Source organism: Marmota flaviventris, chromosome 7 (assembly GCF_047511675.1).
Source record: "Marmota flaviventris isolate mMarFla1 chromosome 7, mMarFla1.hap1, whole genome shotgun sequence".
In the NCBI taxonomy this organism is placed as follows: domain Eukaryota; kingdom Metazoa; phylum Chordata; class Mammalia; order Rodentia; family Sciuridae; genus Marmota; species Marmota flaviventris.
In genome coordinates this window covers 46,955,250-47,099,428 of record NC_092504.1, presented here as the reverse complement: position 1 = coordinate 47,099,428, position 144,179 = coordinate 46,955,250, and the positions used below count along the sequence as shown (strand labels likewise).

General features: G+C 33.2%; 1 protein-coding gene across 1 annotated transcript; it reads right to left on the bottom strand.

Moving 5' to 3' along the window:
- Nucleotides 1-50,402: 50,402 nt before the first annotated feature.
- On the bottom strand, nt 50,403-115,189 carry LOC114102076 (pleckstrin homology domain-containing family A member 5-like). Its single transcript, XM_071613999.1, is given in 5 exon segments — nt 50,403-50,665; nt 68,968-69,121; nt 113,776-114,713; nt 114,716-114,989; nt 115,073-115,189. Coding segments are annotated over 5 exon segments (1,746 nt in total).
- Between the last annotated feature and the right edge of the window lie 28,990 nt (nt 115,190-144,179).

Below are 144,179 nucleotides of genomic sequence, written 5' to 3'. Positions count from 1 at the left end.
TTGAAACTTTTATTACACCTAGGACTGTGTTTTAAGCAGATTTATCAGTAAGGGTGAATGTGAGGAACTAAGGCTTAAATTTATTACTGTACCATTTCATTCAGTGCCTTACTCAGTGAAAGAACTGCACGAATGACTTCTAGTCAGTTTAGTTTTTTTTCATATCATTGGAGTTTCTCATTTAGAGATTCTCTAAGTACACATAATAAAAACTAAATTGTTGTTTTCTGATAAGTACTTAAGGAAATAAAAATAAAAGCAGCCAAAAAATGAGGGAAGAGTATTTTCAAAAGTGCTGGTAATTTGTTTAATGTGATATTTGGTAACAAATGTTGAGGCTATTTCAAAAAGCAATTTGTTTAAAAAGATTGTATCTTATTTAGAGCCTAAACATAATAGTAGAATCTTTTTCAAATGAAGAGAGGATAGCTCTAACTTATTTATTATTTTGTATTCCTTAGCCAAGACATGGGCACTGAAATGCACTTTTTCAATAACTAACATTTTAGCCTAAGAGGCGAAGCATTGTGTCATTCCATTTCAATCACATACTTTTGGGTACTGCCAAAGCTTTAAGTCTCTTTTCAAGGATATTCCTTGGGATTATGTTCAATGTTATGCATGATTATATTAGAATTGGGGCATAGAGAATTTTTGGCAACATTTGAAAAATTTCATATAGATAAAAGGAAAACAATTAAGTTATAAATATTTGCCTACTTTCCCTTGCAAGGCTGATTTGAATAATGGGTAAAATAAATTGATTGACATCTAAAGAGGTTAAGTTGATTTGCATTGCACAGCCGAGTGTGAAAGGGTGTGAGAAGAAAGCCTGTAACAATACAAGAAAAGACTGAATGAAGCAAGGAGGGAAGTTATGCAAAGAGATATTTTTGAAAATAAAATAATAGAGTCAGTATTAGAAGAAATGGAGCAAGCCATTGAGGTTATGTGGGGAACAGAAAGTGGCAAAGAAAAAAAACCTAGAGCCCATTGCCTTGCATCATGCCTTTTATCTTCCTTTATCCATTTTCAGAAACTTGAGAAAAATATCAGTCAGTGAGTTTAGAAAGTGGAACTTTCATCTGGTGAATATGAAGACGTGTCGAAGTGTTACCAGGTAGAAGCAGGAAGGTTCAGTTGTATCTCGGTCACTTAGGAAATACCACTAGTCCTGGAAGTGACTTCAACTTTCCATCCTCCTCCCAGGAAGCAGGAAGGTCCAGTTGTATCTGTCAGTAAGTATCTTCAACAAAGATTAACAATAAATTTAGAGTAGGCTGCAAAACCTTCCTAATGCAAGCAACTTGAAAACCATACCATGCTGGAGAATTTTTGCTATAGGTTAAATTGATGGATTGTCAGTTCTTGCCTTACTTAATACTTGCTTTATTGACATCTTCTTACACTTAATGGTTCCTCACCAGTGTATCATCCATATTCATTAAGCACCAATAGTGTTTTTATATATGGAAAAATTAAAATAAAAAATATATCTTGTTTATGAATTTTTAGAAAAGCAAACAATAATATTTGATAACATTTCTGACACTATTCTATAAAAAAATTACTAGTCCTACAAATGAAATTGTTTTAAAATTTCTTTTTCAGATTGTTTGCTGTTCATATGTAGAAATGCAGATATAATTCAGAATATATGTGTCACAGATATATTTATTCCACTTTTTACAAGAATATATTTTGACAAAGGAATTTATTTACATCTTTATTGTGCAAAATCAACCAAATGTAAAATCCAAGTTCTTAAAAAAATTTAAGTGTAAAATATAATATTGTCAAGAACATGCACATTATTGTGCAGTAGATCTAGAGAACTATTTTTATTTAGCACGGCCATAAATCTACTCCCATTGGAGGGGAACTCCCCATTTTCACTGCCATCTCCCTTTCCTCCAACCCTATTTCCAGTCCTTATCAGCCATAATTTGACTTTCTGCGTTTATGACTTATCTATCTCATAGAAGAAGAATCATGGAGTATTTGCCTTTAGACTACCTTATGTCACTCAGCAAAATGTCTTCCAGGTACATCCAGAGTTTTGTAAATGGCAGGATTTCCATTTATAAAAGGATGAATAATACTCTGTTGTATGTATATGCCGAATTTTAAAATTCATTCACCTGTTCTTGGATATTTAGGTTGTTTCTAACTTTAGACTATTGTGAATAATGCTGTAAGGAATATGGATTTACATAGATTACAAACATCTTAGAGATTTTAACTCTTTTGGATAAATACTCAGGAACACAATTGCTAGATCACATGGTAGTAAAATTTTTTCGATAAATCCCAATACTTCGGTAATGGCTCTACCATTTTACATTCCCAGCAACAGTGCCCAAAGATCATAGTTTTATCTCATCTTGGTAACCACTTGTTACTTTCTGTACTTTAAATTTTTTTTTTCTATAGTGGCCATACTAATAGGTGTGAGGTGATTTCTCCTTGTGATAGGGCTCCTCATCACCCACAGCAGTCAGATCACTAGTCTCTGCCCAGAAGCATCAGTGGAATGCTGGAGCAGTGAAGTGGTAGCCCGCCAGTGGGTCGGAGGCTGGCCTGAGGTGCAGTGAGCCAAAGCTTGCCAAGGCTCGCAGACCACAAATCAGTCACCTCCTGGCAGCACAGCCCCCACACAGGGGAAGGCCTACTGGAGAAGCACACTCAGGTGCAGTGCACTGCAGCCCAAGCCCAGGACCTCAACCTCCTGCTCCCTGAATTGCCAAAAGAAAACGGAAGTTGGGCAAATTTGAATGAAAGTTGGGACTCATTGGGCTGGGGATGTGGCTCAAGCGGTAGCGCGCTCGCCTGGCATGCGTTTGGCCCGGATTCCATCCTCAGCACCACATACAAACAAAGATGTTGTGTCCGCTGAAAAACTAAAAAATAAATATTAAAAAAATTCTCTCTCTCTCTCTCTCTCTCTCTCTCTCTCTCTCTCTCTCTCTCTCTCTCTCTCTTATAAAAAGAAAAAAAGAAAAGAAAAAGAAAGTTGGGACTCAAGAATTGACTAATTGCTTTAGTATATTTCCAAGACCTAGTTAGCATACATTTGGACCAAAACTGTTAGTATATTTCCAAATCCTAAATAGCTTAGGTTTGGACCAACAGCAGTGAATAAAGTGCTATATAAAACCCTAGACTAACACACTCCATGGAGAAACCCCCCATGGGTCCTCCCCTGTGTGGCAAGAGTTCTGTTCCTGTTTCTATTCTTCAATAAACCCTACTTTTACACTCACTCATCATGGTCCTCAATTCATTCTAAATCCAGAGACAAGAACCCTGAAAGAATTCTGAAAGAAGAAATTGATGGTGAGCTGTTGGGGTTTGCTGCAAAACTGGAGGGCATTGTCTGCTTATTAAGAGCTGTAACACCTCTTGGCTGTAGACACCTGTCACATTACACTTTCTGGGTCTCCCAGTGGAAGAAGGGAATCCAGTTTTGTCTGAAAACTTGTTTCAGTTATAGTTAAGATTTTCATTTCCTGATGTTGAGCATATTTTATAGTTATCAGCCATTTACATGTCTTCATTGGAGAAATATCTCAAGTCCTTTGACATTTTATTCATTTATTGCTTGCTAAATAGTTGTAGGAGTCTCTTCTATATTTGAATATTAGGCCTTTATCATATATATGGTTTACAGATATTTTCTCACATTCAATAGGATGCCTTTTCACCCTTGTTCCTTCTATTGTACAGAAACCTTTTAGTTTTATATAGTTTCATTTATTTTTACTTTTGTTGCTTGCTTTTGGGACTATATTTAAAGAAATCATTTTCAAAACAAATGTTATTAAGCTTTTCTCTTTAGATTTTTCTCTAGGAGTTGCATTTTTCATGTTCTACATTTAGAATCTACATTTGTGTATAGTATAAGATAATGGTCCAATTTCATTCTTTTGCCTATAGATTTCTAGTTTTCCCATCTCCATTTATTGAAGAGATGGGGTGTTTCCCTCTGTATAGTCTTGGCACACTTGCTGAAGACTATTTGAACAATGATGTGTGGGCTTATTTTGAGATTCTCTGTTCTGTTCCATTGATCTATATGTCTGTCTTTATCCAAGTACCATACTACTCTGATAACCATAGCTTTGTAATATGCTTTGAAGTCAGAAATATGAGGCTTTTAACTTTGTCCTTTCTCACAATTGTTTTGGCTATTCAGGATCCTTTGTGGTTCTGGGAGAAATTTAGGCTTAATACTTCTGAGATAAAAATGCCATTGGACCTGAGGATAATGGCATAGGCCTGTAATCCTAATGACTCAGGAAGCTGATTCAGGGAGATTGTAAGTTCAAAGCCAGTCTTAAAGACTTAGTGAAACCCAAAGCAACTTTGTAAAACCTCATCTCAAAACAAAAATTTAACAAAGGGCTGGGGATGTGGCCCTAAATGTCCCTAAATTCAATTTCTGATTTAAAAACAGAAAAAACATTGTAATTTTGATAGGTACTCATTAATTTTGGAGAACACTTTTTGTAGCACAAACACACATGTATTAATTCCTCTAATCCATGAGCATAGTAGAGCATAGTAATTGTTTCCATTTGTGTTTTTAATTTTTTCCCACAATGTTTGGAAGATTTCAGTATAAAAATCTTTTATCTTCTTTCTAAAATTTATTCTTATTTTTGATGCTATGGCAAATTAAATTGTTCTCTTAATTTCTTTTTCAGAGTGTTTGGCTTTCTCTTTTAATTTTGTATCTTGCACATTTATTGAATTAGATGTTTAGTTCTAATGGTGTGTGTATGTGTTTGTGTGTGTGTGTAAGCTTTAGTGTATACTTTACATAATATCATTACCCTTGAACACAGATAATTTTTCTTCTTCCTTTTTAATTTGTATAATTCTAATTTATTTTTGTTGTCATATTACTTTAGCTGAGACTTCCTGTATTGAATAGAAATGACAAGAGTGGGCATCTCTGTCTATCTAGTTCCTCATCTTAGAGGAAATGCTTTTATTTTTACTATTTAGTATTACGTTACATGTGGGATTTTCACATACGAAATTTATAAATTTGTGCTAATTTCCTTATATTCCTGGTTTAGTTAATGTTTTCTTAGCATGAAAAAATGTTTAACTTTGTTTAATGCTATTTTTACATATATTGAAATGTATTTATGTATATACTGAGATGATCATGTGATTTAAAAAAAAAAATTCTTATTCTGTGGGCTGGGGATGTGGCTCAAGCTGTAATGCGCTCGCCTGGCATGTGTGCGGCCCGGGTTCGATTCTCAGCACCATATACAAACAAAGATGTTGTGTCTACTGAAAACAAAACAAAACAAAAAAAAAAACTAAAACTAAAAATTCTCTCTCTCTCTCTCTCTCTCTCTCTCTCTCTCTCTCTCTCTCTCTTTAAAAAAAATTCTTATTCTGTTATGTGGTGTACTACTAATTGATTTTGTATATTGAACTACCTTTGTATCTCAAGGCTAAATCCCATCTGCTCATGTTGTATTATTACAATGTGTTTTTGTATTCAATGTTAGTGTCTTTCTAGAGGATTTTTGCATGTGTATTTTTCAGCAACATTCAAATATGAATTGCTTTTCTTGTGGTGTCTTATCTGAACTGGTTATAAGGATAATGGTATCACATAAAATTACTTTTTAAGTGTTTTTTGCTCTTGACTATTTTGGAAGAGCTTGAGAAGAGTTAGTGTTAATTTATTTTAAAATATTTGGTATAATTATCCACTGAAGGCATCCTGTTCTGAACACTTTTTTTTAATTCTAATTTGTTATGTATGACAGCAGAATGAATTACAATTCATATTACATGTATAAAGCACAATTTTTCATATCTCTGATTGTACACAAAGTAGAGTCACATCATTCGTGTGTTCATACATGTACTTAGGGTAATGATGTCCATCTCATTCCACCATCTTTCCTACTTCCATGCCCCATTTCTTCCCTTCCCTCCCCTTTGCTCTATTTAGAGTTCATCTAATCCACCCATGCTCACCCTCCCAACCCCACTATGAATCATCATTCTTATATCAGAAAAAACATTTGCACTTGTTTTTTTGTGATTGGCTAACTTCACTTAGCATTATCTCCTCTAATTCCATCTATTTACCTACAAATGCCATTTTATTCTTTTAATGCTGAGTAGTATTCTGTTGTGTATATATACCACATTTTTGTTATCCATTTATCAACTGAAGGGCATCTTGGTTGGTTCCAAAGTTTAGTTACTGTGCATTGTGCTGCAGTAAACACTGATGTGGCTGTGTCCCTGTAGTATGCTGTTTTTAAGTCCTTTGTATATAGACCAAGGAGAGACATAGCTGGGTCAAATGGTGGTTCCATTCCCAGTTTTCCAAGGAATTTCCATACTGCTTTCCATATTGGCTGCACCCGTTTGCAGTCCCACCAGCAATGTATGAGTGTGTCTTTTCCCCCATATTCTAACCAACATTTATTATTGTTTGTATTCTTAATAGCTGCCATTCTGGAGTGAGATGAAATCTTAGAGTAGTTTTTGATTTGCATTTCTCTAATTGCTAGAGACATTGAACATTTTTTAAAATATTTGTTGATTGATTGTATATCATCTTCTGAAAAGTGTCTATTCAGTTCTTTGGCCCATTTATTGATTGGGTTATTTGTTTTTTTGGTGTTATGAGTTTTGAGTTCTTTATGTATCCTAGAGATTAGTGCTCTATCTGAAGTGTGAGGTAAAAATCTGCTCCCCGAATGCAGGCTCTCTACTCATGTCACTGATTGTTTCTTTTGCTGAGAAGAAGCTTTTTAGTTTGAATTTTTGATTTTAATTCTTGTGCTTTAGGAGTCTTATTAAGGAAGCTGGGGCCTAATCCGACATGATGGAGATTGGGCTTACTTTTTCTTCTATTAGGCCAGGTGTCTCTGATTTAATTCCTAAGTCCTTGATCCATTTTGATTTGAGTTTTATGTATGATGAGAGATAGAGGCTTAATTTCATTTTGTTGTATATGAATTTCCACTTTTCCAAGCACCATTTGTTGATTTTTTTCTCCAATATATATTTTTGGCACCTTTGTCTAATATAAGATAATTATAGTTATGTGGGTTTGTCTCTATGGCTTATATTCTGTACCATTGGTCTGCAAGTCTATTTGAGTGTCAATATCATGCTGTTTCTGTTACTGTTGCTCTGTAGTATAGTTTAAAGTCTGGTATACTGATGCAGCCTACTTCACTCTTCTTGCTAAGGATTGCTTTCACTATTCTGGGTCTCTTATTTTTCCAGATGAATTTCATGACTGCTTTTTCTATTTCTATGAGGAATGTCATTAGGATTTTGATTGGAATTGCATTGAATCTGTATAGTACTTTTGATAATATGTTTATTTTGACAATATTAATTCTACTTATTCAAGAACAAAGGATATCTTTCCATCTTATAAAGTCTTATTTAATTTCTTTCTTTAGCATTCTCTAGTTTTTGCTGTAGAGGTCTTTTACCTCTTTCATTAAATTGATTCCCAAGTATTTTATTTCAATTTTTTTTGAAGATATTGTAAATGGGGAAGTTTTTCTCATTTCCCTTTCAGAGGATTTTTCACTGATACACAGGAATGCCTTTGATTTATGGGTATTGATTTTATATTCTGCTACATCTCAAAAATATTTGTTCTAGAAATTTTCTGATGGAATTTTTTGGTTTTGTAGGTATAAATCATATCATTGGCAAATAGTGCTAATTTGGGTTCTTTTTTTTCTATCTGATTCCCTATAATTTCTTTCATCTGTCTAAGTGCTCTGGCCAGTGTTTCAAGAACTACTTTAAATATCACTTTTTTTTTTGGTGGAGTTAGGGATTGAATCCAGGGCCTTGTGCATGTGAGGCAAGCACTCTACCAACTGAGCTATATCCCCAGGACAAGAACTATCATAAATAGAAGTGGCAAAGGAGGTCATCCCTGTCTTCTTCCAGTGTTTAAAGGGAATGCCTTCAATTTTTCTCCATTTAGAATGATGTTGGCTTGGGGTTTGGCATGGATAGATTTTATGGTATTGAGATATGTTCCTGTTATTCCTAGTTTTTCTAGTGTTTTAAACATGAAAGTGTGCTGCATTTTGTCTAATGCTTTTTCTGCATCCATTGAAACAATCATATGATTCTTTTCTTTAAGTCTATTGATGTGATGAATTACATTTATTGATTTCTGTTTGTTGAACCAACCTTGCATCCTTGGGATGAATCCCACTTGATCATGGTGCTCAATCTTTTTGATGAGTTTTTATATTAAACTTTCCAGAATTGTATTGAGAATTTTAACATCTATGTTCATTAGAGATATTGGTCTGAAGTTTTCTTTCTTTGATGTGTCTTTGCCTAGTTTTGGAATCAGGGTGATACCGGCCTCATAGAATGAGTTTGGAAGTGCTCTCTCTTTTTCTATTTCATGAAATAAACTGAAGAGCATTATTATTAGTTCTTCAATAAAGATTTTGTAGAACTTTTGAAGGAAAATTTTGCTGGATAGAGTAATTTGATTTTGCATTTGTCCCCACTACTTTGAATATATTATTTCCTTTCAACTTGTGAAGTTTCTACAGAGGGGAAAATAAATGTCCATAGTCTTATGGAGGCTCCCTTATATATAATGAATTGATTTTTGAAATTCTTTGTTTTTGAGTTTTAATAATCTGATAATTACGTCAAATTTGACAATGTGGGGCTGAGGTTGTGGCTCAGTGATAGAGCACTTGCCTAGCATGTGTGAGGCACTGGGTTTGATTCTCAGGCACCACATAAAGATAAATAAGTAAAGGTATTGCCCATCTACAGCTAAAAATATTTAAAAAATAATTGACACTGTGTCTTGATATAGTATTTTTTTAGTTCATCCTAATTTGATTCTGTTTAGCTTCTTAAATCTGGAAGTCTACTTCCTTCTACAGATTTCTGCCATTATTTTTTCAACCAGAATTTATATTCTGTTTTTTATCTTTTCCTTCTGGTGATCTTACATGCTTAATGTTTCCCTGAAGATTTATATCATTTTTGCATTCATTTTTCTTTTTCTCTTATGCTGGATAATTTGTAATGACTACTTTTTGAGTTTGCTTTTTTTTTCCTGGATCAAGTCTGCTGTTGAACTCCTCTGGTGAACTTTACAATTCATTTATATGTATTCTTCATCTCAAAATTTCTGTGAGGTTCTTATTTATATTTTCTATCTATTGATATTTTGTTTGTGTATTATTTTCTTGTGTTTCTTGCACAACTTCATTATTGTTATTTTTTTTTAAAAATATTACTTTTATTTATTTGTTTTTAGATATACCAGACAGTAAATTTCATTTTGACATATTATGCATACATGGAGTATAACTTCTTCTAATTAGGATCCCATTTTTGTGGTTGCACATGTTGTAGAGTTTCACTAGTCATGTATTCATATGTGCACACAGGAAGGTTATGTCTTTTTATATTCCCATTTTTCTCCTTTCCCTTCATTCTCCTTTGTCTAATTGACTGAACTTCTAATCCCTCCCCAACCCTCATTTTGTTTTAGTACCCTCATATCAAGGAGAACCTTCCTCCTTTGAGAATTGGATTATTTCACTTAGTATGATGGTCTCCAGTTCCATCCATTACCAGAAAATGCCATCATTTCATTCTTCTTTATGGCTAAAGTATTCCATTGCATAAAGGTACCACATTTTCTTTATCCATTCATCTGTTAAAAGGCACTTAGGTTGGTTCCATAATATAGCTATTGTGATTTGAACTGTAAACATTGATATGGCCTCATCACTCTAGTATGCTGATTTTAAGTCATTTGTGTATATACCAAGGAGTGGGATAACTAGGTCAAATGCCAAATCAAATTACTCTATCCAGCAAAATTTTCCTGCAAAAGTTCTACAAAATCTTTATTGAAGAATAATACCTAGGTCAAATGGTGGTTCCATTTCAAGTTTTCAGAGGAATCTTCATACTGCTTTCCATAGTTGTTGACCAATTTGCAGTCCCACAAACAATGTTTAAGTATACCTTTTACCAATATTCTTATAAACATTTTTTTACTTGTATTCTTAATAATTGCCATTATGAGTAGAATGAGATGGAATTTCAGTGTAATTTTAATTTGCATTTCTCTATTGCTAGAGATGTTGAACATCTTTTCATATTTTTTTGTTGTTGTTCATTTGTACTTCTTTTTCTGTGAAGTGCCTGTTCAGTTCCTTTGCCCATTTATGAATTGGGTTATTTGTTTTTTTGGTTGTAAGTTTTTGAGTTCTTTGTATATCCTGGAGATTTAATGTTCTATCTGAGGTGCACCTAAGGTGGCAAAGATTTTTTCCCATTCTGTAGGCTCTCTCTTTACTTTCCTGATTGTTTCCTTTGCTCTGATGCTTTTTAGTTTGATACCATCCCATTTATTGATTCTTTTTTTTTTTTTTTTGCTTTTTTTTATTGGTTGTTCAAAACATTACAAAGCTCATGACATATCATCTTTCATACATTTGATTCAAGTGGGTTATGAACTCCCATTTTTTACCCCAAATGCAAGTTGCAGAATCACATCGGTTACTCATCCACATTTTTACATAATACCATATTAATGACTGTTGTATTCTTGATTTTACTTTTGGCATTTTAGTGGTCTTGTTGAGGAATTTGGTTCCTAAGCTGATATGATGGAGAGATGGGCATAATTTTTCCTTTTAGTAGGTTCAGGGTCTCTGGTCTAATGCCAAGGTTCTTGATTTACTTTGAATTGAGTTTTGTTTAGAGTGAGAGATAGTGGTCTAATTTCATTTTATTATATATGGATTTCTAGTTTTTCCAGAATCATTTGTTGAAGAAGATATCTTTTCTCCAATATATTTATGGTATCTTTGTCTAGTATGAGATAACTGTAGTTCTCTGTGTCTTCTATTCTGTTCCATTGTTAACATCTGTTTTGGTGCCAATAATATGCCATTTTTGTTACAATACCGCTGTAGTATAATTTAAGGTCTGGTATTGTGATGCCTCTTGCATCACTTTTCTTGTTAAAGACTGCTTTGGCTATTCTGGGTCTCTTATTTTTCCAAATGAATTTTATGACTGATTTTTCTATTTCTATGAAAATCATCATTGGAATTTTAATAGGAATTGCACTACATCTGTATGGCAGTTTTGGTAGTATGGTCATTTTGACAATATTAATTCTGCCTATCCAAAAACATGAGAGATCTTTTCATCTTCTAAGGTCTTCTTTAATTTATTCCTTTATTGTTCTTTAGGTTTTATTGTAGAAATCTTTCACCTCTTTTGTTAAATTTCTTTCTTTCTTTCTTTCTTTTTCTCTCTCTCTCTCTCTTTCCGCAACTGTGAATGAAATACTTTTCCTTATTTCTCTTTCAGCTCATTCATCAATCATTGTAGGAATACAATTGATTTTTGGATGTTAATTTTATATCCTGCTACTTCACTGAATTTGTTTATCAGCTCTAGAAGCTTTCTGGTAGAATTTTTGGGTCTTTTAAATATAGAATCATATCATGATAGGAATAGTTGGAGCTCTTCTTTTCCTATGCATTTCCATTTGATTTCTTTCTTTTGCCTAATTGCTCTGGTTAGGGTTTCAAGGATTATGCTGCATAGATGTGGTGAAAGAGGGCACCCATGTCTTGTTCCAGTTTTTAAAGGGAATGTTTTCATTTTTTTCTCCATTTAGAATGATGTTGCCCTTGGGTTTAACATATATAGCTTTTACCATTTTGAAGTATGATCCTACTACCCCTGGTTTTTGTACTGTTTTAAGCATGAATGGATATTGCAATTTGTCAAATACTGTATCTGTATCTATTGAGATAATCATGTGATTCTTGTCTTTAAGTTTATCGATGTGATGAATTACACTTATTGATTTCCATGTGTTGAACAAAACTTGTATCACTGGATGACCACACTTGATCATGATGCACTATCTTTTTAATATGTTTTTGCATGTGATTTGCCAAGTTTTTGTTAAGATTTTTATATCTATGTCTATCAGGGGAATTGGTCTGAAGTTTTCTTTCCTTGGTGTGTCTTTGTCTGGTTTTGGTTCGGATGAAACTAGCTTCATAGAACGAATTTGGAAGGGTTCCCTTCTTTTCTATTTAATGAAAAAATTTGATGCATATTGATGTAAGTTCATTTTTTATGGTCTGGTAGAACTCAGCTGATAATCCATCTGGTCCTGGGCTCTTGTTTATTGGTAGGCTTTTGATGGCATCTTCAATTTCATTGCTTGAAAATCATCTGTTTAAATGTTCTATGTTCTCCTGTTTCAGTTTGGGTATTTCATGTCTCTAGAAATTTGTCAATATCTTCATGATTTTCTATTTTATTGGAGTCTAGATTTCCAAAGTAATTTCTGATTTTCATGTTTTATTTCTCTAGTGTCCATGGTGATATATCCTTTTCATTAGGAATTTTAGTAATTTTTTATTTTCTCTCATTTTCTACATTTGTTTGGCTAAGAGTTTATGGATTTTATTTATTATTTCAAAGAACCAAATTCTTGTGTTGTTTTTGATTTTTTTTTAAAAATTAATCTCTTATTATTATTCTGACTTCTCCAGCTTTTGGTGTTGATTTGTTCTTTTTTTCCCTAGGGCTTTGAAATGTAAAGTTAGGTTATTTATTTGGTGACTTTCTATTCTTTTAATGAATGAGTTCAATGGAATGAACTTTCCTCTTAAAACTGTCTTCATGCTGTCGCAGAGATTTTAATATGTTGTGTCAGTATTCTCATTTACCTCTAAGTATTTTTTAAAATTTCATCCCTGATTTCTTCAGGTATCAATTTTTGGTCATTCAATAGTGTATTATTTCGGGGATGTGGTTGTGGCTCTGTTGTAGAGAGTTTCTCTAGCATGTGTGAGGCACTGGGTTCAATTCTCAGCACCACAAATAAATAAATTAAATTATTGTGTCCATTTATAACTAAAAATATTTTTTTAAAAAGTAGTGTATTATTTAGTCTCCAGGTGTTAGAGTAACTTCTATTTTTTTAAATTTTATCCTTGATTACAAATTTCATCCCATTATGATCTGATTAAATTCTAGGTATTATTTCTAATTTTTTTGTATTTGCTAGAATTTGCTTTGAGGCCTAAGATATGGTCTATTTTATGGAAGGATATCTGTGCTCCTGAGAAGAAAGTGTATTCAGTCATTGATGGATGAAATATTCTATATATGTCTGTTTAGTCTAAATTATTATTATTATTTTTTAGTTATAAAGCTTCTTTATTTAGTTTTTGTTTAGAAGATTTATAAAGCTATGAGAGAGATGTATTAAAGTTGCCCAGTATTACTATGTTTTGATCGATTTGATTCTTGAAATTATAAAGGGTTTGTTTGATGTATGGAGATACTCCATTTTGGGGAGCATAAATATGTAACATTATTATGTCTTGTTGATGTATATTTCCCCTAACCAGTGTAAAATGTCCTTCTTTGTCTCATCTGATTAATTTTGGCTAGAAGTCCACTTTATCTGAAGAGAAAAACCTTTGCTTCTTTATGAGATCCATGTGAAAGATAAATTTTTTCCCATCCTTTTACCTTCAGTCTATGGATATCTCTGCCAGTGAGTCTCTTGGAGAATGCATATTGTTGGGTCATGTTTTAAAATCCATTCAGCCATTCTATGTCTTTTGATTGATGAATTTAGACCATTTACATTTGACATTATTATTGGTAAATGATTTTTATTACCTGTCTTTTTTACTTATTTCTGGTCTTCAGTTTGAATTAGTTTCTCCTTTGATTGACTGTTATTCTAGTGTAATTCCTCCCTTTGCTGGTTTTCACTTTTTAAAAAATTTCTTCTTCATGAAATAGTTTATTGAGTATGTTTTGTATTGCAAGCTTTCTAGTTGTGAACTATTTTTACTTTTGTTTATCATGGAAAGTTTTTATTTTGTTGTCAATTCTGCAGCTTAAATTTTCAGAGTATAGTATTCTTGGTTGGCATTCTTTTTATTTCGGAGCCTGGTATTTATTATTCCAAGACTTTCTAGATTTAAGGGTCTGATTAAAAAATCACCTAAATTCCAGGTTGGTATGGAACTTGTCATTTTTTTCCCTCTGACAGCCTTAAAATTCTGTCTTTCTTCTGTGTGCCAGGCATTCTCATTACAAAGTGTGTTGGCAGGGGTCTGCTATAATTTTGTACATTTGGAGTTCTGAAGCTTCTTATAGTTTATTTTCCATTTTATACTTTCAGTTTGGGAAATTTTCTGATATTATCTCATTGAAAACTTTTGTGCAGGGCTGGGGATGTGGCTCAAGCGGTAGCGCACTTGCCTGGCATGCCTGAGGCCTGGGTTCGATCCTCAGCACCACATATAAAACAAAGATGTTGTGTCCGCCGATAACTAAAAAATAAATATTAAAATTCTCTCTCTCTCTCTCTCTCTCTCTCTCTCTCTCTCTCTCTCTCACACACACACACTCTCTCTCTCTCTTAAAAAAAGAATATTAAAAAAAAAAAGAAAAGAAAACCTTTGTGCATTCCTTTGGTTTGTATCTCTGCTCCTTCATCTATCCTGATAAATCTTAAATTTGTTCTTTTCATGTTATCCTGTATTTTTTGGCAGTTCTGTTTATGGTTTCTTACCATCTTCTCTGCATGGCCAACTTTATTTTCAAGATTATATATGTTGTGTCATTGCCTGAGGTTTTGTCTTCCAAGTGGTCTAGTCTGTTGGTCTTGCTTTCCATTGAGTTTTTAATCTGGTTTATTGATTCTTTCATTTTGAGGATTTTTACATTTTTTTAGACTCTCTCTCTTTATTGAACTGTTCTTTTGCTTCTTGTATTTTGTCCCTTACATTATTCTTTACCTCACAGAGCAATTTAGCTATGAACATTCTAAAATCCTTCTCTGAGATTTCTTTCACTGTGGTGTTGATGGATTCCGTTATTGAAGTATTTTGGTTTGTTTGGGGCAATTTGTTCCCTTGGCTTTTCATGTTGTTTGGGTGTTTACCCATCTAACAGTTTTGAGGCAGTAAACTTTCTACCCTGGGGACTTATAGTGTCCCTGAACATTTCCAGTACCTCACAGTTCAGTGTGAGACAGCTAATAACAACAGCCAATGCAAACAATTTACAGCATTAAAGCTAATAATTCTTGCTATGAAATCTACAATGTTGATTGTCACAATAATAAAAAATGGTATGATCAGTTATTTCCCACAGTAAAAACAGTACGTTTACAAAAGAGTTTTTACAGTTTTAAGTGGTCAACAGGTATAAGATAGAAGTGATGTAGGATGTGATGAGTATGAGGGAGGAAGAGAGAAAATAAAATTAAAAGAAGAGTGAAAGAGAGATCAATAGAGATTAACTCTTAGCAGCGGAAAAGAGAGAAAGACAGTCATGGGAAACAGATAAGTGAGAGAAAAAAATACATAAAATAAAAATTAAAAAAATTATAAGAACAATATATATATATATATATATATATATATATATATATATATATATATATAAATCAAACTCCATAGTCCTCAAAATATTGATCCATGAAAAACGCCTGCCTTAAATAACATGGTTAAATGAGAAAAATAAAGATATATAAATATGTATGTGTATATGTATTCAGTTAAAGAGAGAGGAGAAAAGAACAGAGGATGGTAGAAAACAGTTTGTAGACTAAAGAGGTGAATAAGACAAATGTGGAGATGAGGTAGGGAGTGTTTATAAAGGGGGAAGGAAAAATAGAAGTAAAAAAAAAAGTAAGAGTGAAAAAGAGAACCATAGATTTTGGCTGTTATGAGAAAAAAAAGAGTGACATAGAAATAAAGGGAAACAGAATTGTGAAATAGAAAAAAGAAAAACAATTCAAAATATACTAATCAAAACCCCTAACCCTCAAAAACAACATGGAAAAATAACTACCTTCAAGAAATGATAAAAATGAAAAATCAGAAGCAAATATGTAAATGTACAAATATATAAGCTTATCAATCAGTACACATTCAAAAACAAAACAAAACAAAAAAAATAACAGAATAGTCAATGAAAGTATATGCATGATGTCTGTGCCAAAGTCTTTTAGTTTCTTAGCTTCCCTTCCCAGCAATATGGTCTGAGGAGCTGTGGAAGATACTTTTGGCTTCATTTCCAGGATACAGTTGCTGCTGGGTTCAAGGAGATGAGTTTCTGCAAATGAAGCTCCCATGGATGGAGATTTGGTCTTATATTGCATGTTTTATTGTGTGGGGAGTTATTGACATTGATGAATCAATGTATTTCTACTGTCCCCAGGGCACCACTTGTGGGAATGAGGAGTCTGTTCTTCACTGATTATGTAGTTTGGGGATACCACCTTTTTTGGCCCCCTCAAGGACTATTTGGGAGAACTGAGCTCAGTCACTCTGCTCTTTCAGATTCTCCCTGTAGCTTATCCTGTGGGCTGCCAGGTTCAAGGGAGTTGTGGGGGTGGGAGGTAGGAGCTTTCTCCAGACTCTTTTGTCTGTATTACCCCCCAGGCAAATGGTCTCCTAGCCAGAAATTCTCTGTGCCAGAGATTCTCCTGATTTGCTAGGCTCAGTTTTTGTCTCATGGTTGGTGATTCACTATTGAATTCAACCCCAAACACAAGGATCTAAGTTCCCTGTCTGGGTTGGCGTACAGGGAGGTATCACAATGTCTCCAGCTTTAGCTCCTCACGCACAGTGGGCAGACCTGGTGACTTTCGTGCACCAGTAAAGACCCATACTTGTTATCGTGGCTATACAGTCTACATGGGCCTCACAAATATTTTTGTGGATGTTTCTTCTCTGAACCTGCTCATGTTAATTTCCATTTTGAGGGACTTGTCTGTGTTTCTTTCCCAGAAGTTCCTATTCTCTTGTTTGCTCTGTTGTATCTCCATTGCACAATGGTTTCCTTGAATCTCCTATGAGCCACCTCATCCCTCTAGTTTTTCGTGTCCCTAGACTTCTACAGTATGCCAGGTTCTATTAGCACTTAAAGTCAGGCAAAGAAAGAAATCAATACTTTGGGCAGCTTACCAAAATGCCTAATCATTGAATAAATGCTCAACTCTTTACCCCATGAGAAAGAAGCTGTCAAAATCTATCAGCCTCTATCTGCTGTCCCATAGCTATGGGATGCTTCCAGCTTATTTATTTTTTTCCTTAGTAGTCTCCTGTCATCTAGTGTATGCCAGGTTTCATCAGAACTATGAGTTGTGCAAGAAAGATATCAGTTCCCCAGGCAGTCCCCTTAAAGTCTGGACAGTGTTTGTATGTTTCAAGCTTCACACTCCCCAGGGCTATGCTTGCAGCTAGGAGTTTGCTTCTGATGTGCCATGTTGGAGGGCTATGGTAAGTGAGTGCCACAAATTTTCTTACCCATTTCAATGTGACTGCTTTTCCAGTTGCCTGGCAGTGCAAGAGTCTCTATTGTTTTATGGATTTCTTACATAGGGTTTTATGCATAATTGTTGAGTGAGTGTCTCTGTGGAGGGTGGGGTTTTCTATTCTGCTATCTTTCTTGCAAGTTTTTTTTTATGGCTTTTGTTGAGTTGATGTTTGAAATAAGACAGTCTGATCCTGAAGTTCACACCTAAAGTTATAACCTTATATACTGCTGAAAGGGATGTGGGAAAAAAATCCAAATTTTAATACGAAGATTTACTGTCCTGTTTTATAATTTCTACCCCCACCCCATACAACAGTGTAACTTCGCCCAAAATTGTTACAGCACAGAAAGCATTTGAAACTTATGTATAAGTGAAAAAAAGACAGACACTAGCATTACATAAAGCTAAAATTTTAGAGAGTGTAAATTAAGTTTTATCTTGAAGAAACCAAAAGACCAGAAAGTTCAATTCACAGTGAATTTATTTAATAATGAATGTAATTTTGTAAAAGAGTGAATAAAAATTTGGTTAAAATGTATTAACCAGTAAAATTTAAAAATAAGAAAATAATTTTATGTCCTATGATACTCACAAAATTTACATTTTAATCATGGTTGTGCAACTAATTTCTAAAAGCAAGAAAGGGATTTCAGCTTAGAATTTTAAAAGTCAAAATGTGTAAGTGCATGTTGTTTTCCATCAAAAGTGTATGAGATACTACAAAATCCATAACTTCTTAGGCTTGAGCAGCAGATCCATAAAGATGGTTATTTTTCTCATTATATTCAAAGGTTTTATCATTTTTTTCCAGAGCATTAACCATTTAATAGATAAACAATTCTTTTTTGAAGTTCTATAATTTGAACATCCTTGCTGATTTTCTTTTATTCTTGTCAATTACCTATTTTCAAGATCTTATTTACATGATTTGAACAGTTGTCTGATATCATTTACATGATGCTCACATAATTACAAAACTATAGCAAAATCTGTAATTTCAGTCTTAGGAAATAGTGAAGTATAAAGTAGATGAGAACAGATGTTGGTATTGGTTAATGCTGGGAGGGAAGAGTTTAATTTAATCCTCTGCATAAGGATTAAATATCAAAATCATCTCATTAGTAATATAGCTCCATTAGAAAATATGACCAATAAATTATGAAGTCATGGGTGATGAATACTCAAAAGTGAGCCTTTAAGTATTTAGAAAAATATGTGATGGTCATTAGGATTCAGTTCACCTAGAACAAGTTATAGCAAAATAATTGCATTTCTTAATTATATAAATAGACTAATAAATGGAAAGAGCTTTGGATGTAGTGTTTCAGGATGTTATCCAGACAATGCACAATATTTCTCACTGTATTACCCTAAGTGTAAAAGAAGTAATAGAGGTTAATGATGATATTTTATGTTGAATCTAAAATGCCATAAGTTGTAAGTTTCTTCATTCTATAAAACAAAAAAGAAAATAATAGAATCGTTTAATCAATACAATACAGTAGTTTTTTTTTTTAATAACTAGAAGTGTTACATTTACTAGAGGAATTATTTTTTAAATAATTTGTATATTTTTTTACATTTCATTCTTAAGTATGTATTAAAGAAAACATTTGGATAAAGCTGTTAAGTTATTTCTAAAGTATTTTTACATTCAGATTCTTCTGAATCCTATTGTACCCCAGTCATTGTGATCTGGTACAGGTTATTTTCCAAAGTAGTGTCAAGATCATTGATGATGATGCAGTAGTTATCAAAATAGCCCTCACTATTTTCTCCAAATTTTTCTTCCAAGTAATTTCCACCCATTTTGTAAGTTTTTATGCTGCTTTTTAAAAATTTAGCGCATGGAATTATGTTTAAACGACACAATAACTGTTGCCTAGCCAGTTATGGGACATCGTTTTGAGTTCAAATCTGTTAAGATGTGAAAACATGTGGGTTTCAGAATCAGTCATATATGGTGGTTGAAAAGTTGTCCTTTGAAGTTATAATTAATATATGAAATCAAACTGGGAAAAATTAATATACTTAATGTTATAGAAATATGCCCTCAGTTCTGTCCTGTTATATTCATTAGTATCTTAGATGACATGAATTTCAAAATTATATATTACATGAAGCTGGAGTGGATGTCAGTAAAGTAGATAATAAAGAACATAATTCAATACAGAAATTTAATAAGGATTTACAGTGGTGCTGTGTGCACTGCTACTTTTCTTCACAGGGAAAGTCCCCACTGATTCAATTTAGTTCACCATGGTGAAGGGACAAAATCTTCCCTTCAGAGGAGAACAGAATATTCACATTCCAGGCTTTATTCGGGAGTAGGTAAGGACAGCTCTTATGGCAGAAATTGTCCAGCATGCTTGGTCAGCAGGTTGTAAATATGCAATAAGTTGGTGAGTAGAGCCCATGCAAAAGGACAATTCCCAGCACTTTTTTGACTCACATAAAAACAAAATGCTGTTTTTAAAATCCTGCTTAAAAACATTACTATGGAATTCTTGAAACTCTTATATGTTGTTAATGTTGACAATGAGCTTAATAGCCATCTAACTGGTTCTTTACCACCTATTTTGAGATTTTTATGTAGTTTGACATCTCACTTTGGTATTTGATACTTATGTTCTTAGGGTTTCTGGTGAAACCTCCACTTTAGCATGCCATCACATGGGTGCATTTAAGATGTTGCAATAGCAGGAAGACTATTACTGGTTAAAGTAGGAAGATCATTAAATACACAATTAGAAACTTCAGATTCTGAGTTTGAATTCACAACAAATTCTTTTTGAGAGTAGCTTTTATCATTTTTGTTTGTTTTGTTAAAATGCACACAATAAATGAAAATTACTTTATCATACACAATTTCAGTTTCCCTCGTTATTAATCCAATACATTTGTACTCCTGGAAAACAGCATACTGATCTTCAGGTGAGAGAGACAATATTGCTATAGATATGATCTTAGAAATTATTTGCTGTAGAAAACTGAAACTAGCAAACTTTCATGTTTATTTATTAGTAACGTATTATGAGCAACATGATTCAAAATTAATAATGACAACAACAGCTTCCATGATTATGGAAGAATGATTATGATAGGTAGTCTTAAACAGGTTGTTGATCCTTGACCTGTTTGTCATTTGAAACCAAATGTGAGTCTTAAGGTCCTTTCAGTTCTAAAATGATTTGATTTATTTTGTTCAAATTTAACACAATAATTGTACAAATTAATTAAGTGTGATGTTTGATATATGTATATATTGTGTAATGGTAAAATTAGTATACCATCACATCAAAATTGTCATTTCTGTGTGGTGAAATTTCAAAGTCCTTTCTTTTATCCAATTTGAATTACACAATATGTTATTCTTAACTTTAGTCACCCTAGTGTCCAATAGAACACCAGAAGTTATTCCTCTTAACTTTGCTTCTCCCTTTCCCTCCACCTACCCTCATCAGCCTTTGGTAACTACTTTTATGAGATCAACTTTTTAGATTCCACATATAAGTGAGATCATGTGGTATTTGTCTTTCTGAGTGCAACTTATTACATTTAACACCCACAAAAATATATAAAAATTTAGTAATAAATTTAACAAAAAATGTAAAAAAAGTCTGTGCAATGGAAAAATAAACATTAATAAAAGAAATTGAGGACAATGCACAAAAAAATGGAACAATATCACATGTTCATGGATTGGAAAGTTTGAAATGGTCTAAATGTTTAAATGACCCAAAGCAATCTACAGATTTAACATGATCTCTATCAAAATATCAGTGACATGCTTCATAGAACTAGGAATAAAAAAGTTCCTAACATTTGTAAGGAACAACAATAGATCTCAAAGAGATAAAGAATTGAGTGAAAAGAGCAAAGTTAGAGGTATCACACTATGTGACTACAAAGCTATAGTAATGGAAACATATCATGGGCATAAAAACAAATACACAAAATAATGGAACAGAATAGACAGTCCAGAATTAAATTTATACAGCTATATCTAACTTATATTTTTGTCTTTTTAAAAATATTTTTTAAAAAACTGTAGTTGTAGATGGACAGCCTGCCTTTATTTTATTTGTTTATTTTTATGTGGTGCTAAGGATTGATCCCAGTGCTTCACACATGTGAGGAAATGACTCTGCCCCAGCGCCCCAACTGATGTTTTAATAAAAGTGCTAAGAATGCACTTTGGGGGAAAGGACAATCTCTCCAATAAAGAACTTCTATATATAGGATGGGGAGCCACGGTTAATTGCAAAACATCTTTATATATTTGAAAAATAAATCATCTCAGGGCATTTGATGAACACTACAGAATGGGAAGCAAGGCATTCATTAATCAACAGTGGTGAGGGTTCTTTGTGAATTGGTCATGTTACTATTTTAAGATTGTTATTTTCAGTTTTCAGAATATTTATTGTCTCTGATAATGAAATAAATATTCAATTTATTTCAAGCACTGAGATTTTATCAAAAGCTTCTTTGAATATTTGTTTACTATGATATATCTTGCAAACTGTCTACAGTCATTTAATTTGGGAGTTGTGCTTCTCTAATTGGAGTGTGTTAGTGTCGAGTTGGTTATTGTTTCTGGTATCCTCTTTTTTCTTGGATTGATCAGGATGAATATATTTGTTATATTCATTTATTTCTTCATTCACTCACTAACTCATTAATTTATCCATCCATCCACTATTTCAGGCCTCCTTGGAAGCAAAGTCACCTTTCAGTTTGGGGGTCAAATCAAAGACGAACTTTGGCATTATCATGACATTTTCTTGACTGATATCCTAGGTACCCACTTAGGGGCACTGACTGAGGAGGCTATTCATAGCCATTTCATGTGTATGAATTACAATTTATCTATTTTTTTTCTAATCCTGCCTTTGGTGTTTTTAGATTTATAATCATACAGGAGTGATACTCTTCTACAAAAACATCATTTTTTAAAAGTTGAAATTTCTCATTTGCTCTGTACATATTCTCTAATTTATTGTCAATGATTTATTTTCACCTTGACATAATTGAGATTTCCAGTATATATGCCTTTGCCTTTTAATTAAGAAGGTGATTGTTTTGATCCTTCTTAACAAGGTAAAAAGGAAAAATAATACAAGCCTTTTGCTGGAACAGTGCTATGGAGAATCCAGAGAGCCATTAACAAAGACAAAGTTTGTGTTCTGAAAAGGTCAGTGACTTATATTGGCTCAGATTATTTTCAGTCCTGATTTTCTTTATCATCAAGTGCTCCTGAATATATTATTGTTAATCTCTTAGTTAACCTAATGAATTATTCCATATATAATATTCATGCTTAACTAAGTAGTGTCATAAGGGTGAAAGAAAAAAAAATTGATTAAAAGAAATGCGCAGACTAAAAGACAAAATGGAAATCAAATTATTCACTTTCATTTTGGCTTTTTCATTGATTTCATTGAAAAGATGAATCATCAAAAGTTTAGCACTCTCTGAGTTCATCTCTTACAAAAACAACTCCGTGTTTCCTACTTGAATTAAATGTAAATTTGACATCCTGAATACAGCCCAAAGTATTTCAGGGTTATAGGTACTTTCATTTTTAAATCCTGACATTAACTAATATATATAGAAAGGTACTTGACTTAACTAATTTATTAATCATTTCCTTATTATAATCTTCTTCAGTCGGATATAAGAAAATGGCTGTCCTTTAAGGCATGTAGGAATGAAGGGTGTCCTAAGCAATTCACCCTGCTCTTCATGCTACTTGTAATACCCTTCAGTAAGAAGACTCTGAAGTGCATGAGGCAAAAGAATTCCATCTTCTAATACGTTTAAATCACATTTCAAACTGCCAGAAATGGTTCAGCATCTATTCTCCATAGCCTGGCAAATTAGGCTATTTTAATACGAGAAAATATAATCTTGATGAAAACTTTTATTTTTAGTTGAGTATGTTGTAAAGGAGGCTTACAAAATCATGGTGTCTGTGTATATGTGAGTGACTATCTACCCCCATATGCTGGCATAGACAGTTGGCATTGCCTTGGCAACTTCACAGGATCAAATTGCTGCATTCAATATTCAGTGAAAGCAAAACCAGCACTGCCTCTTCTCTCCATCTGGAAATGAGAAAAAAATCAATCTCTGTAGGTTTCAGTACTTGTGTGTCTTTTGTTGTAGTCAGACAATTATACAAATTATAATAAGTTCCTTGGGGGCAAGGAAATATTTGTTTGATTTTGTATCAAATAGAACTTTACTAGGACCTGGCTCATAGGAAGTACTCAATAAATAATCTTTTTTTTTTTTGTTATTGTTGTTGTTCTTTTCTAGTACTAGAGATTGAACCCAAGGGTGCTTAACTACTGAGCCACATCCCCAACTTTTTGTTAAAAAAATTATTTTGAGGAAGAATCTTGCTAAGTTGCTTAGGGCCTGGCCTCAACTTGTGATCCTCTTACCTCAGCTTCCTGAACCCTGGGATTACAGGTGTGTGCTACCAAACCCAGCTAAATAATATTTCTTAATCAATAGATTTTTGAAAAAAGAAAATCATATCATTGTTTTTGTATTGTTTCAGAAGTTTTAAAATTGCAGTAAAAGCTTGATGATGTTTATAGCTGTAATACTGAGGTGGTGATTCACAGGAGACTTTGCAAAAATCTCACTTCTGCTAAAGTCAGAAGCTTTACTGCTTCCTTACTAATCTACACATGTTTCTCACTATTGGGTATTAACCCAGAGAGTTAATGTAGTTCCCAGGCTTTTTGCCCCTATAAAACAGGGAGAACATAGAAAGAGAGGGACTCTTACTGAGTTGGCAGGTCAGAAATTATTTTGAAAAGGCTGTATCAATATGAAGTATAACGTGACATTCATTATGGTTGGTCCAGACCTAGGACTCTATACAAAGATTTACTGCATACATTTTCAAATGCCTTCATTCTAATATTTCACCATACTATTTTAGATGGCACCAATATAAAGGCAAATAATTCCTATGTTTATTTTTTGGATATTTTTCTTAAGGATCCACTCATTGAATTGTCGCTTTGAAGAGTCTTTGTGAATACAGACTAGTGATAAGAAAACCTGTGAAGATATTCCTGTATGGATGCTAAGTGTCTCTGACACCTCCAGGTTACTCTTTTTCTTTTAAATAAAGGCAAGTGAACTAATAATTAATCTAAACAGTGGCCATTGAAGCTAAGGGGATCTGTTGCACCCCTCCTCCAACTCCATCAAAAACAGTCTAAGTGACTTCAACAAGAGAAAAACATTATAGAAGTCAGTAAGACTAGTACCAGATACCTTCTTTTTGTAGTTAGGAAGTAAGTTATTTTGAAGTCGAGGCTGGGAACTAATGCTATAGTGTTTTGGGAAAATCAACAATTATGCGAAACCTATAATATAAAAAGTTATTCACCCACCAACACCCAGGCATTTATGATTTTGATACTTTCATGCCTATGGTCCATGGTATTGTGCGTGTATAAGAGAATATAAATAATTGTTTACATATATATAGATTAGTACATTTTATTACTCAATTTATATGCTCTCAATAAGTCAATATTTTTTGAGTACTTGCCATATTAGGAATGACATGTAAATTAAAATATAACATTTGTCTTTAAAAAGTTTACAGTTTAGTTGTGGAAACAGATTATAAGATAAAAACTTTAATATTCTGGGTTACATATGGATATGGAGATATATATTGGTGGCAGTAAAAAGTAAATAAACTAAATTAAAAATTCAATTAATTTAGTGTGGATTATAGTCCAGAGTAACAAAATGTTACTCATTTTGTACAGAGTAACATTAATAGGCCTCAGTTAGTGTGCAATACATTGATTAATAAATTCTCAGAGCAACATTATTAGCAGTAATGATCAAGGAAAAGTATATTTTCAATGATCTGAACTTTACATATTATATGTTTAAGAACAAATTTTAAACATTTAAGAAAAACATATTTCTTTAGTAAACCTTGAGTTTGTTCCATACTCTTTACTTTTTACCAAAGTTCTTTTGTGCATAGTGTGTTAAAATGCAGCACTGATTCTAAATTAGAGGTTAATTAGAAAGTTTACTTTCATTTACTTTCATTCCTTGGTTGTGATGGAAATGTAGTGTTTCCATCTTTTAGAACATTGGTAATTTTTGTGCTCCCAAGGCTGTCATTGGTTTATACTTGACTGTGAAGATAATACCGGAAGCTTCTGGGTTTTTCAATGGGTAGGTTCAAATCTAATTCAAGATATATTCAGAATAGATTTTGTCCCACTTAAGCACATGTAAAACTTTGCTGCCTGTTTTGCACACACTTGACTCATGCTTAACTCATACACTGATGCGTATTCCAGACACATCACACCAGCCTCCTACAGCTTTTCTTCCCACAAACACACAACTAACTCCACATGGTACAACACCCACCACTCGAGGGCCAGTAGGATCACTATAATATATTTCAACAAAGATATATGCAAGGAAGAACACACACAGCTCTCCCACACAGCTTGGAACAATCATGCAGAATGAAGCACAATCTATTCTGGTTTCATATTCCTGTTTTCCAGAGGTGAGTGGGCAGATACAGAGATGATGATGTTGTAATAATCTTTGCAGTCATAAAGGATCTTTAAAAATATTCAGTGAATGCATTTCTAGGGTTGTTCAGTCTTTAACTCTTGGTTTATAAGGATCAATTCACCCACTGTTGGTTTTTTAAAAACTAATTTGCCATACATTCTCCATTACCATCATTTTCTTCCTTACAAAGTACTCAGTCTAGATGGTCAAGAAAAGTTGGCTTTTGCATTTCACAACACCACCAGGTCTTATTATTCCTAGCATTCGAATCCAAATTACAAACAAAATAAATAAAGACAATAAGTTGGGGCACACCCAAGTCAGAAGACTTCACAGATAACACCTCTGAAATAGGAAGGCAATTATTAAAATTTGGGAGTAGGAAGATGTCCTTTAGGCATTCAAGTCTATACAAGTTGCCTGTTTTTCAGCATTAGTAAGTCATAAGTGCTTTGTGGCCTTGAACTGAGTCAGGACAACTGGATCTTCATCTCAGATCTGTTGTTTATTGCCTGCGTGACTTGGAAAAATCCCCATGTTTTTTGGTATAGGTTTCCTTAAAAGTAAACTGGTTTATCCATATTGTTATGTGTATTAAAAGGCAGCTCAAAAATAAATACATACCCTTTTTAAAATATTTACTTTTTAGTTTTGGGTGGACACAATATCTTTATTTGTTTATGTGGTGCTGAGGATCAAATCTATTGCCTCACACATGCTAGTCAAGCACTCTATCTTGGAGCCACACCCCCAGCCCCAATACATACACTTTTATTAGCTGCAACTCTAGGGTTGAAATTGGCAGAGGGGATACAGAGCCAGCTAACATTTATGGAATATCTAATTTTAACCATTTTAAACTAGCAATGCTACCATAGTATTAGACCTTATTTTTTCCTGTTATTTACTAGAAATAGAAAGCAGGAATGCTTTGTATATGTTCCCAAACCAGTAAAAGGTGTAAATAAGCTCAGTCTATTAATGTAACATAACTATGAAAAATTGCCAGGAATTATAATTCTTTGACAAGATGGTATTTTAAGTTTAACTTATATATCATATATTAAGAAATATATCAGTATTTCAAAATTTGATTATTAATTGCTTTTATTCTAATAAAATATTACATTTTACATAATAATTTAAATTTGAATAATGTCCTTTTTAGTTTTTAAAATCTATATTGAAGTATAGAGCAGTAGACATTTTTACATTCATATTTGTATATATTTCTCTGACTAGTTTCCTTTAGGAGGGATTTCTGATTAAAGAATATGAACCTTTTAAAACCTCTTTAGTCATTTTGGAAAAATATTTTCTAAAAAAATACCTCATAAGTAATTACACTATCACCAAATTATATAATTATCTGTCTCCAGCACCTATTCTACTATTAAAAATTATCATTCCTATAGATACTTGCTAGTTTGATTAGTAATAAATAAAATTTATTTTTATTTAAATTTGCATTTATTTAATCTTACTGAAGGTGAACATCTGGTTTTATGTCTATTTTTACAATTAACAACTTAATCTATCTGACATCTGCTTTGTTACATGAGGGGAGGCAAGGATCTATCAGCAATTTCCCTCAAGGGGTAGCAGATTTTTTAAAACATTTTTTAATTTATTGGCGAATCCTCATTTATAATGTTAATTTGTTTTCACACTAATATCAGTGGATGTGTCTGCACAGTCAACAGAGTACCTGACTCAAAGTGAGCACCTTCTCAGAGCCAGAGACATCTAACTTGAGTCCTTCAGGTGGGGTCAGACTTAACTTGATGAATTGGGGCAGGAAAGTCATTGCAGGAAGTAGAATATTCTGTAACTTACCATACTCAAGAGAAAGCCTCACAAGCTGCATATTACTATAAAAGTGGATGCTGGTAAATTCAGTGAGAGCTGGGAAAAGGACCTTTGTATTAGGACTCTTACTAGTTGCAAGTGAAAGAAAAGTTAAAGCTACTCTACAATGATGTACATGTAAAGGAAACTTCTTACTTCCTGCAAATCCTAAAACCAGGAGTAGAACATGCAGGGTTCAAATAATAACCTCAGGCTCTTGTTTATTTCTGTCCTTCTGCTCTTTTTCTCCATCCATTTATCCTCTTGAGGTGGAAAGACTTACCTTCTCACTGTTTCTAGTATAGTACAAAAGATCATTTCTTTTCCCTGGTTACTTAGCAAGTGCTGGAAAACTGGGATCTGAAGACCAAATAAGTTCCACACTTTTTTTTTTAAAGGCCAGAAAGATCAGGATGTTTTTTGTATTTTAAGGGACTAGGAGCAAACAGATAAAAACAAAGACAAATATGTAATTAAGATAATATATGGCTGGGTTCCCAAAGCTCAGAATCTTTGACATCTGTTTTGCCAAAAAACATTTGCCAAGTTCCTTACTTAAGTGAGAGTCCTGTGATCATCCCTGAGATGGACTGACTTAGCTTGGATCACAGGGCTGTGGCTATCTAGCCATACTAGTCAGTTCAAATTGACCAATGGAGGTTTTCTGCCTACCTATGGAAGTTTCTATCTAAAGATAGAACCAGTGTTATTAGAAACATGGACTGAGACTGGGAAAGGAATATATAGCTGCTGAGAAAAATCAGAGGAAATGTAAAGGATTCATGAATTAATAAATATCCAGCATTGTTGTACAAGTTATTTTGAAAAGAACATGATTGAAAGTATCAGGTTGCCACCAAAGGCTAAAGTGTGGACAGGCATGATTATATTTATATTTTATTGCATTAAAGTATTTGAATTAATTTCAGAAATTTAAACTGATATTTTCTCTATGTTTTTCTGTCCCTCATCCTGGAATAGTTTTTCACCTGTACCCCAAGGGCATTTTTCCTTGCCAGGTTACTTTGAAGAGTGTGACTCACAGATTCTGGAAACACAAAGACTAGGACTCAAAAGAAATCTTTAGCCAAAGTTCCAATCAAAGATTTAGACACATGCTGGTAGGGCAAGTTTTCCCTCTTTTAGAAAAGAGGTAAGATTTTGGCAGAGATTTGAGGAAAAAGTCATGACAACTGAAGAAGATGGAAAGGCATTTAATCCTTGAGGGAGTGAAGACTGGGAGGGTAGGAGAATGGATTTGGAGAAAACTTTTGCTTTTGAAAGAAACTTATCAAATTTAATGTGTATGTTTGTCATCTAATAAGCTGATAACATGCATATTTTAATTTAGGAAGTTTAGAATGTGGCTCAAAATCTGAATTTCTTCCAAGATTCCAGGAGATTCCATTGTTAGTGGTCCATGGATTTCCATTGTGAGTAGCAAAGAGAATAAAGTTCTAGGGAGCCACTTGGAACATGATTCAGTGCTCAATTCTATTTCTTATTATTATCCAGGGAGAATTAAAATTTATCAGTGGCTATTCAAAGGGCCATCAGTTCAGAAATTTTGGTTCTAAGTTTTTATTTCTCTTTAATCCCTTTACCCCATTGCTTGTGAGTAACTCAGAAGTAGATTGTCCTTATAATTTAATAGAGCTTTTTTTCTAGAACAGACAATAGAGATTTGGATAACTTGGTGAGTGTTGGCAAAATTAAGAGAAAACCTTATTTCATGTACACTATAGGACTACATATAATCAACATGAAATTTTCCTCTAAACTGGGTAGTAGTAAACAGAGAATTCCTTTAGCACTCTTCACTTCACTATTGGGTGATGGATGGGAACAAGATGCAAGACAGAAAATAAAAACAAACTGCCATAATATTCTGGAGTAGAAATGGTAGTGTTCTATATTGAAATTGAACAAGGCAGTTGATAATATAAAGAGATATATTGTCAATAGAATTGGTGGAATTTAGTCCTTGCTTTTACATGATCTACAGACAATTAAAAGGAATCTTGACTACTTTTAGAATTTGGGAAATTGAATAGATGGGAATATTGCTTAATAAGCTAAAAACAACGGGAAATAAAGCAAGAAAGAGTTCTATGGGAATAAAAAAATCAGGAAAAAGTCTATATAAAGAGAATTTGGGGTGGAGTCTTAAAAAAAGTGACATTATTTAGCTAGAGAAGTGGAGTAGAAGACATTTCCCAGCACAATGAATAGCACCTGCAGAAGTATGTGGCATGAAGGCTTTGAGTGCTTACTGTATGAATGAGAATGTCTGGGGCAAGCATGGGGAGTAAGTTGAGTTCAAACATAGATGAGATCAGATCTCAAAGGTTTTTGAATGCTAACGCTAACTTGCAAATTGTTTCTGAGGACAAAGTGTAGCCTTTCAGGAATTTAAGCAGAGAAACAACATGATCTAATTTGAAAATTGGGAAACCAGAAAGGAAATCATAATTACATCAATGCCTTTTATGTAACGGGCTTTATATGAACTACCTTGCTTTAGCATAGAAATCAGTGGCAGTGGATTTCTAAACACTTACGATGAATTGCAGGAGAGATGAAGCTCTATTCTATGACACAAGGAAATGTTAAGAAATATACTCTGTGTTGGTATTGTCTGAAGCCTGTTTGTGTCTTTTTAAAATTCATATGTTGATGTTGTAACAGTCAAGGTTGGAGTAGTAGGATAGGGCTTCTGTGGGGTTTAGATCAGGAAGACAGAACTACTGTGGATGAATTAGAGCTTTCGTACAGCAAGCCCAAGAGGGACCTCTCCCTTCTACCACAAGGGTACACAGCTAGAAAACATTGTCTGTGAGACAGAAAGCAGGCCCTCCTTGGTTACCCAACAACCAGCACCTTGATCTTGCATTTCTCAGTCTCTAGAACTCTGAGAACTAAATTTTTGAATGTATACTCACTCTATGGTGTTTTGTTGTAAAAGCCTGAATGGACTAAGACTATATTAATTTTGTCTGTAGCAAAAAGGACACACACTGGCTTCCCTTTAATGGTGACAAACACTTTTAAAACCTTTCTTTCCCAGTTCCTTTTACTATTAAGCTACATATTTTGAAATAAATCACTCCTAGTGATGTGCTTTGATTTTTCTAATTTAAATTTCATAGGTGTTCTACACCATTCTTCCTCCCACATAAATAATTTATCCCACATATTTCATTATAAATTTATCACACCTTTGGTTTAAATTAACATTCAGAGTTCACTTAATTATAACTATAAACACTATTTAAACGTGGTCCCATAACTAACCACGATTATATTACCTTTTTATGTAGTGTCATATAGACACCCTGCCCATTCCCATTGTAGTCTGTACAGACTATAATGAGTGTATGAATTTATTTATCCACAATTGGTCATCTAATTTTTTGAAGGCATCTCTCTTGGATGTGTTTACTTATAAAACATAGACTGTGTCAATGTTAGAAAATAGACATTGAGACTTTCCTTTGTCTTGATTTTGGGAATTTCCTTTTCTGGTCTCTACTGTTGAATCTCCTGATTCCAAGAAACTATCATTTCCTCTTTCTTGGTTTATTCCCACACTTTAGTAGAGCATACTCCTAGTAGGTTATTAAGAAATGATGTATAGCAACTAAACGAAAGAGGTAAAAGACCTCTACAATGAAAACTGCAGAATGCTAAAGAAAGAAATTAAAGAAGACCTTAGAAGATGGAAAGATATCCCTTATTAATGGATAGATAGAATTAATATTGTCAAAATAACCATATTACCAAAAGCAATATACAGATTTAATGCAATTTCAATCAAAATCCCAATGACATTCCTTATAGAGATAGAAAAAGCAATCATGAAATTCATCTGGAAAAATAAGAAACCCAAAATAGCAAAAGCAATCCCTAGCAAGAAGAATGAAGTAGGTGGCATCAGTATACCAGACCTTAAATTATACTACAGAGCAATAGTAACAGAAACAGCATAGTATTGAGACCAAAATAGACTTGTAGACCAATGGTATAGAGGACACAGAGACACTAACCCACATAATTACATTTATCTTATTTAGACAGAGGTGCCAAAACATATATTGGAGATTAAAAATAGCCTCTTTGACAAATGGTGCTTGGAAAACTGGAAATCCATAAGCAAGAAAATGAAATTAAGCCCCTGTCTCTCACCATGCACAAAACTCAACTCAAAATGGATCAAGGACCTAGGAATTAAACCAGAGACTCTGCATCTAATAGAAGAAAAAGTAGGCCCAAATCTCCATTATATCATATTAAGCCTGAATAATAAGACTTCTGTAGCATAAGAATTAAAAATCAAGAATCAATAAATGGGATGGATTCAAACTAAAAAGCTTCTTCTCAACCAAAGAAACAATCAATGACATGAGTAGAGAGCCTACATCTTGAGAGCAAATTTTTATTACATGCACATCAGATAGAGCCCTAATCTCTAAGATACATAAAGAACTCAAAAATCTTAACACCAAAATAAATAGATAGATAGATAGATAAATAAATAAATAAATAAATAATCCAATCAATAAATGGGCCAAAGAACTGAATAGACACTTCTTAGAATATACAATTGATAACAAATATATGAAAAAATGTTCAATGTCTTTAGCAATTAGAGAAATGCAAATCAAAACTACTCTAAGATTTCATGTCACTCCAGTCAGAATGGCAGCTATTAAGAATACAAACAACAATCAGTGTTCGTGAGAATGTGGGGAAAAAAGGCATACTCATACATTGCTGGTGGGACTGCAAATGGGTGCAGCCGATATGGAAAGCATTATGGAGATTCCTTGGAAAACTGGGAATAGAACCACCATTTGACCCAGCTATTCCACTCCTCGATTTACACCCAAAGGACTTAAAAACAGCATACCACAGGGACACAGCCACATCAATGTTTATAGCAGCACAATTCACAATAGCAAAATTGTGGAACCAAACTAGATGCCCTGCAGTAGATAAATGGATAAAGAAACTGTGGTATACATACACAATGGAACATTACTCAGCATTAAAAGAGAATAAAACCATAGCATTTGCAGGTAAATGGATGGACTGAAGAATATAATGCTAAGTGAAGTAACCCAATTCCAAAAAACTCAATGCTGAATGTTTTCTCTGATATAATGATGCTGATTCATAATGGGGATAGGGGAAGCCTGAGAAGAATAGACTTTAGATATTTAGAAGAATAGACTTTAGATAGGGCAAAGGGGAGGGAGGGGAAGGGAGGCGGCATGGGGGTAGGAAATGCATTGGAATGAGATGAGCATCATTACCCTAAGTACAGTATGAAGACACTAGTGGTGTGACTCTATTTTCTGTACTATCAGAGACATGAAAATTTGTGCTCTATATGTGTAATATAATTGAATCACATTCTGTTGTCATATATAACAAATTAGAATAAATTACAATAAGAAATTATGTATAGTAGTTATTTTTTTAGACATTTCATGCCTAAAATATGTTTACCCTGTTTTTCTATTGAATGATATCCAGTGGATAAAGGATTTTTACAGTGCAACTATATTTCCCTCAGAATATTAGAGATACTAATTCATAATCTTTTATCTTTAGTGTTGCTATTAAGATGTTTTATGTAATTTTAAAACCAGATGTTTCCTGTTTTTATTTTTATTTTAACTTTTTAAAATTTTATATTTAATTTAATTTGGGTGTGAGTATTGAAGCTATGACACTTTACCACGAGCTACATCCTCAGTCCTTTTCATTTTGGGACAGACTAATGCAGATTTTCCCAGGCTGGCCTTGAATCTTCGATCATCCTGCCTAGTCTTCCAAGTTTCAAGGATGTGCCTGCCACTGCACCTGGCTTTATTTTTATTTTTATTATTGAAATCTTTTTTAGGATATTCTCTGTAGAATATATAAAATCATATAATATGTTGTGACTATATTTTCACTGATTGTATAGTATTTGGATAGGTCATTTTAATCTGGAGATTTATTTTTCATTAAGAGAAATGTTCTTATATTATTTCACTACTAAATTTCTTTCCTTCATTTTTTTTATTCCTATGAATTATAATTTTTAGATACTAGAATATTGTATTGTGCTTCTTATTTTTAAATCTTTTTTCTTAATTAATATTTGTTTTCCTTTTGTCATGTGAAGGATTTTTTGCATTTTGCCTTTCAAAACTTTTTTCCTGGGGGTGGGTACTTAGGATTGAACTTAGGGTCACTCAACCACTGAGCCACATCCCCGATTCTTTTTGTATATAAATTAAAGACAGAGTCTCACTGAGTTGCTTAGCACCTAACTTTGGCTGAGGAGAACTTTGAACTTGAGATCCTCCTGCCTCAGCCTTCTGAGCCACTGGGATGACAGATGTGAGCCACTGTACCCAGACTTACTTTTAAAATCTTCATATGTACTTAAACTAATTCTTCTATCATAACTTTAGCTTTTAAGATCAATTTATTCTTTTCTGATTATTTATTATTTTGCATGACAGGTTCTTATATCTTGAAGAAAATGTCTTATCGCTTTAGGGATATTAATTATAGGTATATTTTTTAAGTTTCGCTCTGTGTCTTTCCCTATAGTTGATTTTTCTATATTACTTAGTCATTTTCTATTGCCTCTGAGTTTATTATAAAGTTATTTCAGATATATGAAAATATCTGTTGGTAGTCATGGAATTTTAAGATTCCTGTCCCTGTTATACATAACTTACATATTCCTCTGACTTTGTAAATATGATGGTATAGTACCTCCCTTGTTTGGTTATGTTACATTGCAAAGATGGTGAGATTGTTATTCATAGAATTACCTTATGTTATATAAAGCTCCATGTTGGGGAACAGGGGAGAGATATATCTGTTGATCCTGAAGGAGCAAACTGTCCTTGTTGTGAAGAGTCTTGACTTGGAGGCAGAAATCAAGTAGCTGAGAATGATTCTCAATCAAACATGAACAAGAACAATTCTGTAACCATAGGAAAGTGAATTTGATGAATCACCTGGCTGCTCTTTAGATTCTTTTTCTAAATAAGCTCAAGATGAGAACATAGACTGAGTGACATCTTGATTTCAATCTTTAAGACACTGAGCAGAAAGCCTGGATGAGACATATTTGGTTTTCTGACACATAGAACTGAGAACTAGAAAATGGACTTTGTTTGAAGCTCCTAAGGTTGTGATATGATATGATAATGTCTTACACAACAATAGACAATTAGTGTATCTGCTGTAATGACATATCTTCTATTTAAGGAAGAAACACCTCAAAGCTGAATGGAAGCTCAGAGTACATGTGGTATCTGAGTACATGAGCAGTATGTCATTACTGTCACCTAATTCATGTTTCTGGCTCAATTTCACATCAAAATGTTGGTCTTTCATTGACACCCCTGAGACTCTCTACAACTTTATATTTTAAAAACTTGGTGAAAACTAGTAACACACTTCCAAGAAGCCTAGCTAACTCCAAGTAGGGTACTCAAAAAGATAATCACACCCAGACATGTCACAGTCAAAATATTGAAAGCCAATAAATCTTGAGAGTCAAAAGAGAAAGATGAGTCATTACATATAAGAAATTCCAATAAAATTAACAGTTAACTTCTCTTCTGAAGCTATGGATGCCAGTAGGTAGTGGGACAATATATTCAAAGTGCTAAAAGTGAAAAAACAAAACAAAATTGTCAGCCAAGAATTTTATATTTAGCAAAAATATCTTTTTAAATGAAGGAATAATAAAGACGTGTCCAGATTAGTAAAAATAGAGATTTGTTGCTAGCAACTCTTTTTCAAAAATCTAAAAAGGAACAGAGTTCTTGAAGCTGAAAGCAAGTGACACCCAACAATAATTCAAATCAACACACTGGCAAAAGAGTGCTGTTAAAGACAGTATGCTGTTAATTATACAAGTCAGTATAATTACATATTTTCATGCAATTATATTCTTTTTAAAATTGATTTCAAAGTAATTGCATAAAATGATATGTATGTAATTATATTGTTGAGCTTATAATATAGAAACATAATATATTTGATAAAAGCAGCATGATGGGTGGGTGGGAGCAAAGATTTATTGGAATAAGGAAATGATACCATATGGTAATGAGTATTCACAGGGGGGGAAATGAAGATAACAAGATATAGTAAATAGGAAGAATAATATTACAAACTCTAAATGTATATTTGAACTTGTTTCTTTTCACATCTTGTTTAAAAAGTTGTAACATTTAAAATGTATTGATTATATTTCTGTTTTTAGGGTTTGCAACATACATAAATGCAGTATGTATAAAAATAATGGCATAAAGATGTGGGGCATATAGCATGCATAAATAATGTTTTATGTTTCAAAGGAATCTTGTAAATAAAAATGTGCAGTAGATTTTGATAAGATATGTATTTTAAGTTCTAGAGCAATCACTAAGAATATAATTTAAGACTAAGTAGAACTTTTGAAAAAATTAAAATGTTACTAGACCATATCCATTGAATTTAAAAAAAAGCAGCAAAAGAGGAACAAAAATGCTATGAGGCATATAGAAAACAAATGTAAAATGAAAATGTAAGGCAACTATATCCATAACAACATAAATAAAATGACTTAAGCAATCAAATCAAAATTCAAATATTTTTAGATTAAAATAAAAATAGGTTCCAACTACATGCTATATCAGAAATCACATTTTAATTTTGGGAGTACCAGGGATTGAACTCAGGGGCACTCAGCCACTGAGTCACATCCCTAGCCCTATTTTGTAATTTTTTTAGAGACAGGTTTTCACTGAGCTGTTAAGCGCCTCACCATTGCTGAGGCTGGCTTTGAACTTCTGATCCTTCTATCTGAGCCTTTGGAGCCGCTGGGATTACAGGTGTGCGCCATTATGCTTGGCAGGAATCACATTTTAGATTCAAAGATAGAAATAGGTCGAATGTAAAAGGTTGAAAAAGATATGTCATGTGAATAGTAACCACAGAGGCCATATTACTATCAAACAAATTAATTGATTCATACTTGTAATAATTTCTTGGTGTATCTACATGTCAAATCATCATGCTGTATATTAAACATTCAATTTTCATTTGTGAATTATTTCTCCTTAAAACTGGAATAAAGATATGATGAATAAAATGAATAAATGAATATATGATGAATCACAGAATGATTTGGCAAAGTTGTTTTCCTGAGTGACCCAATCATAGTAGCTACAGGGCTTTTTTTTTTGTTCCTGGGGCAGGTCAGGTTTTCAAGATCCAAATCTTTGAGTTTCAATACTGGGGCAGAACATGGCCAGGTGCAGAGGTGGTACTGTTAATGGAAATCACATTCAGCAAGAGACCAAGCATCACTTGGAGGATTGGAGAAATCAGGTTTATTTACGCCCATGTTTCCCAGGTAATCCAGTACTTTGAAGTTCTGGACTCTGAACTGAGGTTACATGGGACTTTTATAGGAAATTTGACATCGTTTCTTGAACATTGGTAGGTTTGAATGCTTGGCCTATGTGACCAAAGACAATGCATAGGGAATTTACGATAAGTAGTTCACAGGTGTTGAACAAAGGCAGTAAAATATCTGCACTTGTTATCATGAAGTGGCCTTCTCCATAGACAGCAGTAACTCAAGATAACTTGAGTTTTCCTCCCTAAGAGCTATAGTTCTAAGAACTAAACCAACAAGGTCAGTAAATTTGCATTTTATGTAAATTATCCATCCATTTTCTTTCTTTTTTTTTTTTGGTGGGGGATGGAGAGCAACATTTTTCTTCTCCATATACTGTGCCAGTGTTCTCAAGACTACATTATTTCTGGTACAATTTTCTAAAACTGGGATTGTCTGCTTGGTTGGAATAGAGTAATTGCCTAAATGGAAAAGTTAGGGAAAATGATTTAGGGTAAAATAAAAGTTTTAAATCTTTTAAAGGATTTCAATCAATTTTCTTCTTTTAAACCCTGATTCATGCTTTGACTTGAAACTTTTCCAAGATTTCCAGCAGGGATTTGTATTCTCCTTTCTGTCATATTAGTCACCCTCTGTCTGCTTTTCATCTTTCCAGCACTTACTTTTTTTATACATATCATCTTTTCTTTTCCTCTTTGTCTTTTTTGAGTATTGGTTTTAAAAATTATTCTGTTTACTATCAGTATAGTGAGACCTCGGAGTGAAAATAAACAAAATTATTCAATCTACTATGTTTAATAAGTATAACTTGTCAAAAATAAGTCAGGAAAGTAAAAACAAATGATTTTGGTTTAAGCAGATCTCAGTTCAAGTACTAGGTTAGTCTCATGCTAATGGGGTTAAAAAGATGGTTTATGAGTTTTTCTTCACTCACTGGTTTCTCCACAGGAAACATGCATGATAACATCTACTTCATGGGTCTTACAAGAGAAGAAGTATCTATGGTGTTCCTAGCTTGATTCTTTGTGGGTAATCATCACTACCACTATTGTCCTTGTCATCATCATCTTCCTCCTTATCATCTATGATCCAGATAATATTATATGACTAAAGTGTCTTGGATCAGTGTTTGAAATTTTCCACATACTTAATAATTTCATGCAGTTTTCAACTATATATATATATTATAGCTTTATTTATTTATGTATTTTTTTTAATGTGGTGTTGAGGATCGAACCCAGTGACTCGCACATGCTAGGTGAGGGCTCTACTGCTGATCCACAATCCCAGCCCAGTTTCTTTTCTTTTTAAATGAAAAAGAATTTGCAGGCTCTCTATTTACCTCTCTTATTGTATCTTTTGCTGAGAAAAAACTTTTTAGTTTGAGTAAGTCCCATTTGTTGATTCTAGTTATTAACTTTTGTGCTATGGGTGTCCTATTGAGGAATTTGGAGCCCGACCCCACCGACTGTAGATCGTAGCCAACTTTTTCTTCTATCAGACGGCGCGTCTCTGATTTGATATCAAGCTCCTTGATCCATTTTGAATTAACTTTTGTGCATGGCGAGAGAAAGGGATTCAGTTTCATTTTGTTGCATATGGATTTCCAGTTTTCCCAGCACCATTTGTTGAAGATGCTATCCTTCCTCCATTGCATGCTTTTAGACCCTTTATCAAATATAAGATAGTTGTAGTTTTGTGGATTGGTTTCTGTGTCCTCTATTCTGTACCATTGGTCCACCCGCCTGTTTTGGTACCAGTACCATGCTGTTTTTGTTACTATTGCTCTGTAATATAGTTTGAAGTCTGGTATCGCTATACCGCCTGATTCACACTTCCTGCTTAGCATTGTTTTTGCTATTCTGGGTCTTTTATTTTTCCATATGAATTTCATGATTGCTTTCTCTATTTCTACAAGAAATGCCGTTGGGATTTTGATTGGCATTGCATTAAACCTATAGAGAACTTTTGGTAATATCGCCATTTTGATGATGTTAGTTCTGCCTATCCATGAACAGGGTATATTTTTCCATCTTCTAAGATCTTCTTCTATTTCTCTCTTTAGGGTTCTGTAGTTTTCATTGTATAAGTCTTTCACCTCTTTTGTTAGGTTGATTCCTAAGTATTTTATTTTTTTTGAAGATATTGTGAATGGAGTGGTTGTCCTCATTTCCATTTCAGAGGATTTGTCGCTGATATACAGGAATGCCTTTGATTTATGCGTGTTGATTTTATATCCTGCCACTTTGCTGAATTCATTTATTAGCTCTAATAGTTTCTTTGTAGACCCTTTTGGGTCTGCTAGGTATAGAATCATGTCATCTGCAAATAGTGATAATTTAAGTTCTTCTTTTCCTATTTTGATGCCTTTAATTTCTTTCGTCTGTCTAATTGCTCTGGCCAGTGTTTCGAGAACTATGTTGAACAGAAGTGGTGAGAGAGGGCATCCCTGTCTTGTTCCAGATTTTAGAGGGAATGCCTTCAATTTTTCTCCATTCAGAATGATGCTAGCCTGAGGCTTAGCACAAATCTTTACTCCTCACACTTCAGATAGAGCCCTAATATCCAGAGTATACAAAGAGCTCAAAAAATTAGACAATAAGAGAACAAACAACCCAATCAACAAATGGGCCAAGGACCTGAACAGACACTTCTCAGAGGAGGACATACAGTCAATCAACAAGTACATGAAAAAATGCTCACCATCTCTAGCAGTCAGAGAAATGCAAATCAAAACCACCCTAAGATACCATCTCACTCCAGTTAGATTGGCAGCCATTATGAAGTCAAACAACAACAAGTGCTGGCGAGGATGTGGGGAAAAGGGTACACTTGTACATTGCTGGTGGGACTGCAAATTGGTGCAGCCAATTTGGAAAGCAGTATGGAGATTTCTTGGAAAGCTGGGAATGGAGCCACCATTTGACCCAGCTATTCCCCTTCTCGGTCTATTCCCTAAAGACCTAAAAAGAGCATGCTACAGGGACACTGCTACATCGATGTTCATAGCAGCACAATTCACAATAGCTAGACTGTGGAACCAACCTAGATGCCCTTCAATGGATGAATGGATAAAAAAAATGTGGCATTTATACACAATGGAGTATTACTCTGCATTAAAAAATGACAAAATCATAGAATTTACAGGGAAATGGATGGCATTAGAGCAGATTATGCTAAGTGAAGCTAGCCAATCCCTAAAAAACAAATGTCAAATGTCTTCTTTGATATAAGGAGAGTAGCTAAGAACAGAGTAGGGTCGAAGAGCATGAGAAGAAGATTAACATCAAACAGGGATGAGAGGTGGGAGGGAAAGGGAGAGAGAAGGGAAAATGCATGGAAATGGAAGGAGACCCTCAGAGGTATACAAAAGTACATACAAGAGGAAGTGAGGGGAAGGGGAAAAATAATACAAGGGGGACAAACGAATGTCAGTAAAGGGGGCAGAGAGAGAAGAGGGGAGGGGAGGGGAGGGGAGAGGAGGGGAGGGGGGATAGTAGAGGATAGGAAAGACAGCAGAATACAACAGACACTAGTATGGCAATATGTAAATCAATGGATGTGTAACTGATGTGATTCTGCAATCTGTATATGGGGTAAAAATGGGAGCTCATAACCCACTTGAATCAAATTGTGAAATATGATATATCAAGAACTATGTAATGTTTTGAACAGCCAACAATAAATAAAAAAAAAAAAAAAAAAAAAAGAAAAAGAATTTGCTTTGGAAAGAACATGAATTACAATATTGGGGCACATTCAGGTGGAAACACAAATGGGAAAACTAAATAGAATTTTGAAAGTTGGATGGAATGGAATGATAGTTGATAAAGTGTTCATAAAGTTCTAGTGGGATAATTAACCTTTGAATCTTTAGAAAGGAGATACATAAGGCATTTTTGACTTACATATGATACTGGAGGAGGAATTCAAGATATAAAATATATATATATATATATATATATATATATATATATATATATATATAAAATCTCTATTCTTCAGATAATCACAATTTTGAAATTTTGATTTTCTTCTTTTCAGTCTGTGTTTTTTTTTGTTTGTTTTGCTTTTAATATTATGGCTTTATAGCCATCATTTCCTCCCTGTTTAATATAACTTGCTTGTATTCATGGGTAATGTGGTCTTCAGCATGAATAATTCATTTATAAAATAATGAGCACTTCCTCATCATTTCAAATTAACCACATGTATATTAAGTTGAAAGTTAAACCAAGTTGACATCTTGGTGAACCAGTAACACCAGACTAGAATCTGATTTGCAGAAATGATGAGAACTCAGGATTATAAAAAAAAATATTCAAATCATTAGGAAACAGAAGAAGTAAATATAGATTTCTGACTCATATAAATAATTAAAGCTGACTACTTAATATTTAATGTGAACATCAACATATATTAAACTATGACTAGTGTTTAAAGCAAAACACTTTTTATTTGTACATTTATTTCCAGAAGATAAGAGTCTTCCAGTACTTTGTAAATATTATCTCTGTATAGAGAGCACTTTATTCAGGGAAGATAATTTTTGAATGGAAGATTATCCCATGGTTATGGTTTGGATGTGAGGTGTCTCCCAAAAGCTCACACATGAGACAATGTAAGAAAATTCAGAAGAGAAATGATTGTTAGAGCCTTAGCCAATTAGTGAATTTATCTCCCTATAGGGATTAACTGAGTTGTAACTGAAGCCAGAGGGTGTGGCCAAAGGAGATAGGAATTGGAGGCGTGGCTTTGGGGTATGTATTTGTATCCTGTAAGTGGAGCCCCCTCTCTCTGTTTTCTGATTACCATGTGAACTGCTTCCTTCTACCACACTCTTCTGCCATGATGACCTGCCTTACTTCAAACGCCAAGGAATGGAGACTACTATCTATGGATTGAGACCTCTGAAACTGTTAGCCCCCAAATAAACTTTGCTTCCTTTATATTGGTTGGGTCTTTTAGACAAAGCAGTGAAAAAGCTGACTAAAACACTGACTAAAATGAATTAAATATTTTTCAGAGTGGCTGTTTTGCACACATATCCAGTTTTCAGATTTGGAATCCATGTGATTGTAAAGTGATTAGTAAGTTGTCGATGTAGTTTGTAATCATTCCAAGAAAGGATGTCTGTAACATTAAAATTGCTGAAGCACAAATATTTATCACTGGTCCAATAAGATTTTATGTACCCTGTAACTGCAATGTTATATATTTTATGCTTCTTCCATCTTTGGTGTAATATACACAAAGTTTTTTTTTTTTTAATTTCACAATCAGTAGACATCTCTCTAAACAATAATTTATTAGAGCCTCATGTGTATTAAATGTTTACAATGATCATTATTTTCCCTGTAGGTGGTAATAAAAGTTCAGATAACCTGAACCCACATTGTTTATATTTTGAAATTGCTTCAGGCTATGCTATAATTATCTTTAATTTCCTTAGATCTATCATATTTATAAACTTCTCTGATCTATTTGCTTTGAAAAATACTATTAATGCATCTATTGCTTATGTAGCATCATGAACATTAAGGTTAAGTTCAGAACAGGGTGTATTTCCTTAAGTTGAAAAAACAAAGGAGGAGAACCTTGTATGGTGGTACCTGCCTTTAATTCTAGCCACTCATGAGGCTAAGGCAGAAAGATTCCAAGTTCAAGGCCAGTTTGGGCAACTTAGTGAGCCCCTACCTCAAAAAATAAAATAAAAAGTAAATTGAAAGTTTACAAATGAGGCCATGGATAGAACTCAGTGGTAGAGGCTCCCTGGGTTCAATCTGCAACTCCCCACCCTTCAAAAAAAAAAAAAAAAAAAAAACAGAAAAACATTAAAGATTCTGTTTTAGTCCTTAATTTTGTGTGATTGGGTAAAGGGAGAAAAGAGTAAAAGGAGATTCTTTTCCCCCTTGTAGTTTGCTTGAAATACAATATGGCTTATCAAATATTTGATAAATGCTTATTCATATGCACAATATAGACATATTGTGACTATAACACCATAAACATAGTATTATGGTTTAGATATTAGATGTCCAACAAAAGCTCATGTGTGATAGAATATAAGAAGGTTTAGAGGTAAAATGATTGAATTATGAGAGCTTTAACCTAATCAGTTTATTAATCTTCTGATAGGGATTAACTGAATGGTAACTGAAGACAGGTAGGGTGTGGCTGGAGGAGGTGGGTTTTCAGGGGCATGCCTTGGGGGTATATATTCTGTGTCTGGTGAAAGGAGTCTCTCACTTTCTGTTTCTGATCACCATGTGAGCCCCTTCCCTCTACCGCACTCTTTCGCCATGATGTCCTGCCTCACTTTGAGCCCCGTGGAATGGAGCCACTGTCTATGGACTGAGACCTCTGAAACCTTAAGTCCCCAAATAAATTTTTCCTCATATAAAATCATTCCTGTCAGGTCTTTTTAGTCATAGTAATGAAAAAGCTGACTAAAACACATAATAAGTAAAATGAATTTTGTGACAAACAGGGTTACTATGTAAAAGCAGCTGGATGAATAACCTAGATTTTAAAATTCTAGTCCAGTTTTGTCACTGACCTGTTTTGTGATTTTAAGTAACTTACTCCATTCATTTTTGTTCTAAAATAGAGATTGTCACATTGACTCAACTAATGGTTTTGTGAGAGAGAATAATTAATAAAAAGAAGTGTGAAGCAAGTAGCCAATGATTGCTGCTAAAGCAGTTCATAGCCTCAGAACCTGAAGAGGTGATAGGGCATTTTTCATTTTCTTATATTTGGTTAGCAGGATGTTTAACATCAAGTGTTGGCCATATATTCTAAAAGCAATCACCCCAGAAGCCTGCCTGGTTTAGGGGAGAGAGTATCCAAATCTTACTGGGAGATGTCATTGTATAAGGTCAAATGTTTCTCAGGAAAAATATTTCCTCATTTGAAAAGGATGCATAAACATCCTTCTTAGTCATCTAGTTATTATGCAGATCATACTACTTTGAAGACCAGGAGGGTCATTTGGAAAATATGAGTGTTAAACAAATGTAAGATAGTTCTATGAGTGTTTCAGAATCAAAATATACCATAGGTAAATTATGGCAGACATCCAGAAAACTGCAGTGATTCCCACTTCAATAGTATTCATACCTTTAATTCTTTTTGAATTAAAATAATTTCCCTTCTGCTAGGAAAGTTGTGAATGCCCAGATCACGATCTTGCAAAGTTCTAAGTTGACCTGTCATTATCCTTCATTTTTCCTCCAAGTTTCCTTAGAAAATAATATCTACACGTTTTTTTCTTTCTCAATATTCACACTTTTTTTGTCAACAGTGTTTTAGTTTCCTAAATTCAAATAAAACCATTCAGTGGTTACAAAGAACAGTTTAGTCACCACACTTGATGACTTCTTTCATTTCTTATTCTCATTTGAACTGTCTACTATATTTCACTGTGTTGATTGTTCTCTATTTCCTGAAATTGTTGTTCCCTTGCTTCCTTTAAAATGGTCTCTGCTGATATTCCAATGAGTTCTTTTGTCACTTCTTGCTTTCCTAAGCATTTCAGGCTCACCAACCCTGCCCACAAAGCATGGTTACTACTCAAAGTTCTGTCTTCAGCCTTTCCCCCTTTTCTCTCTTACCTATTTTTATTTAAATATTAAATTATTATTTATGACTTAAATTATCATTTTAATGAGGATAAATCAAAGTTCTATTTCTATCCTTAGTCTCTACTATTTTTCCATTGTTTCTGTACATATTTCTATAGATACTTCTGAAATTGGTAACATCAATATGCTTGATGTATCTCACCTTTATGATATGGCTTATTTTCTTTTTGGTCTCATCCATTTCCATATCTTTTCATAATAAAACACTAAAAATGCAATTGTTGTGTACTTTTTTTGGCTTCTAATTTTATTTTTTATGCATTAAATTTGAAAGACTGTGAATTAGTAACTAAGTAAGAGTGTACTGAACTTTAAGTAGGTTGTCAGTTACTAAGTTGTAAAAAATTAAGACTAATATCACTAACGGTTGAAATCGTGTATTTATTTTTTTATTGGTTGTTCAAAACATTACAAAGCTCTTGACATATCATATTTCATACATTACATTCAAGTGGGTTATGAACTCCCATTTTTACCCCAAATACAGATTGCAGAATCACATCTGTTACACATCCATATTTTTACATAATGCCATATTAATAACTGTTGTATTCTGCTACCTTTCCTATCTTCTACTATCCCCCCTCCCCTCCCCTCCCATCTTCTCTCTCTACCCCATCTGCTGTAATTTAATTCTCTCCCCCCCCCTTTTTTCCCATTCCCCTCACAACCTCTTATATGTAATTTTGTATAACAGTGAGGGTCTCCCTCCATTTCCATGCAATTTCCCTTTTCTCTCCCTTTCCCTCCCACCTCATGTCTCTGTTTAATATTAATCTTTTCCTTCTGCTCTTCCTCCCTGCTCTGTTCTTAGTTGCTCTCATTATATCAAAGAAGACATTTGGCATTTGTTTTTAGGGTTTGGCTAGCTTCATTTAGCAAAATCTGCTCTAATGCCATCCATTTCCCTGCAAATTCCATGATTTTGTCATTTTTTAGTGCTGCGTAATACTCCATTGTGTATAAATGCCACATTTTTTTTTATCCATTCATCTATTGAAGGGCATCGAGGTTAGTTCCACAGTCTAGCTATTGTGAATTGTGCTGCTATGAACATCGATGTGGCAGTATCCCTGTAGTACACTCTTTTAAGGTCTTCAGGGAATAGTCCGAGCAGGGCAATAGCTGCGTCAAATGATGGTTCCATTCCCAGCTTTCCCAGGAATCTCCATACTGCTTTCCAAATTGGCCGCACCAATTTGTAGTCCCACCAGCAATGTACAAGAGTACCCTTTTCCCCACATCCTCGCCAGCACTTGTTGTTGTTTGACTTCATAATGGCTGCCAATCTTACTGGAGTGAGATGGTATCTTAGGGTGGTTTTGATTTGGATTTCTCTGACAGCTAGAGATGGTGAGCATTTTTTCATGTACTTGTGGATTGATTGTATGTCCTCCTCTGAGAAGTGTCTGTTCAGGTTTTTGGCCCATTTGTTGATTGGGTTATTTGTTATCTTATTGTTTAATTTTTTGAGTTCTTTGTATACTCTGGATATTAGGGCTCTATCTGAAGTGTGAGGAGTAAAAATTTGTTCCCATGATGTAGGCTCCCTATTTACCTCTCTTATTGTTTCTCTTGCTGAGAAAAAACTTTTTAGTTTCAGTAAGTCCCATTTGTTGATTCTAGTTATTAACTCTTGTGCTATGGGTGTCCTATTAAGGAATTTGGAGCCCGACCCCACAGTATGTAGATCGTAGCCAACTTTTTCTTCTATCAGACACAGAGTCTCTGATTTGATATCAAGCTCTTTGATCCATTTTGAGTTAACTTTTGAGCATAGCAAGAGAAAGGGGTTCAGTTTCATTTTGTTGCATATGGATTTCCAGTTTTCCCAGCACCATTTGTTGAAGATACTATCCTTCCTCCATTGCATGCTTTTAGCCCCTTTATCAAATATAAGAAAGTTGTAATTTTGTGGATTGGTCTCTGTGTCCTCTATTCTGTACCATTGGTCCACCCGCCTGTTTTGGTACCAGTACCATGCTGTTTTTGTTACTATTGCTCTGTAGTACAGTTTGAAATCTGGTATCGCTATACTGCCTGACTCACACTTCCTGCTTAGTATTGCTTTTGCTATTCTGTGTATTTGTTTTTCCATATGAATTTCATAATTGCTTTCTCTATTTCTACAAGAAATGCCCTTGGGATTTTGATTGGCATTGCATTAAACCTATAGAGAATTTTGGGTAGTATCGCCATTTTGATGATGTTAGTTCTTCCTATCCATGAACAGGGTATATTTCTCCATCTTCTAAGGTCTTCTTCTATTTCTGTCTTTAGGTTTCTGTAGTTTTCGTTGTATAAATCTTTCACCTCTTTTGTTAGGTTGATTCCCAAGTATTTTATTTTTTTTTGAGGATATTGTGAATGGGGTAGTTGTCCTCATTTCCGTTTAAGAAGATTTGTCGCTGATATACAGGAATGCCTTTGATTTATGTGTGTTGATTTTATATCCTGCCACTTTGCTGAATTCATTTATTAACTCTAGTAGTTTCTTTGTAGACCCTTTTTATTATTATTACTTTGAAATAATTTGAAAAGTATTGGTATTAATTCTTCTTTGAAGGTTTTGTAAAACTCCGCTGTATATCCATCCGGTCCAGGGCTTTTCTTGGTTGGTAGTCTTTTGATGGCTTCTTCTATTTCCTCCTTTGTTATTGGTCTGTTTAAATTGTGTGTATCTTCCTGACTCAATCTGTGCAAATCATATGACTTAAGAAATTTATCGATATCTTCACTATCTTCTATTTTATTGGAATATAGGGTTTCACAATAATTTCTAATTATCTTCTGTATTTTTGTAGTGTCCGTTGTGATATTGCCTTTTTCATCCCGTATGTTAGTAATTTGAGTTCTCTCTCTTCTTCTCTTTGTTAGCATAGGTAAGGGTCTGTCGATCTTATTTATTTTTTCGAAGAACCAACTTTTAGTTTTATCAATTTTTTCAATGTTTTTTTTTTTTGTTTCAGTTTTGTTGATTTCCGCTCTGATTTTAATTATTTCTTGCCTTCTACTACATTTGCTGTTGTTTTGCTCTTCCTTTTTTAGGGTTTTGAGATGAAGTGTGAGTTCATTTATTTGTTGGTTTTTTCTTTTTTTGAGGAATGAACTCCAGGAAATGAATTTCCCTCTTAAAACTGCTTTCATTATGTCCCATAGATTCCGATATGTTGTGTCTGTATTTTCATTTATCTCTAAGAATTTTTTGATTTCCTCCTTTATGTCTTCTGTAACCCATTGATCATTCAGTAACATATTGTTCATTTTCCAGGTGATGCAGGATTTTTCCTTCCTTCTTTTATCATTGATTTCCAGTTTCATTCCATTATGATCAGATAAGATGTAAGGTATTATCTCCACACCTTCATATTTACTAAGAGTTGCCCTATGGCATAATATATGGTCTATCTTTGAGAAGGATCCATTTGTTGCTGAGAAGAACGTGTATCCACTTGATGATGGTTGATATATTCTATATATGTCGGTTAAGTCTAGGTTATTGATTGTGTTATTGAGTTCTATAGTTTCTTTATTCAGCTTTTGTCTAGTGGATCTGTCCAATGGAGAGAGCAGTGTGTTGAAGTCACCCATAATTATTGTGTTGTGGTCTGTTTGACACTTGAACTTGAGAAGAGTTTGTTTTATGAACGTTGCAGCACCATTGTTTGGTGCATACATATTGATAATTGTTATGTCTGGTTGGTGGATGGTTCCTTTTAACAGTATATAGTGTCTTTCTTTATCCCTTTTGATTAACTTAGGTTTGAAGTTGATTTTATTCGATATGTGTATGGCCACTCCTGCTTGCTTCCGAGGACCATGTGAGTGGTATGATTTTTCCCAACCTTTCACCTTCAGCCTGTGTATGTCTTTTCCTATCATATGAGTCTCCTGAAGGCAGCATATTGTTGGATTTGTTTTTTTAATCCAGGTTACTAGCCTTTGTCTCTTGATTGGTGAATTTAAGCCATTAACGTTTAATGTTACTATTGATATATGGTTTGTACTTCCAGTCATGCTTATTTATTTATTTATTTTAATATGGCTCATTTTTCCTTTTTGGTTATATTTTTTCTTCCCTTTACTGAGTTACCTCCCACTCTTAGTTTTGGGTGCTGTTTTTCAATTCCTCTTTTTGTAGTGTTTTGTTCAAAATGCCTTGCAGTGCTGGTTTTCTGGCTGCGAATTCTTTTAACTTTTGTTTATCGTGAAATATTTTAATTTCATTGTCAAATCTGAAGCTTAATTTTGGTGGATACAGTATTCTTGTTTGGAATCCCTTATTTTTCAGTGTTTGAAATAAGTTGTTCCAGGATCTTCTTGCTTTCAACGTCTGTGATGAAAAATCAGCCATTAACCTAATTGGTTTACCCCTGACTGTAATCTGCCTCCTTTCTCTCATAGCTTTTAATATTCTCTCCTTGTTCTGTATGTTGGATATCTTCATAATTATGTGTCTTGGAGTTGGTCTATTACGGTTTTGTATGTTTGGGGTCCTGTAGGCTTCCAGGATTTTGCAATCCATTCCATCTTTCATATCTGGGAAGTTTTCTAAGATTATTTCATTCAATAGATTGTTCATTCCTTTGGTTTGAACCTCTATACCTTCTTCTATCCCGATGACTCTCAAGTTTGGTTTTTTTGTGACATCCCATATCTCTTGGATAGATTGCTCGTGATTTCTTAGCGTCCTTTCTGTGTTGACTATATTCTTTTCAAGTTGATAAACTTTGTCTTCATTATCTGATGTTCTGACTTCTATTTGATCTAGTCTATTTGTAATATTCTCATTTGAGTTTTTAATTTGGTTTATGGTTTCCTGCATTTCTAGGATTACTGTTTGATTTTTTTTTTTTAAATCTCTATCTCCTGGTAGAGCTCACTCTTTGCCATTTGAATTTGCTTATGTAATTTGTTTTCAAAATATACTTTCATTGTTTGGACTTGCTGTCTAATGTCTTCTCTAAGATTCCATTCCATCTGAGTTAGGTATGCCTTGAGTTCTTTCTCTGTCCATTTTTCTGATACCTCTAGGTTCTCCTGTGAATTTAAGTTGTCCTGCATTGTTTGTAATCCTTTTTTCCCTTGTTTTTTCATGGTGCTCACATTACTTTCCAACTATGTTTGACTGCTGTGTTTCTGTTTTCTCCTTTAAATTTGTTTTGGTTTTTATAGTTCCAATATCTCTCCTGTTCTACACTGCACTAGCTGCGATCTGTCGGAAACCGGTGATGGTTACGTCAGCTCTCCAAGATGGTGGCCGCTGGCTTCCTTGGTGGGCTGTCCGGTGTGGAGGACAGAACTGGACCGCTTCCTTCCCCCGTCTCAAACCCAGAACTCAGCTCGGAGCACAGTGAGTACAGAGCCGGCAGGACCCCACAGAATCCACAGCACTGTTCCTCTGCATTGCTGGTACGCTGTTTCCCAGCATGCCGCAGTCTCTAGTAGCGGGGCGGGTCACCGATCAAACAGCCTGAATCTCTTGGCTCACGGTTCACTCGCGCTTGAGCCCCAGTAACCGATCCTCGAGTGATGGAAATCCTTCCTCTACATTTCGGTGCACCCCAATTTTGCTGGAAATTCCTAACAAGATAGCTTTTGGCTGTTCTAACTCATTTTTCACCTGCGCAGTGACGCGGTACACGGGGGTGATGCGCTGTATTTGCCGCCATCTTCCTCCTCCTGAAATCGTGTATTTAATTTTGTTTACTTCTCTTGGATTAAGTTCAGCCTCAGCATGAAGGTTGATTTCTATTTCTATGTGTTTTGGAGAAGAGGGCAAGAGAGTTATTTATATACAGAGAGTCAAAACTTAATCCAGATCAATAGTTCATTTTGTTACCTACATTTTTCTTTTCTCCAGTTTCTTAATATAGAAGCAGATTTATGTTCTATCATTCAAACACACTGATTGAATGCTTAAAGAATTCAAAAACTTTACTAAAGTTTATGAAAGATACAAAAAAATTAGGCAATTTTTATGCCAAAGAATTTGGCATCTTGATATAAATTATGTGTAAGGATATGTGTAAAAAAATTTATAATTCTGAAGTGAAGTAAGTGTCTTAAGAGAAGAAGAGATAAGGTGCTATTAGATTTTATGATATGTAATAAAATATATGTGGCTTAGTGTTTACACCCATTTGCAGGCTGCAACTTTATTTTTCTTTGATGTCCACAGCTTTTTATAATGAGAAGCTGAGCCATGTAGTGTTTATTAGGCTCCTGAAATCTTAGAGTGCGACTGCCTACGTCAGACCTACTATCTGTTATTTACTAGCTATATGTTCTTGGCCAGTAACTTCTTGTACCCCAGTTTATTCATCTGTAAATTGGGAGCAATAATAATACCACTAATTCACATACTTTTGATGAAATTAAATTAAATATTTTTAAAGCTTCATAGAAAGTATTAGTGACTTATCTGAATTATAGAAATTAGCATGTGGAGAGAGCTCGATTTCTTAATGGTTTTACTATTTTACTTGAATTGGATTGAGAATAATGTAAATTTGAGACTCAAGCTTTCTTTTCTTTTTATATTTCTGGGGACTGGGAATTGAACCCAGGGGTCTTTACCACTGAACTGCATTGCAAGACCTTTTTATTTTTATTTAAGACAGGGTCTCATTAATTTTCTGAGGGTTTTGCCAAGATGCTGAAGTTGGCCTTGAACTTGAGATCCTCTCACCTCAGCCTCCTAAGTCTTTAAGACGTGTGCCACTGGGTCTGCTTCACTTTTACTTTCTTCTAGAGCTTTAGGATATCCCCAGCTAAGAGTCTGAGAGGAGGCAATGATCAAAAGATTTGTTCATAAAATCAGATAGCTAATTAAACATATTTCTTAAAAAAATTATGGGTACACAATTATATACTCTGTGAAATTTTCATAACACATAGTTCTTTTGGTTTTTAAAGGGTCTACTTCAGGTCAAAGGATTTTCTATTTTAAGAATCATAAAGAAGATAATTTTCCATTGTCTTCAAGTATTTTTCTTGATGTATGCTGTCTACTTTTCACAGTAGAGTGCAGGAACAGGCTTAGTTAATAATAATATCAGTGTGTTTATATACTCACTTTTGCTTCAGACTTTTTCAACTATAATGGGTGTTAACCATTCAAATTTTTTGAACTTAATTCCCCAGGCATCCTTTTCTTTGATTATTTATCAAGTTAGAATCTGTGCATTTATTTATTAATAATATCTCTGCAGCATTCATCTTTAATATTGCTTCAAGTATAATAGAACTTAGCTTTTATTAGACTTGGGAGAATCCAGCAAAATTTTGCAAGTTTTGATTATGTATACTTACACAAAATCTGAATTTAATATTACTGTTTGAATAAATCATTCTCAGAACTTGTAGGATAAGATATGACCATCTTTTGTTGTTGTCTACTACAGTTTGAGATTAATGTTTTAACAGAATTTGCACTGGTATATTAACATAATGGAGGAAATTTTTGGTAACAAATTTTTCAGTTATGGAAAATTTGAATTTAAAGATATTCTGTTGTGTTTGACACTGTTGTCATTATTACATAAAAAAATGAAAAAAGGATTGGTGATTAAAAGCTTTAGACACAAAGTTTAACTACATAGTTTGTTTAAAAAAAGAAGATAGCTGATGGGAGAGATGTAATAAATGTACTTAAGAGATGACACAAGGAAGTTTGATTTGCAAAATCGATTGATATATGCTAATGAAATCAAACAGCAAATGGAACTATAATTTTGTTTGCTACTTTTCACTGTCACTGATTTTAGTTATTGGTTGAAACAGGTAGAATGTATGATGCTTTTTAAAAACTGTGTTTAATTGTTTTAATATTGATTGTATTGTTTGAATTAAAAACCCTTGACATTCTGTAAACATTTCTAAGATTTACCTTCCATTTTTAAACCTATAGATTATAATTCTAAACCACATTCATAAAAGACTTCTCAAATACCTCTCAGATGTACAAATATACTTACTTATAAAAATTGATGCCTTTTTTAGACAAGAGAAAATGGAATATAAATATTATACACATATTATATAAATGATATACCTAAGTTATAAATTATAATTAAAATTATAAATTCAAATTATATACCTAAGTTATAAATTCACACCTACGTTAAAATCTAAAATAATTTAAATAATTTAGGAGTTAATTCAATAAAATATTTCTTTAAAAATACCATAATTTTGTAAATAAAATTATTACTATTATCTATCTTGCTATGTTTTATGCTAGTAGAATGGACTCTATTTTTAAGTGGAAACAAAGTGAAGATAGATTAGTTATAAAAATCTAGGAGGAAAGACGGCGATTTAAGGTGGCAGATAAGAGGAAGGCAACATTCCTAGTTGCTCCAGACTTAGGATTCAAATAGTGGGAGAAATGCTTCTCAGTGAAGTAGGAGAAAGACAGATTTTATTAAAATCTAATATTGGACAGTTAGAGCATCTTAGAGACTGAGGAATTTGGGTACCTTGAACAAAGAAGAAAGAGTACGCTGGAATGAAGCTGGTGTGGCAGCAACAGCAGCAGTAACAGCAGAAGGCACACTGGTTCACCACGGAGGGGAGGGATTACATAGTAACACAATAGATAGATTTGGTACAGAAAAATTTGACACCAGAAAAGTGACCTGAATTTAGCTGATTGAGAGGATGTACTGTGAGTTAGCTATTGGAAAGTGTTCTGTTTACCAACTGGCCACAGAGAGCTTAGGCAGAGCCATCTTGAGGTGGCCACATTGCACTTGCCTTGGTGAGAGCCTAGAAATCATAGCAAACATGTCATCACTGTCCCAGCAAGTGCCTACCATGTGGGCTAGGGTATACTAGGCAGAACATAAGTGAAACAGGCTCAGAGAAAATTGTACCCAGGAAGATTCGAGTTGGAAAAGTAAAGGAGAGCCCAACTCTCTTTTCCTTTGGGTCTGCTCACTCATGTGACCAAATAAAAGCGGTCCAGAATCTGAACAGGTGGTGTGAATATACTCAGAGACTAAGCCTGGGAAGGCTGTGCTTGTGGGCAGCAGAGTGTATGGGGAATTGGCTTCCCTGTTCTATGAGAAAAATTCTTGGAAGGCTCCTGATATCTAGACTTCTAACAGAGATTGGAGATTGCTAAACCCTAGGGTATATTGATCTAATCTCCGCAGATCAGGTACTACCAAAGCCTGCGAGGCCTGATTAGACCTAAGCCTCACCAGCCTCTGCTGCTGAACTACACTTAGCCAAGAGACAGTGCACCTTGCTCCACAGACAAATTAATGACATTCAAAATTCAGCTATACTTTAGTACAAAGACTGTAATAAAACTAATGACCAGGCCTCAAGTAGAAATTGTTAGGGATCGGCCTTCAAGTCCCACTCATGGACATCTACTGCTACAGAATTCTTTTGAATTCTTTATCTCATATTTCATTCATTTCAATATTTTTGAGATTAGTTGCTGGTGAATTATAACCTATAGGAAGTTTTAGGTTGCCTCGTTTTTTCATGTTTCTTGATTTCCTGTTTTGGGTTTTATGTATCTGTTATAAGAGATTGCTACTACACTCTTATGTGCAAAAATCAGAGAGAATTCACATACCTTCAAGGAATCTCAATCTAGATAACTCTGGGACACTGGGGCAAGTAAAATTTATGCCCTAAAAAGGCTTACACATAAGAATGTGTTCCAAAGAAAATAATTGTCAACCAAGACTGCTATATCCAGCAAACATATTCTTCAAAATTGAAGGGAAAATAAAAAAAATTCAAGATAAGCAGAAACTAAAATTAATGATGACTAAACTAGCACTACAAAACTTAAACAATCAAACAACAACAAAAAAATCCCTAGAGTTTACTAATGAATGAATCTCATTGGAAGAATTGCTAAGCAAATGAGAAAGAGGACCAAATTAAACATTATACATAAATCAGAATGGCAGGAATAAATAAACACCTCTCAATAATAACATTGAATATAAATGGTCTTAACTCTCGAATTAAAAGACACAGGCTGGCACAATGGATTTAAAAACAAGACCCAACTATATGTTATTTGCAAGAGACCCACTTTATAGGCAAAGATAGTCACAGGCTGAGAGTGAAGAGGTGGTACTTGATATACCATGTGAATTGAGCCTAAAAAGAAGCAGGGGTAGTGGCTCTGATGTCTGATAAAGTAGAGTTCGAATCAAAATTAATTAGAAGAGACAAGGAAGGTCACTTCATATTGTAAAGGGACCAATCCAACAAGAAGATATAAAAATAATATATACTTATGTCCCTAACATGGGTGCAACTAATTACATAAAAAAGACACTACTCAAATTGAAGCCTCAGGTAAACCATGGATACTGAGCAGCATACTTCTACCACCATTAGATAGGTTATCAAGACATAAACTTTATAAAAACTCTTTAGACCTGACAAATATATAATTAAAATGGATTTACCAAATATCTGTAGAATATTTTATCCAACAAGAGCAGAATACACTTTATTTTCAGTGGCTTATGGCATTGTCTCCAAAATAGACCACGTTTTAAGCCACAAAGGAACTATTAAGAGACACAAAAAATGATATAATTCCTTGCATTTTATCAGATCATAATGAAATGAAAATTGAAATTGACATAATAAAATCCTTCAGAAACTATATAAATATATGGAGATTGAACAATACACTTTTTAATGATGAATGGATGAATAAATCAAAGGAGAAATTTTTTAAAAATTTCTTAGACTCAAATGAGTATAGTGATACAAAATACTAGAATTTATGGGACACTATGAAGACATTTCTAAGAGGAAATTTTATAGCTAAGTAAGATTAAAAAGATCCCCCCAAAACAACCTAATGATCCATCTCAAGGCTGTTGAAGAAGAAGAACAAACCACTTCCAACCAGTAGAAAGAAAGAAATAATTAAGATCAGAGCCAAAATCAATTAATTTGACAATAAAAAAATACAAAGGAAAAATAAAACAAAGTGTTTGTTGTTTGAAAAGATAAACAAGATTGACCTGGCCTTAGCCAAGTTAACCAAAATAAAAGAGAGAGACCTAAATTAATTAGAGTCAAAGAAGTAGAAATTACTTCAGACATAACAGAAATTCAGTGAATCATTGGGAATTATTTTGAAAACTCATGCTCTATTAATCTGGAAAACCTAGAAGAAATGAATACCTTCCTAGACACATACCATCTTAAATAAATAAATAAATAAATCTAAAGGACATAGAAAATCTAAACAGATCAATAACTTGAAATGAGAAAGAAATAGAAAAAGGCTTTCAACAAAGAAAAACCAGGACCAGATGGATTCTCAATTGAATTCTACCAGATCTTTAAAAAATAACTAATACCAATACTCCTCAAATTATTCCATAAAATAGAAGTGGATGGAAAACTTCTAAATTCATGCTAGGAAGCCAGTATCACACTTATACCAAAACCAGATAGGGGCACATCTAGGAAAGACCAATATTACTGATGAACTTATATGCAAAAATACTTAGCACATTGTGTTCAACAACATATTAAGTACATTGTCCATCACTATCCCGTTGGTTCTATTCCAGATATGCAAGCATGGTTTAACATATGAAAATCAATAAATGTAATCCATCATATAAATAGAATTAAGGACAAAAATCAATTTGTCATCTCAATGGATGCAGAGAAGGCTTTCAACAAAATTCAGCACCCATTCTTAAAAAAAGAAATTGAAAATAATTGAGATAAAAAGAACCTATCTCAGTATAAATGCTAAATCTATAAAACCCAAAGTCAACCTCATAGTGAATGGGGAAAAACTGAAAGAATTTCTTTTAAATCTGTAATAAAATAAGAATGTCTACTCTCACCTTTCTTATTTAATAGAGCACTAGAAATTCTAGCCTGAGCAATTAGGCAAAATAAGGAAATAAAAGGGATAAAAAAAAGGAAAGAAAGAAGTCAAACTATCACTGTTTGCAGATGATATGATCCTATACCTATAAGACTGCTAGAGGTAATAAAAAAATGGTTACAAAATAAACATACAAAATTAATATTTTTCCTATATACCAACAATTAATTTGTGAAAAAGAAATAGGAAAAACAATTTCACTCAGAGTAGCCTCCAAACAAAACAAAACAAACACAACCTACTACTAAATCTAACCAAGTAGGTGAAAGAGCTCTAAAATGAAAACAATAACACTGAAGAAAAAAATTGAAGAAGACCTCAAAAAAAAAAAAAAAAAAAAAAAAGGAAAAACCTCCTATTTTCATGGATAGGCAGGATTAATATTGTTAAGATGGTCATATTACCAAAAGAAATACACAGAGTCAATGCAATCCCCATTAAAATACCAATGAAATTCTTCATAGAACTAAACAAAACAATTCTAAAATTCATGTGGAAGACAAAAGACTCAGAATAGCCAAAGCAGTTCTTATCCACAAAAACAATGCTGGAGGAATCATAATCCCTGACTTCAAATTATACTATAGAACTAGAGTAACAAAAACTGTATGGTACTGGCATAAAAACAGACATATAGACAAATGGTATACAGAAAACACAGAGACTAACGCACAATGTATTTGACAAAAGTGCCAAAATGTATGCATCAGTGAGAAGACAGACTTTTTTTTTTTTTTTAAACAATGGTGCTTGGAAAACTGGCTATGCTAGCTATACTTATGACAGGATTAATATCTAGAATATATGATGAACTCAAATCATTTAAAACCCCCAAACCAAAAAACACTATTAATAAATGGGCAAATGAATTACACAGACATTTCTCAAAAGATGAAATACAAATGGCCAGAAACACATTGAGAAAATGTTCAACATTATTAGCAATTAGGGTAATGCAAATCAAGACTACACTGACATCTTATCCCCCACCAGTCAGTATGGCAGTCATTAAGAATACAAATAATAAGAAATGCTAGAAAGATATGGAGAAAAATGAACGATTTTATACCATTGGTACAATTATAAATGAGTCCAATCATTATAGAATTTAGTCTGGAGTTTCCTCAAAAGACTAGGTATGAAAACACCATATAACTAGCTATACATTCCTTGGTATTTATCCTAAATAATTAAAGTCATCTTACTACAGTGATATATGCATATCCATGTTTATGGGACAGCACAGTTTACAACAGCCAAACTATGAAAACAGACTACACGCTTGTTAATGGATGAATGGATAAAGAAAATGTGGTGTATTTACACATGGAGTTTTATTAAAAATCAATTGTGTCATTGGTAGGAAAATGGATGAAACTGGAGACCTTAATGTTAAGTGAAGCAATCCAAAATCAGAAGGTCAAGGAGTTGTATGTTTTCTCTCATATGTGGAAGCTAGAGAGGAAAAAAAAAGTTGGGTGTGGGAGGAATGTGATAAAAATCAAAGGAAAGGAAACAGGGGTGGGAAGGTGGGGAGGGGAAGGAAATGCTGAGGAGTGATATTGGTTGAATTACTTTGTGTATTGTATGCATGTACAAATATGTGACAACAAATCCCATCATTATGTACAACTAAAACACATCAATTAAAAAAAACACAAAAAGAAAAAAAATCTAGGAGGGAAAAATATATGTTTTCCTTCATTTTATCAGTTTATCGAGTATCAAGTTTATATTTTTCAAGAAAGGATAAGAAAATATAAAAGTATGCTCATTTTTCATATGGCAGTTCTAAGTGACTTAATATAGGTGAAAATTATGTTATTTAGGTAAAAATCATGTAATTCTGTCACAAATGAGTCTAAAATGCTAACTGTGACTACTATGTTATATCATCTCAACTGAATTCACCTACAATAGAATAGTAAGATGAAAACGAAACTCTCATATTTGTTTAACACAGCTTATACTGGTGGAATTGCAGCCATGTACTCAACTATTTTATTGTAGGCATGAATTGATGCAAATATTGTCTTACAACTACAAACTAACCAGTAATATGGTTACGCCAGGATGGATAGATTCACAGGGAGGAATATCAGGGCTTATATTCTAGATTATTTCATGCTTTTAATCAATGTATATCTACATTTTTCTGTAGTTCTTATTTAAAAACTTGAATAAGATGAGCCCCTTAACTTGAGGCAGTTGGAGCCTATGGGAGTTAAGGTATATAAACAAACAATTATCTTCCATAGGACAAAGGAGTGAGAAAAATCAATTCCACACAATCATCAGCAAGGGATGTGATAATATCTGGGCTAAGAGAAACAACTTTAAGTGTGAGAATAACGCTGATATTATCTCTGTGTGTGTGTGTGTGCGCACACACACACACACACACGCACACACACACAATGGCACAAGGGTGGAAGTTACATTCTTTTAAAAGATTGGGTGAAGTAACTGAAAGCCCGTAAAGCATACAGTGCAATATAAGGAGGGAAGAATGTATGGGTGAAGTTTTTCAGTAGGTATGACAGTGAACGTATTGATAAGCCCAAAACAGATTTTTGGAAGAGACTGCACACGTATTTGAATGATGAGTTGTTGGGACTTCATCTTGTATGAAATGAAAATCCAGAAAAGTTTTAATTTGGAAAATGACATGATCACGTTTAGATTGTATTTAGAAAGTTAAATGTAATGTAAGAGTGGAGGTATAGGAGACAAATAGGAGAAGGAGAGTAAGAAGATAAATTGAAAGGAGATTACTCAAATAATATGAAATATTATGCAAGTTGGCATTAAGGAAGTTATACATGGAATTGTGAAATTAAACACATGGAGGTAACATGTAGCACAGTAATTCAATCTACTAGATAAATATCTTGTTTTCAATTCACCAGTCAATTACATCTGTTACATGTATATACAGTTCTCTAAAAATGGCCATTCTCTAATTTGCCTGACAAACCTTCAGTAATAAAATAGGTTCTCACTCTAAATAGCTTTGATAAAGTAGACCTAGAATAATGATGAATGGGAAAAGAATGTTTCTATTTGATGCTATCTTACAGTAACTATTAAGCCACTAAAGTCTTCTAGAGATTTCTTTAGATAAAAGATTATTTGGAACACTAAAAAAATCTAACCTCATGTTTTGGAGCAAGAACTTGTTATTTTACCAGGTTCTAAATACAAAAATTAAAATGACCTAAGTATTTTTAAGCTAATATTTGCCCTGCTGTTATTCAGCTGGCAAAATCAGAAAATCCCCAGGAAAGGATGAAATTGTCCTTTGATAGTAAAAAATTTGATAGTAAAAATTTGATAGTAAAAAATAAGTGAAAATTAATTGTTTGACAGAGAAACAAAAAAATGGATTCCTTTTCTCCTCTCTGTTGACATGAAACTGACCTTTGGCTCACTGTGCATAGAAAGTTCCAGTCACATTCAGAATGGATTATGGCACACTGAGCTCCTTCCTGACATGTTCTTGCGTTCAGCAAATCTCAGGGGGGATTCCCTGTGGAGGATGTTGTAATCTCCCACTGGATGCTTTTTCCCTTTTTCTTTCTTCTTTTCTTTGCTTTGAAGAGCTGGACAAGAAAGGTATCTGTGCTGAAAGCTGAGTAAACCTGGAGGGCAAGTGCCGACATTTCATGAGATCAGAGTCACTCTTGCGAGAGCTAACCAGCAGGGTAAACAGTTTGCTGTAACTTTAATAAATGACACTAATAGAAACAGTATTGGTTAATCTCCATATATTTCATTTTTCATACACAGCCAGTAGTCACTGAACTCTCTTTATCATGCAATTTAGTTTTTCTAATATATTTTGCTCTTTCTCTCCATTAAGATCTCATCCTCTCTAGGTACTTATAAAGCAGCACTAAAATTTGATGCTGTTATTGGAAATATTTTGTTGATAAAAGATGTTCGAAGAAACCATGCTCACAAAATTGAATAAATTAAGTTGTTAACAACACTTCTCCACAGAAAGTGGAGTTCTCTGAAACTGAAAGACCACACAGTGGAATTTCTATTTCCACAGTGAGAGCTTCTTGGTAATACCAGATTATACAACTTTAGAAATACAGACTTAAATGAATAAATGGCATTGTTGACTATGCTGTGGTGCAGAATGCAAGCTCTCTAGGGAGTGTCCAGTGTCCTACATAATATATCACAAGAAAGGATTAAAAATAAATTACGACAACACTGTGCTTCTATTTTATTCTTATACTAAGGGCCTTAGAACTAGAGAGAAAAGGTTGTTTCTTGCATTATATTTTCAACCAAGTTTCTGTAAGAAAGCTGCATGAACCCTATATGTAGGAGAAATGTCTTCAAAGAAACATATTTTAATTTTTAAGCATTTAAATTTCACCCAACGGTTGAATTTAGTTACAATCCAAGATCATATCAGCAGGGAAGTGCCCTGCTTGAAGCTATGAATGTTTTTGCCCACAAGGGTGATCTTGGATGCTTCAAATACTGTCAGGTGTGTGGAAGTGTTATCTTTGCTTTAAATTAGAAGGTTCCCCCCCCATGTGAACCTTTGGGGATATACTCTGAAACAATCACAGTACTATTGCTATAATCTTCAGTGTTGTGAGTGGACTGGGCCTCTTCTGATTACAGAATTCAACACAGTAATTACAAAAAGTAATATTAGCTTTTTTACAATGCCACAAATTTCTGTAAACTGGTTGATGTTCATTAAAAGATGAGAAAATTAGAAAAATTTCCCACTATGATACTTCTTTTCTCAATCTTTTGGTATTTTCAGATATGTGGATGATATCTTGATTACACTATTATGATTTTCTCTTTTTGGCTTTTAGTGTGGTAGGCCTTCTATGTAGCTAAAAGGAAGCTTCCATTGATTTCAGAGAGTTGGGTAGGGAATTGGAGATTTTATGGCAGTATGCAAAAATTGAGATACTAGAGTGAATATTTAAAACACTGAAAGGTAACATTTTCACAAGAAAGGAGGTTTTAAAGGAAGACTTTAATGTAGATATTTTCTAGATTTTCTTAACATGCCAATGCCCAAACATTGATGGCTCACACTTTGAAAATTCTGCCTCAGCTGTAGGAAGGACACACCTTCCACCTTCACCAATTGTCTTCATGGGTTGTTACTGGCGATAGAAAGAATTACTCCTATCTTTACTTTTCATGTAATAAGATAATACAATGTTGTAAAATCAGTAGAGAGAGTGAGTTTGTTCTTTTGATTACAAGACATTTTGAGAGAAAAAGGGGAAGGAAGCCAGAAAAGTGAAAATGTGAAGAATCTGGTCTCCCTAGTTTCTTACTTTCAGACTTTGTCTTGGACAGGAGGAAATATGACATATAAACTGAAGGGATTACAAAGGCTGGGAACACTTGTCCAGATTTATCTCTGGAACTCTTAAAGGAGGTTGCCTGTATATTGTACCAGGGAGGTGAGGATGGAATCTAGTATTTCTTCATGACCACACCCCCAGTGGGGAGTTCTGAAGGGATACAACTCAACTACAATGGTGAGAGGATAAGGATTGTTTGCTAACTTCAGGTGTGGGTTGGAGGGTCAGCAGAGATTCAGGTGAGTTCACAATACCTTCAAGGGCTGAGGTAAGGCCTGATGATTCAGAGTTTAACAGATGACTTGATAAATCCCACAGAGCCCTGACAGTGAATTCCAGCAGCACATTTGAGCAGGGTAAACAGAAAATAAACAAGGAAGTTCTTTGCAGAGACTGGAAGAGACCAAGGGTATTACAGCTGTGTGCTCTACTCATGTATTCTGCTCTATGAGAACAATGGAAACCTCATATTCCACTTTGAGCAAGAAGATGGCTAGTGGACAAGAATGTAAATATGGAGCACCTGTCTAGGGGGAAAAAAGAGACTCTTTAAAACATTTCTGTGAGGGATTTTGATTTTGAGGAAAGTGAAAAACCAGAAGAGACTGAAATACTGTTATTTGAGAGCGATATGTTTTCTTTCGTGTAGTTTATGGACAAAGATTGAGCCAGGCTTAGAGTATAAAAGAGGTTTACTTTCTGTGCACCTTTCAGTATGGTGTAAGAATACTTATAAATCATTCATGTTTCTGTGTTGTTGTGGTATTATTTGGGTTTTAAAATGACCATATAATATTATTCTTAGTATAGGACTTTTTATGGCTTGGATTTGGAATGTCCTCCAAAGTCTCAGATGTTGAAGTCTTGGTTCCCAGTGCAGCAAGGTGGGATGATGAGGAGTCTAACCTCCTCAGTGAATAAATCCATTTGATGGATTAAAAATTTGAGTGGACTAATGGAAGGAGGTGGAAAATTTGTAGGAGAGTTGTAAACTGTAGGCGTGATTGGAGGAAGTAGGTCACCTGGGGCATGCCTTGGAGTCTATATCTTGACCTTTACCCCTTCCTCTCTCTTTCTCTGTCTCTCTCTCTGCTTCCTGGCTGTCATGAACTTTGCTCCATCATGACCTTTGGCCATGATGTTCTGCATCTTTTCAGGCCCAGAACAATGGGCTAACTGATTCTGGATTGAAACCTCTGAAACTATGAGCCAAGAGAAATCTTTCCTCCTTTAAGTAGTTCATGTCAGGTATTTTGTTCACAGCGACAAAAAGCTAACAAACAGGAGAATAAGTTCATAACTGGAACTTCTGGTTTAAAATTAGGAGAGTTAGCATACATTTGTATTGCTGGGAACAAATTACCACAAATTTAAAGTAGCTTGAAATACAAATTCATTAGCTCAGAGTTCTGTTGATCAGAACTATGCTGGATTTGCTAGATTCTTTATGAAGTCTCACAAGGCTCAGATGGAGGTGTCAGCAGTCCTGGGCTCTTATCTGGAGGTTGTGGTGAAGAGTTTGCTTGATCAGATCATTGGCAGAATTCAGTTCCTTGTAGGTCTGAGGTCTTTGTTTTCTTTCTGGCTGTCACCCTGGCCCTTATTCTCTGTCTTGAAGCCCCCTGTATTCTTTCTCATGTGGTCGCTGCTGTCCTCAAAGAAGCAATGAAGGGAGCTGAGAGAGAGAGAGAGAGAGAGAGAGAGAGAGAGAGAGAGAAGGAGGGAGGGAGGAGGAGGTAGGGGGAGTGTAGGGGCCAGAGGGACATTTTTTCTTATGCTTTGAATATAGTTTCTTTTTCTGCTGCGGGTTAAGAGAAAATTCTGTGCTTTTAAGTTAATATTAATAATCAAAGTCAATCGATTATTAATATTAATTTAAAACACATAACCCCCTTTATGCTGTCATTTAACATAATCCCAGGCTTTACATGCCATAAAATACACAGAGCCAGTCCAGGGGATGACCTGGGGAGAGAAGGATCATTAAAGTATTCCTCCTGATAATATCAATTTTCTTGAGTACTTTTTCTCATAATATCAAACCATAGAATATAGGTATTATTGTCTGAGAAGATAGATAATGGTATTGAGAACGGTTATAATTTAGTGACTTATTGTTCAAGGTATTTCCAAAGAGAGTGGCCGTTATATATTGTCTGTCATAAAAGGAAAAAAACCAAAAAAACAAAAAAACAAAAATAAATTTATTGAGTGTTACAAACTTAAGAGGTGTCTAAGCAAATTGCAAACAGGGTCCTTCCTCATAAAGCTCACAGACTGCAAGAAAATACAGATGTGTAGACAGATGATTGAAGCACAATTAGCATTGTCCTATGTAGGCATGTGACATGTGCTATGGAGAAAGAGAATGGAGTTAATAAAAAATTTATTGAGAAAATCATACTACTTGTTTGCTCAAAGTTTAGAACTTTACCTTCTATACCTGTTTTATACATGATGAATTAATATTAAAATTTATAAATGTAATTTCAAATTATTTAGTGATATTTCATTAGATGGACAGACCAAATTTTAATTAGTCATTCAATCTATTTTTTGACATTTTTAGTAATTTTTGATGTTTATTAAATACAAAAGGATTTAAGTTCACTTTTTTTTCCCATTCTTTAGTCATAAAATTTATTTTAGGGCAGAACTATGGGTATTCACTGGACATATGGAAGATAGTGAAAAAGGGAAAATCTAACTTTATATATGTTAAAAATAATTACAAGTCATTATATAGAAGCAGCTTGTTAACTTCTAATGTGAAGGGATCTGTAGTTTCAGTAATTAAATAACTTTTTAAGCTGAAACACTCATTTCTTAGGGTATTAAAATAACTTTCTTCAAAATTGGTTTTCTCACTGTTGCAGACTGCATTATTTAGGGTTTCTTAGAGAAACAAAATCAATAGGTGAAAGAGAGAGAGAGTTTAAGGAAATGACTGATGAGATTGTAGAGGCTGGCAATTTTAAAATCTATAGTCTGGAAACTCAGGGAAGAATTGCAGATTGCAGTTTTATTTCAAAGGAAGTCTGCTGGCAGAATTCCTTCTTTCTTATGGAATCTCAGCTTATTTCTCTGATTGAGTCTGCAAGGCACACCAATATTATGGAAGATAGATACTTTCTGATTTGAATATTTGGGGAGCCCGAAATACCTAGGAAGAAACATCTGGAATATAGAAAGTATCTGGATTCCATGATCCAACCAAATTGACACATAAAACTAACCGTCACACAGACTAAGTATGATAATTATGAAGTCACTGGCCATGAATATGACAGTTTGAATTCTACACATGGGTTATCTGTGTTCCAGGATTGACTGGAATTAAAGCTTCCTTTCTGAGATTCATAATAATGTAAGATCAGAAGAAGTCAGAGGAATATCCAAAAGCATTAGTCATAGTTAAAATAATAGTAGTATAAATGAGATTCACAATTGACCTTAAGGGATAAAAATATAATTTCACTCTTTTGCCTCTTTAACCGAAAGGCAAAATATCACTTAATGCTTGGATGGAAATCTTTCTAATGATGAATATTTGTATTAAAGTTCATTTTAATAAATTAAAATTAAATTTGATAATATTTAAAGGAAAGTGCTTTTGTCTTCAATACAGGCAATTATCTAAACATATTAAAGGAGCTCCCTAAGCATAAATGCTTTGCTGCATGTAAATCACTGGGAACTTTCCTTAATAACTAGATGAGGAACATTATAATTAATATACTTTTATATGAAATCATTTGAGAAGCTCTTGAATATAGGTCTATATGTTGCTTTATAAAAATAAATCTCTCTATATAAAGTTTATATCATACATTTATAGAATTTCCAAAAGAATGGGTAGGTAAACACAGGTAAACTTTGATTTAAATTATTTTAAATTATTGAAAAAGTCAAAGGATTTTGAGTTATTAAATTTTATTCTTTGTATGTTAATTTCTGGAATGCACATTTATTATGATAGAATTCAGGCATTTGTTTTTTGTCAACGTTTTAAGTACTATTATTAATTAAATATATTACTTAATATATTACTTAATATATCACTGTTAATAATATTACTTACGGTAATATTATTAGCAGTAATATTGGTAGTTACTAAATTAGACAAAAGAAGTGGGTTTGAGTTTTTGGTGGTTTGTTTAGAATTTTAGTCTCATGCATAAAAACATGCATGAGAAAGTGCTTGTAATGGGGAATAGGCATTTTAAACTGATCTCATTTAATATTCAACAGTTCTCATTGTAATGGACCTTCAATAAACTTTCCCCAAGTGAATAAAATGCACTTTTAATTCTGATAGGGGACAATAAACTAACAATATCAGGGAATGAACTTCAACATCAGGAATAGACTTATTGGTTGCCTGACCTACCCAAGAACCTCAACCTTGAGTAGATCTTTTCAGGTTCTCTGATTAACTAGACAATCCCAGATGTCCTGGCCTTTGTCTGAGTCAGGTTATAGAGGGCTGGCATATAGAATGTAAATGTTATCAGTCATGCAAAAGGTACTGTGCCTTCATCTAAATAATACTGAAGGGGAAGGAAGCTGCTTGGTTAAGAATAAGGATTAGCATTTTTGTCTAAATGCAAATAAAAATGGCCTACACAGCTTAAAAAATAAAAAAGAATAAGGATTAAAATCCATCATTCTGTTAATGTAGCCTAAAGAGTACTCCATCAATTCTGAGATTTTGAAAACTGCAAAAGAATTATATATCACACAAGATTATTATGCTGAAGATTATTACATCTTTTAAATTGTTTTTGGGTTTACATTCCAGAAAGACATTAATAATTTTTCCAAGTTAAAGCAAGGGGAAATTAACATTTATGTTTTGTTCTTTATTTCCAAATTATAAATGTTTTTCTGACCTTTAAAATCTAATGAGGGGAAATCAAATGATTATAAAATATTTTCCTTAATTGTTTTGTGTTTTGTTGCTTCATTATGAATCTTCTCTTAACAGCTTAATTATTCCCAGTGTCATTGTAGGGAAAAAATATCAAGTGGGACACTGAAGGGATGTTGGAGGTTTTCAACAATTTCTGAAAGTAAAAAGAAGATCACACAAGCAGCACTGTTTATTAGTATGTTAGAATTTTGACTGCATTATTCACAATACACCAGAGCTACTACTTTTCATAATGCCTTGGGGGGAAAACCATTCTTGGAGTGGATAAGGGCAACTTGGCAACTGTTGGTTCATCTGGAGAAATTGTCATTTGGCAGATTGTTGCACTTTTTTTGAGTTTATTGTACTCTTAAGTTATCAACAACTCCTCCCTGCCACAGTCTGGCTGGGCACAAATGCTGCAGTCTGGCTGGGCACACAATCACGAGCCACCACACAGCTTGTAGATTCAAACAGCAAGTCTTTATTCCCGAACTCACACCAGCCGTCTACAATCACGTTCTGGGGAAATCCACGTTCTCTGCCCAAATCCACGTTCTCTGCCCAAATCCACCTCCACTGGGCTTCTATCTCCAAAATATACTGTCTGAATCCCGTGAGAACTCAAGGGGAACTCAGGCAGCAGGATACGCCCTATTCCCAGCAGGAATAATCTTAAACCTTAAACCTGGAACCTAAACTGGGAACGCCCTAAACACGATTATCTTAAAACCGGGAACACCCTAATCTGCCTAGGTCCTTGAGCAAGGTCACCTACATTCAATGTCGCTGCAACATGTCAGCAACATGGGGTACGCTGGCAAGGAAATTGTCATACCTACTTGGCTAATGGCTCCCAGCATCTCCCCCCTTCTGATTAATTAAACAACAAGCAATGTGGCTTAAGGACCGTGCCTGGTAGGTTGTCCAATTCAACATATGGTTCTTACCCGTCATCGGAAAACTGACCTTTAGGCGTCAGCCTCCTGTCTTAGGTTGATACCACTGCAATTGAATCATACCCGTCACTGACTACCGGTCCAGCATACAGCCATACTTGTGGATAGGTCTATGCACCAGTGGGGGGGTGAGGTTCTTTGCCTCACCTCTGTTGGCCCCCAAATTTGGCCTTGGTGCCAGTGGGGGAGTGAGGTTAATGTGGCTTATGGACCGTGCCTGGTAGGTTGTCCAATTCAACATATTATTGCTGTTATTAAGTTGAGGTATGTGGATGGGATACTTCCCTCATAAACAGTAGTTTAAGCATAAAAGGAAGAAACAAAGCTTCTTTTGACTTCCTTCTCATTTTGGCAGAACCCCATTTGCATTCATTCTTATATTACAGACTAAAATATTAATTAGTAGAAGCAGATTAGGGATGGTCCCCTTCCCACCATTTCATATGCCACCAGATACATATATTTTCAACCATAAAGTATTTTTTAAATGTGATATATTTTCTCACTTTGCAAAGAAACATAAATGTTAAGTGACAGTATCAACCCAACTAACTATCTCTGCATTACTTAAAAAGTCAGGTTTCCCTAGGCAGAAATAACTTACAAGACTTTATTTACAAATATGTTTCTACAACAAACTACCCAAATAAAGAACTCATGTCTGTGATCTCCCTAGTCTTTAAAAAGGGGTGTTACACGCCTGTAATCCTGTCTACTCTGAAGGCTGAGGCAGGAAGATCACAAGTTCAATGCCAGCCTGGGCAATTTAGTAAGACCTTGTCTCAAAATTAAATAAAAATTGCTGGAGATGTAGTTTAGTGGTAAAGCATTCTATTCCCAATACCACTTTTACACATAAGCAAATTTTGGGTACATTGAGGCAAATGAGTTGGTATAATTCTATTGAAGGGTGAATTCTACATTACTTATATGGGAACAAATCTTGTTAACAGCCTGGGGACTCGGCTTATACAGTTTAGGGACTTTCATTGCACTAATCACTAAGGATAAAGGAATATTGTTTCCTGCTTCTGTTACTGCAGTTCCATGTTCCAGGTACCTGTTAGCCACGGCAAGCCCCTATGGTTAAACGCCAGTAAGCAGAGCTGCTGTGTTTCAGCATGTAAAATCACAGCCTGTCAGCCCTTAAACTGCAGAAGTTCCCACTCTGTTCTACCGCATTCTCTTGCACTCCTCATCTACCCTAGTTTGATAATTTTTCTTCTTTTTTACCATGTCACTTTTCATATTCTTGCATATTCATTGTATTTATTGTTTGTTTTCAATTATCCCCTATTAGAATGCAAGTCCCTTGAAAGACAGGATCTTTGTCCACTTTATTCACTTATTTACCACACATTCCTAGAAAAATACCTGGCATAGTCTTATTTAGTATGTGCTCAGCACATGCATGAGTAAATAAATAAATAGATATGTATTGTTTCTGGCCTCAAAGGAAAACTATGTTTTTTCCATTAAGAAGAATATTCACTCCTCATTGCTATGGTGCAGTTCTGTTGACTAGGAAGGCTGAGGCAGGAGGATCACAAGTTCAAGGCCAATGTTAGCAATTTAATGAGATGCTCAGCAACTTAGTGAAGCCCTATCTCAAAACATAAATAAATAAATATGTCTGAGAATGTAGCTCAGTGGTTGTAGTACCCCTGGATTCAATTCCCATTCCCCCCACAAACAAACAAAAACAAACAAACTTACTAACATTTGCTAAAAGGATTTCATAGCAAACTATTATCACTTTAAGGAAATTTTTTTCTAGCTATATTTTCTAGCTATGTTTCTAGCTATGTTTATGTTTTGATGTTTATTTTTTACTGTCCTTGTCTAATTTTCTTTCATTGTAAAAGCTGTAGCAATGTTTGCTTTTTATTTTCTGGAATACGAATCGTAAGGATGAAATGATAAGTTTTTAGAAAGTTTCATAAAATCCTGTCCTAAAACTGTGATCCTTCATGCAGTGTGTATGTGTGTGTATGTGTGTGTGTATATGTGTGTGTGTATATGTGTGTGTGTGTGTGTGTGTGTGTGTGTGTGATTGATGCCTTAGTTTTCTAAACAGCATTAAGTCAATTTTAAAAGTTTTAATTTCCTAAAAATATGCTAACTTTATTTAACCATTCAATTGAATTGGCATTATGTTCTTCAGGCCATTTTATATATTTGTATCCTGTATCCTCTCCTTGTGTCCTCTTTTGTTTTCCTAGATATTTTTTTATTGGTTAATACTTATTTTCTTCACCAAACTTTACTGTTTCAAATATCAAACTTTTGACTTGACTTTATCCCTGATTCTAGATCTTTTATCTATTACTATTTGCTACCTTTTCTTCTTTCTATGAATTTATTCTGTTTTATCATCAACATCTAAATTGGATATGTCTTTAATTAATTTGTCATCATTTTCTTTTGAAATATAACCAAGTAAAGACCTAAATCAATACTGATTTTTATCACATTTTACACAGTATGAACTTAAAAATATTGTTTTATATTTAGAATTTTGAAACAGCTACATCAATTTAATTCCAATTTTTTTATTTAGTAGTATGTACTATGATAAAGAAATTGAATAATTCATAACCTCAATTTTTCCATCCATCAAACTCATACTTCAGTGAGAAATAGAAACAAAGTAAAGGGGAAACACTAGGAAACGATATTGGACAAATTCTATTTTTATATTGTGTGCATTCATGAATATGTAATAAAGAATCCCACCATTATGTACATTTATAATGCAGTGACAAAAATATCGAAAAATGAAACATAGAAATAGAGTATATGTTCAATCTTTTGGTATGGGTGCTACAATATAGGGGGTAAAAGGTAGCCTGGGCGCATAGTCAACAAATAATAGCCTTTTCAAATAAAGCAAAGGAAATTAGAAAGAAATTCACTTATTGAGAAGATCTTTAAAATGCTTCAAATGTCAATAAAATGGAAACCAAAAATTCTGTTTATTCAACATGATAAATTGTGATGGCTAGGGGTAGAGAGGAATTTTTCAGTTATTTCACAAAGTTTGATATATATTGCCTGTATCATTTAGTCCTAAGTATTTTAGTTTCTACTATGGCTTCTTTGAATAAAGAATTTCTTTGATATGTTTCTTTATTTTTTAAATGTGCATGTGTGCATGTATTGTGTGTGTGTCCTACAAATATGTCATGCAATTAGGGACTATCAGGATCCAAGGTCTGTAGGGGGACTTATAAACATCAGACCCAGAAGAGCTTATTGGTTTTTATTCAAAGGTCAGCAGGCTTGAGACCCAGGAAGAAGCTGAAGTCCTTGCTTAGAGGCTGTCCTCCTTTTTTCTCGGCAGGTCAGTCTTTGTGTTCTACTCAAGCCTTCTACTGATTCAATGAGCTGACCTACATTGGGGACAAAAATCAGTCTACTGATTTAATTAAATGTTAGTGCCATCCAGAAACACTCTTACAAACACAGCTGGAATAATGTTTGACCAAATATGTGGGCACCCCATGACCCAGTGCAGTAGCACATAAAATTAACCATCACACTACTGACTTTATTTCACAATAGTTATAGAATATAACCTCTATGACAAGTGTTTGAAATTTGTTGAAAACATAATATTTATGGCCAATTTGTGATCATATTTCATGTGGGCTTGAAATTATTGTTTTCTCCAATAGGTACAAAGTTTAAATATATATGTGTGTTTGTGTGTATTTTGAATTTGTATGTGAAAAAATATAATTCTGAAAAATGTAGCAAACAAAATACTGTCAGTCATTTTTATCTAAAATTTATCATGGCTAGGAATTTTAGGAACTCAAACCCACAAAAGATAATATTATATTCCTGAGATGTTTTTTCAAATATGTTCTGTCCATTAATAAAGTTTTTTTAAAAAAGCAGTTGAGACAGAGTGAGGTGCAGTGACACATGCCTGAAATTCCAGCAGCTCAGAAACCTGACACAGGAAGATCATGAGTTCAAATCCAGCCTCAGCAGTTTAGCACAGAAGGCCCTATGCAACAGCGAGATCCTGTCTCAAAATAAAACATAAAAAGGACTGAGGATATGGCTCAGTTGTAAAATGCTCTGGGTTAAATCCTCACTATCAATAAATCAATAAATAATTTATAAAACCAAACAAACAGTTCAGTATCTGTCATCTACCCATTTATTCAATACTTTATTCATGCTATTTTGTGGGTGGTCATTTTCTTATTCTCAGTCAAGTGTTTTCTCTCTTTTTTTTAACCCTACATATGGAGACTTAAATGAGGGAAAAATATTCTTATTATCTGCTATCTGAAATTATAGCTATTCCCTGAGGCAAAGAATACAGAATATCCTCATTGACTGGATGGAGAGTTTGATAACTAAATGGAAATAGAGAAAAAAGTAAATTCCCAAGTAATTTTAAAAATTTTCTAAATTAGATAGAACTTTTCCTTCAGCTAAGGTAAATGAGCCTTTCCTACACACAATTTGTTCCTTCTGACTGCAGAATATATCTTCTCAGACTCACATCCTTTTCAAATTTGCTCTGGATGTCAAAATGAACCAGAGTTTACTTATATTCATTTGGTCCTGGTAGGGCTGAGGATATAACATAAATTACCAGGAAGCTGTTGGGGGCAGCCTGATGTAAGTCTTGTGTTGTTATCAATAACATCCTCCATACTAATTTTAAAATGTAAACATAAGCAAGCTAATGAAACACATAATGCTCTGGCTAGTATTGAGTCTCATACTTCTGCGACTGTCATGCTATACCTCACTTGGCAACCACAGTCTCAAGCTGAAAATTATTATTGAAATGCCTTAACCCTAGACCACAATGAACAATTCCATGATTTAATAGCTTTTTTCATGACAGCATTACTGATTCATGTTTATCAGACAGCTCCATCATATGCTGATTGTATCTTTCTGTTTGGAGTAGATACATAAGCATTGCTACTTGTTTAAAAAGAGAAAATAAAAAATCTCTATGTACATATAGATCCCAACCATGACACACAGCTTTTGGAAAATTATTTGTTCTTTTTCAAAAATTTTCATATTTTATCTGCCTAATCTTAGTCATATAAAATGTTATAATTGGCTAATTGCAACCCTTAGATACAAATAAGTATTATATTGGGTAATTTGTTTTCTCACCTAGAACTCCCAGCATTCCCTTTCCCCTTGCTGTGTCTGGGAAGGGCACTCTGTTTGCTTTTGCTTTCAGTACCTTGAGACCTTTCTGGAAGACTGTTGTTATGATTTGGATATGTGGTGTTCCCTAAAAGCTTACGTGAGAGACAGTGCAAGAAGGTTTAGAGAAGAAATTATTGGGTCACAGCCTTAAGCTAATCAGTGAATTAATTCCTGATGAGATTAACTAATTGGTAACTGGAAACAGGTTGAGTGTGGCTGGAGGAAGTGGTTCATTGGGGGAGTGGCTATAGGGTATACATTTTGTATCTGGAGAGCATATTTTTTTCTCTTTCCTGCTTTCTGATCATCATGTAAGGTGCTTCCCTCTGCCACTGACTTCTGTCATGATGTTCTGCTTCATCTCCAGCCCTGAGGAATATAGCCAGCCTTCTATGGACTAAGACCTCTGAAACCATGAGCCCTCAAATAAACTTCGCCTGCTCTACAATTGTTCTAGACAGATCTTTAAGTCACAGTAGTGAAAAAGCTGACTATAACAACTGCCTTACATTTTGGAAACTTCTTTACCTCTTAAAGGATGCTGCTTAACTGATGTGTGTTGGATGCCTGAGTATGCAAGACCCAGCCCCCTCACCATCCCAGCTGTGGACAGCTGTCAGGCATAATCTGCATTCCATGGTATGTGTGCACAGTCATGTTGAAGCCGCTGCTCTGGCACTTGGCCTCAGATGACTTGTCTGCTTTATCACCTCCTTATCCTTCTTCTTCCCCTATCACTTTATTGGTTTTCCCAATACCATTTCCTTATAAATCATCTGCACATGGACCCTCGAATCAGGATTTGCTTCAGTTCACTAAGCATAAAGATATTTAACTTTAAAATTGCAAGTATAAATTGTCTGTAATCTCATTTATAATTTTATGGAGTTTACTCTTCAACTCCCTAGTTGTTAGTTGGGAAGCCTCATTTTCACATTTTAAACACTAGCACAATTTTATGCTTTGTATGTCATTCATAATTTATTAAGTAATAATCCTAATGTGTAGATGATTCAGAGCCATTGCATTTCAGAGGGTCATTTTATCTACAGAACTATAGTAATCCAGACTTGACACAAGATATTACCGAGCACTTTCTAGTGCATACCACAGATAGAGAATCACTTGTCTCTATTGCATTCTATGTGAGAATATGAAAAATTCTTTTAGACTTTCTGATCCTTTTCAGAATTCCTGAACTGCTGAAATAAATGGACACTCAGCCCTGTTAGTAAGACAGGTCATCAGCTAGACATGTCACTAAAAAGTTATATATTTTTTCTTTCTTTTAGTGAATTATTTTATATAGTATATGGGAGATAATTTCTTGCAGAAAAAACAATCAGTTATTTGGTGTTGGCTAAGCTCAGGTATTTATAACTGGAAAATTTGGTGGTTTATTGTAATTAATTCACTCAATTTTTTTTGTATAGAATAAATTACATTCCCCCATATATTTACGTAATATTTATGAAACATGTAGGTCACAAAATATATCTGAGTAAATTATAAATAGTTCAAGGTTGTGAAAGTCATACTTTATCTGATATTTTATATCATACAGATCTGTAAGTTAGTTTTGAAAAATAACAAAATAATTAGAAAATCTAATATGGGGAAAAATACCAATTATAATGTTAAATTTCAATCCATAAACTTTTCTCAATTTTAAAGTATCTCAAACTAAATATATGCATTATTTATGAAGAAAAATAATATGACCTTAGATCAAAATATTGTTGAATAAATGATTTTTTGGTATTAGGTAAGATATTAACTATATTTGAATGAATTACTCAGTCACATCTGTGTTGGTTTGGTAAGCAGAATTCTGAGATATCACCCAATATCCCTTATATACATGTAATCTCTTCCCTGTGAACGTACATGAAGTCCATGAATACCACCACATACCACTCTTCTGATTATTTTTTATTGCACAGAAAATTGATTTTCAGGTTGATTTTCCTTCTAGTATTATTAACTCATTGCTGACCTAATTAATCAATTTTTTGAAAAGCAGAGCATTTTGTCTCATAGGAGCATACAAAGAAGTCAGCAAGATATACTTCTCTTGGCACTAAAGTTGAAGATATGAGCTGCCATGTTTTGAACTGTCTATGAGGATCAAGTCTCGAGGAATAATGCAGAGACTATGGGACCTCAGGGTAACCTACAGCTTATAACCAGTAGAAGTCTGGGTCCTGTAGCTATTAGGAAAGAAATTTTGCCAGAACCCTAGATAGATTAGAAGCAAATTCGTTTTGAGTTAAGTTTCCATTTGAGAATGCTGTTTGGCCAACATTTGGATTTCAGTCTGGTGAGATTCTGAGCTGAAGACCCAAATAACTCTAAGTAATGACTTACTGTAACTAAGTATGTTCTTTTTAGTTATTATATTTAATGTAATTTGTTGCACAGTGCTATGGACTGATTGTTTATTCCCTGCCTGTAGGAAATTAATATACTGAGATCCTAATGCCCAATGTGATAATAGCAAGTGGGGATTTGTGTACATAGGGTGGAGCCCTCATGAGTGGGATTAGTGCCCTTTAAATCCTTCACCCCTTCTACCATGAGAAGACACAGTTTGATGATGGCAGCTAATGCACTAGGAATCAGCCATTCATCAGAATCAGAATCTGACAGCTCCTTGATCCTACAGTTCACAGCTGTTACAACCATGAGCTTTCATCTCTTTTGAATTCATCACTTAACATATGTCTTAAGCAAGGGGTGAGTGAGTTTCATTTGGTTTATATGTGAAATCAAACATTAATTATTCTTCAAGATGATATTTTAGAAACACATTTCTGGAAGTTAAAATATGATCTATATACAATGTTAATTGAAAAAATAGGTTCTAGTCATGTTTAGTGCTTGATTTCTTTTGATTCTACATATGTGCATATGTGGTCATTAACATATACACAAAAAGGTAAAGGGAAATATTCAGTGGGTTGATGGAACTTAGGTAATTTATATTTTCTACAGTGAATATTATTCCTAGCAAGCTAATCAAACTCTGTCTTACTAGAATTTTATGATTATTTAATGTGAATTCTTGGACATTTTCTTTTCTCTCCTTTTAAAATATTTTGATTACTGTTATTTTCATTGAACCACTAAATGTGTTTGTAACATCTGCCATAAATATCAGAATAATACTAGTAAGGTTTACTCTCAAACCACACATTTAACAGAAAGGCACAACATGAGTCCCATGGTACATCTGTCATTTACAAATCAATAGTATGGATGTATTAACACCTCAGCAGTGCCTTTATAAGCACTGGGGACAAGAGCTAGGCAATGTGTACTTGTCTAGTTGACATTAAAATACTGTTTATGCACAGTACACATTTCTTTGTACTGTATTTACATAGCTTAATGGGGTTTTGAAAGGTCACAATCAGACGTGTAGACATTTGGAACTGCGAATTACATACAGAGGCATTGTTGAATTCTTAATTATATTATTAAAAGGTTTACACAAGGTTAGTTTCTACCAAAGAATAGATTGTTCTTGGTATACATTTATTTAAAACTTGTATTTTCACTTATCTTTCAGTCCTCTGTACCAGATGAGAAATTTCTATGCTCCAGGCTCATGTTATAAAAGCTCTGTCTTCCTGAACCATTCTAAGTTTTCCTGTAGTGTATTTGATTTCTTTCTTTACCTAATCAATGATTACCAAGAATTATCACTGGTACAAGATAAATGTGTTTTCTGAAAGTATTATGGGAAAACTTTGGGAACACAATGCTAACTGAATAAAGGTACTGATTATTTTAAATTGTTTTTGTATTACTTCTTTAATTTTCTTATAAGCGTTTAAAAATAATCCCAGAAGAGAACCACAGAAGCAACCAAAGTATCAAGTGACTAAAGAAAAATGACTATGCCAATGGAAATTATACAGGGAAAAATTATACAGGGAATTTATAGGCCACAAAACTAGTAAAATTTCTCCAATCATGGTGACTTTATCCTCTTTTATACTGGTTTCTATTAAAGTATATGTGAGAATAAAGTTTCCTACATTAAGGATAAAATACATTTATTTCCCACAAGGAATATTTTTTTTTTCTTAGTCTAGAAATCTCATAAATTGGAAAAGCACAGGTAAATAAGTCAGGAAGAAAGTGAGGCCTTTCCAAGTAAGCAAATCCTTTGTAACATAAAGAAAAAGTGAATATTTGATAGATGAATTTTCAAAATTATTTTACATTTTATTAAGCTTTGCTTCATGCCTTTATGAGGATTAAATATAATATTTAAGATAAATAAAAATGTTGCTTTAATTCAAGAAAGAAATATTAATGAAAAGAAATTATTTGATAATTACCGAAGGATGGATATATATATATATATATATATATATGGATATATATATATATATATATATATATATATATATATATATATATGTGTGTGTGTGTGTGTGTGTGTATGCGTGTATAAATATATAAAGGATAAACTATGTATATATATGTATGTATGTGTGTGTATATAAAATACAAAGATAGTTAATATGCTGAAGGAAAGAACAGAGACTAAAAGGCTTTTGTGAAATTGAATAGGATAAAATCTAATGAATAAAAAATATATAGCTTTGTATATACTTCTAACAATTAACTACAAAATAATTTAGGGAGATTTGATTGGCAAAAATTTGTGTGAATGAGTCTTGAACATGCATTGTTTTTTTTTTCTCCTCCATTTGAGCCAACAATCTGAACTCCAAGCTGTGCCAGTTTAAACTACATCAGTATAGCATGGTCCTTAGATAAAGTGAGAAATCAACCTTCAAGGCTCTGCCCTGATTATACCACATCCATCCTATTGTCTTTGATTCTGAAAAATTAGTTTACTCTTAGGATAATACAAATGATATTGAAGATATTCTAATTCTTGATGTATGAAAATAGGTTGAAAGAAACGCATTCATTTGGGAAGGAAAGATTTAAAAACACTATGAGAGTTGTATTATTAGAGCACAATACTTACTCTCCATAATATGAAACCTGGTTTCTTGGATTTGATTTAAAAGTACTGGGCAAGTTACTTAACCTTTAGTGAAGATCTTCAATATCCTTTTTTCCCCACTGTCCCACATTTGTAAATGAGTGCGGGGGCATCTATCTTTAGGATAGTTTTTAGTGTTAAAAAAGATGTGCAAAGTTCAAAGAGCCATTCCTGGAACACAGTCAGCACTTGAATAAAAATTGAAGTTATTAATGATGTTGTTAATATTGTTATCATAAAACATTTGGAAAGTTCATATTTAAAGGGAATAAAATACTTTTGAGTTTTATAGGGCAGAAATAATAATGACAGTTTATGTTTAACATGAGGAAGAATTTAGTTCAGTGTAAGATCTCTAAAACAAGATATCATGGTCTTCCTGATGAAGCAATAGACTCCTGTTTCTGGATAATTTTTTTGAATTAATTTATTTTTAATTGATAAATTAAAATTTTATACATTTATCTTGCAAGCATGTAATTTTGAAATATGCTTACAAGTTAGAAACATGTAGAATAGCTACAGTGAGCTTATTTAGCAAATTAATTCATGCAATACCTCACATTTTATCAATTTCATTTTGTGGACAGAACACAAAATCTACTCTGGTCACTTTTTAAGAATATAAAACATTTTTATTAAATATAGTCATCAGGACATACAATAGATCTCTTGAAATTATCCCTTCCATCTAATTGAAATTTTTTATCTTTTGACCAAGAGTTTTCCAACCTGCTGTGCTCCCAACCAGATGATTTTTAAAAGCAGACTCTTAGGAATCATATATAAGGGAATCCTAGAATGAATGTGAAATTCAATTAGATATTCTTTGTAGTTTATTTCAACTTTGAATTTCCTGTGTTTCTAAGATGTTTTAGAAAACCATTTTCTGCTTGAGAAAATATTTAAAATACTAATTATCATAATTTATATTAACTAAAATAATAAATATTGTATTTATTTTACTCACGTCATTAAAAAGTAAATTTGAGGGCTGGAATTGTGGCTCAGCGGTAGAGCGCTCACCTAGGATGGGCGGGACCCGGGCTCGATTCTCAGCACCACATAAAAATAATGGCATTGTGTTGTGTCCATGTACAAAAATAACGCTTGCGTGCGCTTTAAAAGAAAAAAAGAAAAGAAAAGTAAATTTGATGTTCTATGCTGAAGTTATTCCAGGCCTGTTCCAAAACCATATCACTGATGGCTTTGACAAAAAACAAGCAAATAAACAACAACCACCCCAACAAAACCCTTCAAAATGTTGCTTTGAGACTGAGTAAACAGTTTGGCTAACAATTATGAAGGAAATTTTCTATTTTTTTCTGGATGATTTGATAAATCATATATTTAAATATAAGAATCCTCATATGTAAAAAGACTTATATTAACTGTCTACTTTTCTAAGGTTTTTGGAAAGCAAAAATTATATACATATGCACACAAATACACACAAACACAATGATTGTTCACAGGATCACTTGCTTGTGTAGATATTTTCAGGTTGGTCTAATCTAATGGTCCAACCATTTTCTTCACTTATATAAACTCAGTAGCTTTCCTATGGTCATCAAGGAGTAAGATATTTAATTGGATATTTATTGTAAATGAAATATATTATTGCATAAATTAGACAGAAGATTCCACTTTTAATAAAGTCATGAGTCTTTAGCCATAGGAGGGGAACAAAATAATGAGCATATGCTGAATATAAACCATGTGTATCTGTGAACTCACACACATTATTGTCTGTGTTTGTGGTCAGAGAGTACAAATAGAATATAAACTGCAATATATAATATTACTATATATTAATATTCTATAACACAAAATATTAATAATATTGCTACAGTAATATAGTATACTGCATATTATATACACACTATTAAATGTTATTTATAATAGATTAGTGTAATATAGTAAATATAGCTGTATTATATATTATAGATAATGTAGTTATATTAATAGCCAGATAAGACAGATAATATCTAATATCTGCTTAAAGTAACTGTGAATAGTCTTATTATCCTTAATTTGAGTTACATTTAAATGAATTCATTTGAAGAGAATTTGTGATATCAAATTTTTCTATGCCTTCCATTTACAAGATATAGAGGGTAGGTATGAAGCACTAGTACAATGAAATAAGACAAATAAAACTTTTTACCTCAAAACCTAATTAAAATTTTTACAAAAAGTAGTGAAAAACTTTTTATTAATGAGTAAAAAGAATTGAAAATATGCAGTTGCATTTTAATTTATATGTCTACATAGATGGGTTTTTCTCTGTAAGGCAATGAAGATGAAACTAGTGGTTTGGCACCATGCACATTACAGCCAATAAAAAGAAAATGAGCTAACTCCCTCAAAGGGGCATTCCTCTTTTTCTGATTGAGCTCTGTATAATGCTGCTCTGTGGAAATTTTAATAGTGTCACACAGTGGAGCAAGCAAAGGGACTATAAAACCTTGCACCTTGTCTGTGCTTGAACAGTAGTAACCTAGCATTGATCTTTTTGTACTGATATGCTAACCACAGGCACAATTAGGAGATTGAACCTAACTTAACACATGGACCTACCAAAGTAGAAAGCAAGCCAAAATCAAGCTATATACTGAATGCATTCTAAATGAATGCATTTCACATTAGCATTTGAATAAGTATTTGCTATCTATGGTAAATGTTGTCAAATATATGGCAAAATTTCAGAAGCTTATCTGAGAATTACACATTGAAATATCTGCATTGCTATTGACCATAGAGAACTGTGCTTTTTCTTTGAGATGCATGTGGGCAGGTGTTTAATTTGGGATGATTTCCATTTTGTTTTTGTTTTTAAAAGTTCATTATCAGTTTTCCTCATTTAAAAATGCATTAGTAAAAATAAAGCTGTAATTCATTATATAAAAGATTATTAAATAATTCTTATTTTAAGATAAAAGAAAGAAATATATGTTAAAACTATTGTGAGAACTTCTCTAAAGGTTAGGTTTGTTACATTTGATACCAATTAATCATACACACACACACACGCACACACACACACACGCACACACACACACACACACACACACACATATATACACATATAAATATTTTAAAATTTCATTATGAATTTTAGGTTTTCATTTTAATAAGGTTGGCCTGAAAACAATCCCTGTTTATTGGCCAGAAATAATTCAGTGAGATCAATTACTATGAAATTAAAATTACTATGAAATGGAGAAGTTTGAAAATTTTATTAAAAAATGAGACAAAAATCTAGTATTTTCAGTAATAACTGGGTTATATTAGCAATTCAGAAAATTGAAACTCAGAAATTGGTACATAAAAAAGATTAAAAAGCAAACAAATAATTTACTCAAAAGTTTATCTGCAGAAGTAAACACAATCATAAAATATTATCAACATTTCTAACTTGGACCCTGATAACTAAATGATGCTACATTTCTGATGAGAGTTGCATTAATTCTCTTCATCATCAAATTATCCACTTATTCACTTATTTTTGCAACTATTAGCCCATCCAGTTACTAAAGTCTTTATGGGATGGTTAATGTACATAATCTACTATAGTAGTTTGCATACAATTGGCAACATAAGATCCTGTGGTTATAATCATACCCAGTGCAATATGAAATATCAGATTTTCTTATCATGCAACAGTCTCTCCTCCTTGAATCTCAGTTGGCATAACTTGTTTTGTACAAGAGAATGTGGCAGAAGCAATACTGTGACCATTTTGACAGTTCTAAGAATAGGCCTTGAAAGCCTCATGTTCAAGAATCTCTTTTTAAAAATTTATTTTAATTAGGTTTATATGACAGCAGAATGCATTTTGATTCATTGTACACAATTGCAGCACAACTTTATATTTCTATGGTTGTACACGATGTAGCGTATTACCATATGTGCAGTTATACATGTACCTAGGGTAATGATGTCCATCTCATTTCACCATCTTTCCTACCCCCACATTCCTTCTCCATACCTCCCTCCTCATTGTCCCATTAAAGATCCTCCATTTTTCCCATGTCCCCTCCATTTGAATGAGCATCCACTTATCAGAGAGAACATTCGGCCATTGTTTTTGGGATTGGCTTACTTAGCATGATATTCTCCAACTTTTACCTGCAAATGCCATAACTTTATTTTATTTTAATGCTGAATAATATTTGATTGTGTATATATACCACAGATTCTTAATCCATTCATCTACTGAAGGGAATCTATTTTGATTCCATAGTTTAGCTATTGTGAATAAAAATTGATGTGGCTGCATTACTATGGTATGCTGATTTTAAGTCAAATGGTGGTTTTATTCCAAGTTTTATAAGGAATCTCCATACTGCTTTCCAGATTGGTTGCACAAATTTTCAGTCCCACCAGCAATGAATGAGTGTGCCTTTTCCCCCACATTTTCGACAACATTTATTGTCTATATTCTTGATAACTGCCATTCTGACTGAGTGAGATGAAATCTTAGAGTAGTTTTGATCTGCATTTCTGTAATTATTAGAGATGTTGTGCATTTTTTCGTGTATTTGTTGACTGTATATCTTCTTCTGAGAAGTTTCTGCTCAGCTCCTTAGCTCATTTATTGATCAGGTTGTTTGTTTATTTGATGTTAAATTTTTTGAGTTCTTTATGAGAAACCTGTCCAGCTACCATGTGAACAATGTGATTGATCCTGTGAGAAGATGAGATACTCATAGCCCATCTATTTTGACTCTATAGCCAACAACCAACCATCCCTTACAGCTAACTCTTGCCTGCAGACATTTGAGTGACCCCAACCAACTGAATTCAGAGAATTTCCTAGTTGAGCCCAGTTTTGGCAGATCCACAGAATTATGAACCAAAGGTTAATGTTTTAAGTCATTCTATTGGGGTGGATTATTATGCAGAAGGAAAACTGTAGAGTTATGATCATTGAAAAAATGACAGGAGTATAGATGTTTAGACAATGTTACTTTTGTAGTTATTTTCCCGCATTGTCCTTATTGAATCATGTTTTCTGTGTGCAGCTAAAAATAGAGATTTAGAAATTAGCAAGTGGTTGTTTTAGGTCATTTTTTCTTTGCTTTAAATTTAATGCAGCCAAAATGCTGTATATGTTACTATTTTCTGACCTCAGGAAGGGGTTTTCCTTATATCACAAAACATAGTAACCCATACAGTAATTGGAACATAGACTGTGGTATTAAAGAGTTCTAGGGGGAGAAAAATCACAAGTGATTGTTTTGTAGTTTTAATTTTTCAGGTGAAAAATGTATATTTTTAAATGTACTCTTCGTTTTAATTGATAAATTATAAAGTAGAATTAAAATTTTTGTACCCACTGTTTCTTCTTTTTACAATACAACATATATCACACTATTACTGTGCTGTTTTTTTTTTAATGGAATAATGAAATTTTTTTCTTCAGTCCTCCTTAAAAACTATTTAATTCTATTTCAAACTCTGCATAAATGGCAAAAATTATATTTCTAAGGAAATATAATTTAAATTAACATGATAAATACTAAAAGACAAGATTAACCATATTGTCAAATAAGTCCAGCTATCAAATTTTCATAACTAGCCAATAATTTTAATTAAAACTATTTAAAATTCATTAATGTTATTGCAACAATAAATTACAGCAGGAAATATAAAATTTGTGAATGAAAAGTACTTGAACTTCCTAAATATTTGAAGGGTATAGTTATCATAATAATGCTTATTCTAAGTAAGCAATCTAAATTATAAATGAGAATTAATTTCTTTGTATTATCATCAGTATTTCTTATGGTTCATGAATTTATTTAAAAATAATAATAATTGTTATTTTTGTAAGTATTCAGATAATAAGCCAAAGTTACTTTCCTTGTGAAATATGCTAGGGTTAGTAGTGTGTGTGTATGTGTGTGTGTGTGTGTGTGTGTGTGTGTGTGTGTGTATTTGATATTAATGTAACTCTACCAGAGGCTTTTGTTTGCAATATCCTTGGATAGCAACAGATAATATGAATATTTTCAATATATGGTAGTCTCTACTGAAATTCTATTGCAGTTATATTTTCAGCAAACATCTTTCAAAATGATGATAGCAAAAGGGACTTGGAGATTGAGAAACATGGTGGCTGTTTATCTGTGCTTGTGAAGATGCACATGTTTTTATTTATTGTAGAAACAATAAATCTGGGAGTTGTGGCATTTTTCTTTAAGAAGAGATTGATGAGATTTATTCTATTCATTGACAGATGAACTAATTATGATTTAATAAGTTGAGATTTTTCTAAATTCTGAAAGTATTTGAAATAGTTTCTGATTTTAACTTTCTATGCAACATCTTAGTCATTAGATTTATCTGAGATAGATGATTTATAATGTCACACATGTTCCATGCATTTGAATAAAAATAGCTTCATGAAAAAGTACTTTTCTAATTAGTGAGTTTACTAAGACTTCTAATTTGGGTTCAAGTTTATGGATGTTGTGAGTCACATATTTCATATTTATGTTTTAAAATTCTAAAAATGTGAATGTACATCATCCCTTTTGAATTATGTAGCAAATGTTCAAATTTTGAATGGTTTTATTTTGAAAGCTTTTTTTAATGACAATTGGGAACAGATCAAGATCTAAAAGATAATGACTAATTTTTCATGGACTATATTATAGAGTATGTCAAATCAAGACAAAACAGTTACTTGATATAGGGATTTGGAAATGTATGGTTAATAAGTCATGGCATAAGGAGCTAAGAATTATTTGCTATTTAATAGATTATAAACAATAGTTGTCTTGTGTCAATTTTTATTATGTTTAAAGCAAAATGCAATTTTTCCAAAAGTTGATCAAATGTCACCTTTTTTTAAAAGGAAAGTATTTTGAAAAGACTGAATGATTGTCTTGTTATAATTGAGTATCTTCAGAAGTAATTAAAATTCTCTTAGCATGAAATTGAATATAATTCAGTTTTAAGTCCAGGAATAACTTCCCTTGTTACTTGCTTTATAGTTTTATAAATCATTAGATATGTTGATTTTTAATAGTGTATCTTCTGATTTAAACATTCAAGAAACAAATTATTCTAGCACAGTAGAGTATATGTACTATTTAAGTATGAAAAATTATTTAAATTTTTTACATTATCCCAAGCTATTCCCATTACTAACATTAACTTTAAAAAAATAAACATTTAATGAAATATCAGCTAAGGTCAAAGTTGCTTAACTCTGGATCATCTTCATTCAGTGCTATAAAACACAAAGGCTATTTTCATCTCTTTCTCTGTAACATTTTTTTAAAAGAAGAAAATTTTACTGGATTTGCTTTGAAAAATGAAAGTTATATATTTGTGAATAATATTCTTTGGGGCAAAGTGAAGTGAATTTGAAGAAACTAGTCTCTACCCTGCAACAACTCTATGCTAAGGATAATGCCAAGCAGTTTGTTATGTTTGACATAGTTATAAGTGAATTTGTGGTATATGCAATATTTATGCGTGGTTGAAAGTATGAACAATAAGACTTAAAAATACATATATGGAGTTTTGGAACACTGATCGATCTCAAATCATTTTTCTCATGTATTTCTTATTTTGTATTGATAGCTCCTAAACATTTCCATAAAAATTATTCACAGTTAAAAATCTTGAAAAAGGCTAATGATCAAAGGCTTGCTTAAAGTTTTATATTATATTTCACAGCTGTCCTTTAGAGGTCTATGTAAGTATAATGTAAATCATTGGTGGTAGTTTGGTGGACACTTCTGAATTGGTAATAAAAATAACAGTAATATGTGGCAATAATTTTGACAATAATGAGAATGGCTTCATCTAAAAAGTTTGAGCTTTGAATGATCAAAGCACATAATTGTAAGTGAAACAAATTAGAAGCCAATCTCTTTGACACACTGCTGTTTTTCTGCTTTCTGATATCTATTCTGAAGCTTATTTTGTAATGCCACCTGTACTCATTTGTAAATATTCAGGCTAAGACCACATGTTTTGTTGTCACAAACAGGGTAATAGCTTGCACCTGGATTAAAAAAAAAAAGCCCAAGAAGTCTTTGCTAGAAAAAATTCTGCCTATAAAGGGTGGCTTGTCTAGATTCCTTCCCCATACCAAGCCTTTGTGGTTATTTATACATTTTTGGAACAGAAGAGATAAATTCTCCTTCACAGTTATCCAGACAAGACTTAAAGGGTAAAGAAGTTTCATTTTTTGCCTTTCAGCCTACCTACTGGAATCCATCATCCTCAATTCCTTGACATCTTTCTCTCTCTAATATACACATAATGACTGTAAAGGAACAACATGTTTTCTCAATGTAGTTTAAACTCAAGATTCTGAACCTTTAGAGGGGTGTGTGCTGAATATGAAACTGAATCAGAAACATTTCTTTTAATGACTATGAGTCACTGTGTGTTATTTTTGGTTATTTTATCCCTTGTGTGTTTCAAGGTGGAAATGCAATTATCCAGGTGATTGGTCTGTGGGAGGAAATGTTTTAGGCAGGAATGGGCTTTAACCAAAAATCCCCAAGGGACTCAAAAGGGGAACAAAACCATTTCCATAATATTTTCACTTTCCAAATTGTTGGGGGAATGTACTTTCATTATTGCGACTTCTGAAGTCCAATAAGCTGACTAATAATTATAGACAGCTCTGAATAACTCAAGTGGGAACAGTTGCTTCTCACGATTTCCCAGGCAAAATTCTGTGACTGTGAGTTGTTCCATTTTGGTATATATAAGGAGTCACAAATGCTGAATTTTAGCAGGGAATTTATTTTTCCTTATAGAAAACAATGAAAGTGTAGATGAGAACATTACTTTTAAACCTCTTTTACCTTCTTTTAAGTCATATGATATGACCAAGGGGAGAAAGAAAGAAACTTCCCAGATGACTTTCCTATTTTCTTTTGTTAGGTAGCTGATTTGGATATCAGCAACTGAAAAAACCAATCTACGAAATGGACAAACTTGAATGCACTGAATGGCATCCAAGCTGGTTGATGGTTTTCTACAGGGAAAACAGAAAAGCACAGAAGGAAGCAAAAAGAAATATTACTTAATAAAAACACAAAATTAACATACCAGATAAAGTAATCAAATAACTTAGAGTTTAGATATTAACATGCTGGAAATTGCAGGAATTCTTCTAAAGTGTTGCTCTTTATAATTTTGGCTTTGTGTTTTATTTGAAAAAGTAATGTTAATACCAGTTTTCCTTCATAGCATTCTTAGCTGCAGTAAATTATAACAGACTCTGGAGTAGCATTGATTAATCCGAACTTAAGGGTTCATGTCTGGTTTCCTGATCTAGGACCAAGAGGAATCCACAGATGGTACAGAGACAGGCAGGCTTCTCTTACTGGTTAAAGCTATCAACAGGGAGATCACATCTTCCTAACCTTGTATTGTCAATTCTGAACTGAGTTGTTTACAAACTATTATACATTGTGAAATACCATCTACTCAAATGCAGCTGGTTTATCATCTTTTTCCTTCCTCAGAATTTAAAGATGCTTTACTATTTGCTGATAATATACCCTGGTCAATATCATATGGAAACTAGTGACATTGAATTTTTGGAAATTATTGTATTTTAGAGAATACACTGTACCATCTCCATCTCATCTTAAGTGACTCATAAGGATCAAGGTAGGGTTGGTATTGATCCCCAGAATGACACTGAAGGGTTATCAATTAAATGTTTAAATGGATTATACAACATATTGGATGAGTTATGATTGATATGGCATTATATTGAAGATGGATATATATGATATTAAGAACACAATCACTTAATCAGAAATGTTCATTAATGAAGATTCCATAAAATATCCAGGTCCTAAAATTATTTGTGGCTGTTTCAGAAAAGCAATAATAATTTTTTCAGGGTGGGATTTTAGGAACTGAGATATTGAGAAATATCAATTTGATAAATGAGCAGAATAATTCATGGTAATATGATCAAATATCATATCTATAAAGTGAGATTCATACCTATAAAATGTGCAATTATATGCTGTGCATATATATTATATTATCTAATTAGTATATAGTGTTAATAATAATGACATTGTTCAGAGAGTATTTGGTCTGGATGTGTATATTCATTCCTTTATGTTTTAAAATAGCAGTCCCTTTACATATTTATATTATTTGCCTGTTTATTAAAGCCATTTTAATTTACAACCTGCAAAGTTACTTAAGGTGTCAAAACATGAAGTACATAGACACAATGTTAAAAAATTACAATATGAAGTTCCTTATAAGACATTTGTTTACACAAATAGTATTCCTAAAGTCTAATTTTTTAGGCGTCACTATTATTTTATTTTGATAATAAAATTATCGGTTGCCTTTTAGCTTAGAAGTACAGTGCTTTTAAATTAAACATCTGGCCTAATTAAGTCTTCAAGCACAATTTTATTTCAAAACCACTCATATCCTAACAAATTATTGATCTTGATACTTGATAATATCAGGTATTTGGGGGAAACTGTAATGATCCCCAGTGGCTGTATTCATGGTTTCCAACAAAGTGCTGCCACAGGTAGAATTCAGGCAAGAACACCTCTTCATGATTTCAGTTAAATTCCTGGGGAGTTCTTGACCTTTTTCCTGATTTTTCCTTGAGTTAATAAGATGTATGGATAATTTTAGATTTCTGTCATCTGGCTTCCTGGCTGTGTTACTTTGGCAGATTTATGAACCCTCAATATGTATCAGTTTACTGTTGTAGAAAGAAACATCTATGAGCATTGAAGACATCATATGCAATCTGTGTGCTACATAGCAACATGTCCTATGCCTGTTATTACTGCACACTAATATGTTGAAGAACATGTTGGAAACCAGTGGACATAAAGCAATGGATAAATCAAAAGTCTTTGCTCTTTTGTTTCATTTCACATTACTTATTTATTTAGTTGTTATGTACATATGTTTCTATACATATTTTACTTTGGTTAATGTCACCATTGATTTTCCTTCCCTGAATACAAGCCAACAGATGATAGGGACGTAATATCCTGAGTGCCAGAGTAATAGTGGGCATCATTAAATGTTTTCATGGATATCTCACATCTGAATTAGTAGGAAAAAATTATAAGTTCCTGTCAATCCATATTATAGTTGACACTGAGATGACATTATACTGTTCCATTGCAGACCTATACCATCTTTATCTGTGTTGTGACTTTGTCCAACTGCTGCAAACAATAAATTGTAACACTATGCTCTGCAAATAGTAGGTGATAAATAAGTGGTGAAAATTATGAAGGTCTGAAATGCTAAGGTCTGAATATGGTTTGAATGTGTTTTCTAAAGTCTCCAGAACTGTGAAATAAACAGACCTCTTTTCTTTGTAATATATGAAACCTCAGGTATTTTGTCATAGCAAAGGAAAATGAACTAATACCATTTGAATAAAAAATTTTAACATCTATCCTCTGATTAGAATAATATTTTCATATATATTTCCTTCTCATTCTGTCACTCATTCCATTTCAGAGATGGGTTTCTGAGCAGTAGCAAACCCAATATATGCACTTGTCACTGACAAAGAAATATGATTTCAATGTGTATAATTGTGTGTGTGTGTGTGTGTGTGTGTGTGTGTGTGTGTGTATGGTTCTGGGGATCAAACCCATGGTCATGTGTGCCAGGCAAATACTTTTCCATTGATCTATAGTCCCAGCCCATTAATGTGTTTAATCTTGCTTAATTAAAATATATATAGTCTCATGTAAAATAGAGATTAACTTTTCAGCATTTTACTCAATTTCAAAGGACTGCAGGAATTTCTAGATTTGACATGGTAACAGTCTACTTTCTTACTGCATGTGTGAATGTTTATTGCCTCCCTTCCTCTCTAGACTTGGCACAATATATAAAAAATAATTGTTTCTACATTCTATCACCATCTGTTCTATGGCATTAAGATCAACTGCCCTTTTTTTCTGTTCTATGGCGTTAAGATCAACTGCCATTTTTTCCTGGTGTTTTTGAGGTTTTTTCTTTGGCACTCAGGTCATACCATCTGATTCCACAGCTCTCCGCCTGTGGGTGGACATCTGAAAGAGTTGGCTTAAATAAATTTGTGCTTGTTGCTGGTTGAGGTAGAATAATAGTATACCTCTGTTATTCTCAATGGTTATTTTCTTAGTTTATCTGTTGGAGTAAATTGGTTTCATTCCCATAGAATATCTTCCATTGCACTTGTCAAAGCCATCCAGTTTCTCTTCTAAAATTTTGGTTTCTTTCCAGGTCTTGCAGCTGTAGATCAGTAATATGATTACATTTGAGTTGAATACCCTCAGTTTTCTATCTGTACTTTTAGTTTTTGTAGACTCTTTATAAAGAATTTAGTAAATAGTTTCTTCTTTCTGCTGGGCATTATTTACTCAGTAGTAATTATATTCTATAAAATAATGCAATATACCTCTTTCTATAATATAACACAGTTTATGTTCTGGATTGGTGTCAATGTGGGTTTGAAAGACTATTTGGTATTGGTTTGGCTAGGTCATGAGATGTAGAAGACCAGATGAATTTTGTGGTAGTCCTTTGTTAAATTTAATATCTTTGGATTTCCTTGATACTTTTCTAGAAAGTCAATTCCTAATGGTGCACTGTTTACTTGAATGTCTGAAAAATGCCTTCCTCATTTATGTCAACATAGAGCAAGAATATCCTGTACTTGAGGATTTGAGAGAAGATGAGCTAAGATTCAAGGTAGAAAGAGAGGGGCATGAGTAGGATATAGCTAACACAGATCCATTACAGGGAGGTACAGTTTCAACAGAGAAAAAAAATGGATGGTTCTGAGAAAAATTTAAGACACTGTTTTGAATTATTATCTTAAATAATGTTTCAATATTTTCTATTTCAAAATATAGAAAAATGGTCAATCTAGATTCTATTAAGTGATCAGAAAAATAATTATTAAGTATATATTATCAAGTATACAAAATGAGATTTTTCTCTTAAAAATATTTGCTGCATTTAACCATATCTGAAGAAAAAATATAAACACTTGATTCAAAGCAGAGCCTGAATACATACAATTTATCAGTTGTGGTACACTGGATGTCTAAACCAAGGCTGATTCTCATAAAAGGAACCGTGTTTTCCTGTTGACTAGGTAAGTTAATATCTTGAATGATTTGCAATTATTATCTTTATGAATGCCACATTTCACTAAGATCTTGGATATGACTTGTAATAAACATTTTTTTGTCTCAGTTTACTGTAAACAGATGATCATGATCAATACTCAGTCTGTCTATATTGTTATTATTTACCAAATTAAATAAATAACTTCTTTAAAAAAACATTTATTTTCTTCACTGTATTCTTCAAACTAAAAGAAAATTAACCCCCATATATCACCAGGAAATTCCAATAAATTGACAATGACCAATTTCAATCTATTAAAGAAATTACATGTAGCCCTAAATAATTTCTTATAATTATTTCAAGAATTCTTATATGTTTTAATTCACATGCAATAAACTTTAACTATACACTGAAATGCTATATTTTCATACTTGAGTAGAGAAGAATAACAAAAATATTTAAATTTAAATTTTCATTTTATAAAACAAATTTATAAGTTAAATTTGTAAAAAAGCAATTTTTAAATGCGGAATTCTTTAAGAAAAAAAATTCATCTTTTGCCTAATTACAGCATTACTTTTCCCCAGATGTTTCTTCTTGAAAGTATGAAAAAATAAAAATCTCAAGAATCTTCTAGTAATCTGATGATAATGCCAGCAACCACTCAAGACAGGAAGAGACAGATACTAATTAAAGTTTTATTAGAACGGTAAATCTATGAATGGTTAATTGATTGCTGTTGCACCACCCCTAAGGCATCTCTGATTATTTCAAGAGATGGAATAGAATTCCCAGCTTCACCAGGGAAAATTAATTTAAATTCAATTTAAAGCACACACATCAAACCACTACTTTTAAAATTACACTTCTGAAAATTTTAGCCTTTGAAAAAATAAATGTGAATTCAGAAAATGCTATGATCACCTATGTAATCATAGCTACCAAATTATAAGGAAATATCTTAGTTAGATATTGTTTACTCACACCTGTTGAATAAATGAACAAATGGAACTTGAGATGGAGTGCTTTATAAGCTAGATTCCCTTAGGTTGAATCTCAATATCTGACAATGGTGCTATAATTGAATATATTTGAGTTCATAGAAATAAATTTTAAAGAGTATAGTAAAAAAAATCTGATAGGTATATTTGTCCTTTTTCTGGTATTGGAGTTTGGGAAACTAATTAGCTTGGTGCTTGCATAGGCCTCATGCTGCTTCAACCCATGGCAAAGAGCAGAAGGGCAAGTCTTGTGTCAGGAAGAGACAAAATGCAAAGGGCAGCCTAGCTTTGCAGAAACCTCTCTTGCAGTGATGATTTACTCCAGAGAGAATTCCCCACTCCCATGAGAAAGGCATTAACCCCTCTTAATGACCTAGTGACCTGTGAGTCTCACCTCCATGCACCTTCACAACAGCAATCAAATTTCAACACAAGTCCCAAATCATATTCAAATCATAAAAGTAGGAACAAGGATTAAGTAAAAAAAATGGTTGCATACAATTAGTTCTACTACCTAATGTAGACATAGATGAATTAACAGTTTTTTTCAGCCTACACATATTTGTACAGGGGAAAAGTTGCGATTTACAACATCCACATTTGAAACGTGTCAGTTTGTGAGATGGTCATGAGAAGAGGACCCCATAAACTAAAATAATTTGCTCTAATTCAAACTAAAACTGTTTAAGATTTTTTTATTTTTAGGAATATTACTGCTTTTAACAGCAAATATGAAACATTCTAATTAGCTTATTTACAAAATTACCAGCACAGGAAGAATTAAAAGATTTGCAGGTCTCAGGTCAGTAGAAATAATTCTTTAGGAATTGTACTTGAAAAGTAGCAGTTGAGGAATTCCATCTATAGTTGGAACTAATTTAAATGATGAGATCCCAGATGTCAGTCCTGAAACTGATGCCCTACTTACACAAGACTCTAATAAGAGATCTTGAGCAAAAGGTGATGGTGTTTTGCTCATGAGGACATGAAATATTATAACCAGAGGGTAAACTGTGATGGATTATAGTTTCTCGGTCTCAGCAGTATTCTAGGTCCACATAACCTTCTGGAAGCTTACTATTGTTTTAAGCTACTAAGTATAGAATTATTCTTATATTATTAAAGAATGATCTCTTTGTCCTTTAAAGGAAAATTAAATACAAATTCTCACCCTATCCTTACAACAATGTTTGTAGATGTGCAGACTTTTAAAATCTCCTTTGATTGCTATTTATAAGGAGTTCAAGTAACTTTTGTAAAGATTCAGACTTTGTAATTGTTGAAGTCTGGATTCAAATCTAGTCTTTTTCCAGAGGTGAAACAGTTACTAAGTTACATTAAAAAAATGTTTGTTGAACACTTCTGAGGTACCTAGCAATGTACTAAATATTCTGTAAACGAACAACAAACAAGAAATTCTCATTATTATTATCATTTAATGGTTAGAGAAGTCAGGACACAAGTAAAATTCCTGGCTTGAAGTCAGAGTTTGGGAGTCACAAAAGTAGATGGTGAACCCAAGGAGTCATTTTGGACCCCTACTTTTAAAGAATATCATGCACTGCAGCTGTGGCAAAGGGCTTAGCTCTCTTATCTTTCATTCTTTACAGAAGATCTTAAATTCATTACTTTCTTTTCAAAAAATAGAATAGAAAAACTAGGGTGATAGCAGCACAATTTGGATGTCACTGGGTAATTTCTTCTAATTGTATCCTCAGCTCTCATATAGAGAGATGGTTTGCAATGATGGCCCTTCCCAGGAGGTCTAATTTTTCTTAAATTTCTGGATAATTTTGATAATCATTTAGATTGTGCTAAATATAGATAGAAAGATATTCTGGCAATTGTGTGGTAATTTGAAGTTCATAAATTTCAATGCTTGTCATTAAAAGACACATACCTACTTTGAATTGCCATCCATAGCACTTTTTGTCTTCTGTGCTTCTTATGTTCTTCATAAATTTATTGTATTTTTTAAAAAAAATTATCCTAATTACTCCACTACTCTGTGAAATCTTTCAGGAACTATGTTATCTTGAATGTAAAGCTTCAGTATAAATTTGATAAATAAGTGGAATACTTCATAGTCAAATAATAAGTTATTATATCTGTAATGTGAAGCTAATCCTTCTGGAAATGACATATATACCATATATTCACATATAGTATATATAATTATATATGTGTGTAGTATATGCACCTAAGCATGTTTTTAATTTAACAAATACTTCCCATCCAGGCACTGTTTGTTCTAAGTGTTGTGCAAATGTTAAATCATTTGATTTTTGAAATAACAGTATAAAGTAAGGACCATTATTTTTCTTATTTTAAAATGAAAGGAACTGATGTATAGAAAATCTGTTATTAGCAATTTGTTCAAAGTCACACACTGGCTAAGTAGGGGACTTAGAATTTGAAGGCAGTTTAGCTTCAAAGCCTACACTTCTGTTAAAATATGATACATATGAGATAGCCCTTACTATTGCATCACCAGGTGATAGATAAATATATTACACCAAACCATCCTGTTTGCCCATAAAAATGTCAAGTTTATGTTTCAACCAATACAGTTGATGTTAGAATGTGACCAAGGGCAGGGGGGAAAGAAAGGAAATAGCTCTTCTCTGAGAACTAGAAGTCACAATGAGATTGAGATGAAAATAGACAAGTCATAAGATTGTATATCTTCCTAATCCTCTGGTGTCAGCCATATCTTCAAAAAGTGATGTAAAGAGTGATTCTCGAGTGTCTTAACTTTCTAATGAACTTAATAATCCCAGTATGAGCACAGAGAGGAGGCAGCACCAACAGTGGATATATAAACACAGCTGCAGCAATTCAGGCTACCGAAGAGTCGAAGACAAATACAAATAAAAATACAGTTACTGAACATTGACTTTGAACAAATCTCTAGGTCTCATCGTGGCTACTGAATGACACTCCTTGCAAACTGCTATCAGTGTACAGCATTCAGCATTCCTCCTGGATTCATTCCCATTGGCCACAGTTCGCAGAGATGGCCCTGCCATGGAGCAACAGGCATAGCTAAAGTTACTAACATAGCATAAATTATTAATGCTTACTTGGATGAGAATAAAGTGAGGAAATGGATTTTTACAGAAGTGAGTGAAAGTAAACTTTGTCATTGAGGATGTTGACAAAGATGAATCAGACAAAATGTATAGAAGTATGTCCTTATATACTATATATGATAAATGCCTATGTGCCCTATTACTGTAGTTATAGATTAAAATGTATTTCTATCTTATTCTAGATGTCAACTTATTTATAATAAATGTATTTAAGACATTTGATCACATAAGCTAAAATATACCTGATTCAACATTTTTTTCTTAAACAAAGGCTGAGGCAAACCAAAGGAAAAAATTAAGCATCTCAAAGACAAGCAAGGAAATTCAGTGTATAAATAGCATGGAGAAAAATAATATCTGCCAACGGCATATAAAAAACTAAAGAAGATTGATTCAGAAAATGAGTCCAGTGTTTAAGGAGCATGAAATGAAAAACAATATACAGTGCGCTGTTATAATGTTTTAAAGCGTTATGGATTTTATATTGGTGTGCCTGGCAACATCTAGTCTGCCTTAGAAACTTATTTTGACATTGTTTTGTACTCAGAGTGCATGTCAAAGCAGCTTTGCTACCACAAATTTATTGGAATCAGACTCAGGAGTAGACATTGCATATAACTTCTTACTTAGCACACTCAATTTTTATTTTATCAGATTTAAACTATGATGAAAATTTGGATGTTATATAATAGGAGCTAAACAGTTAGAAATTTTAGTAAAAAAAAAATCAAAATATTGATGTGCCTGAGTGAAATACAGTTATTGCCACATTTTGATCGAAATGTCTCTGTTGACTTTCTGAAAATTTATAATGCAATAAAAGTGAATTAGTAATGATGTCTAATACCTTCTTAAGTGAAAGCTGGTTCTATGAGTCTTTTTGAAGAGTAAATTTTATTCATTCATCAGTTTTTTTTTCATGTGTATACCAAATGATAACCAGCACTTCCATTCAGCATTTTCATTTTAAGGTGAAGGTAAATAAGAAATCCTTAAAATGCTTTTAAAAATCTTTAAATGCACTTTTAAAAATAATGAGATCCACTCAACAACATGGAAGCATAAGAACTTTCTTTGCATTCTCTGAAAATATAAGTTAATTAACCTGCTATTTTACTGGTGTTTCTATAATGATAAGCAACCAATAAACTATAATATGTGTGTTCCCACTTGAACATAACTATGAAACTTCTGTGACATACTTCTAGAATAAAGCAAGTCAACATATTTTATTCCAAATTTATTGTTACTTATTTGTTAATTCTACAAATAACTCTGATAATGACTTTTTAAGTATAGATGTATCAAGGAAGAAAAAAATGTTTTTTTAAACTATATGTCACAATTGTTAGTTGTATTTATATCCCATGAATAGTTTCATAAATAATAGATGACTTACATACAAAAATATTTCAATCTAACTTGATGTTATTCACATTAAAACATATTTTAAACAGTGGTACTTGACAAAATTAAATATCACCATGTGTATGAACTCATACCCAGGTCCGCAAAGTTTCCATACTTCAATTTTCTTAGTTAGAAATGAAGGACATTGATTTTTGACAATAAATATATCTAATGATTTTTTACTTAGTAAAAATTTGAATTAGTAAAAAGATTCAAATTTTTGAAAATGAACTAATGATTACTATATATTCAGAAGCAACTCATTGACCTGCCAACTGATTTTTCATCTGTGATTCCAAATAATTTATAAATATTTAAAGAGATCAACAGTAATCACAAAACTTAGGAAGCCTCATTCTCTTCAGATTTTATTACCTATCTATTAATGAAGGTAAGACAAGGTGTTAAAAAGTGTGTAATATGGAATGTATGTGATGTATGTATGAGAGTGAGATATCATAATCCTCTTGGTTCTTGATAGTTCACACACTGAGAACTCGTAAGCAAGTTAGGACTACCTCATTATTCATATGGTCCTTACATTTCAAAGAAGCATAAATACTAATATGCTCTTTAAGATATATTTTATCTTTAAACTGGGCAAAGATGAAAGGGCCTATAAAAATTGATGGAATATGACCTAAGGTCTATCAAAAGACTTCACTTTTTGACTGACATTTACTGAATTACCAAAATGGAAATAAAGCAGGAACTTTCCTTTCAGTTCCTGGCTATTTGATTCTCAGTTTTTCTGTTCCGTGTTCGTGTTCTTCCAATGTCATCTCATCAGTTCCCACAAATCTGAGAATAATCTTCATGTTGAGAATGTTCAAATTTACAACTTCAGGCACATGTATTCACCTTGATCTCCATATATATATTAAAAAGCCTTACAAAATGTATGTATATTTCAATCTTTTGTGTACTTATTTTGTATTTGTTTGGCTTCCTTACTGTAATGTAAACACTGAGACTGAAGATCTTATTTGTCTAGTTCACTTAGGTCATAGTAACAATCAATAATTACAGAAACTTCAGAATTAGAATTTTTACAACTCTTGTTTCTTTTGCTTGCCTCTCCTATCCTTGGATCCTCTCCACACTGAGTATTCTCTGTGTCAATATGTCACATCAGCAATTTCATAATTAATATTAGCTAGAAAGATAGATCCTTACCTTTCCTCCATTATCCCAGTCCATCAATAACGTTCTACCCATTTAATCTTTCAGGTATTTCCTTTAGATAACTGCTATTTACTCTAGAAGACCATCATCTCTTTTGCAGACTATGTACTTCTTTTGTATTTGCCTTATTGACCTCTTTACTTACACACTGTACAAAATCAAAAGTTATTTGGCTAAACATAAATCTAACCAATGCATTCCATGCATAAAAATGTCAAATGATTTGTACTATACTATGAATACAAAGAACCTGAAATAATAATGATGATCAATAATACCCTGATTCCTGTTTTTTCTTTTTAGATGTCCAAAATCATTTCTTGCTATTATTTTTTCTCTTCTTGACTGTGTCCAGTCATACAAGACTTTCCTCTACTTCTGGAACAAGTCACTCTCTATTCTGTCTGGTGATATTTTTATACATTGTTCCTTCTCCCTAGAACATTCTTGCTCTTTTGCCTGCAGATGGTTAGTTCTTAAGCTCTTGGTCTTCCTTTTAATATTAACTTTCTAGAAAGATCTTTGCTGATATTTCTCCTTCAATTACACATCTATCCTTCTATACAGTCTTGCTTGTTTTCTTTATAAAACTTATAATTAATGGTTAGTTTTGGTCCATTCTCCTCACTATAACATAAACAGCAACCATGTTGATCCCTGTTTCGTTTGGTTTAGTTTGCCTGGATTATAGTAACTAATAAAAAATTACTGTAATAAATGAATTACTTTTATTTAAAGCATCACCCTGCTCCTATGAACTGCATATAGGCGCCAACTGATTTTTCATCTGTGATTCCAAATAATTTATAAATATTTAAAGAGATCAACAATATATTTTGCTACATATAGGTATAATGCTTTAATTCCAACTGAACTAATGTTCACATTCAATAGTTTTTCACATCTTCTGAAGTACTTGAGAAAGTTTAAATTTTAATTTTTTTATTAAGGGCAAAATATATTTTTTTCTACCTACTTATGGCCAAACTCATGTTGAGCTTCATTTCCAATTAAGGCTATGCTTTAACTAAAAGAAAATTAAAATTTACAGTTCCAATGGTTCCATGTCACAGAGTTTAACCAGGATCTAAATCAAATCCCTTCAGTTATAAGCAAAGTCAAGTGAGTTTTAATTGGCTAAAATTATTTATTGTTTTACATTGTGAAATAAACCAAGGATTAGTCTGATTCTGACATGTCTGGATCCAGTGCCTCAACTAGCACTATATTTCTGTTTTTCTCTTTGTCTGCACAGGCTTGGACTCCATGATAGGATAAAAATCCTTGTACTCCCTGAAACTTACATCCTGCCATCCTGGTAATCCCAGGTGAAATAAAACTTTTCAACCAATGCTTTTGGAAGATTAGCCCAAGGAATATTTTTATTAGCTTACATTATCCATGTGCCCATTTTGAATCAATAGGTTTCCCAAGGGGTACTTCGTCTGCTGATATTTCTTGACCTCAGGTATTGTGTTCATTTGTAAATAAAAAATACACACACACACACACACACACACACAATTGGTTGGCACAGAATAACAGGGATGCCAATAGATGAAAAATAACAATTTGCTAGAAAAAAAGGGCAAAACATATTTTTTTCTACCTACTTATGGCCAAATTCATGTTAAGCTTCATTTCCAATTAAGGCTATGCTAGGTGAATAACTCAATTTCTTAATAGTTCTGATAAATGCACTCTAATAGATAACTTTTTATTCTACTAATATACTGTTTGCCTACAATGTTCAAAAATATTATATAGGCAGTGTACACTCAATTTACAGGTAAGAACAATCTACTTTGTGTTTTATGTATTGGAGACAAATATTAAAATATTCAAATACAAGGTTTCTGTTTAAAGTGATGCTTTATTGTTGTACCATAAAAGTATGTTAATATCTTCCTATCCAAGGATATTTGAAAAAATTAAAATTTAAACTTTCTCAAGTACTTCAGAAGATGTGAAAAACTATTGAATGTGAACATTAGCTTGGTTGGAATTAAAGCATTATACTATAAGTAGCAATGATACCTTGAGCTTTGAGAAACTAGATTTCCCAGAAGCTTATTGATTTTAGTATTTAATTAAAATAAAATGTAGCAGTGATTAAGAGCATAATAAAACAGAAGAAAAATTTTTCATATGTTGTTTCCTACTTTGGCAAGTTGTATTAAAAAATCAAAGTGAGAAATGACAGTTATAAAGAATAGAAAAAAATCTATTTTCATCATTTTGGTCCTGTCAGTGAGAACTGTTAAAGGAGAGCTTGCCTAAGGACCTAATATCCACCTCCAAACACAGTAATACATTTGGGGACTTCTGAATGGTTATCTGATATTTAAAAGTAGTCTGATTGAATTCATTGTGTCCCATGAACTGTAAATAGTTTCTACTTAATAATAAAATTTCAATCTCTAAATCAACCTTAACAACACAAATCTTGTTGGCTGTCATGTTAGTAAATCAACTCACCTAAATAATCTTGAGACTCGGACAATGATGCAGGCTCTGGGCTTGGAAATTTAGCCATTGCCTCACTGTGAACTTGATCTTCTGACATTTTAATGGATCGAGGTCCTATTTCTGATGGTTCGTTTTATACATGGACATAAACTATTTTGAGTACTTCAGAGCTGAGAGCTAAGAGCTGATGTTCAGGTTTGGAGTCAAACTGTCTGTCCTTTGAGTTAAGTAGGGTGAGGTAAAATGGGCAACAAGAGAGTTTCCATTATATATGCAGTTGCTATGCTAAATAGTAAGTACAACAAAACAAAACAAAGTAATATGAAAATTCTGAATGAGATAATATATTTCCATTAGGTTCTCTCAACTCAAGACAACTATTATTGTGTGTGTTTGTTTGTGTGTGTGTGGTGTGTGTGTGTGTGTGTGTTTTAAATGCATGTTGTTACTTCATGGCATAAAAATAGCTTCTAGGAACAGAGTTTGATGTTTGAAGACCTTTAATTCTACTTTCTTCCTAGTGTCTGGAATTGTTTGGCAATAAATTGTATTCAATGCTGCTTCAATTTACTACTCTTTCAGATCTGACTGTACTTAATTACTCAAGACATGATCTGCTAAAAGCTACATCTGGAAACAATGTCACTTGGAGTCTTGCATTTGAAAGTTGAACTTACGTTAAATGAATTTTTTTTTTACTATAAACTTTGGTAAAAACAATGGTGCCACCAGACATTTTTTGTAGATTTAGCTTAAAACAAAGAGTGAATGCTATATATTCATTATTTATGTTCCAAGCTGCCCATGAGCATCTCTTTACCTTTATCTTATTCCTATCTATGTATGTAACCACATATAGTTACTGTCCTATCCCCATTACTAGCAGCAGATTATGTCCTTTCTGTCTGTCAATTTTATGTGCTTAGGATAGTTCACAAAGTATTGAACTTAGCTTTTGGGATATCAGAGGCAATAGAGGATGTTCCCATTTAAGGATGACTTTATTTTAGTTTTAGAAACATCATGAGAATTCTTTAGAATTTTTCATCAAGTATTTAAACATGTGTTCTTTTGAGCCCACGGTTACTTGACCTCTTCCCAGAGTACCTGGTGAACATGGTTCAAACCATGGGAAACTGTGGGTTGGGTGGAGTCTATAATAGTTTGGATCCTAAATATGCTACACCTGTAAACATGCCTGTGCTTTATAGATTACTAGAGTAATGTTTTTGCTTTTCCTACTTGGGGTTAAATCAGTCCAAAGGTAACAATGTATAAATATAAAAAGCATTTCTTTAGAAACTCAGAGTAATGTAAAAACTAGTTATGAGGATAAAATTTAATGCAAGAGTAAGATACTTTCTATGTCCTTTTATTCCCTAACAGTATTTTTGACTGCTTAATTTTCAATGACATAAAAAGATATATAATTGTGTTTTCCACTTCAACATTATTAGATTTTTTTGTAGGAAAAAAATCTAGTTTTAGCAGAAAACCCTATTTCTTTTATTCTTTTCCTTAATCTTATGAAGGCCATTTTATATCACATCTTATTAAATTGAATGAGGCTAGAAAGATGTAAGAATAAATTACTTTGCCACCTAATTCTTTACTGATATTTGATTTACAAGTTACAGTTAAGCTTGTTGATTAAAAAGAAAAGTGAAATCAGAGAAATCTGAATGACACCATTCACTAAGAGAACTTTCTAAGCATTTATATTCCTGATAGTAAGCTAAATGAAAAATAACAATTAGTAAAGAACTGGCACTTGTGATATTTTGGCACTGAAATTAATACTGTATTTGGCAAAAATCAGATGCTTATTGGCCATCACAGAAGATGATCAGTTTACATTTTTAAAATCTACTGGCTGCATAGCAAGATCCTAGAGAGTAAATTGTTTATATTGTTAATTATATCAACAGAGTATTGTATTATATCAGTCTATGCAGCCTGGGATATTTGCTTTGATGGTAATGTATGCATTATACAGTTGAATCAATTTAAAATCAACATTATGCTGCAGTGTAGATTGTATAAATCATATTACCTTATTAGAGCACTTACTGATGGGAAATAATTTAACATTGAATGGTCAACAGAGGTCCTCTCTTTGAATACAACACTTTGAGGCATTAGTGAAATTAGTCAGGAACAAGAGATAAGAGGGATGATGTCCTGGTATCTGTGCTTTTATTAAACTTTTGCTGCAATTTAAAGCATTTACTGTAGAGCTTGTAAAACTTATCATTGAAGAAGAGCCACTCCTTTAAATAATGTTCTGCAGATATTTGAGGTGATTTTCTGAATAATATATTAAAGCTATTTTCCCAAGCTTTCTGTAACTCTGGAATATGTCTGCAGTATTTTCATGCTACCATGAAAATAATACTTTTTGATATTACAGTTTTACAATTCCTCAGTGCCATATAATAATTAATTGTTATATTAATTTTGATTGGAATTAATGGCAAGAACTTGAACACCTCTGAATTTATTTCCTTTTTATTCTTTTCATAAAAGATTGCTGAAGACAACCTCATGTGTATGGGTTCAGTGATTTTGATTGAGTAAAGGGCTGTAGAAAATAATGAATTCAAAGTAGACAATTCTTCTAATGTGGGTAGGAAAATGCAATACCATCAGATTCAGGGAGTTATGGGATATTGGGATATAACATAGAGAGCATGCCTTTAAAAAGTATATTCTGATTTGCAATTGCTTTTCAGCTTTAACTGCATGACTGCTTTCTGGTCATCTATAGGTAAATTAGAGAAATGAAGCATAATAAATATAAGCAAATATGTTTTATATAACTCACTATCTTGATGTAAAACATTAACCACTTCTACAATATTTGTGATCAATTTAAATTGGATCTTTAAGGAACAGAAAGTATTCAGATATTTTATAGAAACAATCTAAATGATTTAGTATTACAGAAATGCATTGCAAGCAGTTAACAAAGACATTTTGGTAAGTATACTATGAGATCTCTGCAGGTATTTTGTTGATAATTTAAATTCTCTCTAGATTGTTACAGTATTATACCATTGCTAAGGTTGCAAGAAGTTATAGCTACATTGAACTTGAAGTAAAATGATATCATAAGGACACTTCAAAAAATGATGTTGTATCTATAACATGCTTTCATCAGATTTTTAATTTTAGTTAGCTTCAGAATTGTTTTCTTCCATATTTGCACACTACCTTTAACTTTGCCCCTCCTGCCCCCCCCCCACCCCAGTGTCTCATTCATTATCTTTGGACAAAATGAATGTGTGTTACTCTTCTTTCTGGTGGAACAAAGGGGCAGAAGGCACTCTGTCCTGTCTCCCTGGCCCATTACCTGGTTGCCTTTGGTTTCTCAAGAGGCAACTACAGTTCCTATAACCTTATCCCTGCTTTATTTATCCATAAAAACTTTTATCCTCTATCTCAGTGCCTTTCGTATTTCTCATTTCATCTTCTACTTTACTTTCTGGATTGTTTTCGTGTGTTCTTTAAATCTAACAGGCTGTTTCTGCAAGGTTAATATCCTATGTACTTTTTTTTTTTCTTTTTTCTTTGATCATTTTCTCCATTTCCCTGGTCTTTTGTATGGATCATTTACAACTTCACATAAAAGTTTATATCTTTGAATTCCCTGAAATCAACCCATGAATACTTTACTTTATGTTTTCTTCTGGGCCCTATCCCACTTACAACTCAGTTTTTCAATGTATTTCCTTTAGCGGAACACACATTTATCCTACTGTGTCTTTTTTCCTCCTGGGGTTCATTTGGCGGCTCTTTAAGGACCTTGTGTAGGATTTTTGTTTTGGGACCAACAGATCCAGATTCCAATCATAATGAAGGCCCTTCAGCTGTTTTATTTTATTTCAAACTTATTTCTTCTGTGGCTGCAGGAAAATTTTCAAAATTACCTCTTACCCACCACAGAGTAAACAGATCTCCGGCAGGGATGAGATCTCTTGTTTTTATATACTCTCTCTCACTTCCTGCCATGTAAAAGATACTAGAGCAGTTATCAAAACCGTGCTTTCACAAGCTGAGTACAGCACATGCAAATAGTATTGATTCTTTTGCGAAGCTATTTGTTGAGAATTTTAGACGCATAATGGTAAACCGAAAACAACATTTCACTGGGGAACATGGCAAACCAAAACATGCGAATATTCTTGGATTAAATGATATGCAAGGTTGCATTTAGTTCTTTCTTATTAATGATAGAAGATGAATTGACTGAATCATTTCTAAAATAATTTGCAATTAGACTTGTAAAAAATCCATCCTGTCTCCAACCATGAGGGTTTGAGGCTGTGGATAGCATTGCACAAAGATATTGGAAAGTTACTAATACTGACTTTTAAAAGCAGGGAAGGTAAATGTTCCTGAAAGGTATGGCTTGTCTGCATGTACAGGAGGGGGTTGCATCTCATTGGGAATTCCATTGTCCTGTCCAGTGCTATATATATACATATATATTTTTTATTTATTAGTATAAAAGTTTTCTTGATCATGAGCCAGAAATTCTGCATGTAAATTTCACTCCTGGGATGATGTTCCAGCAGCAGGATATTGAGTTTATGCTCCCTTCAAACACTTACATTCTGGAGAATAACTTATGTACTAAGAGAATCCAAACAGTGAGGTTCTTAGCTTTTCTTTACTTAATATTACCTACTATAGCTATTCAAATATTTTTTTCAGTCATAGTAAAAATAATATTGCTCTTAAAAATTAATATTCCATATTCATTCTTATTTCCACACTTGTGGAAATATCTTATATGTCTTTATATATCTTATATATAAACATATGGAGGACAGTTTGGATTCATGATTTTTTTAATATCTTTTATTTTGTTTATTTTTTTAAAGTGGTCCTGAGGATGAAACCCAGTGCCTCACATGTATGAGCCAAGCATTCTGCCACAGAGCTACAACCCCCCAGCCCTTATGATTTATTTTTTGATATTTTTGGGACCAAAGCTGAAGTTTCTTTCTTTTATTTTCCCTTCAACTTATTTACTTACTTCAAAAGCAGTCACAGATAATCCTAAATATTGAAAGTGCCTGTGTGCCAGCTAACTTCATGAGTTTGTAATACAGCTTTCTGATTCTGCCATAAATATATGTTAGCTTTTACTTTGATAAGTTTGTTCAATAGAAGCATATGAGAATTTTTGTTTCTAAATGTTATTAATAACAAAACAAGTTCAAAGTATTGCTTTTGATTTATTTTTTTAAAAAACTGAATATCTCCATAAATGTACATTCATTACAAATTTTTGGAAAAATATGACAGAAACTGTTATTAATGGCTACCTTTGTGTTACCTGGCTAGGGATCCTGGTGAGTTGATTGGGAAGAAAGAAAATGTTTATTTAATATCTAAACTATTTGAATGCTTTACCATAAGCAAGTATTGACTTTATAATATTATAAGCTTATTTTCCTTTGCTATAAAACAAGGCCAACTTTTAGTTACCTTTGAATCAGCAACTTATTTACTATAGAAGTTTATAAGGCTTATTTCCACCAGCATCCCATCAGAGAAAAAGAAAATTGTTGACTCATTTGTTTCTCCTTCTCTTGCCTCTAAGAAATTATTTATAAACAGAATCTTGTGGCATGCATATTCCAGAATTCCTGGTACATAAGACATATGAATGAAACTACCCCATTTCTGTAACCCTTCTTCATTTTTAGCAGTTTCTTTCAAAATAGTTAGCATACAAAATTAACCTTGGTGAATGAACAACCCCTTTTGTCACATTTGTTTATTAAAATTGTTTGGGTAGAGTTGAAGGCAGATGACAGCTGTTAACTTGATGTGTTTGCCACAAGTAGTTCTGTATAGTTACTGCTGTCCTTTTCCCTCTAGCTCTGCATGTCACTGTTGAACAGAAGAATGGGGAATGTCTTTTCTCCTGGTCTGTCAACACTCTAGGTGGGCTGGATGAAGGATTTGGTTTCTGCGTATCTGCCAGGCAAAGTAGGGTGATGATGGATCTCAAAGCAGGCAGAATATGCTTAAATCTTGTTCTAGTTTTAACTGCAATGAATTCTTTATTGCAGCAGTAGAGAGGAGGCTGTGGAAGTCTTGCAATATAACTTATTACTGCTCCTTGGGACTGAATCTCCATCTAGGCTCCTGGCCCTTATTATAGCTTTGTAACTAAATCCACCCACATTTTCCTTCACTACAGAGGATCTTCCTGTTAAGTTGGCCCAGCTTCCCATATATAACCCCTCTATTCAGCATCACTTCCCTAACAGAAATGTGAAATTCACTATGTTTTAGTAATTGCTGTAAATATCCAGGAAGGTCTTAGCTTTCTGCCTTTTACAGACATGCTTCCTTTCTCCATGCAGGCTAGTGAGATTGCAAGTTCTGAATGAAATTTAGAAATCACAGCCTAGCTTCAAGATCAAATTGTTGGTTAGTCAATCTTCCAAAAGACAACAAATTAAAGGAAAAAAGCCACAATATAGGAGAATGATTGGTGTTTATAGATAAGTAACCTCTTTTCTTTTACTCAAAGCCTTGAGTTAATGATGTTTGGAGGGTATAATTACATCATCATATTAAGCCAATACCATTGTCTTCAGCTGTGGTACCAGATGCACAAATTCTCTATCTTCTGTATCTTACCTCCAGAACCATTCCTCTTTCTAAGAACTGAAATATCAAAGAAAAATATTCTTCTTATAAAGATCACTAAATAGTGACCATATCAACTTAAAAAGCAGAGTCAGTATTGTGACAGAGTGTCTATATATGAATATCTAGAAAAGAAGACAAAACTGGATCTTCAACATAGTTCTGAAATGTGGACAGGTATGGCAGCAGTTTCATGCTGGATGGTTCAAATGACTAGATCATTCTATTTCAATTGTATTATACTTATGATTTGCTGTCATTTAATGGACTTCACATTCCAATAAAGAGGATACATATTTGCATCAGAGGAAAATAGACTATTAAAGGTTTAAAATACAATATATACGATACAAATATTCCAACTCTTCATTTTATTGAAAAACAAAAATGGCACACACCTGTAATCTCAGTTGCTTGGGAGTCTGAGACAGGAGGATCACTAGTTAAAAGCCAGTCTCAGCAACAGTGATGTACTAAACAACTCAGTGAGATCTTGTCTCTAAATAAGATACAAATTAAATAGGGCTGGGGATGTGTCTCAGTAGTTGAATGCCCCTGATTTCAATCCCTAATACCAAAATACAAACAAAACCAACAATGAATATATAAACCAAAAAGAGCTCATTTGGTATTTGGAGGAGTTGGTGATATGTTAATCAATAAAATTCTTCCAGCATAAAGAATGATAGAGTATATGGGTGAGTATTTAAAGAGTTTAAAAATAGTATTGCAAAGAATACAGATTATATCCCTTTAGGTTTTTTCCAATGTCTATTGTAACTGAAATTTTTAGTTGTTATAATAATCTACTAATGAACACTCTGTTTCAGTCTTGCCAGCATATCTTTCACTCCCAGAAAGGGACTTTTAAAAAGTCCATCAAATCATGTCACTTGTCTTTATTAAAGGTTTCTTATTATGTAAGGTAAAACTCAAAAACTCAACCCATGTACCATGAACCTTCTGAGGGATATACACTTGTTCTTCCAGTCTTATTGTTATACAACCCTTTCCTGGATTGCTCTGATGCAGGGAAGAGCTCTTTGTTTGCTGTTTTAAAAGTGCCATATAGTCCTTGTATTGACTTTTGCTGCTGTTTGCTCACCTGCAAGATCCCTGCATTAACTGCCATCTTATTATGTAGATTACAGCTTAGATGTCCCTTCTTCAGAGATCCCTACTTTCATCCTCTGACTAATGGGATCTCCTATTTCCATTTATTTTCTGTTATAGCATCTTGTTTTACATTGCTACTTGAACTGTTGTTTGCCTCATGATTTTTTTTACGATTCATTGCTTAATTTCTGTCTCCAACTAGCACCTAAGCACTGTAAGAGCAGGGCATCTTTTCTGCCACATATACCCTGCCACTAACATGCTGGACATATAGCAGATGCTTAGTCCAGGTGGAATAAAGAAATTCCATGCTCAATATTTCTTAGAAGGCAGATTTTCATCATATTCATAATCAATTTTTAAAATTGCTAAAGGAGAGGACTCAAAGAAGATTAATACATCATTGTGCTCCTTAGTTGTTTATGATTTTAAATGGACAAAACAATTGCTAACATATAAAAATGCTTTCAGAAAAGGAGATAGACTTTTATATTAGGGTCTTGAAAACAGAAGTCAACAAATATACATGGGTTAATTAAATGCAAAGAAGAGTAAAATTTGCAGTAGAGTAGAATCGCTGAGAAGATGGCATGATCTTGCGGATTTAGAAATCCTAGGTCAAAAAGGTACTTTTCAATTTGAGAATGAAAAATTAAAAAAGCCCTAATATGTAAGCTAAAGAATCAAGTTATTTTGGACTAAACAAAAATTACAGCATTTAAGATGAAAAGAACCTTAAAATTAAATTAATGACAATGAAACCTGATGTATGTCATGGTATAAAAGTGTCTGCATATTTAGAAATTTCATCATCAGTGTGAAGAGTTCTTTATGGAAATGCCCCTTGTGTTTTTAGTGTCCATTTAAGTTGATGGTTACTTGCTTGTAATCTGGCTCTGGTATGATCCCATGCAATAATACTAAATTATACTTTTTGTTATTGAGTGAATAATGCTTCACTATTGTTGAGTAAATAATAAGTGAATAACAGAATGGCTTAGGTGAGAAAACACTGGTAGAGGACAAGGCTGAGAGTTAAGTTGGAATGCATAAGGTCAGAGAGATACAATATAAGAACTTAGCAGTAAACTCATCTTGAATTATATTCATTGAGAAAACAGGGGACTACTATATCATTCTCATTGTCTGTACACAATGTTAGAACAAAGTGGAATAAAGTTAATGTCTTCAAGGGAGAGGAATTTGTCATTTTCCTGACTGCAAAACTGCATCCATAATTCTAACAGGACATCTTACAACTTGGAACATATGGCAACAAGCACTGGCATATTGCTGAAAATAATCTGACTGAGCAGGCAACTTTCACCTCTCTGATGAAAGTAACCATAACTCCTGGAGTTGATGTAATTTTGTGATTTAGGGACCAATCTCAATCATACTTGGACATCCTGTTGCTTTTCCAAGAGCACTATGCAAATTATGCAATGCTATTTGTTCAGATTTTTTTTTTCCAAATTGGACTCAAATTGAATACAGCTTAATGCTGTTTTTCCATTTGCCTGCTAGAAATACATTTATATAGGCATATGTTTAAAAAAAATGTTGTGAGAGTTTATTACCGTGAAATCCCAGTTTGTTCTGAGAGGAAGTGAAGAGGGTGTTGATGATGTATTTAGTCTATGAGTAATGCATTCTTCCATACTATGAAGATTTTACATATTTTAAATTCATATCTGGGAAGGTTAATTTCATTTTTAGTAGGAAAATAAAATAAAGTACTTTAAAAAATACATTTTGGTAGAAAAATCTGGTAGAGAATATTTTACTGAAATTATGGGTAAATATCTCATGTAAAATATATTTTTAAAAATTATTTAGAATAAGAAGTTACTCAACAATTGTTGAAACTAGGATATTTCCTTAAAATTTTAAAGAAATAGAGCAACCAAGCTGCCTTGAAAAATAGTACTTGGACAACACATTGATATCAGAACACTTACTGCCCTTTTATTTTTGTTGTTGATATATTTGCATTCATTTGTAATTTTATGAGATCAGTTGGTATTTTGCTTTAGACTTTTGTTAACAGTTTGTGCATTATGAAAGCTGTCTTTTAAAATATTTATTTATTTATCTTTTTTTTTTTTAGTTATCAGTGGACACCACATCTTTGTTTGTATGTGGTGCTGAGGATCGAACCTTGGCCACACGCATGCCAGGCGAGCGCGCTACCACTTGAGCCACATCCCCAGCCCCTGAAAGCTGTCTTTATATATATATTTTAAAGTGCATGTGCCTTAGCTTTGAAGACCATTTCCTTGACAGAGTGCTCTGAGATAAGATAGAATAGTATTCAGTGGACCAGAAGGATTGAAAGTGTTTTCAAGTCCGATTGAATTTGGATATCAAGAGTGTTAAAATGTGGAATAAGGAGGAAAATAGTGTAAAAAGTCAAAGATACAAAGATAGAGAATGAAACAGTGATTATAGGGGTGGTGGTGGTGGTGAGAAAATGGGGAGTTTTAAGTCAAGGATACAAAGAAGCAAATACATAGAATGAAAAAATCCAGAGATCTTATGTGTAACCCAAGAACCATAGTTAATGACACTTGCATGAAATTCAGGATTTTTCCTAAAAGTGTAGTTTTTAGGTGCTCTTGCCTCTCTCCCACAAGTGTATAGCTATTTAAGATGACAGATGTGTTTATTTGATTGACTATAGGAACCATTTCATTAGGTACATGTATATTAAAATGTCATGCTGTACCTTTTAAATGTATGCAATAACATTCTGTAAAAGAAAAGAAAGTAGATAGGATGTTTAGAACATGAAAGCTCAGATTCATGGTAGGAAGGACAATTGCTGCACATTTATAAGTAAAACTCTAGCTCAGACATAGTAACAAGTTATAAAAATTCAAAATTATATAGCACAACTATCTGAGATTTGGATAATAGAAGATCTTGTGTTGGTAGCAGATTGCAAGAATCTTAGATAAATCTGGTTAACATTTTAAACTAAATGTGCAGATTTAACCAATTTACTATTTTTTAATGTTGAAGTGTAGGATAGCTAGTAACTAGCACTGAAATGAAATATATATGTTGTAAAATAGCTTCTATTAAAATGTTAACATCTTTGACATGCATAAATTATTACTTTTTGTTTTAAATAAGGAACACTATCTAATAAGAGCTGGCATATAGAGGAGACAGCCAGAAGGAGTTCTCCTGAATAAGAGGGAATACTGCCTTGGACACTATCTTCTTCCTACTCTCCATTCTCCCATACAGCCTTTTCTTGGTTACATACTATAGAATCTGGAGGACCTGAAGGCAGAGTAGAACATACAAACAACAAAAGATGGCTCTGAGAGGAAGTGATTGGCAAACATCACTTTTTAAGTTTCCTTTTGATGCAGGAACAATTTATCATAAACATAGTGGCTAAAAATAATATAAATAATTTTAAATAATTTATATTTAAAATTCTGCAATGGTTTTTACAGGACCAATATCAAGCTGTCAACAGAGCAAGAGGGCAATCTGCTCTTCTCTGTTATGGTTTGAAAATTTGTGTCCCCTCCACCTCCAAATTCGTAGGTTGAAATCCTAACCCACAAACAAATGGTATTAAAAGGCAGTGACTTTTGACAAATGATTGTTATATAGGATTGGGCCCTAATGAATGGGTTTGTATCCTTAAAAAAGAGACCCCAGAGAGCTGCCTTGCATCCTCCACCATGTGAGGATACTGCTATGAATTACAACCCATGAACCAGAGACCAAGCCCTCACCAGACATCAAATCTGCTGGTATCTGGATCTTGGACTTTCCAGACTTTAGATCTGCAGAATTATTAAGCTGTTTAGTTCATGGTGTTTTGTTTTAGCAGCCTGAATAAACTAAGACATTGCCTTTCCTAGCTAATAGAAGCTGTGCAGGATTTCTTGGCAAGTAACCACATCACTCTGAATTCTCATCCATTTGTCCATCTTTTCTCCAACACTTATCTCCCTCTCATAAAGACCCTTCTGATTACAGGGGCCCACTTTGATAACCTCATATACTCTTCCTTCTCTGAAGTCCCTCTTGCATTATAAAGATAAATAAATTCAAGGGATTATATTTTTATGGCATCTTTGGTGGGGTATTATTCTATCTACCACATACTTTTCTTCAATTTTATCATTTCATTTTTACTGTATTTTCTTATAATTGAGTCATGTGATATTTTAAGAAAGTAAGGTAATATGTTCCTGATTTCTTGGTATTTGGAAATTTTTTGATACTTCAATATAAGCTAACATTATTTGTTTAGCCTATTTTATTTTTTCACTGAGCTGGGATTCAATCCCAGTACTAGGCAAGTTCTTTATCATTGAACTGTATTACCAGCTCCATTGAGCAGATTTTAACAAAGGATCTGAAGGACAAATTAATCGTCACTATATACTGAATTAAGTCTCTGACATAAATTTCAAAGTAGAGGTTAGATATATATAAAAAACTTAATTTATAAAATTGTGTTAGTTTTAGTATATCAAGAAATTATTATTAATCTATAACATAATAGTGAAAACGACTTTAGTGATATTTCAATAAATTAATTTATGTGGTAATTATTCAGAAAAATATTAAAAATGATTGATACCTTCAACAGGAATCTCATCTACTAAAAAGCTTGGCTTATGCTAAATATGTGATTGTTTTGTACACATTTATGAAATGACAAATAGCATTATCCGTCCCACTCTTTCTGAAAAATGATGAGTCTCAAGTTACTATTATTTAAGATCTATATGAGAGATCTAAAATTTAAGCTGTTTTTTATTTGTTCCCTTCACCACATTTTTTTGGGGGGATGCTGGTATCCAAACTATATACTTAATTTAAATGATTAAGGATAAGACTTACCTTTATGGTTTTAGTGAGTCAGTCATTGTGATCTGAATCTGCAAAAGCAAAGTTTATATGAGAACCTTTAATATTTTTCCATGAGGTCACTAAAGTGTAGACTTATCCCCATTGTTTTTGATCTTTACTTATATTTTAATTTTTAAATGTGCATATTATTAAATATTGCTACTCTCTAATGTTGCCAGTCAGTTGGTTAGAAGGTAAAGCCTAGTTAAAAAAAAAAAAAAAACAGGACAAGCTTGATACAAAACTGCAGGTATACCAGAAAAGGACAGGTGTAGAATTTCCAAGTGTGTAAGGAAAAAATAAAAATTCATGTGGTCTTTAACCCACATGGAGAGCTAATGAGATGTGCTCTCAGACAGAAAAGAATGCATAATGCTTGACAGAATTGTTTCTATGGTATTAAGAGATGAAGCATTGCAAACTTAGATTCTCTACATAAGAATAGCCTTTCTTTTCTCTCTAATCTCCTGCTTCTCTCATTTTAAAGAATAGTATATTAGAAAGAAAATATAACATCTGTTAAGTAGTGAGCTAACACAATATTAGAACACATTTTACCTTAGGGTAATGACCCCTGTGTCTAAGGTCTGCTGTCATATCTCCTCTCTGAATTGGTGAAGACACTTCTGATCTGTATGTTCGCTGAGGGGAGGAACACTGGTAAGCAGTGAAGGTGATGTGGGAATAGAGTGCATCAGAAATATTAACCATAGTTTTAGGAATACTCACAGAACTGGGTTGAGGGAGGGTGCTCTGCTTATTATAGAACTGACGCTGCTGCCATTTGTAGAGCTGCCTCATAATGTCATCTCTCATTGACCTCCATTTTTCTTCTGTTCCAGCTCCTACTGTCTTGCCATGACTGGAAGGGGTTACACTGCAGATACTTTGAGGCCTTCTCTTGCTGTTTCTTGGGAGTGTTCTATAACCTTCAGGGTAGAGGGCCATGATCTGAGCTCTGTGGCTTGACATATTTCTTGGTAATATTTGGTAAGAAATTACTCCTCTGGTTTCTTCTTCATGTCCCCTCCCTTTTTGGATTTTAATCCATTGTTTCAACTGTTGCATTGAATTTGTTCTTTGTATGACTAGATCAGCCTCTGCGTGCAAAGGCCCTATATTTGGGTGATTTCCACCTCTAAGATCTGCCACACTGACATTGACTATTTTGTTCTCTGAACTATTCACATTGACTTGTCTGTAGTGTGCAGTCTGAGCTGGGCATGCTGACCCACTTTCATATTCAGATGACAAAGAATTCATCTTTACACTATTAATTTTTGTTAAAGGTCTATCTTGACCATCTTTCTGAAATTCATATTTTTCAGCTTCTAATGTCTTTTTTTCTTCAATTTTGCTTATTTCCTTGGTTTTTTTTTTTGGGGGGGGTTTGTTTTGGGGCCTCGGTTTAATTAGCACTTTATGTTTGGGAATGTTATTGCTTTCTTTAGTTGGTATACTTTTGGATGTAATCTTATCCACTCTTTTCACAGGTCTGTCTGTACAAGGGCAGCATCTAACATGGTTTTCATCTACAGCTCTATTTCCTTTCCTGTATCAGTGCAGAAATAATAAGTCTGCATGTTTGGATGGGCTGCCCTAAAAGCATATTTGCAATTAATGTGATCCTCCGAGGTTAGCATAGCCATCTGAAAACTAGGTAATAATATGCTTCCTAGGATACTCTCCTCTTTCTCATTTCTGTAATACAACAGGCAAAGATCAGAAAGCACAAACCAGTGTTTCTTCCACAGCTTCATGCTAGTATTGTCCTGTTTATAAAACCAACCTCATCTGACCACAGGTGCATTAGGATTTCTTTTAATTGAATTTGACTTCTATTTAAAATTGAAACCAGTGATTTTCTGCCTATATGGCTCTTTGGATGTACTGCATAATCTGAAATCATGTTATAGTTAGAAGCTTCATTTATCATACTTATAGGTCTTTCTTTCTTTTCTTTAGACATCATGGTTGCAACAGTTAATTGTGTTAGTTCACTACAAAAATACAGTTGTCCTGTGATGGCTGTCCTGTGACTGGATGTTTGCAGGTCATTCCTTTCATTATGGTTTATAGAGTATCTTGCACCTTCAAAAGTTTATGCTTCCTCCCAGCCAGTAGGCAAATCTGTGCTCTGCTGCTGGTGTCCAGGTTCAGATCCACCTCCGGGTCTGATCCCCAGCTGGCACTCTCCCCACCTTTTCCTGCTGCAGCAGAGGCTGCCCAGGGAGGACAAACTCATTTCCATTTTAAGCATCATTTCTAGAGCATGAAGGTACACAGAAAAGTGGACCTTCTGGCAGAAGAGATCCAGTGAATCCAACAAGTATTATTTTATCCAAGAAATGCCAAAAAAGCAAAAAAGGATAAGGGGGGAAAAAAACCTCACAGGCAATAGGGGATTAGAGAAATTAAAGATAAGTTATCTGTTACTCAGTTTCCCAACAAAAGGCAGGAGAGTAGCATAATGGTACTGCCATCACCTGTGCGAAATAGCAGGTAAGCTCAAAAAAGGGCTGGCAGAAAGGTTGCTTTACTCAAAGATACATAGATCTGGAAGCAACCAAGATGCCCTTCAAAGGCTGACTTTATAAACAAACTGTGGTACAGCTATATAATGGAATATTATTCAGTGATAAAAAGAAATGAGCTGTCAAGCTATGAAAAGATTTGGAGGCAACATGCAGACTGGCATTGTGAAAGATGCTGATCTGAAAAGGCTATGCATTGTAAAATTCCAACTATATGGTTTTATGAAAAAGACAAAAACTATACAGACAAAAAGCAATCTGTGACTGCTAGAGGTTTGAGGAAGAAGGGAGCATAGATAGATGGAACAAAAATGATTTTTAATGGAGTGAATCTATATTACACTGTCATGGTGGATACCTGACATCATTCATTCCTCAAAATGCACAGAATGTATAACACAAAGAAGGAATGCTAATATAAACTATGGAATTTAATAAGAATGTATCAATTATCATAACAAATGTGCCACACTAATGCAAGATGCTAATAAGTGAAGAAACTGAGGAAGGAGAAAGGGATGTATGGGAATTCTCTCAGAAAAAAAGTACATACATCTGGGGCCTGGCTAGTTGGAAATAATGAACTGCAGAATGGACATAGAGATTCTGACTCTACCTGAGGAGTCAGTTTTCAGTGTTCGTGTAATGGGAGTCTTACTGCTAAGAATCATAGGAGAGTCTGGTTTGTCTTCATAGGATCTAACTCTCCTTTGATTTTTTTTTTTTTGTGATTGCACTTTGGACTCTCCATGAATTACTTGAAAGCAAGTTGTTTTTATATTTCTTGCTGTTTCTCTGAAAGCAGAGGGCATATTCCATGAAATTGGGGCATATCCCTTGACCTTTGCCTATCTGCACTTTTGCCTTTAGAGTATTTTATTAAGGTCTCTGAGACACCTTGAATTTTTCAGAAGGAGCCAAACTCTGACAATATTTATCTCTTTCTGGTGCCAATTTCTTATGGCAACAGCCTCTAGATTATTCAAAATTATTTCATTGTGTAGATACTACTAGTTCTCATTAATTTATATATAAACCATAAGCAAGGAGATGAAGTTTCCCGTGTTGACCAAGAGTAATCATTTCACTATTAGGAAATATTGCTAAATTAGCTCAGAGTAAGAGAAGGTTGTCTGTCATCAGTAGGGGTAAATATTTATTTGTATGAGTTCCTGTGCTCTCTGAGTAAAGAGTTCCGTAATAAAATAAAAGTTTTATATAAAAGGTGATGTGGGAATAGAGTGCATCAGAAATATTAACCATAGTTTTAGGAATACTCACAGAACTGGGTTGAGGGAGGGTGCTCTGCTTATTATAGAACTGACGCTTATAAAAGTTAAATTTTTCTTAAAGGTGTATACACAATACAAGAAAACCAGACTCTGAATTTTTTTGTTCAGCATTGTCAGATCTGTAAATGAAACAAATGTTTTCTTTTGAAGTTTTTTGATTTTTTGTACAATATTAATTTTATGCTCATGTGGAAATATAATTAATATAATTTTATTTAATTCTACAGAGAATTATTTATAAACTAGCTTTAAAAATCATAAAATTGTAAATGCTGCTCAAAATAAAATGAACAGTTTGGAAAGGCATCTGGTGAAAAATAAAGATTTCCCTCAAAAATCCCCAACTTCTCAGTCACACATTTCAGAGTCTTTTATATAATGATTTCTTGTATATTTTCTAGAATTATCTATGCAGATTCAGGCTTATATATGTAAAACTGTAATGCATACACTTTAGAATGTGATGGATTATATAAGTGTTTTATATATATATACACACACACACACACACATATGACATTTTGGACATCAGCACATATAAAGCTCTGTTAGTTATGAGTATGGGTGTGTGTATAGATGAGGAATGATTTTATGGTTCTGGGATATGCTTTGGAGAGAAAAAAGTTTTTTGAATTTCCTTTAGTTGTTGGAATGAGCCTCTAATGTACTCGTCTAATATAGCAAACAATTCTTTGTCTTGAGTCACACATATAGCTTACATCTCCAGACTAGACTAGAAGCTACTCCAGATGGTTATGGTTGAAGGATGGGCTTCCTGAGCCCATGTCAGCCTTGCAAGGCTTCACTTCATAAATACACGGCAGCCTCACAGTATTCAGAACATGTCACTTACAACACTTCAAAAGTTTATGTTTGGCAGTTAGCCAAAAAACACAATCTTTGTTTGACTGTCAGTGGAAAATATTCAATTAGATGAACGTACACTGAAATGAGTTCTTCCTACAGGACTTAAACTCAACAAAACATTGCCATATAATTTCAGTGGGACTACAATTCTCATGAAGCAATGCCACTTTGGATCTTAAATGAAATTAAATATGCTTTATTTTCTGGCAATTGCCTTATGGTTATAAACCTCGTTCATTCCAAAGATATCTTACTTTTATGGATGAAATCCAGAATTAGAAGGCAGCAAGTTTTGGTCTTTAATATCCTCAAGAGAGGTCTCTGTAAGTGGAACTATTTGTAATTTTTGGCTTTATCATAGGGATCTCATTGGTTACACAGTAAAGTACTTTATTTTTCCAAATAAGAAACTCTTTGCATATCTGTATTTTCTGGAATGTGAAGGTAGATTTAATACTCGTGGATGAGCAGATTTTTATGAAGCTATTAATAGTAAAGTCTATAGTTAAGACTGTTAACTGTTTACTCTATACCCAGTGGCTTTTTTTGTTGGGGGGTAAGGTGGTAGAGTACTGGGGATTGAACTCAGGGGCACTCAACCACTAAGCCACATTCCCAACCCTATTTTGTATTTTATTTAGAGACAGGGTCTCATTGAGTTGCTTAGTGTCTCGCTTTTGTTGAGGCTGGCTTTGAACTCATGATCCTCCAGCCCTAGCCTCCCAAGCCATTTAGGATTATAGGCCCAGTGGTTTTTTTAGGGCTTATAACCCCTAAAATGTATTTTTTTCTCACATATCAGTGCTACACTATGCCATAAATTAATAACACACATGAATGCACGAGCACGTGAGTGCGTGTGCGCATGCGTGCACACACACACACACACACACACACAGAGCCCATAAAGGATTAATAAAGAGAACTCAAAAATAGTCATTTAGCAGAAATAAAAGGCATTTGTTAAAGAGAACAAATCATGAAATGTGGAAGTCTTAGAAAGGAAAAGGTTGACATTTACTTGCATGACTATAGTTTAATTCAAGCTTGCTTTGAGCTTCAGACATAGAACTTTTGATGGTAGGATAACAGCAATGGGGAATACAAATGAATTGTGAGAAGAGACTGATGGTTAGGAGAGAAAGGCTTTTTGCTTTTGTATGAGATTCTTAATTGAATCTTTTGGCTTTTTTGCACAGTGATTATATAGCTTGATGTTTTATTGTTGGAACTGCCTGCAGAAATGGCATGTGGTAACTCTAGCTGTTGGAAAAGCTTGCTGGGAATTGGATGCTCTGTTCTATTAACAGGTACAAAGGCAAGATATCAATTTACATAATTTTAACACTGGTGTGGAATAAACAAGTGAGAGCAATATTGACTTATTCTTTGAAGTGAGGGTCTAACCTCTTAATTCTCCTCAACATTGGTTACTTCAAATACAAGACATCCAAAAAAACTTTACATGCTCAGATAGCTGCAAAAACTGTAACTTTGGGAGATCATTGTCAAAGCTTCTCTTCATTGTACCAGTTACCTCTTTCTTAGTTCTCTCTTCTTCATCCAAGATTATTCAGCATTCAGTGCCTGCCCCCTCATAGATTGACCAGCTCTGCATGCATCCCTTCATCTTTTGATATTATAAAAGTACTTCAAATACTAACTAGTTAATTTTACAAAATCCATGTTGGAATGCCAGTGAATGTCAAAAGAGAATAAGGAGGAGCACATCCTCAAAGGGGCACATTTGTTTTCTTAGTAAAAAAAAAATAAAAAAAGTATATATATTACAAACACACACAAACATATATGCATATATATAATTTATTCATATATATTTCAATTAATTGTAAGGCTATTAAAGTATAAAAGTATGTAAAGATGTAAAGTTCAAATTGTTTTACCTCTAAATGATAAGATCTGTTAATTTCATGTCTACCTTGGATCTGTTAATTTAATGTCTACCATTTAAGACATGTCCTACAATAAAAATGAAATTATAATGTTTGTTCTCTGTGATGTTTATTTTCAATTAATATATTTTGAACCATCTTAACATATATGAATCTCCAAATTCTTTTTAACTATCATAATAACAGTTTATTGTATAATCTTGATAGTTTAATTAATGTATTACAAGATATTTAGATTTTAACTTAATCAACAAACAACAGCAAAACAACGAACTACAATGACCATATAATTTATGTATCTTTCACGTTTGACTAAATATTTGTTTAGTTAAATTGCCCACAAATTGAGTTACTGTGCAAAGGAAAAATAAAAGATCTGTTACTTAAGATCATTTTTTCCCTCTATTATGTCTTTTCTTGTTTGCACTTCACGGTAAAAAAAATATTTTTTCAAAAGCTCTTTAGAAGAAGACCTTTTCATATTTTGGATATTTTAAATCAAGTAGAAAAGGGAGTTTTTGTGAGCAAACAGAGGAAAAGAAGATGTTGGTTGTATCTTTTAATTTTTTTGGCCCATTTGGCGCATGGAGGACTGTGCCACGGACAGGCTACTTCCAGACAAGAAACTGTGCAATTGAAAACTAGTTTGGCAAATCAATTTTGCGAGGTTAACTAATCCTTGATCTTACACATTGTTAATAATTTAAAAAGTTCATGAGTTTGAGGGTAACATTCAGTAGAGAAAGTCAAGCATAAGACTTACCATTATATAAATTGTTTAATGTACTCCTTAATTATGAAATGAATTATACTGATTACCTAAGTGATGAGATCTCCGAGTGACAGGGAATCTTGTTACAGGATTTTTATACCAAGAGGGGAAATTCAGAATGTGGAAAATTTATAATGTTACAATGTTATGAATTGGTGAATAATAGGTTATGCTTTTATTCTGGACTACATTCTGGACTATATTACTTAGAGATATATCATATAGAGCATTATGGATTTCTTTTTCAAAAATAGAAAGGAGAGGACCTCTTATAATGTGAATGTTATATCCCTGTCTTTAAGGAAGCAAAGTAACATAATCTTTTTGCATTTCGTCCTATTCTACTTCTTTTTGTAGGTGACGAGTAGAAATTTATTTTATCAGTGGATTTAAGCTCTGTATATATTTTTGTAGTGTTTCTCTGTGGTATTTCTGAATTTTAAAAAATATCAAAAACATGCTGAACATTGGAAATTTTGTGATAAAAGCATGAGGCTTTAATGGTGCTGTATTGTAATTCCTAGCAAATCACAAATACCTGAACCATGAATCCTGTTAAATCTCTCCTTTCAATTCCATGAGGTTCTTACTATGTAATTAATCAATTCATTTATTTTCAAATCGTCTACTAAGTATCTTTGTAATTTCTTAGTCCACCAATGCAGATTATTGGGAAGAATGAATCAGAGCATGGCTTCTGTGGGACATTTGACTCTGCCAAGCCCCTTCACTTCTACTGAAACCTAAGAGGGCAAGCAGGGAATCAGGAATCCACAGGAATCAGGCTGCCCTAGCAGGTGGGCATATTTTCCACACTCAGGCCATGTTGAGCATGAAATTGAAAAGAAAGGGAGACAAAGACTTTTATTTTTAGGTGAAGTGGCAACAGGGTTGTTGCCTAGGTTGTCATCCTACTGATAAAAGTAGTGTTTAGCATGTGTCATGCACTCTTAAACAGGCATAATATGTGCATGCACTCTACTGAGCACTTTATTCACAGTATCAATTCACCAAATCTTGATGATAATCCTACAGCATGAAGTACAGAAAAAGAAAATTGAGGTACAATGAAGGTATCTTCCTTAAAATACTAATATAAACTGGGATTTGAATCCACACTCTGTCTGCCGAGTCAATGTTCTTCACCATTTTGGTACACTTTGCTTTCCTCCTAGGAAAGAGGTGAGTCCATAGATAGGTGAGACATCATATCTGGTATAGGTGGATAGAAAGGTGTTTAATTGGACCTAATACTTCCACTCTTATCTAAAATTGAGTTCTTATAACATGGTAGGTCAGACTACCTGACATTTATCTTCCTTCATTTAATCCTTGTAGTAATCATTTCAGGTAGTAGATGCTTACTAACCCTATTTTGGAGATGAACAATCTAAGTGAAGGCAGAATAAATAATTGATCAAGGAAAAAATGTTGATAAATTTGAAATCAAGATTTATAATTGTGTTTTTATCCACAATGGTAGGCTGTTTGGTTAGGATAGGATAGGAAGAGAGTATCTTTCCCCAATACATCCTGATACTCTTTTCTGAGCATTTGGATAAACTTGTAAGGACTATAATCAACCAGAATATGGTCCTCCTTTCTGGTGGGGAGGAGTCTTGTAGTCTTGAATCTACCTGGGTGTGAACTTCTAATATAACTATATCTATGTTATAGTATATATAGCTGATTCTTTATCTACTCCTGAGATCACTAAAACAGCTCTGTTCTCAGAGCTATTTGTATGTTAGTTTGAAAATTGAATCCCTCTTTGATTAACTCTTTCAAATTTTTTGGAGTCTTGCTATTCATCTTGTTGCACCAGAAGATTTAAAAACCCAGAAATAAATTCAATTATACCTTGTTAAAGTGTCCATTAACAAAATGAATCATATCTTGCTATTACATTTTCAGAGAAAAACCAAAATACAAAAATGAAATTCCTTTCCTGATTGGAGAAATTAAATTTCAAAAATATTAAACTCTGAATTCATTCCTAGTGATGACCCTTTTACCAATAGAGGTCATACTTGTATGTTTATATGAATAACTATAGACTGAGCCTTCTCCCACTCCTAAAGGCAATCACTCTAGCCCCATACCTTTAATTCTTTTCAGGGATCCAAAACCACCCTGGATGAGAAAACTCTGCAGAAGCTTCACATTCCAATGCAAATTTATTCTTAATTCTTCCTGGTATCAGAGCTTCCACTTTCATTTGGGAATAGGGCACTTCACATTTTCAGTAGTCAACTCTTCAGGCAACATTAATTGTCTTACTTCTGCACACAGCCAAACTCTGGGGCTTGTTTCAGGATTTTTCCAATGAAAACAGGACCTCCAATATTTTATAATGTGCTATGTGGCTTCCCTTCTTATTACCTTCTGAGGAAGTTACTTCTGAAGCCTTGCTGAACTAACTACAGGGCCATTCTCAACAGCTACCTGAATTTAAAGTGCTGCTACACATATTTTAAAACTTGTTCTTTCAGACATTAAGGGGAAGAAGAGATGCATTTCACAAGGTTGTGCTTCACTTTAGAGTTTTAATTTTCCAAGCCATAAGTATTGTCTATTAACTGTTTCAGAAGCATGAGAAAAGCAGCTTCTATCTCCTTTATCTCCAAAGCAAGGCTTCCATTTCCCAAGGCCTCTGTTTTCCCCTGATGTATCCCAATTCCCCTCCAAATTTCAAGTGTGTTTCAAAAAGTCCAATCTATTTTATTACACCTTTATTCCCTGGTTTGATTAGGAAGAATATATATTACTGGTATAAAAGTATTTAAATATTTCCTTTCCCTTTGTTTTAGATATTTACTTTCTGAACATACTTTTAAAAAATACTTTGTCTTGGTTTTTTTTTTACATCAAGTACAAGTAGTTAATTTCTCCCAAACCATCCTTTTGTTAAAAAAATAAAAGAAAATTAAATAAAACTAAATCCTTCCCATTGTCATCCTACTGATGGTGGTATTTTCACATAGGAAACAGACGGTTATAATAATCTATGACAAATCATTTGCCTTCTTTTCATTGGGTTTGTTTCCTTGTATATTTTCACCTTCCCAGCTCCTTTACACAGGGCAGAATTGCTTCTCTATCCTCTTAAAATTACCAAGTGTTTTAGGAAGTGGAACTACTCTTCTGTGATCTTTTTAGCTTTCTCCTGCTTTCAAGTATACTTGGTTTTAGAAATTTTTCCATTTGTAACTTGGAAACTGAGGCAGTGTGAAGAACCCCATCAGCCCTTTAAGCCCCGATTCTTGCCATCAAGTCAGAAAGATCTTAGACATGTCACTCAGAGTAACAGGCATGAGTTTATTAGAAAGGATGGGAAAAGGGGACACTCCCAAGGGAAAGAGTGGGTGCTCTCAGAGAGGAGAGGGACAGTGTGCTTCTCCTGCACTCCAGTTTTATTGGGGATCCCAGAGAAGTTTCCAGAGACCCACCCAGGTCCACCTGATGACTTTTAACTGGTAGCAAGATGACATCAGACTTTGAAGTCCCCACTGCCACGACAACTCTAGGTCACTCTGGCTCAAGTTGACCAGTTCTAATTGGATTCTTAACCATAAATTCTTATAGATTTTTATGCTTAGGAGGAATTATTTTTATCTCCCTGAGCTTTGGGATCTGGACTGTGAAAAGGGTCACCAAAGTCTCCCCCTTCATAGTAACTTTGGTTTCTCTTATCGACATTATTTCAGGCTTGCATTTCTCCTGTAGATAACAGGTAATTTTCTTAAGAATGTGACATATCCTGTCTTCTTAAGCCAGGCAGAGCTGCAGGTAAATTGCTTCTTGGAAAAGAAAGCATGTGGGGGTCAGCAGAGTGTGTCCATTACATAGAATTATTCCTGTAACTTTGTCTTCCCACCACTCACATCTGTGGATCCCTATCATATTCATCAAAAATAATTCCCCCAGTTACTCCAGTTATTAATCTTTTCTCTGTTTTCAAAGAGGGCCTCAAAAATTTATTTATCTTGTTTCCATCTTTTGAAGTCTATTCAGCTTACCTTGTGACATCTTACCATTCTATCAAATCAATTTGAGTCTCGACTTGTCTTTATAAACATTTGTATTGAGGTATATCATTTTTTTTCATATTTATTGAGCTTTGCTTCTATAATTTCCATCCTTCCCTAAGGAAATTTCTGTCTTTCTGTAGATCAGTCAGTGTGTATGTCTGCCTTCGTTTTTCTTTCTTTTCTTCCAATTATTTTTGATAATGCAAAGGAAGTCTTTAAAAAATTGTATCCCATTATGAATTCCATATTTTTAATCAATGTGAAAATAGAGAAAACATGAAAGACAGAGGTCTTTGGTTAGTTTCTGTTTTATGCCAGACCAGCTGCTATCTAAATTGGCTATCTAAATCTGGATTGATCTTAATAGTGCATTTAATTAAACTATTTAGTTTGTACTTAGGAGTGCCTATTAGAATGCCCACTGGCTTATATCCTGACATCAGATGCTAGGAGAGTTTGATCCCTTTTAATCTTTCTTTCTTGGAATTGAGTTTGAGTTATTAGAAATGGAAAAGTACACATATTACCCTCTGTATCCTCAAATAATCTTCTGAGTACTTCTCAGCTCCCTTGCCATAATTGAAACCTTGAGGACTAATTTCCACTATGGTACATTTAAGTGGATTTTATTTCATCTGCTCTATGCCATGAACTTCAAAGCCTAGGAACAGAAGTTGGTAGCTTTCTGTTGCTGCTTCCAGGTCATTATTCCTCTAACTCCTCTGGACTAATTTGCTAAGGCTGCCTTTACAAAGTGCCACAGACTGGGTGGCTTCAACAGGAATTCATTTTCTCACAGATACAGAGCATAGTAGTCCCGATGAGGTGTTGGCAAGTGGTTTCTTCCGAGGTCTCTCTCTACCAAATCAATGTGATCTTCCTGAGTTTTCATATTGTCTTCCCTCTGTGGACATCTGGGATGTAATCTCTTCTTCTTAAAAGTCACCTTGGATGAGGGTTCACCCTAATGACCTTATAAACTTTAATTATTTCCTTAAAGACCCTATCTCTCCAAGAAGTCCCATTCTGAGTTATTGGGGGTTAGGAGTTCATCTTATGAATTTGGAGGAAACAATTTAGCCCAAAAAAACTCTCTTACTTATTCGTGCACTTTTAAAAATAAAGTCTCTACTACCCAGTTTCTTTCTTGATTGCTGATAACCTCAAACCTGACCTATTTTGAAAATAAATTTATATGTTTATATACCTGATTAGCAAGTCTTGAATAAATTCAAATATTATCTATATAATTTCAAAGACACACACACACACACACACATTCTTAACAATCTCTAAATTCCTTTTTTTTCACCTGGTTCTTCCTTGGCAATATTTCTAATTTTCAGAGAAAATAGAAGCCCTCATCCTTTTCAGGCCAAACATTCCCATCTATTTGGAACACACTGTGTATCTGACAACAAGGTGTCTATTTTTACATACTTCAAAGGAACCCCCAAATTATCTTTAACTACTTTCCCCAAAATCAAACTTTTCCCTTTGCAATATCACTTGTCACAGTGAAGGGTACTTTTGTATTTGTGGTACTACCAAGCTAGAGATTTTGAAATTCCCTTTCTCTTACTCTTTATATTCGTTTCTCAAGTTTTGTACCTTAGTTTCTAAATATCTCTTGTTTCTTTTTTTAACAATATTTTTTAGTTGTCAATGAACCTTTTTAAAATTATTATTGTTATTTACATGCAGTGCTGAGAATTGAACCCAGTGCCTCACACATGCTAGGCAAGCACTCCACCACTGAGCCACAACCCCAGCCCTCTCTTGTATCTTTATATCCTTTACCTCTCTACATTTTCTGCTCATTACCATCACCTGTGTCTCCAAGCGTGCACTCTCATTTATATTCTCGCTAATCCCCAGGTAATTTTTTCCCACTGCAGATAGTATAACATTTTCAAAACACTAATATAGCATTGTCACTATATTTAAAATTCTTCTAAGTATGCTAGATTTCCCTCCATTCTTGTGTCTCCCCCCGCCCCAACCAGTTTTGTCTTATTTATCCTAATACACTGTGGAAAACACAGGAGATTCTCAATAAATATTTGATGAATTAAGAACTAAAAGCATGAATGAAAAATAGATCAGTATCTGTACTTTGGGAAAAGAACATTATAATCAAATTAGTAAGGATATTTTAGGTATAGAAATGATACACATGTGCATAGCACTCATGTAAATGAATAAGTCTTATATGAAAGGTGAATCATCATGCATCAACTATAAAATTCTCTTCACCAATCTTAATGTTGATTTACTTTTTTACCTCTTCATTTACCTTAAATCAAAATTTTTTCCTTGTCTTTAAGACTATAGCCTTAGTTCAGGTAACTATTCTTTTTCATTATTGTTTCCTGAAGGAATACTCTAACCACTTTTCATAAATATTTATGAAAAGTGGTTAGAGTATTCTAACCACTCATATTCTTCTAATCCTTTTTCCCCAAATTTTCTATCATAATGATTTTTTAAAAATATAGAACATATTAAGTTACTTCCTTGCTTATAGACCCTCATTGCTTTCCCCTTGTTTTCAGGATGGAATCTGAATCCCCAAGCATGGGTTTTCCATAGCTCTGGCATGATTCTCCACATTCCTTTATATTACATTAAATATTATATTATAAAATATTACAAAAATATTGTATTAAAAAATGAATGATGAATTAAATCATTTAAGATGTTGTTAAAACAGTGGAAATCAGGGCTGGGGATATAGCTCAGTCAGTAGAAGGCTTACCTCAAGTGCACAAGGCTCTGGGTTCAATACCCAGTACCAAAAATAAAACAAAACAAAAAACAAAACAGTGGAAAACATTATAATACAACATTAAAATTATCTATTTTTCTCTCAATTTTATGCACAATGTATTTAATTTCACTGCTGTGGCATATGAATTGATATTATTAGTCTTTACTGAAGACATGTCTAGGACTACTGAATTCCTACTGATCCAGAATTTATATTATAGGATTTCCCCAAACTATTTTTGTGAAATGGAGGGGGGAATGGCAATAAAACATATTTCTTGTGTCCCCAAAATAACCTGAAATTAGTTAGCCTTGATTTTAGAATCCTGAATTTCTAACAACATATTTTCTCTGCTAGTAGAGGCCTTGCATGAAAATTACTCAAACATGTGTATTAGGTAATTAAGTCAAAAAAATGGTTAGAATTAAGCAGGCTTTGTTTTGGGTTGATATGTAAGTACTCAGGTGATTATTATTTTTTTTAAAGATGAATTTCAGTTTCATAATTATGTTGCTTGTTTTAGATTTTTATATCATTTTTCTCATTTGATACCCAACCAGATATAATATTCCACCAAAATTGTAATTCCCAATTTTCTCTTTACTTTTTTCCCCCAGATATTTAAACTTCAAGAGAGGGTGGTCTTTATGTGCCAATTCATTTAAAAATATTGGCAAGAATTGCAAAATTCTGTTCAAGAATGAAAATCGAATTTGTGGGTAAGAATGCGAGAATGGGCTTTTCGATTTGAGAAGTGACACTTTTTTTTTTCCCTACTTAGTAATGTAAGGGCACTTGTCTAGCTTGGAAAAAAACCTGGCTATATATATGTTAAAGTCAACTTTCTGCTAGCACTTCCAAATCAAAATAAATACAGTGTAATTTATATCCCAAATCTATGCTGGAAAATGACTTCAGATGACAACAGTTTGAAGCAGCTGATTATTTTGAGCCTTCTCGGCAATTAACCCTCATTTTGGTCTTTCAAATCTGTAGAAGTGACCAGACTGCCTTTACAAATCCAGTTTTAGGGAATCAAATCAGAAAATCTTTCCTTATTTTTATCCTTTATTCTTCTATTACCACTTGACTTAAATTTTTGGCACTTTTGATATTTTTAGACAAATAACCAATATTCTAAAGTCATTTTATTTATAGAAAAATAGTAATATGGTATAAAACCATAAAAATGTGAAAACAGCATAGCTTTAATTAAAAGTAATTTATATTCACGGGTTTATAAAATTAATCATATGGCAGAATATTAAAATAAAATATCTATTTTTTTGCATTTTGATGTATCAAACATGAAGAGACAATTACTAAGAAGACAAACTTATCTTCTTTTATTTCTAAATTTTTATCTTTTAGTGGGTTACAGAAGAAAACAGCAATAATTAGTTCTTTATATTTATGGACAAAATATTAAAGCTAATAAGCTCAGTCTGAGTATAACTAGTACAGAATGATCTTCATCGGTGGCAGTGAGAGAAATGAGTGGTCTTCAATGTCAAAGAGTTACACTAATATAGTCAAATAAGAATGATATATAAATAACCGAATATAAACCAATTAATATTCAATGGGAAAAATTAATATCTAAGAGATATTATAATAATCAGATATCACTTGCCAAATACTACAGAATCATTGATGGAATAAGGAAACAGTAAAATTACTGCTTTATTTTCAACTAGCCAATAATTTTGTTGCAACAAAAATTGGCTTCAGTTCAGTGGTTCTTAAACAGGGAAATATAAACACATTACCCAAGCCAGAACAATAGTGGGATGAGGGGTGGGAGGGGGAGGCTGGAGAGTATAAGAGTAGTGGAATTTGCACCATATGCTCTAATTTGGATTTGGACAGCTTTTTGGATGTCTTTGGTAATAAACAGGATTTCTGCTTTTTGTCTTCTTGATGTGAGGTTTATATTTGGAGGAAAAAAAACCCACTAGTTTAAGGAAACAAAGGAAGACCTTCTGGTTTGAATATTTATTTTAATGAGAAGAAAGCACATTTGGATAAAAAAAAAAGGTGAAGAAAAAGCAAGTTTATACTCCCTTGATGTGCTCTATGATCACGTCTGTCTTATCCAGCTCTAATTTTCTTTGATTTTAACTCATCTGTATGACCAGACATCTGTGAGTATTTATGCCTTTTTTGGTTATGTGCTGTCCCGTTCTGGCTATCCATCAAATCCAGAACAGACTTCCCAGCAATGTTTTGTACAAAATGTAGAGTAGAATGATAACTGATTAGCATTACGTGATAAATGGACATTCTTCAGCTGAAACTGTAAAGTGCAAAACAGCTGAGACAACATATGAGCAGGAAATACAGTGCACAGTCTGTCTCTTGGTTCACGTTCACACAGCTAATTTTTTATTGCTACGACTCAAAACCATATACAACTCAGGCACTGTATATTCTATACAGCAAATATAAAATATGGGCTGATGCCCTTTTGTCTGCATATATTTTGGGGAAGATATCTTGATGTTATATTCAAAGAATGATTCATTGCTTAGTAGCATATAGAAAAAGATAAGGCTCAAGGTTGCTGCTGAGTTTGTCTTTTGCTAAAACTCTTGGTGTGGTTGTTTACCCCACCCCTAGATGCTGTAAGGTCAAATCTCATGTCTTTTAATTCTTTCAATTTGATTAATCCCTTGATGAAACCCTGAAATAGACATAGATTTGCAAACAAGCCTACAGATAAAGGAGAAAATGGGGTGGGGTCTGAGATAATAACTGCTGCTCTAGCTAAAAGCCCCAGTTCCTTACCACTGGCCAACTGTTATTCTGCAGTAGCATTCAGACCAGTGTTTACAAATATGCATTTCTTTTTTAAGGAAGTTAATAATCCATTTCTTAAAAAAATGATGTTTCCTAATTTAAAAAGTTTACATACAGACACACACACACACTCTTGCACACACATTTTAAATACTCTAAGGAGTATTCGACAACTACTGATGAGATTTAACATGTAGGAATTTGAAACCTCTATTTTGTATACTTTTTAAATAAACTTTTATTTATATGAGATGACAAATATGTCCTTTCATTTATATGAGACTTATAAGAGATGAAAAAAATATGTATTTAAAAATGTAACTATCAAAGTTTAAGAATAGTCTACATTACATCATATTACAAACTGTCTGATTTATTAGGATGTATCAGTGTTCGATAGAATATTAAATCAAGTAGTAGTCTGTTGTAGTAATTTTTATCAATTACTATTAGTAATTAATTAGTTACTTATTAGTTCATATGTAAATATCCTAACAGATTTTTTTTTTATCTAATCCACAGTAGAGATGAAAACAATTAGTGTCAAAGATTAGGTGATGAGACAACACCGAAACACTGCAGCGCAGTAGGAATAAGCAATTATCTGCACCCAGGTGCTGCTCCCAAATTGTGTCTTGATACCCTTTTCACTACATCAGGCTTCTCTAATTGTAATAATGGGAACAAGGGTTAGATTATGACTTACTTAGAACCAACAGTTATAATAAGCCTTTCATTTTGTAATAGTGAGAATAAGGGAGACATTATAGTTGCCTAACACCAACACTGAAAAGGGGTTTTAAACAAATAGCTTAAGGCAATGTCAAGGAGATTTTTTTAAAAGAACACATTACTTTTTACATCAGATCAGATCAGATCCCAGGAGTGGCAGGGTCATACTTCAGTATGATACATTTTTTTAAAATTTGTAAATGGCGATCTTTGTTTACTTACCTTTTTTTGTTTGTTTAAACAATACGACTGCATTTCTTTCAAGTTTTAAATTTAAGAAATTTTAAAGTCAAGTATACAGAGTCATTAGATAATCAAAAGTAGAAATATTTTAGTGTTTTAAAAATTGGTTTCTACAATTAATATTTCTTTTGATTCAGAAATTAAATTGCATTTGTCATTATGGCAGTCTCTTCATTAATGTCTAAAATCTAATAACCATGTCAAAGATTTAACATTTCTAATTGTTGTAATTCTTCTTGGCCTCTGGATGTTCATTTCCCTCCCATGGATCAGAGTAAATTAAAATTTAGATAATTACATCTATTTCATCAGGAAATAATAGGTTTTTTTTTTCCTTTTCTGTTAAACATAATGCTTGTACATTTGTGAGCATGAAGACTGTGGTTATGTGTCATCTGGTTAAATTATATACTTCTTTCAGATCAATGAACTTACTAGGCTCAGGTAGAATTATGCTAGGTTTCTAGATATTTTATTTGTTTGGATTTGAGAACAATTTGTAATAGTATAAAACCTTTGCAATATTTTAAATTGAAAATTTGAAGATATATTCTAATTTGACATTTAATCTTTTTACAAAAGCATATTTGAAAATTTGTCCATGGTTTTTAAAATTTCATGTCTCCAAATTCTTTTTGCATTTTGATAAGATTTTTATTAGCCTATTAAGCTTCTAAGATATTTAAGAAAATTTATTATGATGTACGATGGGGTAAAAAAGCATTTTGAGGCAGAGACAGATAATGTAATGAAGTGTACATTTTGTTCTCTAAAATATCAATTACTTTATGCTGCTGTAGGAGTTTCATGGTGCCATATTTTAGATGTCTCACCTTATACATGATTTATATTCTGGCCACAACCATTGTCTCTACCAAATATTTTATGTTCCATTTCCAAAGATCACATAATAACTCAACTTTTAATATGCTAATGACTGTAAAATATTAGGTCAAGTAAGTTTAACAGTGGACTTTTACAAACAGTAAAATCTAATGTAGAAATTGGGTCTCCTAGCCATGTTAACCTTGAAGCTTCTTCTTGCAGCTGCTAGTGGGCAACCAATACAAACTGTCTTCCAACTCTTTTTCAGTATACCTTTTCTCCAATATTAAATCTTACATTATTATGCCTTTGCTTGTTTCTAAAATCCTTGGCTACTGATATGAATACTTTGAAATGTTGGACTGACTTCATCTATCAAACGCGGGTTTTAATACTGTTTCTCTTCTCTTCATTTTTGCCTTTCCTCTTTGGCTATAATGTGTAGAAATCCTCTTGAAACAAAATAAGTTTGTGTTAAGCAAAAAGGTGGGGAAATGGATGCATGATCAACATACCCAACAATATCTTTAAAGAAACAATACACAAAATCAAATCATAGAATTTCCATATTAAAATATTGCTTTGAACCAAAGAAGGTAAACACATACCACCAAAGTAAACTTACTTGCCTTTAATATCAAAAGTTTATATTGATTTTATGGTGACAAAATAAATTAGTTGATTATTTCGTGAAGTAACTTCATTGCCTTCTCATGAGAATTGTAAGTAAAAATACTGCTAGAAGAATGTATGAAATGTTAGTCATCTCTGTTCTAATATTATCTCTTGAGAGTCTCTAAACAATGTTCCCATGACATTTGGTAAGATTTCATTTCAATGCTTAAACAGTCTTCACTACTATTTCCAGAATCACAGTGTTTTTCCATGGTATTTTGGAATTTTGACTTTATTACAAGTAAAACTATTAATGCTCTGCACATATTATAGTATATTTGCTGTAAGTCAGGTAATTAATTGCTTCTAGTTTTTACAGTTAAAAGTATAGTGGTATAATAAACATGTATGAGCTTCAAAGATATAGACAAAGGTAAAGATTAGATATTGCCTGCACTTTGTTCTCCCACATGTTACCTGGGGCAGATACAGTGAGGGGAGTTACCTAAACATTGCTGTTGTGTTGCCTCATTCTTCCCTCATTATTTAATAATCATCTTTATTGTTTAATACCTTACATGTTTTTTTCCACCTAGTTTGTCCTCATATAAAAAGTCAATGCATAAACAACAAAGACGCTTTTTATTCATGAACATGCATAGCTCTTTAGTAACATGCAGGAACTTGTATATATTGCAGATGGTGGAGGAGTAACTGAGTGCATATTTATGTTTGTATGTGATTGTGAGTTTGTGCCAACATCTTCCTGTAAACTGAAACCTTCCAGATCATTTATGCTTAGTGAAAAGAACTGCTCAAAGCCTGTTTCATGTGTAAAAAGAAGAGGAATTCAAATATATTTGGGGGTTTCTGGAATGCTTATGTTGCCTTTTCTCCCCACTATCTTTTACCCACTGATCAATTCTTGTGATTCTACTGTAAGAATTTATTTCAACGTAAAGCTTTTGAGCTTAATGATGATAAAATATTTTGGAAGGTTAATATATAAGTAGTTTATCATTAATGTGAAAGAAAAAGAAATGGAGAACTTTCCTCAGTAAGAGGCTTGTGAAGTGATTTTGAGAGTCCTAGCAGTCCTAGAAAAAAAAAATGTTGACTATTATAAACACAGAGGAAGAAATTCAAGATACACAATAGGCTTTTAATATTGTTTACCATCGACTTGGGATTTGATGGTATGACAGTAGGGAGCAACAGATAAATGATTTTTAAATTTATACATTTTTACAATGCTTTATTTGTAACAATATATATTATTTTGCAATAAAATGTAATTAAAAATGTAAAGTAAAAATAGTAGGGAAAAAGAGGGTCATTAAGTGGAAAGAAATCCTTTATGGGAAAAAACAATCTATGAAGTTTTCATAATTTTACAAATAACTATTCTGTGAGGGCCACAGGGTGGCAATCAAATAAACTTTATGTGACCCATTAATGAAGATTTTGTGAATGCAGTATGTAGGTTGGAAGGTTCAGCTGTGATGATTCCCCAAACAGATGGTATTAAAAATCATTCTGGGGTTTAATTTAACCTACTAGTTTAATTAACCTACTATTGTGGTTACATTTTATCATCTGGCACTAGATAAGCAACACTGTAGGAGGCCCAACTTCACTCTTGGGTGAAAAAACAACAACAATAAAATAAATAATAGGGCATTGACCTTTAAACAATGTTATAATAACGTTAAACTACACTTGTGAAGGGTGGCAAAGATTTTCCATAAACACTAATGGCTTTTAGGTCAATTCCACTATTTTAGAAAGCAGAGTTGTGTGCCATTCAAATACCAAAGCCCTTGGTTCTATTTTTCATATGACACACAATCCCATTTCTGAAAGGCAAGGTAATCTTAAGGAAAAAGTCTGTAGCAGAAAGAAACCCCATGTAATAGAGAATCTCATTTTTGTATTATATCTGTATTATAGAAATATTATTAATTTGATTAATAATGGAGAACTTCTTGGTAAATTAGAGAACATTATAATTGCATAATAAAAATACAAAATTTGTGTGTATAATAATTGTATTTATATAGAGAAATATAAGTATTGAAGGGAATGTTAAGATGAAATATTTATGTTTGATAGTGGGATAATTAATAAACATTTTTGTGCATTTATAACTATTTTCTCCTGAGATAAAAAATAATCTTACATATGAAGCTGATAGCTTAAACTAATTGTGCAGTTGAGTCTCCTATATGCTTGTGTAAGAAATGGCCCATTTGTATGTTTCTGCTTTTACTTTCAGAGCTGCCCAAATTAACAATCAGTCTATCTTTAGAGATTATGATTTTATAGATCTGAGGTAGTGCACAATATTGGAATGTTTTAATATTTTCCTACCATATAACTCAGTGATTTTTAGAACATCTACAGAGTTGTACATCCATCACCACTATCTAATTTCAGAATACTTTTGTCACCCAAAACAAAACCTTATACACATTAGTAGTAATTTCTCATTCTCCCATCTTCCAGCCCCTAAAACCTGCTGTTGCACTTTCTGTCTCTTTGGATTTGTCTCCTTAGGATATTTCATATGAATGTTTCCATACAACATGATCTCTGTGTCTGGCTACTTACAGTTAGCACACACTCTTCAGGACTCATCCATGTTGTAGCAAGTATCAAACTTTGTTCATTTATAAAGATGACTAATATTCCATTGTTTGGATATACTGTATTTATGTTTTCATCAATTAATATACATTGGTGTTGTCTCTACTTTTTTTGACTACTGTACGAATAACACAGCATATTCATGTCCAATGTAGGCATACATTTTCAATTCTCTTGGATATATTGGTTGGGTATGTCATATCTAAAATGCTTGAGAAGTGTTTCAGATTTCAAAGCTTTTGGATTTTGAAATATCTATGTAGACTTCATGGTTGAGCATGAAAATCTAAAATACTAAATTCTACAAAATCTGAGACATTTTGAGTGCCAATGTAATGCTCAAAAAGTTTCAGATATCTGGGAATTTTTTATTTTAGGTTTTCAGATTATGAATGTTTAATTTATTAACCTAGAAGTGAAATTGCTGGATCATATTACAAAATCCTGCTTAACATTTTTAGAAATTGGCAAATTGGTTTCCACAGACCTCTATCATTTTACATTTCCATCTGCAGCATATGAAGATTCCAATTTATCCACATCCTTGCCAGCACTTTTTATTAATTAATCTGATTTTTTGAATGTAGACATTGTATTGGGTGTTTAGTGGTATCTCATTGTGATTTTATTTTTAATTTCCCTGATGACTAATAATGTTGGGCACGTTTACATAGGCCTTTTTTTGGCCATTTTTCTATATTCTGTGGAGAAATGTCAAATTCAATGACAATTTTTAAATTGTGTTTTTGTTTAGTTGCAAAGGTTCTTCATATACTATAGAGACAATTCTCTTCCTTAACAGCTATACTATGGAAAATATTTCCTCCTTTCACAGACTTGTCATTTAAATTGCTTGCTTTACCTTTGTAATTATAGTAATAAGATATAATGTTGTGGACCATAATTATTATAATAAAAACATAATTGGGTAGACAATAATTTTACTTGAATGGGTAGAAATAAGTATGGTAAAGAAATAGCAAAGTAATTATTTTATGTTTGTGGGATGAAGAGTTGCTAAACATTTTTGTATTTTTATAACTTTTCAATTTATTCTTAAAAATAATTTTAGGGATGTACATTTATAAGACAATACAAAAAGAAGTCACAAAATTGTATATTTTTATGTTGTCTTACTTATCTAATTTTTTCTTTTGTTGCTTGTGCTTTTCATGTCATATCGAAGAAACAATGGTAACATAAGATCACCAGAGTTTACAGTTATGTTTCCATTTAATAGTTTTAGCTTTTGTATTTATTTCTATGATGCATTTTGAGTTGTTTTTGTGTGAGTTGTGACGAAGTTTCTTTGCCAATGTGTATCCAGTTTTTTAAAGACTTTTTTTTTTTTTTTGGAAAGAATGGTCTTTCCCTTGTGAATTATCTAGCTCCTTTGTCAAAATTAGTTGACTAAAAGTTTAAGGTCCACATTTGGATGCTCAATCTATTTCATATATGTACACCAATACCACAACATTTTGATTACTGTGGCTTTGGTGTATGTTTTAATATAAAGAATTATGAGTATTCTCTACTTTTCCAGTTTGTTGTGAATATTATGGGATGCTTGAATTGCTGAATGTTTTGGATTTATTTGTCAATGTCAGCAAACATTCAGCTGGGATATTTATTGGAATTGTCTTGAATCAATAGATCAATTTTGGCAGTACCAGTGCCTGCATTAGTTTCTTTGGATTGCCATACAAAGTACCAGAACCCGAGTGTCCCAAGCAACAGAAATTAATTTTCTCACTGTCATTGAGTTTAGAAGTGTGAGATTTAGGTTTTGGAAGGATTGAATCCTTCTTAGGGCTGTGAGGGAAGATGTGTTCCAGTCCTCCTTCCTAGCTTCTGATTTTCTGGCAGTCTGTGAAATTCATTGTAGGTGGTTGCCCTGTATCTTCACACTGTCTTCCTTCTTTTTCTTCATATAGCATTCTTTTTATAAGGATGTCAGGTAAACTGGATTAGGGGCTTATTCTTCATCAGTGTGACCTCATTTTAAGTTAATGATTGCTGCAATAACCCTTTTTTCAAAATAAGATCATATTTTGAGTTACTGGTGGTTAGGGCTTTAATAGGAATATTTAATGGATACAATTCAAGTCATAACAACAACTTAGCAATATTTATTCTTTTGATTACTGTACATGTAATAATATTTTTCACTTTCTTAAGTCTTTTATTAATTTCATTATAGATGATTTATAGTATTCAGTGTGAAGCTTTACACTTCTTTTGTTAAATTTGTAATTTTTCTATTGATGCTACCCAAATGGAAGTGCTTTCTTAATTTCCTTTTAAGATTTCTCATTGCTCCTATACAGAAATACAATGGGGTTTTGATAACTTAGTGTCTTGCTACGTAACTGAACTTATTAGTTCTAATATTTTTATGTGCATTATTCATAAATTTCTATATGTAAAATCATGTCACCTATAAATGGAGATACGGGCTACTTCTTTCTTTCCAACATGGATTTCTCTAATTTCTATTTACTAATTGCCCAGGGTAGAAATTCCAATACAATGTTAAATAGGAGTGGTAAGAATGGACATCCTTGTCTTGGTCATGACCATAGTAATATGGTAGCTTTGAGTTTCTCCTCTTAGTTTGATTGGTATTTTTATTGGGAAAGAGAGTCAAGTTTGTTCCAAATGCTTTTTTATCTACATTTAATAGATAATCATTTACATTGAAAACAGTTTTAGTCACGGGATGTATTAAAATGATTAACTTTTTATATGAACAAATCTTGCATTCTGGGCTCAATTCCACTTGGTTATGATATAAAGTCCTTTTACTTTATCCAGATTAGGTTTGTGAGTATTTTGTTGAGTATTTTTGCAACTCTATTCATAAGGAATATTTTGGGAGGCCTTTACTGAACACTTGCACAGTGGCTCTTCAATACTGGTATTTTTAAAGAGCCCTTCACTTTTTTTAAAGTCTTAATTTAATGAACTAATCTGATTTATGTCCATATATCACAAATTTGAACTATGCTAATTCTTTACTAAGCAAGAACTAACTTTCTTATTGAACCTGATAGACTTGTAGCATTTTAGTTTAATTTATAACTATTAGTATTTAGTTTTCTTTTCCATTCCTGAGCAGGTCAAATCTTTTCCTCTTGCTTCTTTTCTCTTCTCCTCTTATTTTATCTGTATTTTGGACTTTCTTTTTTCTGCAAGTCTCAGAAAACTTAAGAATACATTCTTCTGGATTAGGGCCAAGTTATTTTTTTTTTTCTGGAAAAACCTACCAATATTATGATACTCATCATAAAATATTACTAAACTTGATCCTGCATGTTCTAATCATAATTTTATTTTATACTGATGTGTTCAGGGGTTTGCTTTTTCTGGGAAAATAAACTGTAGAGGAATTATTTAATGTTTTTCTGTCTTTTTTTACCACCCTGGGTGATTTCTCAAATCAATCCAGTGTGTTCAGAAAGAAAATAAGCCCTGTCTAGTATGTTTGAAACAATGTCCTTGGAGTTACGAAGAATCTCTCTTCCATAATCTGTATTCTGTGTGAAGATACTCTCTACTCATTCTAAAATATGTTAAATCCCTAGAAGTCCCTCTGATTTCTAAGAAGCATAGCATTTTCTCAGTTAAAAAAAGTATGTTAATACATGTTTTTTGTTATTTTATGCTCATCTTATTTACCTGTGAATTGAACCCAAAGATAGAACAGGAAAGCTTGAGTGAGAACTCTGAAAGCAAAATATGCTCTGGACAAGCAGAGAATAGGAAGGAGATGAATGTGCTGGTTTATTATGTACTTGGGGAAGGATAATGGAGGAGAGGGGTGGTGCTAGGGATTTGCTTCCTCCAAGAGTGTTATGCATATCTTGGATGTTTGTACCCATTGCAGTTGTGAGAAACAGCTCTGCCTGTCTTAATGAAGCTCTCTACTCCAGGGGCTTAAGGTTTCCTGGGGTTCTTTGAGAATATTTGCGGTAGATAAATGGATAAGTAAAAGCCACAGATAAATATCTCACAGGATAATAATGTACTCTTACAAAGTGGAACAATGGAGATGCTCACTTTTCAGAAAAGGGATTAAAATAAAGAATCTTGTCAGTGGAAAATAGAAGGTAAAAGAGAATTACCAACAACAGCAGTAATGCATAGCTAGGAGAAGAATAATGGAAAGCTTAAGTCTCTTGTTATGTTTTTTGGTGGGAATTTGCCAGCAGAACCTCTTTGTTTAATGTTACTGTGTTACTGGTGGAGGGAGTCCTGATGGAACATGGGGAGAGCATCAGGGGAATGCCTGTTACATAGGTATTTACCTTCATGGTTTTATACTTTCCCTGGCTTGATTTACTTTTCCAGTTACTATTTTTATTGTATGGATTTCTTTCTCCCACTCTTTTCTAATTCTGTAAATGCTGTTGTTAGGTCAACAATGAAATCATTGTTCAATCTAGTTCACACTTTCCATCTTACTAATCATATTTAATCTCTTTTCCACATTTAGCACAGTGGACTCCTCTCTTTTTGAAATTCATTGGTTCCTTGGCTTCCAAACCTCTTCTAATTCTTCTTCTCTTCCATCATTACTGGCAATTCCATCATTGCACGTCAGGCTTTTTTTGGCTTTTCTTTTTCTCTATCTCTTAACAATAGACTATTGATTTCACCTCTGAACCTCTTCTAACTAGGAGGAGTTCACCTGGCCAATATAAAGGTGATCAACCCCAAATTGTAGCTCCTAAACATCCTCTCTGAGCTTCATACTCATATTTCTAACACCCATTTTGATAATTCCTACTTGTTGGTAAATAATCTCTTACATCATAATGTCATTACGGTATGCCCTCCATTTCCCATTGGTTCCTCATCTGTGGACTAAACTAATAGAAAATTAAAAATATTAAGAAAAAAATGTGCATCTATGTTGAACATACACAAATCTTTGTTGTGTCATTATTGCTTAAACAATACAGTTTAAAAACTCTTTAGATAGCATTTGCATTTCATTAGGTCTTGTAAGTAATGTAGAGATGATTTTGTATACAGGAGAATGTGCTTAAGTTATAAGCCAATTCTATGCCAATTCTATATGAGAGACTTGGTGTGTGTTTGTGTGTATGTGTGTATATATGATGATCTGGAACCAATCTTCATGGGTCCTAAGCGATGACTGTATGTCTACATTCCCAAATCAGTTTTTCTTCCTGTATTTATTGCTTTGTTTTATGGTACTACTTTCCAACAAATTGGAATGGACCTCACTCTCAGAAGCCTGTGTAGCCTACTAGCTGCTACTCATTTCCCATAAGCAGTCAGTCTCCAGGCCCTGTTCAGTCTAACTTCCATCTCTAATTCCCATTCTTTATTCTCTTGCACTGAAGAGACAAATTTAAAGACAAATACCATGGTAAATATTTTTTATTTTTATTTTTATGAAGCACAGGGAATAAGAATGAGGAAGAAGAGAGGACCAATGACAAAACCATCTTATTGACTGGACTCTAAGTATGACAGCTAGTTGCTGAAAAACACTTCCCCAAAAAGTCTTTTATTTTTATCACTTTTTATTAGTTCTTTTTAATTATAAATGACAATAGAATATCTCATGACATCATTGTAAAAGCATGAAATACAATTTGTTCTAATTGAGTCTCCAGCATTTCCCCTTCCCTCTCCTCTTCCCACAGATGTCTTACAACCTTTATTTAAGGACTGGGAAGAGACAGGTTCAGGAAATGTGAGTACTATTTATCAACCCAATTTGTTTTCGTTTTTAGTCAAAGATTTTTCTAGGACTTTCACAAATTCCCACTTACTGGTTATATATTTGTTTTTACAAAGTGGGACCACAAAGATCAACAGGAATGCCTCAACACCAGAAGCCCAAGACATATGACCAGTAAAAGAAATGGAAGTGCTTTAGATTGTGAATGCCTGACTCATGCAGAGAAAACTGAGCCTCAGAGGATCTGAGATGTTTTATAAGTGGTGTCTAATATACTTCCTAACTTCTTTCCCATTAATTTATCCTCTCTCTTTTCTGCAACGTCATCAGCCTGATCTTTTGAATTGCTAATCCTACCAATATAGTCCTAAATCCTTTGGTTACTCTACATAACTCGTGATAAATCTGCAGATTCTTCATACCAAATACAAGGGATTCATAATCCAATTCTTACTCATCTTCTCAGCATTCACAATACTACTGTACATTTCCCTAAAAAATGACCATGGGCAAGGACCAGCATTTTACATCTGTTTATCAACTTGTGATTTCTTCTGCTTAGAAATCTCTCAAATTCAGCATTTAAAGTGGCTCAAATATAACTTTTTTTTTTTTGGTGATATGTTCTCTAACATCCTACAAAACTGTCATTTTTTTTCCTGAATTTTTTAAACCACTGGTTCATACTGTAATACAGCATGCAAGAAAATGGCTCAAGAATTGGTTTACACATATAGGATAGATACTGCATTCTATTTCTTTTGCTATTATCTGAGACTAACAAGAAATCTAAAAGGTATGAAAATTGTACTTAATATGGTAGATTATCTGAATGAGTAAAACTTAGATAAAACTCTACCATAAATAATTTTATCTTATATTTCAATCTGTAGCAATCACCTTTCTCTGTTACTTTATACACACTTTTGTGTATCTTTTATGAAGTTAATTTTCCTACATCCATTTATATTTCAAATTTTAATTATTCAGCTGAATTATGATTTCTTTAAAAAACAGGATCATTTCTCTTCTTTATACTTTTCATTCCATTGTGCATAGAAAATAAGCTCAGTAGTCAGTATCAAATTCATTCAGCAAATGAATAAACTAAATGAAGAATATTTCACTTTCATTGAAAGTTTTGAATTGCTGCTTCATTTAAAAAATAATTTTCTTCAAGGGTTTGAGGACAATTTAAGAATGACTTCTCTTCTTATTCTTTCTTTGCTCAGGCTGTTTTACTCTGTTAGTTTATGAAATTGCTGTAAAATATTATCAGTAGTTTCTTCTGCATTCTGTAAGGGGTCTAGACATTAATACATTTTAGCACTGCATTAAGATCCTCACATGAATACAGGACTCTTAAGGATCATGAAATAATTGGTAATAATGGCTATTATAGAATTTTGGGACTGAGCTATTGTTTAGGAATTATTCTGTGTAGTTTCTGCATGTATAGGAATGATAATCTCTCATTATTTTTGATGTAATGAAAAGAATATTGTGTTCCCTGTTAGAATCTCTCTGCATATAATTTTCATTCTGCTTTCTTCAATATATTTTGAAAATATCTATTACATATCCTTACAAAAACGATATATCATATATATGATATGAGATAGAGAAGCAGTGCTAATTTGAGGATTTGAATAGTTCTATTCATATAGTGAAGTCACTGAATATAAATCCATGTCCCTTTTTTCTATCTGTACAACAATTGCCTCATTATTTAGAAAGTTCTCAAGTTACAGAAATATGATACCTGAAGTAAAGTGCATGAGCTCTCAGATTAACAAATAAAACTGTCTTTAGTAGTATTTTTTAAATCACGTGTACAAAACAGGGAGAATAATTTTTAAAAAGGAAAATTTTGTACTGTCTCGTTTGCTCATGTGCTATCTATAGTATAGCAAATTATTCCTTTTCTTTCTTTTTTCTTCTTTTCCCCTGTCTTTTCTGAGGATAACATTGATTTAGGACAGCTTGGAGAGAAGGTATAAAAGGTTATCAGGAAAAAAAAATCACTCTTTTTTAAACCCTGAATTTATTTTAATGTGTTTGTTTCTTTATTGAGTATTCTTATTACTAGTGTCTTATTAATTAATCATTAATTTTTTGAATGATCTCTGTAAGCAAAAGGAATAGCCCCTATTTATATTCCCTAAATGTCTTACTGCAAGAACTGTCTTACTATAAGAACTTTGGTTTGGGAGTCTGGAAGTCTATGTCAATATTTTAATCAAAAAGTAAGTAGCAGATACTTGGACTGAAAAAAGTTAATATGAGGTGTTTTAAAACATATGGTTTCTGGCTGCTGTTGAAAAGGTATGCACACTTATTTCCATCTCTATAGCTACTCAACTTTAAGAGGAATAGTACAAATTTCTCTAGTCACATAAAAAATACCTCCTAAATGACCCATATGTGTAATCAACCTTATTGATGAGAAAACTATATATTGGAATTTTAAAAATATTTCTTATTCATATTGAACTTCAAAACTAAAAATAAAAATACAACAATGACTTTATGTAAATGGTTTAATAAACATAAAGCAGATATAAGTATCCTGATAAAAGTATATCTAATTCTTTTGCTGAAGTACATTGAATGAAAACCATTTAAAATATGTCATTAAGAAGGTATTGGATTTACTTCAACTATATTTATTTAAAATTGCTTAGTCATTTACTTTTGAGGTAAAAATGTGGATTTTAGGGGAAAAAGTCAAATTATGTTATTACTAAGAATTACATTTGTGAGAACTTCATTATCTGAAGTTAATATATAACAGGTACAATAACAACTTAACTTCATTTACATTTCTCATCTTAAACTTGTTGCTTAGGAATAATTCCAAATAAAGTCTCACAAACTAGATGAAGATTCAATAGAATGATTAGGCCTAAATATGAACAAGTAGAAAGGCCCATAGTTTTTCTTGTATTAACTGCAATTCGATCATAACTTGACAAAGACGTGGCAGAAAAAATAGAAATACTGCTAATCTTCATGCATTACTTCATGGAGAACAGTTTTATATTTACAGAAAACTTTTTTTTTCTCTGAGTCATGGTCATTTCTAATTTTAGTGTTTAGTCTTTATTTGAGAATCAATGAACCATTTATAAGCCTCATAGATCTTTGCTTAGTCACAATCATAAATGTGGCTCCAGAGTGATACAATGGTCATTATCATTGCACTGT